At 43.0% G+C, this 144,179-nt stretch overlaps 1 protein-coding gene across 1 annotated transcript; it reads right to left on the bottom strand.

Annotated features, from left to right (window-relative positions):
* Nucleotides 1-33,570: 33,570 nt before the first annotated feature.
* On the bottom strand, nucleotides 33,571-102,865 carry lrig3 (leucine-rich repeats and immunoglobulin-like domains 3). Its single transcript, XM_070900256.1, has 19 exons — nucleotides 102,299-102,865; nucleotides 88,709-88,780; nucleotides 88,530-88,604; nucleotides 58,669-58,797; nucleotides 55,561-55,704; nucleotides 55,240-55,383; nucleotides 54,672-54,815; nucleotides 51,750-51,893; nucleotides 49,426-49,506; nucleotides 48,660-48,731; nucleotides 48,168-48,239; nucleotides 47,788-47,951; nucleotides 47,234-47,554; nucleotides 43,902-44,183; nucleotides 43,188-43,637; nucleotides 40,223-40,381; nucleotides 38,706-38,852; nucleotides 35,953-36,213; nucleotides 33,571-34,300 (listed from the first exon to the last, which is right to left on the bottom strand). Exons 1-19 carry the CDS (start codon nucleotides 102,490-102,492, stop codon nucleotides 34,056-34,058), a joined length of 3,300 nt encoding a protein of 1,099 aa, XP_070756357.1. The 5' UTR covers nucleotides 102,493-102,865; the 3' UTR covers nucleotides 33,571-34,055.
* Between the last annotated feature and the right edge of the window lie 41,314 nt (nucleotides 102,866-144,179).

Here is a 144,179-nt window from a genome sequence, read left to right on the forward strand (position 1 = left end):
TTCCTGTCTGCCAACCAGTTCTCAATCCACGTCAGCACACTACCCCCAATCCCATGTGCTTTAACTTTGCACATTGATCTCTTGTGTGGGACCTTGGCGAAAGCCTTCTGAAAGTCCAAATACACCACATCAACTGGTTCTCCCTTGTCCACTCTACTGGAAACATCCTCAAAAAATTCCAGAAGATTTGTTAAGCATGATTTTCCTTTCACAAATCCATGCTGACTTGGACCTATCATGTCACCTCTTTCCAAATCCGCTGCTATGACATCCTTAATAATTGATTCCATCATTTTACCCACTACCGATGTCAGGCTGACCGGCCTATAATTTCCTGTTTTCTCTCTCCCTCCTTTTTTAAAAAGTGGGGTTACATTGGCTACCCTCCACTCCATAGGAACTGATCCAGAGTCTATGGAATGTTGGAAAATGACTGTCAATGCATCCGCTATTTCCAAGGCCACCTCCTTAAGTACTCTGGGATGCAGACCATCAGGCCCTGGGGATTAATCGGCCTTCAATCCCATCAATATCCCCAACACAATTTCCCGACTAATAAGGATTTCCCTCAGTTCCTCCTTCTTACTAGACCCTCTGAACCCTTTTATATCCGGAAGATTGTTTGTGTCCTCCTTAGTGAATAACGAACCAAAGTACTTGTTCAATTGGTCTGCCATTTCTTTGTTCCCCGTTATGACTTCCCCTGATTTTGACTGCAGGGGACCTACATTTGTCTTTACTAACCTTTTTCTCTTTACATATCTATAGAACCTTTTGCAGTCCGTTTTAATGTTCCCTGCAAGCTTCCTCTCGTACTCTTTCTTCACTGCCCTAATCAAACCCTTTGTCCTCCTCTGCTGAGTTCTAAATTTCTCCCAGTCCCCGGGTTCGCAGCTATTTCTGGCCAATTTGTATGCCACTTCCTTGGCTTTAATACTATCCCTGATTTCCCTTGATAGCCACGGTTGAGTCACCTTCCCTTTTTTATTTTTATGCCAGACAAGGATGTACAATTGTCGTAGTTCATCAATGCGGTCTCTAAATGTCTGCCATTGCCCTTCCACTGTCAACCCCTTAAGTAGCATTCGCCAATCTATCCTAGCCAATTCACGCCTCATACCTTCAAAGTTACCCTTGTTTAAGTTCTAGACTATGGTCTCAGAATTAACTGTTTCATTCTCCATCCTAATGTAGAATTCCACCATATTATGGACACTCTTCCCCAAGGGGCCTCGCACAACGAGATTGCTAATTAATCCCCTCTGATTACACAACACCCAGTCTAAGATGGCCTCCCCCCTAGTTGGTTCCTCAACATATTGGTCTAGAAAACCATCCCTTATGCATTCCAGGAAATCCTCCTCCACCATATTGCTTCCAGTTTGGTTAGCCCAATCTATATGCATATTAAAGTCACCCATGATAACTGCTGCACCTTTATTGCATGCACCCCTAATTTCCTTTGATGCCCTCCCCAACATCACTACTACTGTTTGGAGGTCTGTACACAACTCCCACTAACGTTTTTTGCCCTTTGGTGTTCTGCAGATCTACCCATATAGATTCCACATCATCCAAGCTAATGTCCTTCCTAACTATTGCATTAATCTCCTCCTTAGCCAGCAATGCTACCCCACCTCCTTTTCCTTTTATTCTATCCTTCCTGAATGTTGAATACCCCTGGATGTTGAGTTCCCAGCCCTGGTTATCCTGGAGCCACATCTCTGTAATCCCAATCACATCATATCTGTTAACATCTATTTCCACAGTTAATTCATCCACCTTATTACGGATACTCCTTGCATTAAGACACAAAGCCTTCAGGCTTGTTTTTTTAACACCCTTTGTCCTTTTAGAATTATGATGTAGTGTGGCCCTTTTGTTTCTTGCCTTTGTTTACTCGGCCTTCCACTATTGCTTTTTACCTTTCTACCATCTGTTTCTGACTCCATATTACTTCACCCTGTCTCACTGCATAGGTTCCCATCCCCCTGCCACATTAGTTTAAACACTCCCGAACTGCATTAGCAAATGTTACCCCTCGGACATCAGCCATTCGGTCCAACCAGTCCATACCGCCGTTTATGCTCCACTCGAGCCTCCTCCCATCTTTCATCATCTAACTCTATCAGCATAACCCTCTATTCCCTTCTCCCTCATATTTGTCTAGCTTCCCCTTAAATGCATCTATATTATACGCTTCAACCACTCCCTGTGGTAGCGAGTTCCACATTCTCACCACTCTTTGGGTAAATAAGTTTTCTTCTGAATTCCTGACTGGATTTCTTGGTGACTACCTTATGTTGATGACCTCTAGTTATGCTCTTCCCCACAAGTGAAAACATTCTCTCCGTATCCACTCTATCATAATTTTAAAGATTTCAATTAGGTCACCCCTCAGCCTTTTTTTTCAAGAGAAATGAGACCCAGCCTGTTCTACCTTTCCTAATATGTATACCCTCACATTTCTGGTATCATCCTTGTAAATCTTCTCTGCACCCTTTCCAGTGCCTCTATATCCTTTTTATAATATGGTGACCAGAACTGTGCGCAGTACTCTAAGTGTGGTCTAACCAAGTTCAATACAGGTTTAGCATAACGTTCCTACTTTTCAATTCTATACCTTTAGAAATAAACCCTAGTGCTTGGTTTGCTTTTTTTATGGCCTTGCTTACCTGTGTCGCAACTTTTAGTGATTTGTGTATTTGTACTCCGAGATCCCTTTACCTCACCTAGACTCGCACCCGCCAAGTAATAAGTGATTTCCCTATTCTTCCTACCAAAATGTAATATCTCATATTTATCTGTGTTGAACTTCATTTGCCAATTATATGCCCATTCTGCAAGTTTATTAATGTCCGCCTGTAATTTGTTGCAGCCCTTCTCAGTATTGACTATCGCCCCCAATTTGGTGTCATCTGCAAATTTAGAAATTGTGTTTTGGATTCCAAAGTCTAAATTGTTAATATAAATTGTGAACAGCAGTGGTCCCAGCACTGATCCTTGTGGAACACCACTACCCACCTTCTGCCGCTGTGAATAGCTACCCTTTACCCCTACTCTCTACTTTCTGTCTTGAAGCCAGCTAGCTATTCATTCTGCTACTTGTCCCCTGACTCCCCATTCTCTGATCTTGTTCATCAATCTATTATAGAGTACCTTATCGAAAGCGTTTTGAAAATCTAGATAAATTACATCTACTGCATTATCATTGTCTACTCTCTGTTACCTCTTCAAGAAATTTAAATGAGGTTGGTCAAGCAAGATTTTCCCTTTTGAAAAGTGCCTCGCTGCTGGTGCCATCTCCACATCAGGTTCCTCTTCCTCCTCATCTTCCACCTCCTCTGGAGAGACTGTATGCTCTGCGCCTTGCTCCTTCTGCAACTCCAATCCTCGCTGCTGTGCTATGTTGTGCAGCAAGCAGCAAACAACGATGATTCTGGAGACATGGCTGGTGTGTACTGAAGGGCTCCTCTCGAACTGTCAAAGCATCTGAAGAGCATCTTCATTATGCCTATTGCCTGCTCTATGACACATCTGATGGACGTGGCTCTGATTGTAATGCTCCTGGATCTCAGTACTTGGCCTCCTCAAGCGTATCATTAGCCATGTCTTCAGTGGATAGCTCTTGTCTCCAAGCAGCCAGCCGGTAAGTTTGTTTGGAGATGTGAAGAGCTGAGGGAGGGTGGACTGGCACAACACAAAAGAGTAACCACAAGCATGATGATCGTTTTATAGTTGCAAGCGAGCTTCACATTCAGGGAATGGAAGCCCTCTGGTTCACAAACACTCCTGGGTGATCTGGGGGTGCCCTAATGCCCACATGCATGCAGTTGATGCCCTGAACCCGAAGGAGGTCAGCCAGAGCGGCAAAGCCGAGAGCCCGCTCAGTAACACTGGCTTCATCAGTGGCAAAGTTGACATAATTGGCTGATATGTGAAACAGGGCATCGGTCAGCTGAGTGATGCACCTGTGGGTGGCCGACTGCGAGATCCTGCAAATGCCTGCTGCAAATCCCTGGAAGGAGCCCAAGGCGAAGAATTTAAGGTCAGTGGTGACTTTGACAGGTAAGGAGTGTCCACCAGGTCTTCTGGGCAGCAGGTCTTGTTCCAGCAAGCTACAAATGTCTGCCATGACCTGGCGCGATAGCCTGAGCCTCCTGAAGCACTGCTGTTCAATCATGTCCAGGAACCTCATTCTCTGCCTGTATACGCTGTGTTGGGGGCATTGCCTGCGGCCCTGTGCTAACCCCCTCTCTCTCTCCTGTGCAGCATCAGGTCCTTGAGGAGAAGGCTGGTGTTGTGGTTGGTGCTGCTGGTTTGGCTGGTGTTGTTGGTGCTGGGGCTCAACTTGGTCCGATTCTGAGATCCAAGGTGAGACAGCATAAGCGGCAATGTAATAGATGGCAGGCAAAGTGGATATCAGAGGCCCAATGTGATAGTGCTGTGATAGTGACTAGCAATATGGTGAGAGTGGGTTCGAGGTTGCAGAAAAGACCTGCAAACTGCTGACAGCTAATCTTTGCACAAAATGGAGTCAGCAAGAGCCTCTCCATTAGTCAAGCAATCAGGTATAATCTGTGAATATTTGTGTTTTCCCAGCTCTCAATGAATGCACTCGCTCACTGGCCACTCAGCTTTTGCCTCCCCTTCACAGGCGAGGTTCCCGAGGTGCGTGAATCCTGTGCTCCAGAAGTTAAAGCCCAAAGCTGCTGGTAAAAAACCCTTAAGGGTCTCTCAACAAGCGGTCAGGTCCCTCAATGAAGTCGCCCGCCTCTCCCGAGCGGGTCCGTGGCGCGCCTCGAAAGACGCCCGAGTTAAATGCGGAGGTCGGCGGGTTCCCGATGCGCTGTCAATTTCCGCCAAACCCGTACACTCAACACCAGGAGAATAACAGCCATAATCTCTGAAATAGGTCATGTGCATGAGATGTAAATCTTTGTACAAAAAGTAAGATTTCTGGTTAATCACGGTTGGGGTTGAAGTGACTGAGCCGCCCACTCCCGTATTAGAGAAGATTGAGCAACTTTCCAATAGCTAATAGGAAACACAGGTGATTTATTTGTCGTGCTTGTTCCCAATTACATCGTAGAAAGTTTCATAAAATGCAGTTTATTTTTTTAGTCTGGCAGAGAGGAGTTTGTCCAGATCTGTCTGACTGTTAAGCAAAGATCTCTGCTTCTGAAATGTATGTCGGCTGCTTGGGGGCATGTACGGCACATTTAAACAGCTAACATTGTTTCGTCATTTCCAACTGTGCACTGCACAAAATTATATTACTTGATATGGATTAGGAGCTTGTTCCTAACATGATGGGAGACACATCTGGTCTTTTGTTTGTTCCTAAGGAGAGTATAATTATGGAGGATCAGGGATCCCCTACTGACACAATGAGCTCGCTGATTGCAGGCACTGCAGGCCTCAAACTGCTCCATTTGGCCTGAGTATTGCTGGATTAGGGACAGGGAATTAGACCAGAATATCCACTAGTGTTCATTCTCCACCATTGTGCCGTACATTCCCCACCCCCATGACCCCTGATGAAACTGCAAGTACGCAGACATCATTGGCGACAGGATCTAGTGAAAGCTTGGCAGCAAGACAACTAAAAACATCTAAGAGGGTTGAATTTCCACAAGGGTTCTCCCTCGTGTGCACTGTAACTTTGGCGGAAGAGCCACAGAAACGGCATAAACACACACTGCTTTCTCTTGTGGTGGGTGGGGGGGTTGTATGGTTTCTGGAGTTATGGCAGGCGATCGAGAGAACCCCCGTGGAAATTCAACCGCCAACTGTTTCAGAAGGTTTGGCTGTGATTCCCTCACAGGCGAATAGCCAGCCAGCATTTATAATCAAGGCACATTTATGATTCATGGCTACTTGCTACTAGTAATGGCCAGGTTTACACAAGGGGAAATTTGGTGTTTTTAATTTTACTGATTTTTTTATTATTTGTACAAAACCCGGTGTTTTTAGTTGCCTCGCAATATGTCTGGATTGATCGTACTATTTTATGTTTAAATAATTGCGTCTCACCTGTCCCTGACCTGTGTCCTCTTCAGCTGGCGAGATCAGGCTCTGCTCTTCAGACACTATACTTTTCATAAATACTGTTCATAAACCGTACACTTTACGCCTGATTTAAATGGCCTCTTAATATATAATTGGCATGAAAGGGGCTTGATCCCCTCCTGTTCCTCCCAATTCAATGTCTTTGTTGCTGGAAACACACGCACCCTGATTAGTTCAACTAAGCGAAGGATCCAAATGGGAGGAGGTGTCATTACCATTGAAACCAAAAGTTCTTGTGAGACCCACTGCACCACCTTCATAAGAAATATAAGAACATAAGAAATAGGAGCAGGTGCAGGCCATTGGGCCCCTCGAGCCTGCTCCGCCATTCAATAAGATCATGGCTGATCTGATCCTGGCCTCAACTCCACTTCCCTGCCCGGTCCCCATAACCCTTCACTCCCTTATCATTCAAACATTTGTCCCTCAACCAAAACTACTAAAACACGCTGGGGTACAAATTGACCCCCACCCATTTCGGTGTTTTTTTTACCGCCGCTGCGGTTCAGGTCGACTCTTTTGTGAAGTTGCGCTCTTTGGGGTTTTTTTTTGTTTTGATCCAGAAGTCGGTCATAATGGGGGGGCGGTGACAGCAACTGAGGGGCGGAAGTTGGGGACGGTGCGGAGTGACCACCGCGATGACGTCATCACGGCGCTGTGTCTCCACGGCTCTCCCCTTCACTTAAAGGGGAGAGCCTCCACGCTTTTAAAACTTTGGTCCACTGCATCACCAGGTAGGGTTTCAGCCGGGCCAGCGGCTTGGCACCCAAGAGGGGGTGCCAGGCTGCCTGCTGGCGATCCAGCCGAACACGGGGGCATATTTGTCGGGCCGACCTGCCAGTTGGCCGACAAAATAAAACATGGTGGCAGCGGCAGTAGGCCCTTCCCCTTAAGGGAAGCCGCCACCGCTCTAGGCCACAGCCTCACTGGGCCACCGGGAAAAAACAGGTTTTGGCACCGCCCGGTGGGCCGCAGATTTTCGGAGGGGAATGTCGCCGTTGGGGGGCTTAGATCGGCCAACGGTGATGATGCACATACCACGGATCGGCAGCAGCGGAGCGATAAGGGGGCACTCGGGGCACCGCTGGGAAAACTCGTGAGGGCAATTGGGCTCTCAGTGGCTATTCCCCCAAAAGTTGACGGCCACTCCACTCCGCAGCATGGCCCGTGATTTGCAGTGGTAACAGACCTTAAAGAAATGGGCAACTTTGGCCCCATTATCTGTTTGTTCATTTATCTCATTGCTGTTTGTGGAGCCTTGCTGTGCACAAATTGGCTGCTCTGATTCCCTACATTACAACAGTGACCACATCTCAAAAATATTTCATTGGCTGTGAAGTATTTTGGGATGCACCGAGATTGGTGAAAGGTGCTATATAAATGCAAGTTCTTTCTTTCGTTTTGTATTCTGTGATTGGTGAGGCAGCACAAAACAGAAATAAATATTAGTTAACCATCAAACATATAGTAAAACGTCTCAATCTCAGCCACAAATTTGGAGGATAAATTAATTCTGGCCTTTCTCCGAGCGTGAATGGGGAGGAGCGCACGTTGCCCGCGCCAGAAGATGACGGCCTGAACAACATCGCAAATCGGTCCTCGCTCGGGCATCATCTTAACAATTCCTCCAAGTTCCTGTCAAACCTCCTGAAGCAACATGCCTTTTTGGTGCCATCGAGTTTGGGACAGCTGCCTTACTGACCTGAGGTCTGTCCTTGGGGAGCGGGGTGGTGGAGGAAAACAGGAGGGGAGGTAAAATGCAGGCTGACAATGGCCTGACATAGTTCTAAGAAGCCAGGAGTATCCATTCTCCTCCCAGCTCCACATTAAGGTAAGTGTAATTTATGCACCTGTGAGTATGCTCACAGGTTCATCCATCTCCTCTATCTGGGAGTCGACCTTAGCCCTGACGAGGAAGCCTGGTCGATGAACTGGCAAGAGCTGGAGGCTAAAGTCGCCGCTCGCCTAGGGCGCTGGACAGGACTTTCTGAGTCCTACTTGAGTTGAGCACTAATCATAAACCAGCTGGTGGCCGCTATGCTGTGGTACCGGCTGGTCACTTTGAACCCTCCCCCTGCGTTTGTCGCCAAGATACAGAAGAAGTTGGTAGATTTCTTCTGGAACAACAGGAAGCACTGGGTCTCTGCTGCGGTTGTGAGTCTCCTGCTTAGGGAAGGCGGTCAGGCGTTGGTGTGCGTTGGCACCCAGCATGCGACTTTCCGTCTTCAGACCCTGCAGAGATACCTTTACGTCAAGCCCCCTCCTGGGTGGTGTGAGCGGGTGACGTATTTCTTCTGCCAGCAATACAGCCTCAATTATGACATGCAGCTCCTGTTTGTGAGCCTGGAGGGCATCAGGACTGCCATGCGGGGGCTGCCTGTCTTTTACCAGGAACGCATCAGGGCCTGGAACAGAGTCTCCACCAAGCGCAGCTCTCCCCAGTCTGGAGTGGCGGCTGTCCTGCAGGAGCCGCTGCTCAGAAATCCGCACCTCCACCACTACGGTTTTAGGTGGCAGGCAGACGAGAGGGCTGTGGCTGGCGAGTTGACCAGGGTCATGGACCTGCTCGATGGCGGAGGAGCGGGCTGGATGGTGCCAGACATGCTGGCACGGCGCCTAAACTGGGCTGACGTCCGGTGCGCAGCCAATGCCATCGAGTCGCTAAAAACAGCGCTGGGCCCTGACTCCGTCAGGTGTGTCGAGGAGGCTCAAGCACGTGGGGAGATCCTGTCCGAACTGACCCCCGTCTGGACGGAATTCCTCATCGGCGCCAAGCCCCGAAACCTCCCTCGGGAGCCGGCGCCTCACAACTTGAGCCGCCTCGGGGAAATCCCCTCCGTGCCTTTCAGTTCCGTGCGGAGGGGTTTCCTGTATGGGCTGCTCCTGCACACTCTCCACCTTGCCATCCTCGTCTGCCGTCCAGACACACCATGGACCACCATCTTGCTGTCTGGAGGAGGCAGGGGTCCCCAATGGGTCCTCTATGCGGGAGCCCACCCACTATTTATTGGGGACTTGGCCTGGATGGTGTTGCACGGAGCAATCCCGTGCAATAAGTTTTTAAGTCGGTTCATGGGCTCCCAGGCCGCCTGCAATTTCTACGTTTTTACTGAGTGTGTGAGGTTGCAATATTCTTTCAATATTTAAAGGGGCTGCTCCTCAAATTCTGGTTGCACTTCAGTCCCACACTCCTGATCTTTGGGCACCCTGTGCGGAGAGGAGCGGGTAGGTCGGAAGGCCTCCTCATAGGACTGCTCCTGGGCACGGCCAATGGGGCCCATCACCCGGTCCAGGCAGCGGGCGGTCAAGGGGGTCGTTCAGCCCGACTGCCTGCCTCTCTTCTGCGATTACATCCGAGCCAGGGTGTCCCTGGAGATGGAGCACGCGGTGTCCACCGGTACGCTCGCGGCCTTCCGCGAGAGGTGGGCGCTGGAGGGACTGGAGTGCATCATCACCCCCGGCAACTAAATTTTAATTTGATTTTATGGCTAAATGTATTTTGCCGGTTTTAGCCAGGGGGCACTTGTATAATTTGTGTTTTAGTACCCCCCCCCAAAAAAAGAAAAAAAAGGGGACACTTGAAAAGTGTGTTGGAGGGCACCCCCCCCCTCCCTTTAATCAGGGGCACTTGATTTTCTGATAACAACAAAATAGTTGTAGAGCTGTTGCACCCATCTCCTCTATCTGGGAGTCTACCTTAGCCCTGCCAAGGAAGTCTGGCCGGTGAACTGGTTGGAGCTGGAGGCCAAAGTCGCCGCTCACCCAGGGCACTGAACAGGACTGCTCCGAGTGCCGTCCTACAAGGGTCGAGGCTAGTCATAAACCAGCTGGTGGCTGCTATGCTGTGGTACCGGCTGGTCACTTTGACCCCTCTCCCTACGTTTGTCGCCAAGCTACAGAAGAAGCTGGTGGACTTCGTCTGGAACAACAGGAAGCACTGGGTCTCTGCTGCAACTCCCGCTTAGGGAGGGCGGTCAGACGTTGGTGTGCGTCAGCACCCAGCACGTGACTTTCCGTCTTCAGACCCTGCAGAGATACCTCTACGTCGAACCCCCTCCTAGGTGGCGTGCGCTGGTGACGGATTTCTTCTGCCAGCAGCACAGCTTCAATTATGACACGCGGCGCCTGTTTGTGAGCCTGGGGGACATCAGGACTGCAATGCGGGTGCTGCCTGTCTTTCACCAAAAACTCACCAGGGTCTGGAACAGTCGCCACCAAGCGCAGCTCTCCCCCGTCTGGAGTGGCGGCTGTCCTGCAGGAGCCGCTGTTCAGGAATCTGTACCTCCACGACCACGGTTTTAGGTGGCAGGCGGACGAGAGGGCTGTGGCTGGCGAGGTGACCAGGGTCAGGGACCTGCTTGATGGTGGAGGAGCGGGCTGGATGGCGCCAGACACGCTGGCACAGCGCCTAAACTGGGCCGACGTCAGACGCGTGGCCAATGCCATCGAGTCGCTAAAAACAGCACTGGGCCCAGACTCCGTCAGGTGTATCGAGGAGGCTCAAGCACATGGGGAGATCCAGTCCGAACTGACCCCCATCCGGATGGAATTCCTCATCATCGCCAAGCCCTGAAACCTCCCTCGGGAGCCGGTGCCTCACAACTTAAGCCTCCTCGGGGAAATCTCCTCCGTGCCATTCAGTTCCGCGCGGAGGGGTTTCCTGTACAGGCTGCTCCTGCGCACTCTCCACCTTGCCATCCTCGTCTGCCGTCCGGACACACCATGGCGCACCATCTTGCCGTCTGGAGGAGGCAGGGGTCCCCAATGGAGTGCACTCTACGCGGGAGTCCACCCACTATTTATTGGGGACTTGGCCTGGAGGGTGTTGCACGGGGCAATCCTGTGCAATAAGTTTTTAAGTCGGTTCATGGGCTCCCAGGCTGCCTGCAATTTCTGCGGTCTGGAAGAGTCTGTGTTCCACGTTTTTACTGAGTGTGCGAGGTTACAGCCCCTCTTTTAATATTTGAAGGGGCTGTTTCTCAAATTCTGGTTGCACTTCAGTCCCACACTCCTGATCATAGGGCATCCTGTGCGGAGGGGAGCTTGCAGGTCAGAAGGCCTCCTTGTAGGACTGCTCCTGGGCATGGTCAAGGAGGCCATCAGCTGGTCCAGGCAGCGGGTGGTCGAGGGGGTTGTTCAGCCCGACTGCCTGCCTCTCTTCCGTGGTTACATTTGAACCAGGGTATACTTGGAGCTGGAATATGCGGTGTCCACCAGTATGCTCACGGCCTTCCGGGAGAGGTGGGTGCCGGAGGGACTGGAGTGCATCATCACCCCCGGGAACAGAATTTTAATTTAATTTGGCAAAGTTCTGAATTGATTTGGAAATTTGTGGGTTCTAGTGCCCTTACTAAAAGGGGATACTTGATTTAAAAGTTCTATCTAAAATAGTTGTAGAGCTGTTGCATTGTGAGTGGCTTAGCCAGTCACATGATGGTCACAAGACTTAATAAAACACCATTCAGTTGGGTCTAGGTGATCCCTGACGACTACGTGTGCAGGAAGTGTATCCGCCTCCAGCTCCTGACGGTCCGCGTTGCGGAATTGGAGCTGAGGGTGGATTTACTCTGGAGCATCCACGATGCTGAGAATGAAGTGAGTAGCACGTGTAGCGAGTTGGTCTTACTGCAGGTGAAGGGTCCACAGCCAGATAGGGAATGGAAGACCAGCAGGAAGAGCAGTGCAAGGAAGGTAGTGCAGGGGTCCCCTGCGGTCATCCCCCTGCAAAACAGATACACCGCTTTGAGAACTGTTGAGGGGGATGACTCATCAGGGGAGGGCAGCAGCAGCCAAGTTCATGACACCGTGGCTGGCTCTGCTGCACAAGAGGGCAGGAAAAAGAGTGGGAGAGCGATAGTGATAGGGGATTCAATGGTAAGGGGAATAGATAGGCGTTTCTGCAGCCGCAACCGAGACTCCAGGATGGTATGTTGCCTCCCTGGTGCAAGGGTCAAGGATGTCTCGGAGCGGGTGCAGGACATTCTGAAAAGGGAGGGTGAACAGCCAGTTGTCGTGGTGCACATTGGTACCAACGATATAGGTAAAAAAAAGGGATGAGGTCCTGCGAGACGAATTTAAGGAGCTGGAGCTAAATTAAAACGTAGGACCTCAAAAGTATTAATCTCTGGATTGCTACCAGTGCCACGAGCTAGTCAGAGTAGGAATTGCAGGATAGCTCAGATGAATATGTGGCTTGAGCAGTGGTGCAGCAGGGAGGGATTCAAATTCCTGGGACATTGAAACCGGTTCTGGGGGAGGTGGGACCAGTACAAACCTGACGGTCTGCACCTGGGCAGGACCGGAACCAATGTCCTAGGGGGAGTGTTTGCTAGTGCTGTTGGGGAGGAGTTAAACTAATATGGCAGGGGGATGGGAACCAATGCAGGGAGACAGAGGGAAACAAAATGGAGACAAAAGCAAAAGACAGAAAGGAGATGAATAAAAGTGGAGGGCAGAGAAACCCAAGGCAAAAAACAAAAAGGGCCACTGTACAGCAAAATTCTAAAGGGTCAAAGTGTAATAAAAAGGCAAGCATGAAAGCTCGGTGCCTCAATGCAAGGAGTATTCGGAACCCAGGAGAGGGCTCTGAGCCAGAATGGGTGAGAGCTCAGATGAACAGGACCCCAAGAAAGAATACAAGAGGCAGGAGGCAACAGAGCAGAGTAGCACTGGGGTAAGTGTAAACCACAAGGTGATAGGAAGGGACAATATGTATGAATATAAAGGGGCTGCAGGAGGGGTCAAAACTAAAAATCATGGTTTAAAAACTAGTATTAAAACACTCTACCTAAACGCACGCAGCATTCGAAATAAAGTAAATAAGTTGACGGCACAAATCATTACAAATGGGTATGATTTGGTGGCCATTACAGAAACGTGGTTGCAGGGGGGCCAAGACTGGGAATTAAACATACAGGGGTATCTGACAATTCGGAAAGTTAGACAAGAAGAGAAAGGAGGTGGGGTAGCTCTGTTAATAAAGGATGATATCAGGGCAGTTGTGAGAGACGATATTGGCTCTAATGAACAAAATGCTGAATCATTGTGGGTGGAGATTAGAGATAGTAAGGGGAAAAAGTCACTGGTGGGCGTAGTTTATAGGCCCCCAAATAATAACTTCATGGTGGGGCGGGCAATTATCAAGGGAATAATGGAGGCATGTGAAAAAGGAACGGCAGTAATCATGGGGGATTTTAACCTACATATCGATTGGTCAAATCAAATCGCACGGGGTAGCCTGGAGGAGGAATTCATAGAATGCATACGGGATTGTTTCTTAGAACAGTATGTCACAGAACCTACAAGGGAGCAAGCTATCTTAAATCTGGTCTTGTGCAATGAGACAGGAATAATAAACTATTTCCAAGTAAAAGATCCTCTCGGAATAAGTGATCACAGTATGGTTGAATTTGTAATACAGATTGAGGGTGAGGAAGTAGTGTCTCAAACGAGCATACTATGCTTAAACAAAGGGGACTACAGTGGGATGAGGGCAGAGTTGGCTAAAGTAGACTGGGAACACAGACTAAACGGTGGCACAATTGAGGAACAGTGGAGGACTTTTAAGGAGCTCTTTCATAGTGCTCAACAAAAATATATTCCAGTGAAAAAGAAGGGCGGTAAGAGAAGGGATAACCAGCCGTGGATAACCAAGGAAATAAAGGAGAGTATCAAATTAAAAACCAATGCGTATAAGGTGGCCAAGGTTATTGGGAAACTAGAAGATTGGGAAAATTTTAAACAACAGCAAAGAATGACTAAGAAAGAAAAGAAAGATAGATTACGAAAGTAAACTTGCGCAAAACATAAAAACAGATAGTAAAAGCTTTTACCGATATATAAAACGGAAAAGAGTGACTAAAATAAATGTTGGTCCCTTAGAAGATGAGAAGGGGGATTTAATAATGGGAAATGTGGAAATGGCTGAGACCTTAAACAATTATTTTGCTTCGGTCTTCACAGTGGAAGACACAAAAATCATGCCAAAAATTGCTGGTCACGGGAATGTGGGAAGGGAGGACCTGGAGATAATCACTATCACTAGTGGGGGTAGTGCTAGACAGGCTAATGGGACTCAAGGTAGGCAAGTCCCCTGGTCCGGATGAAATGCATCCCAGGGTATTAAAAGAGATGGCGGAAGTTATAGCAGATGCATTCGTTATAATCTACCAAAATTCTCTGGACTCTGGGGAGGTACCAGCGGATTGGAAAGCAGCTAATGTAACGCCTCTGTTTAAAAAAGGGTGCAGACAAAAGGCAGGTAACTAACTATAGGCCGGTTAGTTTAACATCTGTAGTGGGGAAAATGCTTGAAGCTATCATTAAGGAAGAAATAGCGGGACATCTAGATAGGAATAGTGCAATCAAGCAGACGCAACATGGATTCATGAAGGGGAAATCATGTTTAACTAATTTACTGGAACTCTTTGAGTATATAACGAGCATGTGGATAGAGGTGTACCGATGGATATGGTGCAATTAGATTTCCAAAAGGCATTCAATAAGGTGCCACACAAAAGGTTACTGCAGAAGATAAAGGTACGTGGAGTCAGAGGAAATGTATTAGCATGGATCAAGAATTGGCTGCCTAACAGAAAGCAGAGAGTCGGGATAAATGGGTCCTTTTCGGGTTGGAAATCAGTGGTTAGTGGTGTGCCACAGGGATCGGTGCTGGGACCACAACTGTTTACAATATACATAGATGACCTGGAAGAGGGGACAGAGTGTAGTGTAACAAAATTTGCAGATGACACAAAGATTAGTGGGAAAGCGGGTTGTGTAGAGGACACAGAGAGGCTGCAAAGAGATTTAGATAGGTTAAGCGAATAGGCTAAGGTTTGGCAGATGGAATACAATGTCGGAAAATGTGAGGTCATCCACCTTGGAAAAAAAACAGTAAAAGGGAATATTATTTGAATGGGGAGAAATTACAACATGCTGCGGTGCAGAGGGACCTGGGGGTCCTTGTGCATGAAACTCTTTTAGAGTTTACCTGTAAAACATAAAACATTAAACCGTGCCACCCGACCTGGATGACACACCAGACATTTACAAGGCCCTTTTTTTTTCTTTTTTTTTTGTGTTTTTCTTTTCTTTTTTTTTTTGGGCACTAAAATCACATTTTTTCCCCAGTGCCCCCTATAAAAGGGAAGGGGGACACTAAAAGCACCGGCAATTAAAACAAATTAAACTTTAAAACGTAAAATCAAATTAAAATTTGGTTGCCGGGCGTGATGATGCACTCCAGTCCCTCCGGTGCCCACCTCTTCCTTGTGCATGAATCCCAAAAAGCTAGTTTGCAGGTGCAGCAGGTAATCAGGAAGGCGAATGTAATGTTGGCCTTCATTGCGAGAGGGATGGAGTACAAAAGCAGGGAGGTCCTGCTGCAACTGTACAGGGTATTGGTGAGGCCGCACCTGGAGTACTGCGTGCAGTTTTGGTCACCTTACTTAAGGAAGGATATACTAGCTTTGGAGGGGGTACAGAGACGATTCACTAAGCAGATTCCGGAGATGAGGGGATTACCTTATGATGATAGATTGAGCAGACTGGGTCTTTACTCGTTAGAGTTCAGAAGGATGAGGGGCGATCTTATTGAAACATTTAAAATAATGAAAGGGATAGACAAGATAGAGGCAGAGAGGTTGTTTCCACTGGTCGGGGAGACTAGAACTAGGGGGCACAGCCTCAAAATACGGGGGAGCCAATTTAAAACCGAGTTGAGAAGGAATTTCTTCTCCCAGAGGGTTGTGAATCTGTGGAATTCTCTGCCCAAGGAAGCAGTTGAGGCTAGCTCATTGAATGTATTCAAATCACAGATCGATAGATTTTTAACCAATAAGGGAATTAAGGGTTACGGGGAGCAGGCGCGTGAGTGGAGCTGAGTCCACGGCCAGATCAGCCATGATCTTGTTGAATGGCGGAGCAGGCTCGAGGGGCTAGATGGCCTACTCCTGTTCCTAATTCTTATGTTCTTATTTTCTTATCAACGATGAGGTATGCCTTTGTGAACCTAGTGGATGAACTGGTAACGTGTAATGTGATTCTTTATTAATAAACAAACTAACTCTTAATAGCAATGTGTTGCTATGAATTCTTAAGCAAAGAACCCATGAAGCAAATACATTACAGTGAGTATATTTAAAAAATGTTCCTTTTCGGTAGTGGCCTCCAAGGGTCCCTTTAAGGGCCAATGTTTAGGCCCCATGTAGACCAACTAATCAGTGGCTGCTCCTATTTGCACGACAAATTTCTGTAATGGGCCTCAAAACTGGTGTTAGCTTCTCATTAACATATGCAAGGGGCCTAATACATGTTTTAGATGGCTGCCAGGAATGTCTGAAAAAGCACCTGGCCCATCTTTCAGGTGTCTTTGGGGTGCAGGATGTGGCCCCACGAAACTGGTCCTTTTTGGCCCTATTTTCCGCCTAGAAAGCAGGTGCAGTATGATATAATTTCTGCCCCTTGATGTTTCTGCCAGCCTGGATTACATTACTATTGAGGTTAATCGTAATTCATTTTTTTAACCTCCTAAACGTTAATAAAAAATGTAACTTGCAAAATACCGTGACTTTAGTGCAATACGCCCTCCTGAGATAATTTATTGTTTCTATATATAGGCTGACAAACCTGACCAACTGCTTCCATTGTTGCCTGCTCTCCTCCTTACCTGCGTCACACATGACATTTATTCAAAAGCTAGACTCAATTTATAACAAACTTATGAATTTGCTGCTTGCATGTTATTCAGCTGGGTTTATCCACTGAATAGACATCATTGAACAGGTTCCCTCTGTTTATACATGATATTTGGTTACATGGACTGTGTTAGAGAGCATGTGACTCAAATATCTGCCATGTATTGTTTTACCTTCAAACAGATTCATTCTCTTGCAGTTTCTCCTCCAAACAGCAATGATACATGGCAGATATTTGAGTCTTACTACACTGGAGAATATTTTCCTAATCACACCAATATTTAAAAAAAATGTTAAGTTATGCACCATTTTGTTTATTGTGTTCAAATATTATAGTTTGTGCACTTTATTTTTCAAAATGTGCATAATTTCATTGTAGAATTCATTCAATGAAGTGTATAAACTATGATTATAGCATCTAGCGTTTGGTGTGTTGGGATTCAGACGATATTTCCCAATAACCGCACTGAAATGTTTTTCTCAAATTTTGAAAATATAAATTTCAAAATGATGAAGTGATTTCACAGAGTAAATCAGGAGAAACTGTATCCACTAGCAGAAGGGTCGGTAACCAGCAGCATTCCCTCTTTTTGTGGGGGGGGGGGGTGCAGTCCCTTTAAGGGGCTGCGCGGCCCATTCAAAGTTTTGAGACTTTACATTAAGAACGCTGATCCTGGGCTGCGTGGGACCAGCAGAAAGGTGGTCATGGACACATTCCTTATAGGGAACATTGGTAAACAGAGATGCAGATTTAAGACAATTAGCAAAAATGACAGGAGGGGGGGATATGGGTATTTTTTTTAAGCAGCCAGTTATGATGATCTGGAATGCACTGCCTGAGTGGGTGGTGGAAGCAGATTCAATAGTATCTTTCAAAAGGGAAGTGGATAAATAGTTAAAAAGGAAAAAATTTGCAGGATTATGAACAAAGAGCAGGGGAGTGGGACTAATTGGAGAATTCTTTCAAATAGCCGGCACTGACATGATGGGCCGAATGGCTTCCTACTGTGCTGTATGATTCTATGATACCTTTTCTGACTCTGATTAAAGTATTCCGTACATACCATCTATATCTTTCAATGTAATCTTGTTCAGAGAAGATACATGCAATTACTGCTGACTGTAATGGGGCAAAACTTCCACATAAATCTTTTGCTTGTTTAAAACTGACAACAATACAGGATGTTACCATACATCAGAACATAAGAACATCAGAAATAGGGGCAGGAGTAGAGTAGACCAGTTGGCCCCTCGAGCCTGCTTCGCCATTTAATAAGATCATGGCTGACCTGATCATGGACTCAGCTCCACTTCCCTGCCTGCTCCCCATAACCCTTTATTCCCTTATTGCTCAAAAATCTGTCGATCTCCGCCTTAAATCTATCCAATCACCCATCCTCCACAGGGACAGAGAATTCCAAAGATTCACAACCCTCTGAGAGAAGATATTCCTCCTCATCTCCGTTTTAAATGGACGGTTCCTTATTCAAATCATTGTATCGATCATGCTAAACTTTTCTAGCTATGATGTCCATTGTATTGGTTACCAAAGGACATATTTTGGTCTTCAAAAGGAATCACAAGCAGATTGAAAATTTCAGAAACCTCAAAGGATTCATACATAAAGGGAGCACTTAAACCTATTGACTCAGCATTTTACTATTTTGATCTGCCTAATTCTTTTCACAGCTTCAACTGATTTGCTGTAATAGCTGAATAGAGTGAACTGGTGTTACTATAGCTATCGATAACAGAATAATGGAAATGCAAGTATCACCCGTGACAAATTGCTGCAGACCAAACCAGAACAGTTATTGATGATGTTTTAGCAATGTCTGCCGATATCACAGCACAGTGAAAATAGAGACATTTTCTCAATGAAAATAATTTATTGGAAACTGCAAAAAATGCATATGACGGGATTATGTCCATGCAGAGTTAGTAATGTGAAGTGCTGTAATTGGTTTTGCTATCAGGAAAGAGATGTAAAAGAAAGACTTGCATTTATATAGCACCGGACATCCCAAAGCACTTTATAGCCAATGAAGTACTGTTGGAGTATAATCACGGTTGTAATGTGGGAAACACAGCCAATTTGCGCACAGCAAGCTCCCACAAACAGCAATGTGATGACCAGATAAACTGCTTTTTTGTTATGTTGATCGAGGGATAAATATTGGCCAGGGAGAACTCCTCTGCTCTTCTTCAAAATAATGTCATGAGATCTTTTACGTTCACCTGAGAGAGCAGGCATGGCCTCGGTTTAACGTCTCATCTGAAGGAGGGCATCTCCGACAGTGCAGCACTGGGTAGGATTGGTAGGATGTTGCTGAAACAAGGAGCAGGCCATGGATAGAGGGGCCAATAGGCACGGTAGTGTGGTGGCTTTAGTATTGGAATAACAACCTAGAGGTCATGGGTTTGCACCCCGCCATGAAAGTAAATTCAGTACAGATAGTCATTTGTGAGCTAGTGAAGGGGGATGCAAAATTCACAAGAACCCCCCCCCCCCTCCCCCATTGTTTGGGCTCATTCGAAAGGAAATTTAATTTGGGACTATCTATCGAAAAGTTTGGAACCCTAAAGTGCTTATGGACGAAACTACGAACTTTAATAGAATTTTGAACTTTTACAAGACAAATTCAAGGCTGTGGGTGGGCCTAAAAGGACTAACAGGAGACAACCTGATTAAGGGAGACTACCTGGGTGTGAGGACTAAAATAACCTATCTGGAGAAATGGGTATTCGAGAATCCTTCTCCACAAGAGACATTAACATTACAAAATCACCGAGAGGTAGCTACCCATCAACATGAGTCTGGAAAACCATTTCAGCATATACATCACAAAGAGGCCCAATCCAGCCTGTATGCGAAAAACTAAGCACAAAAAGACGTTGCAATTACCAAACTAATATTTCCATCAGGAAACAGTTTTCGAACAGCAACCCACCCAAGGCATATTAACTTTTAACGAGCCCGCCAAAATATTACAAAGAAGAGCCAAGCCCGCCAAATTTAAACAAAGAATTCTGAACAGATTTGTCGCCAGGATTAGAACCACTCAAACCATATAACTGACCCCTGTTTTCAACAGAGGTTAGGTTGCTAGGTAGCTACAAGGCTGCTACTACCTCAGATGACATACTTGGCTATATAACCGAGACCACGCTTGTGTCATCAAGACAAGGAGAGAAACCAACGCAACAGTTGTAAACTAACTTCTCCAGCCTCGAAGTCCTGAAGTCCTGAAGGAAGGAAGAACATCACCATCGTGGCAGCAACCGACCACAGCCAACATGGTATCAACTAAAAACCACCGTGATCGACAAAACCCGAAACAAACTCCAAAGGGAAAAAAATGAAGAATCGAAAAGTTTCCACTCTACAATCTAATCCTGACCTACCAACGGGTAAAACATTATCTAACAGACTGTAGAAACCTATGTCTAACCAAAGAAAGCGGGTACTTACCCCACAGATCCAAAACGCACCTTGCCGCATCAGCGAACTCAACCCAACTGAAGATTGCGCAGCTAGAAGTCTTCTCCGATGTTCGGGGTATGGCATCCAGCAAACCTCGAAACCGCGATCTACCGCTAACTGTCAAAGGGATTGGTAAGTATCGTCCCTGCCTGCCCTGGAGTCCAACCTAGCTAGAATTAGATATTGGGAGGTGGGAGGTGTAATTCTACTGTAACCCCCTTTGAATGTAATGTGTTTTCTCTATTAGAGTCCTTATAAGCTATTGTAACCCCTTCTGAGTGTGTAAGGTATTGTTCTTTAATAAGTTTGAATAAGTCTTGACATTGTACTTTCTTATTAGAGTAATTATGAGTTTGTAAGTTCTTGACTGTAATAAAATCAAAGTTCTTTTGCATCAAACCAGTGTCCTTTGCACTTTGTCACATCCCCCAAATAAATCCAGAGTCTAGAATCCAAGGGAGTGGGAGCGATTCAAACCGCTCAAGTTGGTCAAAAGTGAACCTGACCCCCTCATAGAGACCATCCCCTTACACTAGCAACAAATTTATCCATGAAAACTGCTGGGCTGTTGTAAAGATTCAGGAAACGTGACTCCAGTTCTATTATACTCCTAAGTATCTTATTGAACCTTGTTGTAAATGAAATTGTTACAATGAGAAGGCTATATTAAAGTTTGCTTTATAAAAAAGTTTCAAATGTGTCAATGCAACCCAAATCATTCAGATTGCTGCTGAATGCCCCAACAATAAATCTTTGATCGTACAAATATCAGTCAATTAAGAACTCTCTGTATCTCGTAGCAACAACATTTTGTTAAAGCATGAAAAATGATATGATTAACCTTAATGTCAGCTGTGGCTCAGTGGCTAGCACTCTCGCCTCTGAATTAGAAGGTTGTGGGTTCAAGTCCCACTCCACTGGTGCTTTTTGGACAGCGGGCATTGGTTGAAAGCAGAAGTTAGCTCAATTGATTGGATAGCCAACACTTGAAGAATGTCCATTTAAGTAAAGAACCAGAGGGGTGCCAGAAACTGTCAGACTGTACCCGATATGATTCATCACCTTCAGCAGTAGAGGGGAGAAGCTGGGAATGGGAAGACTGGAATGCAAATTGTGGTTTTATAGTTAAGAGTCCAGTGTTCTGGTTTTGGCAACCTTAGAATGTTTGCTTAAAGGGAACATTTATTCAGGCACCAACTTACTTCCCATGTATTCCAATAAGAAAATCTGCCAGTTGGTGGGAATAGTTTAGGCATCAGTTGTGTTTTATAGACACAAGTCCTAGCTCGTGCTGCAACTCATTTGTTACTGGATTAACAGATCTAAGTATTTTTAATAAAAGTAATTGGCCATATAGTTAATAACCTTCTATGGTCTTAATTACGTGCTTCAGAAGCAACACACGTATATATAGCCCTTTCAAGCTGCCAAAACATCTCAAAGCACTTCCTAGCTAGGGTCCGACCCAAGAGAGTAGGAGTGAAATTAGGGAAAGTGGATGACACAAGATTGAAAAGGCATGTTTTGAGGAGGTAGCAAGATGGAGAGAGTTAAGGAGTTCCAGAGTTGGAAAAGCAGAGACTGCAAGAAGGCTGGAGAAGGTAGGGTGGAGCAAAGCCATGTAGACAAGAACAAAGACTTTGAAGTTAATGCTCTGAGCCAATGGAGGGTTGCAAGTATGGGTGATGGATGAGTAGGACCTTGTGCTAGATCGTGTGTGAGTGGAGAAATTCTATTTGAGCATGGAAAAATGTAATGTATAGCTAGTATAGGTAGATTTTGAGAGATCAGGGCCTGGTGCTTTCGCTCGATTGTGCTGGATTTCTTTTGATGTAATTTGGTCTAAATCAGAGCAACCGGAGCAAAAGACCGCGGGATTTTAAGCGCAATTTGCGTTCAACATAACACGAGTTTCCACAATCTTTTGCGCTAATTTTTAAAAATCATAATCATCATCATCATAGGCGGTCCCTCGAACGAGGATGACTTGATTCTACAAGAGTTCACAGATGTTTCAATGAAGGTCCCGATGTTCCAGTCCTGAACTCCAATTGAAGGGGTGGAAGATGCCTGTGTGTGGATTTTTTTAACGTGTGGCGACCGTTGTACATCAGTTACCACATGGGCCTGACAGAGCTAGGCCTTGGTCCAGTGGCAAGGGTTAACCAGGACGACTGGATTTTTAAAAGATATTACGCTGGCAGCAGATTGACCACACCTCCCAGGGTGAATTAGTTACCACAGGGAGTTTACACTAATTGCTCTCGTTTGCAGGCTCCAGAAATTAAGCAGTAACTTTTGGGCACAAGGACATTAAAAGATAAGTTTTAAAAGCTTTTAAATGTGATTTTGGTTTAATTTATTAAGAAACTGACTAATGACTGACTGATGCACCCCAATATAACTGGAAAATAGTTTAATATATTTTTTGCAATTGAATTTCAGTCATTTAAAATCGGGTTACTCATAGATGGCGGAATGGCACTGTGATTAAAAACGCAAAAGCAAAATACTATGGATGCTGGAATCTGGAATAAAAACAGAAAATGCTGGAAATCTCAGCAGGTCAGGCAGCATCTGTGGAGAACAAGCAGAGTTAATGTTTCAGGTCAGACTGAAACGTTAACTCTGCTTCCTCTTCACACATTCTGCCTGACCTGCTGAGATTTCCAGCATTTTCTGTGATTAAAAATGATTATTTTTGTGATAAATCTATTTACAGCTGTTCTAATCAAACATCACCAAGTTACCACTTTGAAAGATATGCCAGAAAATTTTTTAAAGCAAAGTCTAAAAAAATTACTTTTTAAAACGCTGCCCAATTAAACTGGTTTGTGGCGGATTTTGCATTTGGCGATATGCAAATGAGTTTGAGCAGAAACTCGGTGGGGGGGGGGGGAGCGGGAATAAACACTTTTTAAAACGGGCGTAAATTTGGGCGCAACTTGTGTGCGAATAGGCAATTGAGTCCAAAGCAGGAACTCTACCAGTTATAACCATACAAATACAAGTGGAGACAGATAATGCCACTTGCACCCAAAATGCATGGTCACAGAGGTCACTTCATTTGCATTATTTACTGATGCTCAAGCCTTGTTGCTTATGACATGCCTAAAACTAGGTGCTAACAGCCAGCTGGCTATCCAGCTGATTTTCCAGCAAGCAGATGACGGGCAACAGACAAGAATGCCAGAAGGCTGTGGTGGCCAGGATTTTTTTTTTCCAACGTTTTACAACTGCCAGCATTGTATTCAGAGCAGATTTTTCTGATTTGTCCCAAGAATTAAACCTGCTGAAACTCTAATATTGTGACATTTCCCCATAATAAAAACAACTGGATGAAGAAACGCTTCCTCTTGGTCCATCAACCATCAGTTTACACCGATCTACAAACTTTTCAAGGTACAAGTATTTCCTAAATAAAAGAATCGCTTGTCTGAAGAACTGAAGCAATATGGTTTTATGAGGTCGTTTGTTTAAGTCTCTCTTTGGTACAATAAATTTCAGTGTGGTACTTCATGTTGTTCGTGTCTACATATTAAATCTAAGGTTGAGATGTTGGAGTCCTACATTTATCAACAGTGTGCTCATAAGTACTACTGTGTCGCCCAATGACAGAAACTGAGGGACTCTCTGATTCTTCTTCAGCCTCAGAGTCAGTGTCCAACGAGGCTTCAGGATTGTGATGAAGAGTTAAAGACTGAGATGCAGGTGGTGGGGTATAATCAGAATAGGGATCTTGGTGTGTTCTCCACAAAGGCTTTCCAAATGTCCCTGGAATCAAAGAGATACAAATGTCAAAGAAGGAAAAATTGTTCAAAAGAGCATGAGAATTCCAAGTTTTCAAACTGCTAATCTAAAAAGAAGAAAGACTTGGATTTATATACGCCTTTCACGACCTCCGGATGTCTCAAAGCGCTCTACAACCAATGAAGTACTTTTGGAGTGTAGTCACTGTTGTACAGTAATATAGGAAACGTGGCAGCTAATTTGCGCACAAGCAAGCTCCCACAAACAGCAATGTGATAAGGACCAGATAATCTGTTTTTTTGTTATGTTGATTGAGGGATAAATATTGGCCAGGACACTTGGGATTACATCGCATTGACCACAGAATGCGGTATTCCAATTAACAGCCTTGTACTGTGCCAATTAAGTGTTCAGCATTAATCATTAGATTTTTTTAAAACTGAGTATTTTCTTACATCTTTGAGAGCACTACTTGAAATATTTTAATATGTGCAATTAGTTTTCCCTATGTATTTAACATGTTCTTGATGAAGATGGTAATTTAAGAACTTACCAGGAGGCTTTTAAATGAATTTATGTGCTATTAATTTTACTATCTACTTGAATAGGTTTTGAATAGATTTTTGGTACATAACTGTTTATGAATTTGAACTTGCATATGTGCAATCTTTATCTCGTTGGAAACAAATCTCAGCATTTTTGCCTTGGTTTAACAAAACACAATGAGAAGTCAACTGGCAGCCTTATTGACTTTATTTTATACAAGGCAGCTTCTTTGATGTACAATAATTAATTCCATTCATCGCAGCATGCAGTACCTTTGCTTTTTGCAGTGTGCATGTACTTTCCATGCGTTTGTCCTTGCCTATTTTACCCTGGAAGACCTTGACTTCCTTACACTGATCTATTGTTTCATGCCGAGGCGGTGAATATCAGAGAGAAATCAATCAACTGTTCACCCAATACACTTTCTCTTCTCCTGTCAATCACTTAGCTCACATGTAAGAGCAGCTGTTAAACAAGATTGTTAATGGATCCAGTATAAGGTCAATAACTTAGTAAGAAAAGGAGCGAAATGAAATGCCTGTTCCGTTCCTCTGTATATCAATCATTACATTTGTTCCACTGGAACTATCAGGTATGATGGTACAGGATTTAACTTTTATCAATCATATGTAACCGATTCCTTGCTTACTTAAAAAGAAACCCTCTCCAATTTCTGCACGCGAAGCTTAAAACAGTTGCACAGGAAATGTTTTAGATCAAAGTAACTTTCAGATAATTGAATGCTCACTGCGCTGGTACAGTAAATCCAGATACAAAAGGAAATGAAGCATTCCAGTTCATTTTACTGGATTGCTCAGCGTGAAGGCCAATATGTTTTGCAATTGTCGTGCAGAAATGTAAATCTTCAAATGTTACTTTCTTTCTCCCTTTATTTCTGAATAAGTATTGGAATTTCTGGTCAAATTCCAGTTTGCCATGTTTTGTTTTGTATTCGAAGTGACTATTTGTACTGTGGAGGATCTGTGGAGTCCCCGCCTCCAATCCTCCCTTCCGGACCGGAAGTGTCATTCCAACCACATTGCCCGCTGAGCCCTCGATCCACACTTGCGCTGGGGGGAAAAGAACTTCTGCTGGGGGAGGGATGCACTTGCGCTGGGGTATGTGACTTCAGCTGGGGGAGGCAGCACTTGTGCTGGGGGGGAAGGACGCACTTGCGCTGGGATAAGGGACTTCGGCTGACAGTTGGTGGCTTCTGGGGAGATTTATCCTCTGTGGCCTCTGGAAGTCAAAGTGGATCGTGTTACAATTTGCGAGGTCAGTGAGAACTTGGGCTGGGTGGCTCCAGTTACACATTCCAGAGAAACTTCAGGATGTGGCTTATGCTCCAAGAGGACCAATCAGAGACAAGGAGCGGCCATTTTTACAGTACAACCTGTCCTTTTGTATTTAGTACCAGTTGCTTCAAAAGACCAGGCTACTCACTGTACGGATTTCAGTGTAGTTTGAATAATGTTTACATCAGTGAAACCCTTCATTGATAGCAGTTTCCAGGAGTTAAACATTTCACGCACAAGCTTATATAGTATATTGTAAATATAGAAATGCTAATTAATTATACTATGCATGTGCGCGACAACTTCAAGTCCCATTTCAGAGACTTGAGCACAAAATTCATGCTGACACTCCCAGTACAGTACTGAGGAAGTGCTGCACTGTCGGAGGTGCCGTCTTTCAGATGAGACGTTAAACCGAGGCTCCGTCTGCCCTCTCAGGTGGATGTAAAATATCCCATGGCAGTAATTCGAAGAAGAGCAGGGGAACTATCCCCGGTGTCCAGGGGCCAATACTTGTTCCCCACTCAGCATACCAAAAACAAATTATCTGGTAATTATCACATTGCTGTTTGTGGGAGATGGCTGTGCGCAAATTGTCTGCTATGTTTCCTACACTGTTTACAACAGTGACTAAACTTCAAAAGTACTTTATTGGCTGTCAAGTACTTTGGGACGTCCAGTGGTCATGAAAGGCGCTATATAAATGGTGAAAATTAAATATCAATAGAAAAAAGGAATCAACTAAAGGATATCTTCTTGTAAAGCTTGTTTCATCATTCCGTCATAGAAATCACAGAAACTTACAGCACAGGAGGCTGCCATTCGGTCCATCGTGCCTGTGCTGTCTCTTTGAAAGAATATGACCTGTGTTCCTTGTGTGAGACTTGATTCAAGTGGGGAAGTGAAAGAGAAAGGAAAGACAGAGGAAAAAAGGAAAGATGGAGCAATTGAGAGAGAGATAACAAGATCTTGCACCTACAATTCTCTTCACGTTGGAAAGACTGGAGAATGTAATGGATTTTAAGCAGGCAACAAAAGGATAGGTACAACAAAGTAAAGGGGCAAGGCTGACAAAGTAAGGCCTTTATTAGGCTTTTGAAAGCAGGTAAGGGAAGAGGAATTTAGGGATGAGTTCCAGGGGCTGCAAGAATGACCATCCATGGAGGAGCAGAGGATGAGGACCATGGACTAGACTAGTGTCAGAGGAGCAAAACATGCATGCAGGTGAGTAGATAAGGAAGTCACTATGATGTGGCAAGACTATAGAGGCATTTAAAGTTGAGCAGGACTCGCAAAATTGATTCACAAGGATGATACTGGGATGTAGCAAGGATGAGGGTAATGGAAGTGAGGGACTTTAAGTATGTTAGGATATGGGCAGTGGTACGCTGAATAAATTGATTCATGGAAGGTGGAAGCATGGGACTGGCTAGGATAGCATTACAGAAGTCAAGCCTTGAAATAATAAAACCTTAGTCTTGGCTGAAAGTAGGGTGGAGGCAAACAGTATTGTAAAGATGGAAGAAGATGGTCTTGGTGGTGGAACAGACGTGGGGAAAGAAACGCAGCTCAGGATCAAGCAGCAGCCCCAGGTTTCACACAAGACTTAACCTGAGGTAACTATCGGGGAGGTTAATGAGAGTTAAGGAAAGAGGCATGTGGGAGCTGATGGCATAAATAAAGGAAAATAATTCTTACTGAATGTTAAAAAGAAATCGATTACAAAGTACTTACAGCACAGAAACAGGCCTTACAGCCCAATAGCTCTCAGCCGGAATATACATCCAGGATATACTTCATCACCATCTTGCTATATTTTGGAAATGACAACAACTTTCAACATTCTTCGAGTGGCAAAATTCTCCTCAATTTGACAAGAAATCACAGAATTTGAAGCCAATTAAAGATAAGCTTGGGCCCTTCAACCATTATATAGGTGAGACTATCTGCATTTGCTACCCAACTTTTGAGATTTTTTACATTTATGGCATAATTTATACTGCATTACTACGCAGCCTCAGACTAGCTCTGCAGCTAAAGCAATTCCGATAATGGCACTGCAAAGAAGAAAATGCTGTACTTTGACTTATGTACGACACTCAACCTCAACTATGACCAAGGGCCTCAAATGGAATGTTTTCTGATTTATTGTAGGTCACTTTTTAATCCCAGGAATACCTTCTGGCTGAAGTACTTGCACTGAACTGCACTGAACGAGAAAACAAATACTGTTGTCAGCCTTCACCGTTTGGAGAATTCTACCTCCAACTAAAAATATAAATTGGTGGTATAGAAGTTTATAAACATAAAGTAATAGGGAAAAATAAGTAGTGAGGTGGAGTGGTTCGGGAAGAAAGTTCCAGGGGACAGGTATGTAGTTATTGAATGAATCAAAGTAATCAAAATACAAACCTCTCCTTTATTTATTGAACATTTAAGTGGGTTCCTGCAATGGATCACAGATATAGACATTAAACCTACTGCTTACCAGGGGTGAAAGGGTTAAATTATGACAGTTTGCATAAATTTGGTTTATATTCCTTTAATCTTAGCGGTTTGAGTGATAATTTAATAGAGGTGCTTAAAATGCTAAAAAGGGTTCGATAGGGTAGTTATTCCAGATTAAGAGGCCATATCTTAAAATCAAAGCTAGATATTTACGAGTGAAATCAAGAAACGCCTTTTCAACACAAAGGGCAATAGAAATCTGGAACTCTGCCTCAAAAGACTGGATGCTGAGTCAATTGAAAATTCTGAATTAAGCCAAATCTGCTCCCAGTCCAGGTGGCTGCGAAAATCTATGGTTAAGCGTCAATGTCCCCGGGCTGGGGAGGAAGATGTCAAAGAAAATTACTCAGCAGGATTCCAGATACCTATTCACTGACCATTGCTGGAAAGCAGACATGTCAATCAGAAGAGAACTGAATTAGTGCTCAGCTGTGATGGCATCTACAGTTGAATGTCCAGCACTCATTGTTTAGGCTCGTACTTAAAGAATGTCTTTTTGCTCAAGGCATTAGAGCATTGTCATTGTTGGTGTAATCACATCTCCACATGACTTCAGGAGAGGAAGGAAGATTGAGGTGGGGGTAGGCAATTAACAGGATAGTGCAGTGGATTAGGACACTTTGAACAACAGCTTATATTTGTACAGCACCCCTTGCACATCATAACAGCTCAGGGTGCTCAACTATAAGATTGAGAGCATAGAGAAGGGATGGGAATAATTAAGTGCGAGGAGCTGCAAGCAAAGTCAAAGAGAAGTTCATAGTAGGTTTTCAAAAATAGTGAGGTGCATTGGTTTAGGGAGATAATCCCAGAAGGCAGTAATGGAGTTACTGAAGGATTCATCACCAAAAAGTAGAGGATCAGCTGCAAGCCAGAGACATAGGAGTGGAGAGTGCATACCAGGGCATGCGGTTGGAACAGATCAGTTGGAGACAGGCAAAGCATGGATTGGACGCCTCGAATCTTGGAATCAATGTGCTGGGAGATAGGGAGTCAGTGGAGCTTAGCAAGGGGCGGGGTAATGGGAATGCACAAAAGCACACAGGCTGCAAAAGTTTGGATTAGAGTTTATGAAGCGTCTAGGAGAAATCAATGACGGCATTTAAAAAGTGTGTCCTTAATATAACTAGGGCCTTCCAACTGTAGGATCTGGTTTTAAATCCAGATCAGATGAGATTAAAACTTTTTCTTTCCCCCTTCTGAAAGAAGTAAAGGTGTTGTTTTGGCCTAGAAATTGGGCTCCTCAGCGCCTCACGTTATCACCTCCGGTGGCGGGGGATAACGGGACGTTAAGCACTTAGCGACCATGCACAGCAAGATTGACTCCCGCCATATTCGGCGGGAGGTTTGCGACGGCAGTATGGCGTTGCGCCCCAATCCCCTTCGCCCGGAGATCGTGACATCATCGCCCCAGACCCAAACTTCTGTTCCGTCCACTGCAGCATCGCCAGGCGAAAACACTGGCAGCTGCAGCAGGCGTTCATTGGGAGGCCGGGCGCATAAAGGCGCGGTGGCCAAAGTAAAAAAATAAAAATTCACTTTCAATTTTTCAGATCTTCTTTGCCAGCAAACGATCAGCCCGGCACTCTGCTGCAGTGCAACGGGCTGATCGGGCCGGATCGAGGCTGCTGTCGGGGAGAAGGCAAGTCCTTTCTTTTGCAGAGCCTGCAGCCTTTGAGGGAGGGAAGGAGCCTTCCAATGTGGCATGCTGCACGGCCCATTGTGCAGCACTACACAAATACCGCCCCGCCTGCTGCCTCTTGTGCTCCAGGAAGGAAGCAGAACGCTTGATTTAGCGCTCCACTTCCTTCTTGGAGCGCAAACGCTGAATGTTTTTTAAAGTTTGAAAACATTGGCGTCTGTGGCTAATTTTTCAAACTTTTAACGCCCCAAAGGGCACGCTCCCGAATTTCTCGCCCAAAGCTAAACGGGTCCCAAGCAGAATGAGTTTGGCCAGTTGCAATCCAGTTCCCAGTGAAAGTGGGCCTACAGCACAAAGTTAATTCAGTATAAGTTGGCACCCTCATTCAGATAGCACAGGGATGATTGATGTAGGAATTGTCGCAATGATGCAATATAGAGTACTCCTCGGAGATTGGGTGATACATTATACAGAGTAAAGCCTACTTCAACAGTCAGATGTCTGGCTTCTGAACCATGGATGCTCAAAATTATATTGTATTCCATTTCCTGGTTTTGACACTGGAGTTGTTGAGATTTTTTAAAATGTTGAATTTCATTATCTTGTGCTTAATCACAATGCTTCAAGACCTCTGAATCACACAACTTGTATTTATATAGCACCTTTAACATAGTAAAATGTCCCAAGGTGCTTCACAGGAGTGTTAGAAGTCAAAAGAAATAAATTTGACACCGAGCACGCAAGAAAAAATTATGACAGATAACCAAAAGCTTGGTCAAAGAAGTAGGTTTTAAGGAACAATGTTGAACAATCCAACTTATAATTCCTACTTTTAAAAATAGGGGGACGCGGGGGATTGAGTCATTGCATTCTTTTCATATAATGCATGTGGAAAGTACACGAGAATCAGTTGGAGTTCTTTAGCAGTGCCATTTAATAGATTTTACATTACAAATGTAGGTTAAATCTGTCTTAGTCAGAACAGTCACACGAGTTAACAGTTAACAAAATTAATTGCAACTACATTGTCCAACTGTATAAATCTTACACACCAGCCTCTGGGGGATTGTTTTGAATGCACACAGATTATTATTGTTTTTTAAAGCTTAACTCCCAACAGCTAGATATGCTACTTTACAAATACTGAATACAGGCTAAGGATTTACATCTGCAATTACCCATTTAGAATGTTTCTCATAGAATCATAGCGATTTACAGCAGAGGCCATTCGGTCCATCGTGTCCGTGCCAGCTGACAAAGAGTTATCCCGCCTAATTCCACTTTCCTGCTCTTGGTCTATAGCCTTGTAGATTGCATATCCAAGTACTTTTTTAAATGCTATGAGGATTTCTGCCTCTACCACCCTTTCAGGCAGTGAGTTCCAGACCCCCACCACCCTCTGGCTGAAAAAACTTCTCAAATCCCCTCTGAACCTCCTACCAATAACTTTAAATCTATGCCTCTGTTAAGGGAAATAGGTCCTTCCTATCCACTCTATCTAGGCCCCTCATAATTTTATATACCTCAATTAGGTCTGCCCTCAGCCTCCTCTGTTCCAAAGAAAACAACCCCAGCCTATCCAATCTTTCATCACTAAAATTCTCCAGTCCAGCCAACATCCTCGTAAATCTCCTCTGTACCTTGTGATGTATCTGTCTTTTCTGATCTAAGCCAGGCTGTCAGAATGTTATGGTGAAGCAGGAGAGGCATTTTCCTAGTGGAAAGAATGAGGTGAAACTTACTCCAGACAACCTGTATGCACATCCTACTGACTGGGTAGCATGGCACCATCAAATGCCTGGAAGGGGTATGGGGAAGAATAAGTTTATTTTCTGGACAAAACAATTGGGGACAGAAAATAAATTACCTTCAGTGGTATTTTCCTCTGTGTACAACTTGAGGGATTAAATAGCAGCACAAAAATGTCCTTTAAAAACCACTTGCCATAGTGCTCAGTAGTCTCAGCTGGTAAGATCCATAAATTACAGCACAAGATGCAGGACCTGAGCAATTATGGCTTCCTAAAGTAAAACAGGAGTTAATCTTTAGAAATATATACTTTTTATATTGATCATTATGGTGCACTGCAGTATAGATTAAATCTGTGCAATACAAACCATAGGAATGTGGTGTCAATGCTCAAGTCCCAATGAAATCCACTCCCCACAGGCGGTACGAAGTGTGCACGCGCCTGGAGGGTCCCCACAAGTTCGGGGTTTAGGTATGCCAAGCGCATGCGCCTAAACCCGTAAGGCCTGCTTTTACCAGTGCAAGAGGTTTTTTTTTAAAATAGAAAAATAAAATGTTGTCACTCATTTATATATTAAAAACCCTGTCTATTAAGACAAGTTTTAGCCATTAAAACTTTCAAATTTCAAAATTATATAAAATATTTAAATAACATTTTAATTAATTTTAATTATGTACTATGTTTTCAAAATTTATTTTCAGTTTGTACATATGGAATTACTTTAAGTATGAATGGGGATCCCCCTACTCCGATAGGTTGGGCCGACCCATGTGATCCCAGAGATCTGTAGGAAACCAGTACGATCCTGGGACATGTGGGCCCCTACGCTGGACTTTGTGTCGAGCCACAGGACTGACTGCAAGTCGGCGAACCTCCGGGACCACCAGGTACTTTCAGAGAAATTATTGCGGTCGGAGGAGTCTGCCTTTGGGAAGCCGCCAACCGCAATTTCTGGGCCATTCGAATGGAGAGATAAAACAGAGCAAAGTTCAAGAACTTAGGAACTTTCGATACTGCTACAGCTCTGTCACAAGGCATATCATCATCATCATCAGAGGCAGTCCCTCGAAATGAGGATGACTTGCTTCCACGTTGAAAACGGATGAGTTCACAGGGTGTTTCAATGATATTCCGGATCCCGAACTACATCCTGAAGGATGGAAGATGCCTGTGCGTGGATTTTTTTTTGTTAACGTCTAGTGGCTGTTGCACACCAGCCACCACACGGACTTGACAGAGCTAGGTCTTGGACCAATGGCAAGGATTAACCAAGACGACTGGAGACCAGCTCTGTTGCATGGATCTAGTGCGCACGTATCGCAGTGTGGGCTGGCCCGTGCTGCCCCTGGGCGCCGATCATATCCCTCTTCGAACTCTTGCCACTCCTGCTGTACCTGCCCGCACTGCAATCAGCCATCACCCTCCTACAGCAGCATGCGCTGCTCCCTGCAGTGGTATGCCCCCGGCCCGCTGATGGTCTTGCGGGCCGGGACTGTGCCGATTTCTGGGCTGGGCCGCTGCATGTATGCTATTTGTTTGCGACTGCAGGAGCTGTTCTGCCAAGGCACAAAGCGCTTCCATTTCAGCCAAACTCCACATATACTGCAGTCTAATGACAATATTCATCTTTTCAGCTCAACACAATGTATTACATCAGTAAGTGCAAATTCTGATCCTCTGCGTGTGATCAAGGTGACCATCACCTTTTGCAGCGGCTGTGCTGGTTCCTTTAGAACAGAATGCAAGTTACAAAGATTACATATTGAACAAATTCAGAACACAAAAAAAGGGCTCCTTTAAAAATATAGTTCAAAGCAAAACGCCATTTTATTGTCAACGTAAATGTGCAAACAAGGCACCACAATTCTGACCTATAGTCAGACTTAGCACCACATAATAACATGCTGTACCGCCAATTATAAATTCTAGCATACCAACAAAAAGCTCGTGAAAAAAGTATCCCCATTATACAAACATAGGTAAAATACTTGTTAATTATTTACATAATTAATTTACAGGTGGAAAATTTATAATATTCAGTAAAAAAGTATAAAATAATAAAAAATATAGCAAATTCATCATATTTCAGAAGGATAGTGCTCTCACAATAAAAGCATACATTGGCAATGCTTCCTCTTGGTCCATCAACCATCAGTTTACACCGATCTACAAACTTTTCAAGGTACAAGTATTTCCTAAATGAAAGAATGGCTTGTCTGAAGAACTGAAGCAATACGGCTTTATGAGGTAGTTTGTTCAAGTCTCTCTTTGGTACAATAAATTTCAGTGTGGTAGTTCATGTTGGTCATGTCTACGTATTAACTCTGTAAGGTTGAGATGTTGGAGTCCTACATTTATCAACAGTGTGCTCATAAGTACTACTGTGTCGCCCAGTGACAGAAACTGAGGGACTCTCTGATTCTTCTTCAGCCTCAGAGTCAGTGTCCAACGAGGCTTGAGGATTGTGATGCAGAGTTAAAGACTGAGATGCAGTTGGTGGGGTATAATCAGAATAGGGGTCTTGGTGTGTTCTCCACAAAGGCTTTCCAAATGTCCCTGGAAACAAAGAGATACAAATGTCAAAGAAGGAAAAATTGTTCAAAAGAGCATGAGAATTTCCAAGTTAGCGGCACAAATTTTCAAACTGCTAATCTAAAAAGGAAAAGAAAGACTTGGATTTATATAGCGCCTTTCACGACCACCAGATGTCTCAAAACGCTTTACAGCCAATGAAGTACTTTTGGAGTGTAGTCACTGTTGTAATGTGGGAAATATAATTTGTGTAATCTACACAATAAGCTGACAGGATATTGTAAACAAATCAAAAACATAGTACCAAATATTAAGAATGGAGCACTGTACACCAATGTTCCTTGTGAGCTGCGCTTTGCTCTGCGCGGTCCCGTTAAATTTCAGCGCATGCGCGTCATTTGCAATGGTAAAGCTGGCGAGCGACCTGCACGGGACCTTTCTCATTGCTGCGCGGCCACAACGTTGCTGCACACACAGAAATTCAAGTGGCCTGTAAATTCGAAAGGGTCCAGCTCAAGCACTAGATGCTTGCATACTATGATTTGCCTTGTACAAATTTAATAACTAGTAACAATATTACAGCAAAAGTTTTTGTTGACCACTGGGATATTGTAACAGAGGCCTGTAGGGGTCGTACACTTCGTATAATCTGAAAAATAGTGCAGCAGTTCAGTTTGTGTGGCGACATATCTTACAGAAGTGTGAATGAGTCACAATAGCTCAAAGTATGCTGGTTTTCAAAAAGAAAATAAAAATCGCCCATGAAGTTACTTTTAAATCTACTGAAGGAGTTTTTAAGTTGGCGACATGTTAGTGTCCAGTGAAAGATGGTGCCATAAGATAAATTCCTTCCCCTTCATGTCCAGTGAAGCAGAAAGGATCTGTAAATTGTTTAATCCTGAACAAAAGTAGAATTAGGAAGATTCACTGAACCACAAAAATCATAGCGTTCTTTCAACATTACTCAAGTTTCCAGTTTAGTTTTAGTTACACAAATCTTTGTCCCATTTCCAACCCAATCCCTCCCCACCAAAAAAGCTGATGAGAAATAAGCACAAACATGGACACAGAATTGACACTGCAACTAAAAAGTTCCAATTAAAATGCAGCACATATTCTTTTGCATTTACAATTTAAAAAATTTAAGAGTGCAATTTTAGGAATATATGCTTTACTGTAGAAATGTGACCATAGTTCTCAAAAAGATTCTGATCGTGTTACTGACAGCTCCTCTGATGCTAGATTATTCAGTGAGTAGCTGAACTACACAGACTGCAAAGATCCCAAGTTACATCACCAGTCTGTGATGAGGTAACTGATTTAAGTCAGATTGGTAAAAGCACCACATTTTGATTCAAAGTCTGTTGGCTATGGACGGAAATTAAAAACAAATTGGTCAGAGTTTCCACTTGTGTGCACGTGTGTATTTGGACATTGAGACAGACAAAGTTAGAGACGAAATACTGCAGTGAGGTAACTAAAAAACATGCTGCTTGTGCTTGAATTATCAAAGAAAATGAAAATATTTAAACAAATGAACTCTGATACATAACTATTTAAATAACCACCTGGAACAAATTAAGTTTAAAAAAAAAAAGTTACATTTGGCCAACCGACATGCACATCTAACCTTTTCATAATCCTTTCACTGCACGATTGAGAAAAAAAATACCTACCACCATACATGTTGAGGGTTGCTGGTAATTTTTCTGGATTTCTGCCTGAAACTGGAATGTCAACAGAAGTCCCTTTGTGCAGAGTTTGAATAGAATTGAACAAGTTCGAATTTGGGAGCTGCATCATTATCTTTGCGATAGCTTGGTCAAAGGGGTCTTCTGGGGGCACCTGGGTGTATTGACAATGCTCTTTCTTCTTCGAATATATGCTGGAATCATCGTAGGCACCTGAACAAACCGCCACTTGATCGGAACTTCCATCTGGTTTAAATAACAAATATTAGTGAGAAACAGACATTTTTGCATGGTCAACAAACTTTTGAAATACTTCATTTGTATTTGTTTATCAAAAAAGTGTTTGCTGTTGAAAGGAGTTGACTTGGCATTGTAGGCGATTTGTGGAATAACCACAAAAGAACGTTCTAAAATAGGCAAGATGTCTATTAGACCTGTGTAAAGCAAAGCTGGGTACTTTCAAAAATTGGTATTCTCGTTCAATAAGCGAATTTACAAATGCTTTAAGTTGGTTCATTATGGAGAGAGTTTGGGCAGCTTTAATCCAATTCCTAGTAACACAAAACTATCCCTAATTGAGCACCATTTGGCAATCTCATTCAGAGGGCCACAGGTTGCAACAAACCAAAAAATTTCACACTTGCACTGTAGGGGCTTCTCTTTGGAGGTTGGAGCTGAGGCACATTGTTGGGGCAAAACAAAGAGCTTTACTCTGCATCTGGCCAATATTTATCCCTCAATCAACATCACTTTAAAAACACATTATCTGATTATTATCACACTGCTGTTTGTGGGAGCTTTCTGTGCGCATATTGGCTGCTGCATTTCCTACATTGCAACAGTGACTACACTTCAAAAAAGTAATTCATTGGCTGTAAAATGCATTGGGATGTCCGGTGTCGTGAAAGGCGCTATAGAAATACAAGTCTTTCTTTTCTTTATCTGGCTGTTCTGTACCTGACCAAAGACTGCTAATGCCGTCAGTGGATGTCAGAAAGAGTTTGGTTGCACAGAATTAATATTGAGGAGTATAAAAAAAATATAAAAATACTAAATCAAAAACACACTACAGTATTGATTTGGGAATATGTATTCACCATAGGCTATTTTGTTCTGCGAGCAAATATCAAAGAAATGGCAACAATGGATGTTGGTTTAGAAAACATTTCCGATCTCACTATGAAATAAGCATATTTAGGGCTCAATTTTCCCCAAAGCTGTTTTTAAAAAAAAAAGTGTACTTGAAGAGTTACACCTGTTTTTTTTGGGGCCCAAGTACACCAAAAAAAAGTTCCAAGTTTCCCCGTTTGGTTTCTTCATTTTGCCGCAGCCTTTAGTTTTGGGGATGGAGCCTTGATCTGCGCCAAAAAGATTGGGTTGCCACGGCAACCAGGGACACAATGCAGGCTGAGGCTGGAAAGTGAAACATATAGCCAGCTTGCAACCTGCACAAGCACATTAAAATACATCGCAACAACTTAACAAGCACAAATACATTGCAGCAACTTACCTCCTTTAAATTATTAAAGTCCAACCCCCTCCCGATGCCGATCCCTGCTCCTATCCCAGGCCAAAGGGCCTCCCGGTCTGCTCCCCCACACCTAGCCCTGGCCGAGTGGCCTCCTCCCTCATGCTCCCGCACTTAGCCCTGGCCAAACAGCTTCCTGGTCTGCTCCCCGCACCTATCTCAGGCCGAATGGCCTCCCGGTCCGCTCCCCTGCACTTAGCCCTGTCTGAATGGCCTCCCGGTCCGGTCTGCTCCCCCGCATCTATCCCAGGCTGAATGGCCTCCTCCCTCCTGGTCCCTGCACCTAACTATACCCGAAAGGCTTCCCCTACCCCTCCGTCTCTCTTACCTCTCCTGCTGCCTCTCTCTTACCTCTCCTTCTGTCCGGGCATCTGCTGCACTTATCTGCGCCGATTTCCTTAACTCACCAGAAGGTTTTTCTAGAGGCCACATATGCTGGCCCAAGAAGAACTTGAGTAACTCAGCTGGCCAAACTTGCCCAACTGGCCAGAATTGGCACAGGTGGCAGGTTATGACCTCTTTGGCGGAAAAAAAAAACTTACCTAAAAAAATCGTAACTAACACTGGTGCAAATTGATCAAGGAAATTTTTTTTTTTTAAAAACTTAAGCCAAAAAAAAGCGTCCTGCGCCAAAAGAAAACCCGACAAAATCAGGGGAAAATTGAGCCCTATATTCTATTATTTTAAATTATTTGGGTTTTGTGTTACTTCTGAGCACATATCCTACAATATATTGTTTTCACAGCCAGTTTAGTAATGACTGTACAGTGCCCCCGCTGCTTCAATAAAGAGCCGTTTGTCTCCATTTGCCTGCAATCATTGAAGAAACCTGCCCAAATCCCACTTACAGCAATGAAATCTGTTGTAATGTTACATGAATCCACATAACAAACTCAATATAAAAAAGAAACCCACATTCAATTTTCCAAACCAACAGAAATGTTCGGAATGGCGAGTGGAAAATAAGAGTAAAAACAGCAATTTTAACCATCAACATTGCAACATGAGAAACACACAGTTTGGCTGCTTGGCATTGCTTAACTTGTGCCTGTACCATAGAGGCTGCTAAGGCCACAATATCAAGTCCAACATGAATTCATGGCACATGCAGCACTCTACATAACTCTCACTTTTATATAGCTGGTTAATAATGCATGAGCCCAGCAAACATCCACAGAACAAAAATATTAAGTATCCAACTTGCATTTACCTTGATGATGGATTCCTTCCAGCGTTTCAGCATCATACACAATTCCTCCCATGTACACGGAGCCTGCTCGGTCTGGGTCATGAAAAACTAGTGGGTCAGCCATACCTTCTAGATCGGTGTCACTTCCATTATCAATGTGACAAAGATCTTAAATAAAACAGAAAACACATTTTCTAATCATGAGGTCTAGACAGAGTAGTTAGAGAGAAACTGTTCCCACTGGCAGAAGGGTTGAGAACCAGAGGACAGAGATTTAAGGTGAGTGACAGAAGAACCAAAGGCAACATGAGGAAAAACTTTTTTACGCAGCGAGTGGTTAGGGTCTGGAATGCATTGCTTGAAAGGGTGGTGGAGGCTGATTCACCAGGGGTTTCTAAAAGGAAACTGGATGAATACCTGAAAGAAAAAAAATTATTGCAGGGCTACGGAAAAAAGTTAGAGGAGTGGGACTAGCTGAACATAATAGGAGCAGGAGTCGGCCATTTGGCCCCAATTCCACTTTCCTGCCTGTTCTCCATAACCTTTGACTCCCCTGTAGTTCAAAATTCTGTCTATCTCTGCCTTGAATATATTCAATGACCCAGTTCCACAGCTCTCTGGGGTAGAGAATTCCAAAGATTCACAACCCTCAGAAAAAATCCTCCCCACCTCCGTTTTAAATGGGCGACCCCTTATTCTGAAACTATGCTCCTAGTTCTAGATTTCCCCACGAGGGGAATCATCCTCTCTACATCTACCCTGTCAAGCCCACTCAGAATCTTATGCTCGTGTAGAGCGCCAGCACGGGCATGATGGACCGAATGCCTCCTTCTGAGCTGTAACCATTCTATGATTGCAATCAATCTGAACCACACAGATTTGCTTCACTTTTACCTAAAAATCTTTCTTTTTATGTGCATCACCACCTTTAATAAAAAATGTAACATTCTATCTGGAGGTTATGTCATTGGTAGGAGGTTTAGAGGTGAAACTTCTTCACCCAGAGTGTGGTGGGGGTCTGGAACTCACTGCCTGAAAGGGTATTAGAGGCAGAAACCCTCAGTGCATTTAAAAAGTACTTGGATGGGCACCTGAAGCGCCGTAACCTACAGGGCTACAGACCAAGAGCTGGAAAGTGGGATTAGGCTGGATAGCTCTTTGTCTGCCGGCATAGACACAATGGGTCAAATGGCCTCCTTCCATGCTGTAAATTTTTATGATTCTATAAGCACCCATCACATCTCAAATCCCCTCCTGCTGGCTGTTATCAAACTGTTAAGAGGGCATCTTGTCGATTATGGGAACAGTTCCGTCATCTTTCCTCCGTCAGACAGCCGACTAACTCCCTCGGAGATGCTTGTACATGTCAATATGCACAGAATATACTTTTAGTTCAGCAGTTTTGTTAGCAATCTGGACTGGTGTACACACAAGATGTCAACACTCACCAGAACATGCTCATAGCGCAAATGAAGTCAGTCAGAATACTGTGGTACTTAGAGGGGTTTCCCCCATGCAGATTATTTTTGAATGCTTACCATCACTTCCTCTGTGCTGAAGTAAATATCCATTCATAGACGCAGTCATAAGCTGATGGTGACTTCCAGCTTCTGATCGGCCATATCCTTCCTGGTGATCTGATAGTGTTCCCTGGGATGACAAGTAGCTTGGGATATCTGCAGGTAAGTTTGTCTCATCTGTGAAACAACATAAATGATAATAAGAACAGCTTTGACAACTGTTTTAATCATTAACTCAGTTTTTTAAAAAAACATCTCTGAAATTTTCTTTAGTTCCTTTTAGGACAGATGCATCAAAAATATTTTAGTTTGATATATTTATGTCAAATACAACCAATTTTTGAACACAGCAACAGTGATGAATTAGTAGTTTGGAAGTCACTTATCTCATTTCTAAACACCACTCTGTACATAATTATAATAAATCTTTCTTCTAGTCCTTCTCTTTACTAACCGTAAGATAACTTAACTTTGAAAACGGCATTTTTTGTAATATAGTACACTAAATTGAGACTATACAAAATCATGTAATTCTTCAGTTAAGGAAATTGAAGTAGCAGCAAGTTTAAAAAGTTCCAAGATTCAGTGCGTAAATGCTCCATGTGATGCAGCACTGAGCTCTGCAGGCCAAGGCAGCTCTGGGTATAACACCTGGGCACCTGTGTTAGGTTAGTCAAACTCTCGAAGGGCAATGATGTGTACAAAACGATTGGCCTCAGAGCTCCAGTGCTAAGGGGGTGGGGTGGAGGGGATTGCTGTTCCTGATCACTGCTCAGTAACTTCTGCTGGAGGATGTTAATGGAAGGCAGGGTCAAGGTGACTGTGATTCTCCCCACAGTCAAATACTGAGCGGATACAACAGCATGAGTCACAGCCTTCAGATGAGGAGAAAGAATGGCAGGCAGGAAAAAGGAAAAAAAAGACGAGCAAAGATGCTGACTCTTTCTGATCAAAGATGATATCCAGTGATGTTACAGTTTATAGAGAAGTCATCTATGATTGGCAGTCAAAGTGAAAGAACTCTACTTTTGTAAAAAAATTAAAAATGTTCAGAAATATTGCAATTTCAACTTATTAAAATTCCAAAGTACATTTTTTAAAATTATTTTTCTACCAAATTCACCTTTTACTTTTACAATAAAAATTCAGAAGACAGTGGAAGAAAGCGATGATTATGCTTAAGGAGCTATTAAAAGAGAAACAATATGCTTTACAATTGGGAATAAATGCCGAACATTTTGCTTTCAAAATGCCGCAGTGTGTCATAACACAAAAAATGAGAATAATGGTGCAAGTGATGAAGTAATTACCCTGGGACCATTCATTATTTTTATACGGGTGAGAGGGGGAGAACAGGTTTAAAAAAAAAAGCTTTATAGGAAAAGTTTACTAGTTCCCATGATGGCTCTGTAATTTAATCCAGTGAATAGCTGAGCAATACATGTTAGCAAGATCTCCAGTGCGAACCCCGACCCATATTGACTTAATTGATCTCAATGGGAGCAGCAGTGATACTACAACTGGTCCCAGGATGCCATGAGTGAGGGGAAAAAAAAAAAGAGTAAAAAAAAAAAATCAGCCAGGATTCTCCGATTGTTACCCAGCGATCTGTCAAATACTCATGCTTGGATGTGAAATGAGGACTGGATTAAGCTGGGTTGTGAACCTCCTCGTAGTTGAATAGCCTGCCAGTACTTAAAGGTCATGAATGACAACCACTTTGGCTAGGATGGTCTGCATTGATGGATTTGTATCCCAGCAGCAGTATCCCAGGGATCAGTACTGGGACCACAACTGTTTACAATATACATAGATGACCTAGAAGAGGGGACAGAGTGTAGTGCAACAAAATTTGCAGATGACACTAAGATTAGTGGGAAAGCGGGTTGTGTAGAGGACTCAGAGAGGCTACAAGGAGATGTGGATAGGTTAAGCGAATGGGCTAAGGTTTGGCAGATGGAATACAATGTCGGAAAGTGTGAGGTCATCCACCTTGGGAAAAAAAAACAGTAAAAGGGAATATTATTTGAATGGGGAGAAATTACAACATGCTGTGGTGCAGAGGGACCTGGGGGTCCTTGTGCATAAATCCCAAAAGGTTAGTTTGCAGGTGCAGCAGGTAATCAGGAAGGCAAATGGAATGTTGGCCTTCATTGTGAAAGGGATGGAGTACAAAAGCAGGGAGGTGTTGCTGTAACTGTATAAGGTATTGGTAAGGCCGCACCTGGAGTACTGCGTGCAGTTTTTGTCACCTTACTTAAGGAAGGATATACTAGCTTTGGAAGGGGTACAGAGACGATTCACTAGGCTGATTCGAGAAATGAGGGGGTTACCTTATGATGATAGATTGAGTAGACTGGGTCTTTACTCCTTGGAGTTCAGAAGGATGAGGGGTGATCTTATAGAAACATTTAAAATCATGAAAGGGATAGACAAAATAGAGGCAGAGAGGTTGTTTCCATTGGTGGGAGAGACTAGAACTAGGGGGCACAGCCTCAAAATACGGAGGAGCCAATTTAAAACCGAGCTGAGAAAGAATTTCTTCTCCCAGAGGGTTGTGAATCTGTGGAATTCTCTGCCCAAGGAAGCAGTTGAGGCTGGCTCATTGAATGTTTTCAAGTCAAAGATAGATAGATTTTTAAGCAATAAGGGAATTAAGGGTTACAGGGAGAGGGCGGGTAAGTGGAGCTGAGTCCACGACCAGATCAACCATGATCTTATTGAATGGCGGAGCAGGCTCGAGGGGCTAGATGGCCTACTCCTGTTCCTAATTCTTATGTTCTTCTTATGTCAATGCAATCATGAAAGGAAAGTGGAGGAGGGGAGGGGAGAAAACTAGGGCGAATTCAAGTTTAAAAATGTATATACTCTATTATTCTTATGTCTACCTCTTTTCAAAATGAAGGACAAAATATAGAAGAAACATGTGTTTTTTTTTTTAAAGTGTTAATTGTGAGCTTAAAACCACAAAGTATGTTCACACCTGTGTTTGTTACACTGCAGTCCTCACTCTTCCTCCTTGTATGGTAAATAATAACCACCCAGACTAAAGAAGTGCCAACCACACAGCAGACCACCGCTATGATCACAATTCCAATGGTAGACCATCCATCCTCTTCAAATTGGGCAGCACTCGGTGTAGAGTCGCAGTTTGGTGTAGGAATGACATTTAGACGAATGTGGCCCCGCTCAGTTCCAAGGGTGTTGGACATTTCACAAGTGTACTTCCCAGCATCCTCGAGGTTGGTGTCCACAATAATCAGCAGCTGGTTTCCAGCAGCGAAAAAGTGTCTTTCCGTCACTGTTAAAGGGCTATCATCTTTGGTCCAGTTCAACCTTGGAGGGGGACTCCCAGCAGCTATGCATTGCAGAACTGCCGTTTCGCCTTTTGCTACTGTTTTATCGACCAGAGGACGCACAAATGAAGGTGTTTCTGGATTAAAAGAAGTGGACAGTCTGTAATTTTTACATACCAGTAATTGCACATTTCTTAGTTATGGCGTTTAAAAAATCAACTAATGTATTGGCTAAATGGTTATGAAAATCACACAAGATAATCTCTCAATTATACTGAGTTCAATGTTTTAAGATAAAGAAAACAAAGACTTGCCCTGTTTTATACCACAATGAAAACTACACATTTATTACTAAAACTTTGTTCACATTAGTTAAATGACACCACCATGTTGGGACTCACCTAGCACAGTTAGAGTTGCATTGGCTGAAATGGCTCCAGCACTATTTTGAGCTGTGCAACTATAGATTCCAATGTCTTCTATTTTCACATCTACAATAAAAAATACATCGTCCTCTGGCATAACGTGCATCCTTCTTTCTCGTGCAGCAGGGAAATCGGTACCACCGTCTTTTTGCCAGGCAATCTGCGGTGTTGGATGGCCAACCGCAGCACATTCTAAACGGGCCATCGCTCCTGCTCGAATAGTCAGGTCTGTAGGCGATTTTGTAAATGATGGTAACACTGTAAAGCACAAAAGAAAATGAAAATTAATGAAGATATTGTTTGCATGTCTAATGGACATCTTAATTCTATATACAACCAAGACTCTACGCGCATCTTAACTGCAAGTGGACTAATGAAATGGAAAATACACAGCATCCATAAGTGGGAAATGACAGGTAACAATGTTTCAGCTGTATACATTTCAACAGAACAGATGAAGTGTCACTGCCCATCTTTTCTCCTTAAAGATGCTGACTGACCTGTTGGAAATACACAGGTTAGTCAGCATCTGAGAGAAGACAGACCGGTAGTGATGTTTTTTAAAAAATCTGTTCTGTTGAAAGGTATATAGCTGTAATATCATTTACTTGTATTTTTTCCTTAGAAATGCTGTGCATTTGCCATATCATTAGTCCACTTGTACTTAAAATGTCAGCATCATTGATATTCAGCATTTCTGCTTTTATTTCAGATTTCCAGCATTTGCTTATATACGTGAACGTGAAATGTTCTATCTCAATCTTTCCACCTCCTCACTCCAGTGACTCCCCCCCACCTGCCACTTATTCTACAAACACCGATTGCAGTACATGGCACACAGATATCAGGATAATCAGGGGGCAATGCCAATTTGTTTTTCAGATTAATCAGTGAGCAGAACACAGCATGGATAGCTACAATGGAGTCAATAAAACAGCAAATACCATCCAGACAATTTTATGGCATTAAGAAAATGGCAATATAATGCGAGACTACTGTATATTAAAGAACAATTTAATTTGAGCTAAAATAGATAAAAATCAAAATTAATGAGGAAATTACACCAACACAAACCAGGACACAGAATCACTGTTGTAGAATGATTGCCATCTGTGAAGTCATAAAAAGACTTGCATTTATAAAGCGCCCTTCACGACCACCGTAATGACTGTTGCAATGCAGGTAACGCCGTAACAAGCTCCCACAAAACAGCAATGTGATAATAACCAGATAATCTGTTTTGTTATATTGACTGAGGGAATAACTCCCCTGCTCTTCTTCAAAATAGTGCCATGGATCGTTTACGTCCATCTAACAGAGCAGACTGGGCCTCAGTTTAACGTCTAGTCCACAAGACAGTGCAGTACTCCCCTCAGCACTGCACTGGAATGTCAGCCTAGATTTTTGTGCTCAAGTCGCTGGAGTGGGACTTGAACCCACAACCTTCTGACTCAGAGGCAAGAGTGCTGACAGCTGACACTAATGATCGTGGTATTTCTAAAAGGGGTTTAGCACACTGTGTTTCCATATTAATGTTGCTGTTTCCATACTTACCCTTGTCTTCATGTTTGGGTGTATAAGCACACAGTAACACAGTAAAAGACTTCCAGGAATAACAGGCAGAGTATAAAAAAAATGAATTGGGATCAGAGAACAACTTGTCAACCCAATATAAACAGTGAGGCCAAAATTGCCCCTTTCCTTAAGACTGTTACCACTGCATATCGGCGGCACACTGCAGGGTGGGGTGGCTGCTGACTTTTTTTGGAATGGAGCCGCTGCTAATCCAATTGCCCTTCTGAGTTTTGCTGGTGGTGCCCCGATCCGCCCCTCTGCTGCAGATCAGTGTTAAGCAAGTCATCAGCATGCGCACCACTGATCTAACCCCCTCCCCCACTGCAGCAACATTCCCCTCAGTAAATCTTTGTCCTGCCTGACTGTGCCAAAGCAAGCTTTTCCCTGGTGATCCAGTGAGGCTGTGGCCTTTTGCAGTGACGGTGTGTCTTCTCTTAAAAGGGGAGGGCTCACTGCCTCTGCCACCGTGTTTTTTTCGGCGGCTGACTGCCAGGACAGCCCAACAATTATGCCCCGGGTTTGGCCAGGCTGCCAATAGGCAGCTGGCACCCCCTCGGGTGCCAGGCCACTGGCCCAGCCGAAACCCACCATGGTGGCCTAGTGGACCGAAGTTTAAAAAGCGCGGAGCTTCTCCCCTTTAAGTGAAGGGGAGGGCCGCGGCGCCGCGATGACCCAACTTCTGCCCCTCAGTTGTTGTCACCACCGTGTTTTTGTCCCTCGGGTGTAGTCACCGCCCCCCCATTACGACCGACTTCCAGATGAAAACTAAAAAAAATCCAAAAGGCGGAATTTCCTGGAAGAGTCTACCTGGCCCGCAGCTGTGGTAATAAACATTGAAACAGGGGGGGAGCACCACTCCAAGACTTTAGCACACAATCCCAGCTGACACTCCAGTGCAATATTGCATGGTTGGAGATGTTGGCTCTTCAGATCAGACTATAAAAATGAAGGTGCCATGGTACTGTTCAAAGAACAGGTGCCTTGGCTATCATTCCTCCATCAACCATCACCAAACAGATTAACTGGTCATTCATCTAACATGCTGTTTGAGGGATCTTGTGCACAAAATGACTGCCTTGTTTGTCTACATAAAAGTTATCATATTTCAAAGTAATTCATGCATGTGAAGCGTGAAGGCACATTTCTACACTGGCCTCTGTGTACTATCAAGTGTCCAAGTGGAATGTTGTAAAGTAGAATTACATTACATAGAATATACAGCACAGAAACAGGCCGTTCATCTGCACCAATCCATGCCGGCATTTATGCTCCATTCGAGCCTCCTCATCTAACTATCAGCATAACCCTCTATTCCTTTCTCCTTCATATGCTTACCTAGCTTCTCCTTAAATGCATCTATACCATTCGCCTCAACCACTCCCTATGGTAGCAAGTTCCACATTCTCACCACTCTCTGGGTAAAGAAGTTTCTTTTGAATTCCCTATTAGATTTCTTGGTGACTATCTTGTATTGATGGCCTCTAGTTTTACTCTTCCCCACAAGTGGAAACCTGTGTCTACTCTATCAAAACCGTTCATAATTTTAAAGACCTCTATTAGGTCACTCCCCAGCCTTCTCTTTTGAAGAGAAATGAGACCCAGCCTGTTCATCCTTCCCTGATATGTATACCTTCACATTTCTGGTATTATCATTGATTAAATACATTTAAAACAACCAATATACCAAGAGTAACTTTCAACTGTTCAGTCACTGAATAACTATTGATACATACTATTCACAGTCAGCTTGGCTTTGTTGGAGTAGGATGAACCGAAGTGGTTGGAAATGACACACTGGTATTTTCCTTCACTGCTGAAATTCACATATCGAAGGCGCAAGATGGTAGTATATTCCATTACTTCGCCACCTTGAGACCGAAGATGTGCGTAGTTCTCAATCTCGCCATCGTGAAGCACTTCATTATCCTTCTTCCAGGCAAATGTCATTGGCGAGTCACTGCTGCTTGCTGCCGAGCAGATGAAACTCACGTTGGAATCCTTCACAGCTGCTTGGGTTTCAGGCTGTTCGATGATCTCGGGTTTGGGGAAGTCATCTGTAAGGAATCATTTATCAATATGTTTAAACTCATCAAAAAAGAAAACGCATGATAACTGTTGGATATCTAAGTGTACAGAGGTAATTGCAGTAATTCATAAATAGAGGGAAGCTTTACACAAAATTTGAATTAACAAAACACAAGCATTAGTCACACTGGCCACATATTTACCATTTTTGCTCTTAAATGATTTAGAAGATTTTAATTTGCATAAAAAAAATGCAACTTACCACATACAAAGTCTTCTGGTTTGGTGGCAAATATACTTTTTCCTTTCAGCCACTGGGGATGGGCACAACTCGCATTAATGAATGGCTGAAATCCATTGTCTGTCACCCACTGGTGCAGCCACTTTAGCTGGCAATCACAAAGCAGGCTTGTCGTGTTCAAGTGTCTGAGAGAAACAAATACTCAATATCAGGCAAGTGAAATAAGTCACAAGAGACAAAATCAAAAGGAAAGTTAAAGTTTGTAACCGAACTGCACAAATAGGACTTTAGATATTAAGCTGCAATGGCGAAATTGCTTTTAGCGTTCAATTTATCAAGAGAAATCGAAAATGTCATTGCAGCCCTTCATGTTATACAACATTCAATCATGTCACACTTACAATTCGTGAAGTTTCTTCATTTGAGAAAAGGTATTGCTCTGGACAGACATAATTGCATTATCGCTCAGATCACTGCAAAAAATAAATAGAACAAAAAAGGCGTACTAATGAAATACAATACCCCTTTACAAGTTTTCACTACTAACATTTTTGTACATCAGTAACTTTTAACTCTATTATTGTTACGACTCTGCCCAATTTAAAATATTGGATTGAAAGCATTGATCAAAGAGGGACTGCACTCCGAAGACCAGTAAACCTGGAGTGCTTAAAGACCACTAATCATCAATTTACAACCTATTTATGTGATAAGCAAAAACAATTAAAAGCCAAAAGGTCTTTGGCTCAGCGCTGTGTGTTCATCTCTACACAACAATCAATACACACTCGGTATAAAAATCATCATTCACCACTTGATCAGCAAGCACATATTAATGATTTAACTGGCTGAAGCACTCAGCACCATCTGTGCTGGAATTATAGGATACTTACAGGTGTTCAAGTGCATCCAGGCCAGAAAATGCTTTTCTTGTGATTGATCTAATTCGGTTTCCCTGTAGTGCCCTAGAGAACAAGCATTTAATTTTGATTATAGAAAAGCAGAAATGTGCACATTTGAGTAAAATCAGGAGTATTAATGGGGTCAAGTGTTTATAAATTATAGATGAAACAAGCTTCCACTTCATGTAAAAATCTCCTTTCTATATTCGAACATTTTTGCAAGCAAGAGATCACCCAAACGCTTCACATCATTTTGCTAACTTAGTTGAAGATTTTCAATTTTGAAACCAAAATCCGCAGTCTCACACAAAGCCACAGTATTTAACAAGAAATCCAATTTTGTTGCTACACTTTAGTCTTGTTTTCTCTGCTATACAAGATAGACTTGGTAATTTTGGTCTGATTTTTATTATTCAAGTACAATCCTGACCTTCAGTTTTAGGTTTTTAAAATGGTGCCTGGGGCCCATACAACCTTCAGTTCCAATAGCATCTCAAGTTGCATGGATGTATCAGGCTGCACTGATCAAAGCATATCCTCAGGCACACTTACTTTCCTCATCCCAAACAAAGTATAGGACCCTCATTACTTTCCACACCATCGGGCTCCATGAGCCTGAAATGGTTTGCTTCAACATTTTGAAGTCACCTCTAATCTACCTTTGCACCTAAATTCAGGTCACATGCACAAATTATTACAATGAATTACTAGGATGTTTTCAATGTTCATCCCATCACCAAAAAAAAAGAGCACTTACAATTTCCTAAGTTTGCTCAATTCCGAGAAAGCCCCATTCATATCCTCAATAGTCCATGAGATTTCATTGTTTTTCAGGTCTCTGTTGCAGTGAGGAAGGAAGGGGAATGAAGAGAGAATAAATAAGCAAACGTTTTGGAAAATATGGATTTTTAATTTCAATCTGTGGGTCTTGACTCAAAACTGCAAACAAAAACACTGGGGTCTGTGAACTCATTTATTCAACTAAACCGTAAGCCACCTTTGATATTAGTACACAACTAAATTCATGTCACGTATTTAAAAATATTATATTCAAGGCCCTTAGTGGGAGAAATTCGGGGTGTTTGTGCCTCCCATTAGCGCCTCCGGGGGTGCTAGTGGGGTGCAAACGACTTCCACCCGGGCGCAGTGCTGTTAGCGATTCCTGTGAAATTCCGCGAGAGTTTAACAGCGGCGGTAAATGGCAGCGGCCCGCTCCACCGACTATATCACCGCCGTGCGCAGCGACCCATTTCCGCCTCGGAGCGAAAATTCGGTAGCGTCCCCCTGAAACTGCGCTGGGTGATGCCAGCGACAGCTTCAGGGGACGTGTACCGGGCCGTAGGCTGCTCACGGGGCGAAATTTAAAGGGGAGATGGAGAGTTAAAAATAAAAAGAATGGCCGACTTACCGGTCGCGGCCTTCTTCCTGTTTGATCGTGGGGTCCACGCCGCGATCTTGCAGCGCGGCACTCTACTTGTGTGCCGGGCTGCTGCCACGGCACCCCGCTCCCCAGTGGTCCAGGGATGGACCAGTTTCTCCCCCGCAAAGTCGGTCGCTTAGTCCTCCCCTTTAATGAAAGGGAGGGCCCTGTCTATGTGGCAGCGCTATGCATCTCATCGCACCCTTCACTGAGCCCTTCTGCCCTGCAAGTAGAGCATGTTATTTTGAGCTCTACTTGCTCTCGGGGGCAGTAGCCCGAATATAGGTCGTGGGGCGGGACTCACACATGGCTCATGAACTCCCGCCTTGCGGCTGTTACTGCCCTCATACGGGGCGCGATGCAATTTCGCCCCCTTAGTCTGTTCACCTACAAGCCTTCATCATCACCAAGCTAATTAAATCACTGACCAGAACAGATTGTGTGTCTAAATTTTAAAAATAAACTGCATAAGAGGTTTTATTTGCTCAGAGGCATTTTGAAAGTCCAACACCAATCCACAGCCAGTAGTTAAAGCTGCATAATCATTTTTTTTTAAGTAACAGCTAGATTAAATAGGTTCTTATTAATTCTTGCGGTACAAAAACAAGTAAAAGGCTCACATTGAATTGCACGGATTTGAATTGCAATCGACAGCGGGCTCAACTATCCTTTTCTGCATGGCTGTCTAGCTGAATGAATGACCTAGGGCCTTAGTAATCATCACCATCTCCAGCTATACACCTGACCTTTAATGGTCCTACGAACATTATCTATGGGCTTCTTTAGATATTACACCTCTGAAAAGATGCATCAAGCTTTCAGAACAATACCACTCAATTAAGTTTCACTTGGCTCTTTTCAAACCTACTCACAAGGTACAGACTTGTGGGTAACAGTGTGAAATAAGGGCTTCCAACAACTGCACAAGTAGAACTGATAGGAAATCTGATTAGATAAAACTAGCTGTTTAAAAGACATTTTCCTGCAGCCATGGACTGAACCTCATGTAAAAAAAAAATACAATTCTAAAAATGCCTTGTGATATAACTCAATTTCTTTGCTCCATTTCTACTGCCAGGTGCATTTGAGAAACGGCCCAACAGTCATCTTTGTGCAGTAACACTGCTGGCCTGTACAATGGACCTGACCTAGGTACTGGTTGGATTATATTTTTTCACTACCAAGCAATTGAAAGCAGCCAGCAACAAATTAATTCCAAAGGAATATTTTAGCCCCACAGCCTCTTGAATCCTGGCTACTCTTGCACTGGATTGTGCATTTTACAGAGTTGCTTACACTGACAAAAATGCTGCCAGAGGAAATCCTGTAAACAGTGCATTAGAAGACAATGTAGGATTTATAGAGTATGAAATGTTGGACTGGCAGCAAACACAATGAAATTTCCATGAATACACAGCTCCATAACACATACACAATTTACAAACAGAAAGCCTATTTCTTGGCACAGGAAGATTTTTTTGTGCTTGCAAACAAGCTGCTATTAGCCAAAAAAAACCTGTAAAATAACCACCAGACTTGTAGTATCAATCACCACAAGCACAAGGCGGCAAATACAGGTTGAAATAAATACCCATGTTTTAACACCATACATCACTGATAATTTCCCCATAAAAACAAAAATACAGATATATAAAACTTACAGACTGTACAAGCTGGAAAGTCCTCCAAAGGCACCATCAGCAATGTAGCTCACGTGGTTGTTTCCGATATACAGCTGTCCAAGGAGGCACAGACCAACAAAGCTGGAATCTTCTAGACGCGTTAACTCATTGAATGAAACATCTCTGTCAATGGTTAAAAAACATTATTTTAGCATTGCGAACAGAAAATAAAACTACAAAAAGATTCATACCTGTTGCATTTAAGTAATCTCAAATTCAGTATCTCCCCCTTTGGTTCAACAGGTTTAACCTAGTGACCAGCTGGACCATACAAACCAGGAATGCATCAGGTCTGATGCACTTCAGTCCCACGCTCCTGATCTTTAAATATTTTTATCTTTGGGCACCTGGTGCAGAGGGGAGCAGGCGGGTAAGAGGGCCTCCTCGTAGGACTGCTCCTGGGCCTGGCCAAGATGGCCATTGACAGGTCCAGGCAGAGGGCGGTCGTTCAGCCTGACTGCCTGCCTCTCTCCCGCAAATACGCTCACACCAGGTGGTCTCTGGAGATGGAGCATGCGGTGTCTACTGGTACGCTTGCGACCTTCCGCGACAGGTGGGCACCGGAGGGACTGAAGTGCATCTTCACCCCCGGATACCAAATTTTAATTGGATCCTTTAATGCTCACTTAAAGTTTTATTGCTAATTTGTGTGTTCTAGTGTCCCTTTAATAAGGGGGCACTCAGCTTTATCTGTTAACCAAAATAGTTGCATCAGGTTTGATCCCTGGTCTGTTCCGAATTATGCAAACTGACCCGGTGTGGCAGCATGGGCTTACAATTGGCTTCAGCATCCTTGGGATGTTGGGGGCAGGGTTACTGCTGATTAATATCTAGTGGCCCCTGCTGGAGGCCGGGACAGGACACCAGCTGTGGACATTTCAAGCTTAGCTGTGGAAGCTTCCCTCCTCTCCACCCCATCCCAACAGTCAGATAGCCTGCAGATATTTACTGTCTAGGGTCATACAAGATAATGGCAAACTGTGGAATGCTTTCAGGAGAGAACAACTTGGAGAAAATTGGAGAAAGAGAGAAAAAAAACCCTTCAAAGTTTAGAGATCCCAGCAGGTATCTAGCAGTGTCTAATTGACAAAATTAAGTACAATTGATTTCTTTAAATCTCAGCAGCTACAACAACTCAAGTTTAGGCAGTCAACTATACACTTGAGTCTGTTTTGTATTGTAGCAGCAGCGAGCCAGAAAGCTAATAGGAGGCTTTTGCTTCAAGGCTCACTGCTAGAATATATTCTAAATTGCCCCACGAGAGACCTGCAAGTTTAATTCATTCCTGCTCAGTGGAATTGGAAAGCTGCTTTTACATTGCTCTTCTAATTCGGATCCAGCTCCTGGTATTATACTGTTAAATCAATTTTCCGTAGCATGGCAGCAAGCTTGTAGACCCGATATTACCAGCTTCTGGAATCCAAATTAAAATGTATACGCATCTTAAGAGGACAGGTCATTTCCAGGCAGAGGTAAAAAGAGCCCAAGTATTAACATGGGATTCAGGAATATTAGAAATGCACCATGGGAATACTGTGTATAGGTGGGCTAGATGAACCAAAGGTCTTTTTCTGCCTGAAACTGTTACTATGATCTTCACACTGACAACAGTCATCATTTAAACTAAAGCATGTTATACAGGTTATGTGAAACATAGCATACTTGGATGTGCACTTGAAGTGCCGTAACCAACAAGGCTACGGACCATGGACTGGATGGCTCTTTTTCAGCTGGCACAGAATCAATGACCCGAATGGCCTTAGTTTGTGCCGTAAACTTCTATGATAGCATGAAGAGTGATGTAATTTTACATATACTCCACAAACTAGGTTACTGTCAGACAAGTAACAAAATATATACTGAGTAGCGCTCTCATTAAAATGATTGTTAAAAGTGAACAACCCTGAAATTTCCCAGGTGGCTAGTCCTTCTGCCAACCAGTACCCTCCAACACTGACATCCCCACAGGGGTTGAAGTCACTGGAGGGCACCTCCTTTACATGGGGCTGGTGGGCAAAAGGTTCACTTGCGGTGATTCTTTGACATCTACTTGCCTCATGCCAGCAGAAACTCTGGTCCAAGCCTCTTGCCAGTGAACATTCAACAATCAGTAGTAGCCCTGATTCACAAACCTGCGCTTCTTTTGGACATAGCTTCCATGCTGGAATATGCTGATTATTGTCATTGCAATTAAGTCAAATGGTATCTATTATTCAAGCAACTAATTTCTAGACACTTCTAACCAAAGGCCTATATTAATTATGTAACTTCCTAAAAAAAAAGTGACTTTATATATCCCATCATCACACCATTGGAAGGTCCCAAGTGCTTTCCAACCAATAGATTACTTTTGAAGTGTTAATTAAACAAACACGGCAAACAATTGCATATAAAGCAAAGTTCCACAAAAAGCAAATGAAATGAATGGCCAGTTAATTTGTTTTTGATGATGTTGGTTGAGGGAGGAATGTTGGCCATAAAATCAGGAAAATTCCCTGTTTTTCTTCCAAGAGTGCCATTGGGGTATTTTATATCTTTGCAGGCAGGCAGGCAGGGCCTGGGTAAGTCAGTGCAAGATACAAACCAGTGCATAATTGGTGTAAGTTTTTCAGCTAGATGCTTAGTTGTTTATTGTGGTTTACGTATTACAGGGTATTGTTATTACAAATTTTATTCGAGTTGACAGCTGTAAAATTAAAAAGAAAAAAAAAATCTCATCCACAGCACAACAAACAAGGCGCTTGTGGTTTTAAAAGAAATCTCACATCTTACCTCTCATAAGAAACACTGCTTTGCTCATCTTCATAAAAAGAACTGTTATGAAAAAAGACTCTCAAATACAAAGCAAGCGTTTTGGCATGAGGTCTACACTGAAACTGGAATGGAATAAAAGCTACTCACAGCTCACTGAGTTTTTGGCAGAACTCCCAGGCACCTGGGTTGATCCTGTTGATGGCATTCTGGCTGAGGTTGAGTTGCTGCAACATCAGCAAGCCATACAACCATCCTTTCGTTACTTCTGTCAAATTGTTAAAATCTAGTTGCCTGGGAAAAAAAAAATTTTAAACTTAAAATGTTAGCTTGCATTATCCTGAAAAACAGGGTTTCATTCGTACTTTTACCCATTTGTTACACAATTAAAAAGCTTGGCAACGGCAATTGAAAAGATCGAGGCCCTGTGGCTAGATTCTCTGGAATGAGAGTCAATTGCCAAAGCTGCGAGGCCAAAAAGGTAGAAAGCAGCTCATTTTACAAACAAGTTTTTACATATTTTGCTGAACCAAGTACTTCTTTTTAAAAAAAAAACCTTTTGGTTAAAAATCAGATGAAGCAGTTCTAGAACTAGAACATCCGAATACAAAATCTTTTACCGCAGCTAAGATTCACAAATGAATTCTATTTTGAGCTTACTAGTAGTTCATACAAAATCTGTACTAAACTTTATTAAATAATTAAAAACCATTCTCACAAGATCTCGATGTTGCTCAGTCCCCAGAAAGCTCCATCCATGAGTTTACTAATGCCATTTCTTTGTAATCTAAGAGATTTCAAAGCATCGAGTCCTTGAAACGCAAGGCCATCCACTTTTTTAATCTTGTTGCGGCTGAGTTCCCTGAAACCAAACAGAAATAAAAGACTGGTTTTGCAGAGCAAAAAAAAATTCTACGTTAAACAAAATTGAAAAAGAGAAGAGGGAAAGCAGAATGAGTATTTAATTCATAAATCTGCATGTATAAATGTAACTGAAATTTGCTACCTTTTTGGTAATTTTGGTACAAAGGAAACTTACAAGTGCTGAAGATGTGACAGCTTAAACATCTTGGAAGGAATAGCTGAAATTTTGTTCCGGTTTAATTTTAAGACTTGAAGTGTGTTGGAAAGATTGTCAAAGCAACCAGGATCCAGAGAAGTTATTTTGTTGTTGTTGATGTACCTAAACAATAACACACTTACAGTTAGATATCTATAAAACTATTCCAAAGACATTTGTAGAAGTGTTTAGTGAACAAATCTAATCTGATTTCTCAGGCAAGTCATTGATTCCCCTGCGACCCCCCCCCCCCAAAAAGAAAAGTCAAAAAAGAGCAGGCATCATTCCATTCATAAGATGTACATCCAAAATCTTAGGTTCAATCCCCAGCAAGGTCACTACAATTGACCTAGGAGCTTTTGGGTTAGTGTGAAGAAAATCAGCCAACATTCCCACTCCAGATTATCAAGTGACCCCTGCTAGAAAACAAGAAGATTGAGCTCATGGCTCTCCCCCCACCTCCCGTATTTAGATTCAGATATGAAGAATGGCCATTTTGGCAAGGTAGAGAAAAGCAACCTGTACCCAAAATACACCCCATCACCTTTAAAAGATGAGGGGAAAATTTTGGCAGGGAAAAAAAAAAATCACATATCTTGTTTACTGGACAAGTGAGCACATTAAACTCAACTCATCAAACAGGTATGTTTCATCACTACATTCAATTCAATGGGAAAAATGGATGTCTATACAGTAATATCACCACAATAAAATGTCTCTCTTCCCTTCATTCACAAGCATTTACATTAATACAGGAAGTGCCCAGTGATATTGTAAAGCATTAAGATAGTTTTTAAAGCCAATTTTAGTCAAGAAAATTTGAATTAAGAAACTTCAAATTATGAGTAGACTACTATAACTTGGTTAACAATGCTACTGTACAAAAATCATAATTTGACATTTTAGCAACTCCATAATTGTGCATGATTGAGGAAATCATAGTTCACTACAATAAGTTTACAGGTTTACATAGACATTTGTGAAGTGAGGGGAGTGGGAGACTTTAACATCTAGTTGGCTGAAAGATTGCAGGTTTGACATTTGTATTGATGCAACAAATACCGGAGATGCTCTGCATTAATTCTCAACGTTGCTAATTCCTTCACTAGCAAACCATAATTTACTACTTAAACTTGCTTATAATGCAAACTTCAGCAGCTCCTGTGGCTGAAAGCTTCATAATTGTAAACTAACTCTAAGGATTATAGGGCCCCAAGTTTCCACATGATTTGCGCCTGATTTTTAGGAGCAACTGGTGGAGAACGGACTATCTTAGAAATCGCAATTCTCCACATTTTTTTTTCTGCAGTTCTAGTCAGGTAGAACAGTTCTACTTTGGAACAGAACTTTTTCTTCAAAAGGGGGCGTGTCCGGCCACTGACGCCTGATTTGAAAGTTTCCACAGTGAAAACGTACTCCAAACTAAAGTAGAATGGAGCAAGTGAAGATTTTTGTAGAACTGAAAAAACCTGTTCTACACATTAAAAAATCAGGCACAGGTTACAAATTAAGCGTCCAGAACGAGGTGGGGGGGGGGGGGGGGGGGGAGGGGGAAAGGGAAGTCATTAAATTCTATAATAAATCCTTATATACTTATATATTTATACTTATACAAATAAATCCAACTTGAATAAACATTTATAAGCAAAGAAAAGATTAAATAAACCATCTTCCTACCTGTGTGAAAGTGCTTCAGGCAGGCCTTTCGGGACCGAAGGCTGAACGGGCTGGCCCGAGACTTCGGGCAGGGCCCGTCCCCAGCACCAGATTTACAGGTAGGTGGCGTTGGGTCGGTTCGGTTCGAGGGAGGGAGGGAGGGAGGGAGGGGAGGGAGGGAGGGAGAGAGAGAGAGAGAGAGAGGATGGGGGGGGGGGGGGGAAGGTCAGGCCAGATCCAGTCCGGGAGCGGGAGTCGAGTCGGGTCGGGTCCAGTCGGGGGGGCGGGGAGCGGGAACAGGAGTGCGGGTCGGGTCGGGTCGCGTCGGGGAGCGGGAACAGGAGCGCGGGTCGGGTTGGGTCCAGTCGGGGAGGCGGGGAGCGGGAACAGGAGCGCGGGTCGGGTCAGGTCAGTCGGGGGGGGGAGCGGGTGTTGGGTCTGGTCCGGAGGCAGGGGGGGGCGGGTGTCTGGTCTGGTTGAGGGGGGGGGGAAAGCAGGAGCTGGCCGTGGGAGGAGCCTTATTCATGCAGCCCCAGTGAGGCCATTCGGCCAGGGCTAGGGGCTGCGTGCTTCGGGCCCCTCCCACACAGTTCGGTGCCTGGAGCTACTGCACTTGCGTGCCCACTGTAGCGCGCATGTGCAGAGGTCCCGGCACTGTTTTCAGCGCAGGGACCTGGCTCCGCCCCCCTACAGCTCATGCTGCGCTGCGCCGAGGGCCAGAGGACCTGCAGGGAGGTGGAGAATACGTGAGATTTTTTTAGGCGCACTTTGTGGCGCGAAAAACGGGACTGCGCCATTCTAGGCGCATGTGGAAACTTGGGTCCATAATCTCTATCACAGAACTGCTTCTAAGAGATCATGAATAACTGTGCAAGAAAGTCTGGGAAGGTCATTATGGGCCATAACTCAGCTCCCCAGCCCTCTTTCCTCCAATTTCACTGCCCTCCAGTCCTGCCAAACCCGCTTCCTTCATATGAATTCGCCTATCAATATTCATGGCCACCCTCTTGACCATGCCATCTCCTGTGGCTTCTCTACCATCATGACCCTCCTTATATCTCCTCTGCTGGCTCGATATCCATTTTTTCTGATTACAGCTCTGAAGAGACTTGGGACATAATTCTACGTTAAATTCACAAAATAAATTCACTTTGTTGTGGCTACGGTTTATATTTGTCATTACTGGCACGGTGCTGGAGCAATCTCCGGAAGCATTCTTCCAAGGGAGATTTGGTGCATTCAACAGGATTTGCATGGTCAAAGACAACTCTGTAAACAGGCTCCTACATTTTGAACAATGTCAGGCAGAAAGGCTCCCTTAATATTTGAAAGTTTTCTTAGTTTAATTTGGAGAGCTACCTGTCGGCTAAAGCACAATTCCTTCAGCACGACCAACAGAAAACACCTTTCAAATTACTCCAATATACTCACAGATGGCGAAGTTGTAGAGGAGGGAATGTTTTCAGTTCAAACATGTGATTGTTACTGAGATCCAGCGTTTCCATGGACTTAAATTGTGTCAGTTGTTCAGATAGTACTTCAACAATTTTGTTATTAGACCTGCAGAGAAAATAAAATCAGTTGAACACAAACTAGCAGTGCATTTGGAAAGCAGTGACAGGATCAGTCCAAGTCAGCATGGATTTATGAAAGGGAAATCATGCTTGACAAATCTTCTAGAATTTTTTGAGGATGTAACAAGTAGAGTGGACAAGGGAGAACCAGTGGATGTGGTGTATTTGGACTTTCAAAAGACTTTTGACAAGATCCCACAAGAGATTGTTGTGCAAAATTAAAGCACATGGTATTGAGGGTAATGTATTGACGTGGATAGAGAACTGATTGGCAGACAGGAAACAGAGAGTCCGGATAAACGGGTCCTTTTCAGAATGGCAGGTAGTGACGAGTGGGGTGCCGCAGGGCTCAGTGCTGGGACCCCAGCTATTTACAATATACATTAATGATTTAGATGAAGGAATTGAGTGTAATATCTCCAAGTTTGCAGATGACACTAAGCTGGGTGGTGGTGGTGATGAGCTGTGAGGAGGATGCGAAGAGGCTGCAGGGTGACTTGGACAGGTTAGACGAGTGGGCAAATGCATGGCAGATGCAGTACAATATGGATAAATGTGAGGTTATCCACTTTGGTGGCAAAAACGTGAAGGCAGAATATTATCTGAATGGCAGATTAGGAAAAAGGGGAAGTGCCATGAGACCTGGGTGTCATGGTACATCAGTCATTGAAAGTTGGCATGTAGGTACAGCAGGCGGTGAAGGCAGCAAATGGCATGTTGGCCTTCATTGTTAGGGGATGAGAGTTTAGGAGCAGGGAGGTCTTACTGCAGTTGTACAGAGCCCTGGTCAGGCCTCACCTGGAATATTGTGCTCAATTTTGGGTCTCCTAATCTGAGGAAAGACGTTCTTGCTATTGAGGGAGTGCGGCGAAGGTTCACCAGACTGATTCCCAGTATGGCAGGACTGACCTATATGAGGAGAGACTGGATCGACTGGGCTTGTAGTCACTGGAGTTTAGAAGAATAATTGAGAGGGAATCTCATAGAAACATATAAAATTCTGACGGGACTGGACAGGTTAGATGCAGCAAGCATGTTCCCGATGTTGGGGAAGTCCAGAACCAGGGGTCACAGTTTAAGGATAAGGGGCAAGCCATTTAGAACCGAGATGAGGAGAAACTTCTTCACTCAGAGTTGTGAACCTGCGGAATTCCCTACCGCAGAGAGTTGTTGATGCCAGTTCGTTAAATATATTCAAGAGGGAGTTAGATATGGCCCTTACGGCTAAAGGGATCAAGGGGTATGAAGAGAAAGCGGGAAAGGGGTACTGAGGTGAATGATCAGCCATGATCTTATTGAATGGTGGTGCAGGCGGGAAGGGCCGAATGGCCTACTTCTGCACCTATTTTCTATGTTTCTATGTTACTTTTACATAGATGCAACCTCTTGAAATAAAGCAAAGTAGCATTCTTAGAATTAATTTACATTTATGTGCTGAAAAAAATTTAAAATTGTCAGTACTAATAACTTTTTCCTGTCAGGAGGGTGGTGTAACAAAATAGCATATATTGTAGGTGTAGACAAGAAATTGAAAACAAAAACACATCCAGATTTATGCAGTGCTCTGAGAAAACAAAATATCTTTGTAATACATGAATCATTAAGCATAGTAGCAAAGAAAAAAGAAAAAAAGCAGACTTCCATTTATATAGCGCCTATATAACTGTCAGGCTGCCCATGGACGCTAGATCTCCAGCTGCAGCCCGCTGTCCCTCAAAATGGACCAGGCCTCCTACCGGGATTACTAGACGTCCAGCCAGCCAGCCACCCATACTCCATTCGGTGGTGCGGGGGGGGGGCATTTACCTCTCATATGGGTTTTATAAATAGGGTTTTAAGTTGCAAAAACAAAGCAGTAAAGCTAAATCTATAAAAAAATAATTACTTAAGCTGCAGTTAGAATACGGTACCCAGTTTTGGGGCCTCACTTTAGGAAAGATAACAAGATCATTGAGAGGATGTAGAAAAGATCTATTGAAGGGATACCTGGGAAGAGTGGATTTAGCTATGTGGAGAGACTGGAGAACTCGGGATATATTTTATCTTTAGGCATGGAACGGGCAGGCAACAGGCCAGCGGGAGGCCTAGGCCATTTCGAGGGCTGGGCCTCATTACCATGGCATTGAGGAGCTGCACTCCTCAATCAAGTGTCCCACTGTAGTTTGCCAATTCTGAGCTGACCCAATATGATTTTTGGGCCTCTACCTCTTCACTGCCTGATTGAACCTGGTGGAGCCTGCATAGCATGCCTCTAAAGTAGACCAGGTGTCTATGTATAATCATAGGACTCCAATTTGCATAGTTATGAGGTTCCCGCTTGATTCAGGGAGCACGTAGACCACCCAGCGGAAGATCCCAGTAAACATGGCGATGGAGTAGGAATGGGGCGGGAAATGATGCAGTGATTTTAACTCTGCTACCATTGCGTTTCCACTGTGAAACAGAAGAGGTAGAAATCTGACAGGTGTCCAAAAATGAGGGGTTTGATAAAGTAAATCAGGAAAAACTATTTCCATTGGTCAATGAGTCAATAACTCGAGGGCATAACTTCAATATCATTACCAAAATAACAAAAGGAAAGGTTAGGAGAATTTTCTTTCTTTTTTTAAGCACAGGATAGTTTAGACGTGAAATGCCCGATCAGAAGCAGTGGTGGAAACGGAAGCCATAATAGCTTTTAAAAGATAAGTGGTTAATATTTGAAAAAGAAAAATATCAAAAAAAGGTTATGGTAATAAAGTATTGAGACTAAGTGGATGGATCTTTGAGAAAGCTGGCACAGGCACATGGTCCAAATGGCCTTCTATGCTGTAAAACTAACTCCAGGCGGATTTTGAAAAGTGCATTCAAATAACTTTTATTGCAGGTTTAACCAAATGCCCAAATTGTAGCATTATAGATGATCACTAAAGGACATCAACTAGAAAACTGTACTGTTTTCCACTACATAACTAAATACTTCTAAACCTTGCATGGACAGGTTATGGATGTTTACTTGTAAATGTGATTTATTTCTAAAGGGAGTCTATTTATATTAATATAAACAAGCAAAGTGTAACACCGCCTCAATATATTCCATATACTCTATGGGTTAGAGTTGGAATTTACTTCCACTTTTTATTCCGTTCTATTGGCAAGCATTAGTTTCAGATTAAAGTTGTAATTTTATGCAATTGCACTGTACATTAAATATATGCATAGCTTCTGTTAATGATATGTTAAGCAAAATTCTGACACGCTAATGTGCTAAAATGATACCTTTCTAAATAAATGTTTTATTTAATACCAGCATTCAAACTTAGGAATATGTGCTCCACCAGCCCTGTACAGAACACAAATGTCTTCCTCGCTCCTCTAATCTGCTGAGTGTGATTGGTTAGTTGTTTGTTTTGTATTACTGCTGAACTGAATCATGACAGACTTTAACTTTTACACTACTACAATACAAATTACCACAATCAACAGGCTAACAAAACACAAGAGTGATATAGCTTCTCAAGCAATAACACAAAATCCAAACACCAGAGAGCTCTCGCTCTTTAGGAACTACTGCATCATATGCTACAGCACTGATCGAATGTGAACTAGAACATTTCCAGCTTCAATCCTTGATCTAGTGGGGATTGCTTCAGTGTTCTTGGGCTAGGAAGAGAGGGACAAGATATTAGCAGCAATTTCTTGGTCATTTGCCAGTGGTTCTGCTACAAATGCCTGTGTGGCTATTGAATGAGGACAGCATTGGCTTGGTTCTTATGGCTTCTATGGCTGAATAGGTAGCCAATATTTACTGTCCAGTCTCTTGTAAAGAGCTATCACCATCACCCTTGGAATTGCAATCCCACACAAGTTACAACGTTTGCGAGAGAAGGGCAACAAAGTCACTGGGAAAGACAAGGGTGGATTGAAGGGGAATGTTGCAGATATGAAGGGAGGAACACAATTAACATTTTCTACTTTAGTTGGCTTCATAATAGAATCATAGGGCCCAAGTTTCGAGCCGCGCCTAGAACGGCATAGTCCCGACCTGGACGCTCGTTTTTCACGCCACAAAGTGCGCCTAAAAAAACCTCCATATTCTCCACCTCCCTGCAGGTGCTCTGGCCCTCGGCGCAGTGCAGCAGGAGCTGTAGGGGGCGGAGCAAGGTCCTTGCGCTGAAAATAGTGCCGGGACCTCTGCACATGCGCGCTACAGTGGGCACGCAAGTGCAGTAGCTCCAGGCGCCCGAAACTGTGTGGGAGGGGCCCGAAACACGCAGCCCCTAGTCCTGACCGAATGGCCTCGCTGGGGCTGCGTGAATAAGGCTCCTCCCACGGCCAGCTCCTGCTTCCTCCCGACCAGACTCTACTCCCGCACCATCCCCCCCACCCCGCACCGGACCCGACCCGACACCTGCTCCCGCCTCCGGACTGGATCCGACCTGACCTCCCTCTCCCTCCCTCCGACCGAACCGACCTCCCTCCCACCACCCCCCCCCCGACGTCTCGGGCCCGGCCCGTTCAGTCCCCCCCCCCCCAATCTCCTTTCCTTCCCCCCCAATCTCCTTCCCCTCCCTGCTCCCCCCCCCAATCTCTCCTCCTCCCCCCTGATCTCTCCCTCTGCTCCCACCCCCCCCCATCTGTCCCTCTGCTCCCACCCCCCCCCCATCTCTCCCTCTGCTCCCCCCCCCCATCTCTCCCTCTGCTCCCCCCCCCCCCCATCTCTCCCTCTGCTCCCCCCCCCCCCATCTCTCCCTCTGCTCCCCCATCTTTCTCCCTCTGCTCCCCCCCCCTCATCTCTCTCCCTCTGCTCCCTTCCCCCCCCCATCTCTCTCCCTCTGCTCCCTTCCCCCCCCCCATCTCTCCCCCTCTGCTCCCTTCCCCCCCCCCATCTCTCCCCCTCTGCTCCCTTCCCCCCCCCCATCTCTCCCCCTCTGCTCCCTTCCCCCCCCCCATCTCTCCCCCTCTGCTCCCTTCCCCCCCCCCATCTCTCTCCCTCTGCTCCCTTCCCCATCTCTCTCCCTCTGCTCCCTTCCCCCATCTCTCTCCCTCTGCTCCCTTTCCCCCCCCCCTCTCTCCCTCTGCTCCCCCCCCCTCTCTCCCTCTGCTCCCCCCCCCATCTCTCTCCCTCTGCTCCCCCCCCCCCCCATCTCTCTCCCTCTGCTCCCCCCCCATATCTCTCTCCCTCTGCTCCCCCCCCCCATCTCTCTCCCTCTGCTCCCCCCCCATCTCTCTCCCTCTGCTCCCCCCCCCCATCTCTCTCCCTCTGCTCCCCCCCCCCCCCATCTCTCTCCCCTGAAACACAGACACTGATAGACAGAGAATGAGAGACACACAGACAAACAGAGAGATAGAGACACTGACAGAGACACACTGAGGGGGGCATCCCAGCATGCTGTTGGAGGGCTCCCGGTGCTGCAGTCGGTAAATAGAAAATGTTTTATTTATTGATAAAAAAACATTAATAAGAATTTTTTTTTTTAAGATTGATTTATTGGTTGATTTATTGATGTATTTATCATTTATTATTGATGATGGCTCTTTATTTGTAAAACTGAAGTGTTTAATGTTTGTAAACTTCCCTTTAAACAACCCCCCCACCCCCACCATTCCCTACGCCTGATTTTCTAAAGTGTAGTACAAGGTTTCTTTGAGCGTACAAAAATCTTCTCTTACTCCATTCTAAGTTAGTTTATAGTAAGTTTTCACTCACGAAACTTTGAAATCAGGCGTAAGTGGCTGGACACGCCCCCTTTTGAAAACAAATTCTGTTCCAAAGTGAAACTGTTCTAATTGACTAGAACTGGAGCAAACTAAATGACGAGAATTCCGATTTCTAAGATACTCCGTTCTACACCAGTTGCTCCTAAAAATCAGGAGCAAATCATGTGGAAACTTGGGACCATAGAATCTTACAGCACAGAAGGCGGCCATTTGGCGCATCTTCCCAGAAAGAGCAGTCTTTGAAATAGCTGCCCAATTTAGTTCCACACCCCAGCTTTTTCCCTATAACCCTGAAAATTAGTCCTCTATGTACATGTCCAACTGCCTTTTAAAAGTTTCTAAAGAATGTGATTCCACTACCCTTTCAGGTAGTGCGTTCCAGATCTTCTTAACGCCACGTGAAGAAATTTCTCCCCTAACTTTGCCAATTTTAAATCCATGTCCTCTGGCTACCTACCCACTTGCCAGAGGAAATAGTTTCTTTCTACTTGCTCTATCAAAACCCCATATAATTTTGAATATCTCGGTTGTGTCTCCCCTTACCATTCTCTGCTTGAAGGAGAATCCCAGCTTCTCCAATCAATCCACATAACTGAAGTCCCTCATCCCTGGTAAAACTCCTCTGAACCCTCTCCAGGAACTCGACATCCTTCAAGTGTGGTATCCAGAATTCCTGACAATATTCTAGCTGAGGCCTAACCGGAGACTTGAAAAGATTTAGTATGATTTCCTTATTTTTGTGTTCAATGCACCTATCTACAAAGCCAAGTTTTCCATACACTTGCTTAATTGCCTTGTCAACCTTCAAAAGATTTGTGAATTTACATCCCAAGTCCCTCTGTTCTTCCACTCGCCCGCTCAGAATAGTATCCTTTAGATTATACTGCCTCGCCCCGCTGTTTCCCAAAGTGCATCACTTCACATTTATCTACATTAAATTGCATCTCCATGTGTCTGCCCATTTCACTAGTCTGTCTATGTCCTCCTGAAGTCTGCTACTTTCATGCTCACTATTTACTACGTTGCCAAGTTTGGATCATCTGCAAACTTCTAAATTGTACTTCCTGTACCCAAGTCCAAGTCATTTATATACAACAAGGAAAGCAATAATCCTAATATGGACCCCTGGGGGACCCCACTGCATACTTCTCTCCCGTCAGAAAAACATTCGTTCACCACTACTCCCTGCCTCATATCCCAATCACGTACCCAAGTTACTACCAGCCCTTTAATACCATGTGTTTGTATTTTCCAAACAAGTCTGCTGTTAAAGGTACCTTATCAAAAGCCTTTTGAAAATCCATATATACAATATCTATTGCACTATCAGGTTAGTCAGACACTATTTGCCATGAACAAATCCATGTTGGCTGTCTTTTATTAACCCATGCTTCTCCAAGTGAGAATTAATTTTGTCCTTAACAATGGTCTCTATAGTTTTCCACTACTGAGCTTAAACTGACTGGTCTGTTACCAGGTTTATTCCTCTCCCCTTTTTTGGAAAGGGGTGTAACGTTTGCAATCCTCGACACCTCAGACACCACTCCCGCATCCAAAGAGAATTGAAAGATTGTGATTAGAGCCTCTGCTATCTCCATCCCAGCTTCCCTCAGCAACCTAAAATGCATTCCATCTAGAGATTAGATATCTTTGCTACAACAAAACATAACCATGCAAGCACAGGAGTCAACACTGGTCATTATGAGTGACCAGTAGGCAGCTCAGTTCCAAGAGATGATGAGAAATAGATACTCAATGTAACTAGCATGCTGTGGTTTTGACAGTAACCCTTTTACTACATTGCAGAAAAATGGTTTTGCATAACGCTGTTCAATTTTTAAAGATATGTACAGGGATCTATTCCACAAGATACATTTTAAACTAAAATAGTACAAGGAGACAACACTTGCATGTGTTACAATTTTAATCACATCTCTTTTTCCAAACCCAGTGCTCCTTAAAAAACTGTGATTGGGTCTCTGGCTCTCAGAACCCAAGTGTGCTGCAGTGACATGAAAGCAAAACTGTCATATTTGTTTAGACTGTCAGCCAGGAAAATGCATTCACATTACCCCCCAGTCTTAATGTGTCCAGTAAAAGCAGTGTGCTGGCAGAAGCGCAATTTTTACTGCGTACAGGTATGTGCTCGTAATGGTACACAAATCACAAAGTAGCGACGCAGGCTAATAAGGCCATTAAAAAAAAGCAAACAAAGCACTAGGATTCATTTCTAGAGGAATAGAATTGAAAAGCAGGGAAGTTATATTAAACTTGTATAAAAGCTTGGTTAGACCACACTTAAGAATACGGTGAACAATTCTGATCTCCATGTTATAAAAATGGTTTACTACAATAATACCAGAACTGAGAAGTTATACAGGAAAGATTGAACAGGCTGGGTTGAGGGGTGACCTGATAGAGGTCTTCAAAATTATGAAAGGGATTGACAGGACAGACCTAGAGAAGATGTTTCCACTTGTGGGCAAGACCAGAACTAGGGGCCATAAATATAAGATAGTCACTAATAAATCCAATAAGGAATTTAGGAAAAATATCTTTACCCAGAGAGTTGAACTCACCACCACAGGGAGTTAGGTAAGTACATGACGGAGAAAGGAATAGAAGAATATGTTGATGGGGTTAGATGAAGAGGGATGGGAGGAAGCTCGTGTGGAGCATAAACACCGGCATGGAAACCGAATGGCTTGTTTCTGTGCTGTAAACACTTTGTAATAATACTCGTTCTCTATAACAATGCTAATAAACTTAATTATAAACAGTCCCTAAAGGGAGGGGGGGGGGGGGGGGGGGATTAGTTTTTCATTAGTGTTACATCATATATTATGCAGTGAGCAATACTATAGTACTGAAAATTCAATAAGGTACCCAACTTAATATAATCCATTCTTGAATTTACTATGGGCTCTGAATAATTCACCCAAAAAGACTATTTTCCATATTTTGAAATCATCTGCCTTATATGCTACGCTGGTTCTTTTGTCTGTGCCACAACATTACTTTGATGCTGAACCACCTGATGGTTTTGTACTAATCGTTGAACAAAAGGCAGTAGAAAGTATTGCTCCAAAATACTGCTCACAATGCTGGAATTGGGGGACAAAAATTAACTGATAAATCAAAGAGTTATTTTATATTCATCTATAATGAGATGGGGGGGGGGGGGGGGGGGGGAGAAAGAGTGGACAAATCAGATCCCCTGGGGGTCAGACACTACACAACTGGGAACATAGGACTGGAAAAGACTATGGTCGTCCATCTGGCAGTCACTCTCTCCAAATAATTACATATCTTATACCTTTCATACCCCTCTAGCAAAACGTTCTCCAGGTACTTTGACAGCTTCTGAATTTACAGATACAATCAGTCCTCGCTGCCTGCCTTCATTAGTCCATTCCGTACATTCACCACCCTGTGGGTAAAGTAGTTAAATCTAAACAATATTTTCAGAAGCTATGGGTACATAAAGGTTTATTGCACTTTAAAAGGGTCCCAGTCCCAACAACATGGAGCTCAATCTAGAAATAAGGGGAATTCAAATTAGTGAAATTTTAACAGGCAGTTCACTGAATTCAGGAAATGTTGGAAATTGGAGGGCAGCATTAAAAAAGTGGCTGTAGAGCTAGAAATGGGCTTTTTCCGGTGTGTGGTGCTGATCCGAGAGTAGCAGCAGCAGGGCCAGTACAATTGGCCTTGGCACCCAAAAGCAGGGTTTCCACTACTAGCCAACAGAAACACTGGCTGTAAAGTGCATGTGTGGGTGCAGATAAAGGCAGGACATGGCTGAGCTGGGAAGTCTCTCGAATGTGTAGCTTGACAGTAGTCAATGTTTCGGCTCACACATAAAAATGAAGCACTTTGGAATGAGGAAGTCAGGTGGAATGTTTTCACACAAATTCAGAAGCTGACTTGAGAAACAAGTCAGGAAAATGCTGTAGCAAAATTTTTTTTTACAGGAAGGTTGTTTATAAACACAGTTATGACTGACAGCTGGTGATTAGAGATATATGTTGAGAAGATGGGTAGATGATACGATCAATCGAAAAACGATAGACTTGTTACGCCCAATGACTTTTTCTGGCTCCTAATTTTTTTTTAATATTCATTTAAATTACAAAAAACACTATTAAAGCTATACATTAATGATAATTTCGAGCATGAAGATTATTATAGTTGGAAATAATTTCATGAACTGCCTTATCAAAAATGCAGTGCGAGCTCACCTTATTGTTCAGTGTTCTTGCATTAGTTGGTGGTTGAAACAAATCAGGAATACTTCACAATTAACAGATCAAGCCCAAGACTTTCCTGGGCTCAGTGGCACAACTACTCTCTGAAGCTATTGTGGAAGTTCCCCTTTCCTCACAGTTAACTTCAGAAAAATACAGTTTGGCAGTTGGATGCAAGTTCCTTTTAATTAACTTTGAAAAAGCTTATAGTAACAAATGTGTCCATGCAGAGACGTCGACAAACCTCCGACCCTGTATCCTATATGGGACAGATCCGAAACCGGAATGAAATTATAGTTCGTTCCCAACATGATCGAGAACTGACCAGTACAAATGACCAATTGCAAACTGTTTGTGCACAGCTGCGACAGAAGAGACTTGAACTTGAAAAATCAGAAGCGGAAGTTAAAGATCTTAAAAGGTGAAATTAATGGAAAAAATCATTAGGTCAAGAGGCAGTAATAGGAAAAGGAAAATGCATCGGTCAATTCCCAGGGTACCCATGTTTGGATAAATTAAAAGCGCAAACCCAAAGACACAACCAAGGAATAGATACGGATTCTGAATCCTCCGACGATACAGGGTCGGAGGATGAAGAATTAGGGGTGCACTTTGCCCCATTTAAAAAAAGACGAGTTGTAGTCAAATCAGAAGAGACTGCGGATGAGGGCGGAACCAAAAAAACGAGGAAAAGGGTGTATGCAGAATACTTAGTTCATGATCCGGCAGACCCAGAGAAAATTGATAAATGGTCCAAGGAATTGCCCAATCCAAAGAAAGGGGGAGTAAAACAGTGGGACCAATTGGACCGCTTAAGAAATATATATCAACTTCATCCCTGGGATGGAGTGCAAATTTTGACCATAATGGTGCCAAAAACACAAGGAAGAAAATTGTACGACAAGGTAAAAGAAGCTTTGGGGCGGGATGAGCAAGAATTAGATGCAGGATGGGATGCAATTAAACATTGGCTGCAAGCCTTCAGTCCAGCTAAGACAGACTGGGGAAAAATTGCAGCCTGCCAACAGAAAGGAACAGAGGAGGTCCTGGAGTATGACGAGCGGTTTAGATGCACGCGGCTAGAACATTCGGGTATGAATAATACGGATAAGGAAATGGATGAACAAGTGTTTGGACCCCTGAAAGCAGCTTTCGTGGCAGGTCTAAAGCCAGAACTGTCCAAAATGCTTAAGGTAGTGTTACTGGACTGGGAAGGTAGAGGAACTACCTTTGCAGCATTGGTGGATCGATGTAACCAATTAGATCGGGATATGGGAGCTAAAGTCCGAGCCCTGAAGGCTGTGGGATGGAAATCCCAGGATTCCGATAAGCAGTTATAAGGAAAATTACCCGAAAAATGTCATTATTGTGGGAAAGAAGGTCACTGGGCCAAGACGTGCAGGGCGAAACAGCAAAGTCATGGCCGGGGAAGAGGACGCAGCCAGGGATACAATTCAGCCAACAAACCAGGCTTGTCACAAGATAACGACCTCATAGAAGCATTTAAGCGACTGACAATACAACAGAAGGAGTTACTTGGGATAGCAAAAAACGATTAGAGCCCACCCTGGCTCCCCTCCTCGCACTAATACAACAGAGGGAAGATGGGCTATATATAACTGAGGGTGGGCGATAAGGATGTGGACTGCCTTTTAGACACAGGGGCGGAATTAACATGCTTACCCTTACAATATGGAGACTTTTTGCCGTTGGATGGTAGGGCACGTACAGCCTATGGAGTTGGGGGCCATAAAATGGAAATTAAAAGGACAACACCGGTACTTATAGGGCTGGGTTCACATGAACTAACCACGCCGGTCTGGATAGGCCCAGTAGATCAACTCCTTTTGGGAATGGACCCAAGTAGATTCATCGTTGCATTTTGAGGATAGTCGGGTGACATGGTCAATTAGAACTTTGAAGAAAGAAGAATTGAAGGAACACCCGATATGGACTAAAGATAAGAACGATTGTGGCCTTACTCCAGATGGGGTCTGCGTCATTTAGCGGGACCAAGCCTCCATGCACTAAACAGTATCCCATCAGTCCAACTGCCATCGCGGGAATCTTACCGGCTATTCAGCAATTGGAGAAAAAGGGGTGCTTATTAAAACGCATAGCTCCTCCAATAGCCCCGTGTGGCCGGTACAGAAATCTAATGAGACTAGGCGTTTGACTATCGATTATAGGAAAGCTAACCAGTGTATTGATCAAAAAGCTCCTTTGGTCGCAGATCCCTCCACCATTTTTAATGCCCTCAAACCAGAACATAAATATTTCTCGGTTATAGATATGGCCAACGGATTTTGGTCAGTGCCTCTGGCACCGGAGGTTCGACAGTGGTTTGCTTTCACTGTCCAAGAACAACAGTATACTTGGACCCGGTTACCGCAGGGTTTCCACAATAGCCCTATGGTATTCCACATGGCTTTACAAAGCCATTTGCGAAAATTACCTCCCTTGTCATCCACAGTCATCCGATATGTAGACGATATCTTGCTAGCTTCAAACATGGAAGAACAGCATGAACAAGATTTACGAGCTTTGCTGGACTACCTTTGGCTGAAAGGACATAAAGCCAGCATCGACAAAGCACAAATATCCCAAGAAGAGGTTGTATACCTGGGACAAAAGATTTCACAAGGAAAGAGAGAACTTACCCAGGATGGAACTGCAACCATTCAGGCTGCTAAAAAACCTACCACTATTCAGGAACTAAGGTCTTTTTTGGGATTGTGTAACTTTAACAGAAATTGGATTGATTCCTTCACACAGCTTGCTCAGCCATTGAATGATATCTTAAAGGGGAAACGTGCCTCTAAAGAAGCCATCACCCTCACTAAGGAACAGCAAGAGGCCTTCCTGAGTTTGAAAAAGGCTTTGTGTTTGGCACCGGCTTTGGGAATTCCCGACAGTGGTAAGCCATTTACTCTGTTTGTCCACGAGAAAGGAGGATACATGACAGCTATACTGACACAAGAACATGGGGATCGACAAAGACCTATTGGCTATTATTCGGCAAAACTGAATGCGGTAGCCCTCGGATGGGGAAGTTGCCCAAGGGCCATGGAAGCTACATATCGAGCGCTAATGATCACTGCGGGTCCAGTCCTCGACCAAAAGCTGATTGTCAAGTGTCCCCACACCGTAGATGCTTTGCTGTCTATGAATAGAATGTCTCAGGTGACGGCAGCTAGATGGACCCGCTGGACAGCAGTTTTGGAAGCTCCTAATCTCCATATCGTCCGGGCCAGCCCGGTTAATCCCGCAATTATGCTCCCGATGTCAGAATCAAGGGAGCAAGAGGGGGGAGAATGTGAAGAGCATGACTGCGTGGAGATTTTAAAAGAAACAGAAGAAGCAGCCTTAGCAGCCTCTGCACAACCCAGACCTCATCCTGTTTGCAGATGGTTCCTCCTTTGTTGACAATGGTACCAGAAAAGCAGGATGAGCAGTTACAACCTTATATGAGGTAGTGGCAAAAGGATGTTTACCCTCAGGAACGTCAGCACAACAGGCCGAGTTACGGGCCCTGTCAGAAGGATGTCGAATAGTAGAAGGAAAGACAGCTAATGTCTACACAGATTCACGTTATGCTTTTGGAGTCGCTCACGACTTTGGTCTGTTATGACGGAAAAGAGGATTCCTCACTGCTGTTGGTACACCTGTCCGAAATGGAAAAGAAATCCGATACTTACTAGAGGCCATACAATTACCTCAGGAAGTGTCCATCCTGAAGTGTAAGGCCCATACCAAGGAAAGTACCATGGAAGCACAGGGAAATGCCCTAGCCGACCAGGCAGCTAAAGATGCTGTCTCACAGGGCGTTCTCCCAGAAGAACCAACACAGATGTGCAGATTGAAAGCACTCAGGACTGACACGAGACCTTCAAACAATGCAAGGCGAGTGCTCCAGAGAGGAAAAATGGACATGGATTGAGGCAGGAATTAAGCTATGCGAAGATGGTGTCTGGAGACATAGGGCCCAAGTTTCGGGCCACGCCTAGAATGGCGCAGCCCCGACCTGGACACCCATTTTTCGCGTCACAAAGTGTGCCTAAAAAAACTTAGATTCGCCGGCTCCCTGCTGGTCCTCTTGAGTCGGGCGCGGCACAGCACGAGCTGTGGGGGGCGGAGCTAGGTCCCTGTGCTGAAAACAGTGCCGGGACCTCTGCACATGCGCGCTACAGTGGGCGCACATGCGCAGTAGCTCCAGGCGCCCAAAACTGTGTGGGAGGTGCCCAAAGCACGCAGCCCCTAGCCCTGGTCGAATGGCCTCACTGGGGCTGCGTGCATAAGGCTGCCTCCCACGCCCAGCTCCCCTTCCTCCCGACCAGACTTGACTCCCGCTCCCCCCCCTGGACCGGACCCGCGCTCCTCCACAGGACTTGACCCCCCTCTCCCTCCCTCACCCAAACCAACCCGACCTCCATCCTTCCCCCACCCCACCCGCGCTCCCGACTGCCCCCCTGCCCCGACCCGCGCTCCCCCACCCGACCTGATCTCCCTCTCCCTTCCTCCCCCCGACCTGAACCATCCTCCCTCCGCACCCCTCCCCGACCTGACCTGCGCTCCCGACCCCGACCCGCGCTCCCCCAGACCCCGGACCAGACCCGACCCAACGCCACCTACCTGTAAATCTGGTGCTGGGGACGGGCCCTGCCCGAAGTCTTGGGCCAGGCCGGGCCCGTTCAGCCTCACCCCCACTTCTCCTTTTCCCCCCTTTTCCCCTTCTCCTCTCCCCCCTCTTTCCCCTTCTCCCCCTCCTCCCCCCTGCCTCCCTCCCTCCCTCCCTTTGCTGTCAGAAACACAGACACTGACAGAGAGTCAGACACACACACAGACAGACAGAGAGAGAGAGAGAACACTGAGAGACACACTGGGGGGGGGGGGGGGGGGGCATCCCAGCACGCTGTTGGAGGGCTCCCGGTGCTGCAGTCGGTAAGTATAAAATGTTTTATTTATTGATTAAAAAAAAATTAGTTCTTATTAATTTTTTTTGATTGATTTATTGGTTGATTTATTGATGTTTTTATCATTTATTATTGATGATGGCTCTTTATTTGTAAAACTGAAGTGTTTAATGTTTGTAAACTTCCCTTTAAACCCACCCCCCCACCCCCTATTTCCTACGCCTGATTTGTAACCTATGCCTGATTTTCTAAAGTGTAGACAAGGTTTTTTCGAGCGTACAAAAATCTTCACTTACTCCATTCCAAGTTACTTTGGAGTAAGTTTTCACTGCCGAAACTTTGAAAACAGGCGTAAGTGGCCGGACACGCCCCCTTTTGAAAAAAAATTCTGTTCCAAAGTGAAACTGTTCTAACTGACTAGAACTGGAGCAAACTAAATGCCGAGAATTTGAATTTCTAAGATACTCCGTTCAACATCAGTTGCTCCAAAAAATCAGGAGCAACCGAGGCCGAAACTTGGGCCCAAAGAGTTGCCGACAAGCCAGTCGCGCCACAAGCGCTTATGCCTTTTTTAGCCCAACAGATCCACTCGTGGGGACACTTGGCCTCACACAACAGACGACGGCAAGGTTCCAGAAAAGCTGGTGGGGTCGGGGATTTAAAAAACATGCTCAGCTGGTAGCAGACCACTGTAATGCCCCAACTGAGGCCTCCTGCCCCTGTCGGACCATTCCAGCATCTGCAGGTTGATTATATATCTTTTCCTTCATGCCAAGGATACACTAACATTCTTGTCATGGTCGACAGATTCTCTAGATGGGCAGAAGCTGTCCCAACTAAAAGAGCCACAGCCAATCACACTGCAAAGGTCTTGTGTAAGGATTACATTCCCCGATGGGGAGTCCCGAGTAGCATTGATCAGGGAACACACTTCACAGGTGCTGTCTACCAAGAAGTCTGTAGGTTACTGAACATTACATGGGATTTACACTGTCATTATCATCCACAATCATCAGGACAAGTAGAGCGAATGAATCAAACTCTGAAACAACAGCTTGCCAAATATCACCAAGAAGGAACACCATGGCCCCAGGCACTACCAATAGTGCTATGTAGCATTAGGGCAACCCCGAACAGAACTACAGGTCTAAGCCCATTTGAAATTATAACAGGAAGACCCATGTCGCTGCCAGGAACTATCGATTTAAGGAAAGCTGATGTTCACTTAATGAGTGACACTTTGTTATCATACTGTCAGAACCTAACCAATGCTATTAGTTCTGTTTCCCGACAGGTATCGGCAGCTTGGGATAATCCACCCGAAGGAGGACACGACATCATCCCGGGAGTCTGGGTGTATGTAAAAAAGTTGCATAAAGAACTTTTGGGTGCCAAGTGGGAGGGACCTTATCAAGTGTTATTGACCACCCAGGCAGCTGTTAAAAGTCCAAGGAAAGAAAGCCTGGATCCATGCTTCACACATTAAACGAGCACCCATAACTGAAGCTGAAATCTAATAAGGACAATTACTTTTTGCCAAAATGTATAAATTTACTGTATTACTGATTGTAGGTATTCTAGGCATTTGCCTACTTCTTACTAGCCGACCCAAATAGTAGGGTAGCAAGGGAATTACATGTAAATACCTTTTTATATATGTCATACATTTATGCCAAACAAGGTAACATTTCTAGTTGTTGGGTATGTGCGCATATTCCTATTCACTCAAAGGGAGGGATTCCCTTGAGGCCAGTTCCCTTGAATATCTCGGAAATGGCTGAGTGGATAATTAATCAAAACAAAACAGGCAATGCGTTTCAGGATACGGAAAACTGAGCACGTAAATGGAAGTCAGCTGGTTACAATCTGACTACCTTTGAAGGGGGATACCAACCTTGCTACAATAATTCCAAACGGCCCCCATTTTTTGTTATCACTAATACAACGGAAATAGGAAGACCGGGGGAATCGGTCTGTCTGATTAGAAACATCAAAGGAGGCCAAAATATGGGTTATAGTAACTGCTCCCAGAATTATAATATAATCAAGCCACGGAACCGTCCAAACTGGGCCGATGTGGGAATTCTTACCGTAACGGGGATTCGAATAAAACAGATGGAAAAGCCTGGACAGGCCCCAGAGTGTTGCTGACAAAGAAACAGCTAACATTCATTGCCTATAATGGCACCTATTGGGTGTGTGGCCACAAGGCCTACCCTTGGCTGCCCCAGAATTGGACGGGATCCTGCTATTTAGCCTACATTGTATCATATAAAGTCACTGTCGGAACATTTACACCGTCCTAAGAGAGCTATCACAGAAACAGAGGTTCTTTGCCATTCTGATCCCAGGTATGGGACTGCCAGACTGGCAAGGGAATCCATTAACATGGCATCCGTTGTGGAACAGGTAGCCAATGATACCTCAGAGGCCCTAGTTAAAATTAATGCAGAAATGGTCGCAATCCACACAGTAGCCCTACAGAATAGACTGGCCCTTGATTACATCCTGGCTGAAAAGGGAGGTACTTGCGCCCTACTCGGAACGGAGTGTTGCACGCATATCCCAGATAGCTCCGAAGAAATTACCCACTTTGCGGAGCATATCCAAAAGGAGGTAGAAAAACTTAAGTAACCCCCATCATTCACTTTGTGGAGCGGAGCCACTGAATGGCTAGGTTCAATAGGAACTTCATAGGTGGAAGGTTTAATTCTATTTGTTGTAATTGTTTTACTTTTATATTGTTTGTTTATGTTGATTAAATGGTGTTGCAACCAGGCAGCTGTAGCTGCTGTCCCGCATGTGAGACACCTTGCGGGTCCCAGCAGACCGTCTGTACGTGGCACAGGGGTATGTTATGCTTAAGGGAAGGTTGTTTATTGGTTGAATTAAGATATTGATTTGGATTAAATTGGAATAAGGTTAATTAACCTACTAAAACCAGACTTCCATTGTGGAAGCTATTAGTCCGGACATGTGGCGAAACACATCAACAAATTTTAGATGGAAACTCGATTAACATGTGTGAAATTATTTTGTAGAATGTTTAACCAGTGATACCTGATGTTTTATGATTCAGTTTGTGAAAGAATCAAAGGGGGGGATTGATAGAGAATTCAAGCTCTGCAGCCTGGCTGCAGTTTTGTGAAAATTCACAGACCCAAAGTCAAAGCTGCTACGTGTAACTCAGCATGTTGCATTAAGTCATCAATCAACTTGACATTTTAGGACCTTGGTTAGCGAGCCAATTAAAGGTTAAAAGACCATCAATTGAGCCAATAAGGTCAAAGAAGGAGAGTTCTTTTCTGTAAATTGAACCAGGTATAAGTACAGCCATTTTGGCCATGTGGTCTCAGAAGGACAAAGACTTGGCTTAAAGCCAAGAACTTGTTGCTGCTGCCAGAATAAAGTTACATCGGGCCCAAGTTTCCACATGATTTGCGCCTGATTTTTAGGAGCAACTGGTGGAGAACGGACTATCTTAGAAATCGCAATTCTCCACATTTTTTTTTCTGCAGTTCTAGTCAGGTAGAACAGTTCTACTTTGGAACAGAATTTTTTCTTCCAAAGGGGGCGTGTCCGGCCACTGACGCCTGATTTGAAAGTTTCCACAGTGAAAACGTACTCCAAACTAAAGTAGAATGGAGCAAGTGAAGATTTTTGTAGAACTGAAAAAACCTGTTCTACACATTAAAAAAATCAGGCGCAGGTTACAAATTAGGCGTCCAGAACGAGGTGGGGAGGGGGAGGGGGAGGGGGGGGGAACTCATTAAATTCTACAATAAATCCTTATTTATACTTCTACAAATATTATACAAATAAACCCAACCTGAATAAACATTTATAAGCAAAGAAAAGATTAAATAAACCATGTTCCTACCTGTGTGAAAGTGCTTCAGGCACGGAGAATTCTGCAGTCAGCCTGAGGCACCCGTTCTTCCTGCGGAGGGGGGGGAAAGAGAGAGAGAGGAGGCGCCCGTTCTGCCCGCGGGGGGGGGGGTAGGAGGTGCCCGTTCTTCCGGCGGGGGGGGGGGGGGGGGGGGGAGGAGGTAGGAGGCGCCCGTTCTTCCCGCCTGGGGGTGGGTGGGGGGGAGGGAGACAGTGAGAAGGCTGCAAGTGCTGATGGCAATGTACTTTTATTAAAAAAATGTTCAAAAATTAAACAGCTACAAAGAACTACAAAAATGGCCGAGTGCCAATGTTTTTTTCACACTGAGCATGCGCGAACGCTCCAACGCGCAGCATTGCCAGCAGGAAAAAAACTAATTTAAATAGTACCCGCCCCCTCCCACTTACAAAATCGGCGCGAGTGTAGGCTCCGCCCCCCCTGGGCACCACGCCAGGCAGACAAGATGCTGCAGAACGCTCCAGAATCGGGATTTTTTTTTAGGCGCCATTTTAGGCGTGAAAAACGGCCGCCCAGCTCGGAGGGGCGCCCGTTTTTTATCGTGTGGAAACTTGGGCCCATTAAAACTATAATCGGAGTTCGTATTTTATTGGAAATTAAGAGATCCAACACTTTCCTTACTCTACCTCTCTTGACGTCACTGCCTTATGGTGCATTATTGTTCTGCAAGCAGCAACAGTCTACCAATACCTCACCCAGTTTATCCCTTCCCTCATCTAGTGATACTGAGGCCAACTACAACGTCCCCAATGCGATCCTGTGTGGAGCTGGCTAGCTCAGCAGACCTTTCTTATCTGCATGATTCCATACTAAACCATAATGTGCAGTTTCCTATAATCATCAGCAAATTATTCATTTGCATTTTGATCTTAAGAATCCTTTAAGTTACTCTGACTGGACCAACAGTTGCACATCAGTTTATGGTCTCAAATGCCCAAAACTTTAAAGTTACAGAAATAGAACACAAAGCATAGGCAATGATGTAATAACCTAATTCAAATTTTAAAAATAAAGAATGTGTGGGTATTGAGAACTGATGAGAGCTTTACCTTTCCCTCCCACATTTTATTCACAGCCATCACCCTCATTCTCGCCCAGCAATACCAACTACATATGTCCCAGCAAATTGTATTTAAGACTGCATTCCTCATTTTTAAATCCCCCACAATTGCTTTACTTCAGAAATGTTTTTCTAATCATACATCTCAGCCCGTACCCTTTGCTTTTCCTAATCCTACATTACAACAGGTAACTACACTTGAAAAGTACTTAATTGGCAGTAAAATGCTTTGGGATGTCCTGAGGTCATGAAAGGTGCTATATAAATGCAAGTCTTTGTTTCTTTCCAATTCTACACTGTGACCCAGGCCTTCCACTCAACCACTGGAGGCCAATCTTTTAACCAATACATTTCTGCTCTCTGGAAATTCTCTTCCAAACCAGTTTTGCCTTACTACCACTCCAATGCTTCAAAAACTTTCCAGAAAATTCATTATTAAGAGTCTCTACTCTTAGATCCCTTCACTTCCTGCTCACTGTCCACCTGGAGAGGTTCTTTTACTTGGAGTTATATAAATGCAAGTTGTTGTTTGGCCTCGTTAAATCCTCCACCAGTATAAAAGGCAGGTTTGACCAGCATATGGAGAGCCACATATCCAGACTTATTTTATTCAATGAAAACACTCCAATGACATTACAAATTTAATCTAAAATGATAGTCAATTTGCTGCATGAATTGCAAAGGAAAGAGTAGATGAAGGACTGTACAACAATTAGACTGTGATACATGGATACCAGCACAATTGTTAGTTACTTGCCCATTTGAATTCGTAAAACAACAACAAATTTTTACCTGCGTGCTTAATAAAAAAACACCTTATATAACCAACTACTCACAAGGAGGTAGCTTTTGTATTTGGTGTTCCAAATGGTCTTGAAATGGTGATTAGTTAATCTTTCTTAAACAATAGAAATGTACATTGTAAGCTGAAACTGGAGCAGATACTCAAAACAGAATGTTTGCAAAGAATAAAACCTGAATATCCAGTTTGAATTTGGATGTGAACCTAACAATTCAAGCTTTGGCCTGCTTGTACGAAACTGTCAGCACATTCAGACAGCTTCACACAATTTTGCCGTAGGATTTTAGATTAGCCATCAAAGATTTTACTCCTGAATCTGCTTTTATATGGTTTTATTTATCTGTTAGAATGTTAGATAATCCTGCTGGAAGTGTGTATTTGCAGATGTTGGTTGAAGACAGGACTAGATTCTGCTTTGATCTGACCTATGGTCGAAAAGCCTGCCAACAATGGTACTGGAAGATCACTGCCACCCTGCATTAGCAAGGAAGTAATAACTACATTAAATTTTATCAAAAGAAACTTGCCAGGTTTGTTAAGGCCAGCGGCTGGAAAGACCTGAATTTACTGGATCTTCCCAGCTGCATTAAATCCACCGTTTACTTTGGTGCTGCCACCTCCTGCATAAGACCTGCATATCAGGAGCCAGCAGCACCGACGGGACAGAAAAGCAATACAAGAGCAGTTTCCGATTCACATGGATTAGGAAGGACAGGGGAAAGAGACAAGATTGGGTGAAGTGGGATTACCAAGGTGTTATGACACAAAAGAAGTCAGTTATTCAGCCAATCAAGTCTGCACTGGTGTTTTTCTCTAATCCCATTCTCCTGCTTGCTTCCCACACCCTTTCACATTCCTCTTTGTTCCGTGTATCGATTTAATTCCAAATTAAAATTTCAACAGCATTTTGTGGTAATAGGTGTGTGTGTGTGTGTGTGTGTGTGTGTGTGTGTGTGTGTGTGTGTGTGTGTATGGACACCTATGTCAAGATTCTCACGTGAAAAATAGACATTTGGATGAGGCACTGGAGGGTGGCTGCTACACATGCAACTGCTCTAGTAAGGAAATCAGTGTCTTTGAAGGGAAGAGGAGAAAATTGGAGATTCTTTTTAAAAGTAGTTTCAAATTGTCTTCCACTTTTTTCCTAAACCAGGTTAATTTGTGAAATCGTAGTCACATTAAAACTGGTTCCACTTTTGATATGGTACTATTGGGAAAAACGTAAACTGTTTGGTATTTTATTTGGTTTCCCCAGGGCAAGCCACCTGTACTGAGGCCTCTGGCGATACCACTTCACAGCCTGCTTCTGGGAGGTCTGCAACAGCTGACATAGCCAACTTCTCCACCTCACGACTGAACTGCCTGGCAGAGGTTAAGGGGACTCATTGGGTTGAATCACAGCCATAAACTGGCACTCTTTGGCACAGCACACTGGAGCAATGAATATGAAATGTTATTTCAGGCACATAATTTATTTAGAATCTCACGTTCATCTACAAATAGAGGAACCAGGTTCCCAGCAGGCAGGGTGTTTTAAAAAAATGTAAATTCCTATATCACTATTTGATTTCTGGAGATTGGAAACACTGCAGACGGTACAAAAAACTCTCAAAAGGATGCATTTAGTTCGACAGTATAATTTTTTTTAATACAACTGATGCTTCGCTTGTTTCATAAGATAGATAAAGACGAATGATGGGCAAGGTGGAGACATTACAATCACCTATTCATGAAGTTATCACCTGACTGAGACAAATGCAGCTGTTTTCTCATCAGCTTTCTCTAAACAAAGTGGTTAGTACTGTATAAATAAGCTCAAATAATCTTCTTAACGATCAGTTGGAGGTCACAGATTAAAGTGAACAGTATAGTTTGCCTACCTTTGGGGGAAAACACTGAGGACTGAGCACAGCTCAGATTTATCTTGTACAAGATCTACTTAACACCATTTGAAAGGAATTCCAAGTGCTTTGGATTTAGACACTGCAAATATACACCATGAGATACAGAGTTTCACACATTCCAAGTGTGTAAAAGGTACCTTGAAGAATCAAACTCAAACTTGGACGAATACTGATATCACCTACTCCATAGTGTCATGTATCTTCTTGATGCATTGAATTGGGATGAGAGGGAGGAGAGGGAGAGGGAGAAAGAGAGAGAAAAAAAAGTGTGTTTATTTCTGTAATATGTTAAAACCGCTGGTGCAGATTCCACAGCACCAACAACTGGTATTGAGAAGCTATTTGAGTAGCAAATTACTTTTTTTATTTTTGGCCACCGAACCTGCCTCCATGTCTGGCAACAGTCGATATGTGCCAGCAAGAGATAAACTGCAATGTAGACCTATAGGGACAGACTGAGCACTCGGCCCACATCAAACAAAAGAAAACAAATGGCATAAAAAACGCTGGTTTACAGCACTGCTCTAGTGCAGCTGCCTAGAGAGGCACATGGAAAAGCCACTTCAAATAGGACGTTGTACATCTAAACTCAGGAGTGCCAGTTCATTTACCTTCTAAAGCTGCAGTCAAAGTGGGGGCTCTTGCCACTGGAATGACTTTAAAGCTAAATTTAACTAAAGGCAGCCTTTCGAGATTTACTGATACATGATCTCCTACTACCAAAGTTCAAAATTGCTCCATATTTTATGTTGAATTTAATCTTTTCAAAGTGTAAAGTAACATTGTCACGTGAAGTGTTTATTTTTATTTATGTCCTCAATTTTCAGGGCAGAATCTACTAAATTGAACTTTTAGTAAATCAACTTTAATCTAATAGTTATAGACAGCTGATATTTTAATGTGCTACAATTACTATACCTCTTTATATTTCAGGCTACATAATAATGAAGATTGACACTGTTATTTCCTACTCTTACCCACACTCAAAGCTTAAAACATTTTTATTTGTTATTGTTAAGACTTCTTAAACTATGGCAGAGACATTTTAAGAATGCCAAAAACTACTTATATTCATTTATAAAAATAACTTTATATAGAACAGTATGAACTAGAATTGCAGTTCTGATGCATATATCACAAAAACACAAGAGTGCATTACAATGAAGTTGCCGTTTTAAGCATTTGGCAATCCTATGCTGGTCCAAAAGTCCTTCGAGAAGAGTTTTCAAAATAGGTTATATAAAACTATAAAAACAAGCTGCCCATCTCTTTATACAAGCTTCATTCTGGGTCACTGCTCAAGCCTAGATAGCATTACTCCAGTATCTTTAAACCATTTGTCAGTCTCAATTTGCAAATCTCAGACCAATAAACAGCCATCAATCTACTGACACATTTAGCTTGAACACAACATTCTTCTCTTCCTTTCTCGCATTTCTACAATCTAAAATCACCTCATTTTATTATGACCCAGCATGTGTTAATCACTTCAAAGCTATGTCCACCTCAAGCTACAAAGCAGTCTATGGTTACTCTTTTGTTAGCTTTGTCATTTGGTTGTCATTTTAACATTTAAATTTTAAAAGCACAAATTGACTTGCTTTTTATGAAAGACCATCTTAATCTACTTGTAGCCTTATGTGGCAGATAGAAGGGGGGATTAAAAACTCAGAGCATTCTGTTAGTTCTACCCTTTGCTAAAACAACAGTCTTTAGTAGCCTTTATAGGGAGCCCCACGCTAGTTCTGCTGGCCACAGGTCTCACATAACCAACAACAAAGTAAAGTTGCCAGATTTGCTAACTGAGAAACTGGCAAGTTTTGGGTTCTGTATGAAGCTCGCACACCATGAGCTGGCTGCATCAATAGAGGCCTCGTGCAATATAAAAGCATCCTTTGATATGCAACATGCATGAATGGTGGATGTCAATTTAACTTTGAAAATCAGACTTTTTGTTTTGCTGTCAGAATTCCACTGTGGACCACACTCAGATTAACATGAGCATTCATGCTCCACCTGACAATTCTTTCAAGAAACATTTTTAAGGTTTCACCTCCTATCCTTAAAAATTAGTACATAAAAAGTTTGCATTTTAAGCTTAGTGACATATTTCTCTAGCACCATCTGCTTTTCCCATTCACTTCTGGAAAACCCACATTCATATCATGTGTCACTTAGCTCTTATTCAAGCAGTACGGCAGACATGCTGACTGCACCAGCTGACCTGGGTCTAGTAAAAACAAACCCCAATAAATCACCAGATGCAAGTCATTGAGCTGTGATCAGATTAATGAATTGAACAGTTTCCTGGGAATTTAATGTGCTACGTAACCCTCAAAACTCACAGCTCATTTTGAAGTAATTATCCTAGATGTTAATTGCATGCTAGAAACTGTGGTGCGTTACTTTCTGTGTGAATGAAAGTTTGATTAGCTAAAATTGAGAATCTTGCTAAAAATGAACATGTAGTGGTATCGTTTTTGCCTGAAGAGTCTGATTAGCCAGTGCCCCATGTTTATCCGGCAACATTCAGTACTAATTCCAAAGTTTCATTTCATCTTATGAGTCAAAGTCCTTCAAAGTGTAGAATGATTCTGTTTTTCATTAAAGGCACCACAGAATAAAACATTTCATATTCTGGCTTACAAATGTGTGTTCCTTCTCCAATAGGAAATGCCACACACAAGAACATAAGAAATAGGAACAGGAGTAGGCCATACGGCCCCTCGAGCCTGCTCCGCCATTCAATAAGATCATGGCTGATCTGATCATGGACTCAGCTCCACTTCCCCGCCCGCTCCCCATAACCCCTCATCGTTTAAGAAACTGTCTATTTCTGTCTTAAATTTATTCAATGCCCCAGTTCTCTGAGGTAGCGAATTCCAGAGATTTACAGCCCTCAGGAGTAGGTTGTGCCAAAGTTGCAAATAAAGATATTATTCTGCAGAATATAGCTTCAAAACTCTTCACACGTAGCTCATCACATTTGCACAAACAGAAAAAAGGTACCCCTTTCTCCCCTTCCCAAACAGTTGAATGTACTGCCAAGGCAGTCGACTCTCAACTGTTTAGAAATCACATGAACAATGGCTTTTTGGCTGAGGTATCAAAGAACTGTTGGCACCACTGAAACTGCAACCCAGCAGTCACCAACAGGATTGTTTTTTTCACAGCCAACATTAATCTTATATATGTATGTCAAAACCTGTGCAAAGAGCCACGTATAGAGGTGGTGCAAAATATGGACATAACAGATGGGTTCAAAAATACTTCAGATCTCTCCAGTTTCGTTTTATTTCATTTACAAAGGCTTGACTTACTATGTATGTGACAAAGTCAGTTGAAGCCCAAAACCACTGGTTTCATGGTCTGTTACACATTTATGAGGTGAAACAGTCTTCACCCATCGATGATTTAATTTGAGCATTGTGTGCAGTGCGGTCTTCTTGCATACTCACCTCTGACACCACTTTGTTTCGCTTACGGCCAACCTTTTCTACATGAAGCGGTATTTAATGTTCATAATCTTAACTGAAGCTTTTAAAAAAAAAAATAGAAGCGGAAGTAAACTCTCTGTTGGTAGCAAATGCACTGTGCAGCTGAGCTTCATTATCTGGTCTCCCAGAGTTTTGGTTCACTGTCCCTGCTGGAAAGCACTTGTTTGCAAATCTGGGGCCGTGAAGGTAAAAGGAAAGGATGGAGCTTGGCTCGGATGCCCAGCCCTAGCCTACCAACATACACTGTCTACGCTCATGGCTACTTCACTGTGGTACTGAAGGATGCGCTGCATTTCGTGGAACTATACTCCAAACATAAAATGATGCTTTCAGAAGAGGATGAAAGGAAAGTTTTTTTTTTTAAAAAGACACACGGTCATCTAATCCCACTCAGACAATGGTGCAAGACAAGATTATATGGTAAGTCAGCTGTGGCTCAGTGGGTAGCTTTTTCGCCTCGGAGTTGTGGGTTTAAGTCCCACTCCAGAGACCACAGCACAAAATCTCGGCTGACACTCCAGTGCAGTACTGAAGGAGTGCTGCATTGTCAGAGGTGTTGTCTTTCGGATGAAACGTTAAACCGAGGCCCCATCTGCCCTCAGGTGGACGCAAAAGATCCCATGGCACTATTTCGAAGAAGTGCAGGTTGTTATCTCATTGCTGTTTGTGGGACTTGACTGTGCGCAAATTGGTTGCTGCAATTCTCACATTACACCAGTGACTAAACTTCAAAAGTATTTCATTGGCTGGAAAGCACTTTGGGATGTCCTGAGATTGTGAAATGTGCTATATAAATGCAAGTCTTTCTTTTCTTTATATCCATGTGACCCATATAGTACTATCAATCGTGATTATAATGGTATTGCTCTTCAGCTAAGCCACATCCAGAGCTATAGCTGTGATGTTTGGTTCTATAAAAAGGTCTCAGCAGTATCGTTCCAGAACCCACTTTGCTGCTTCTATATGTATACAATATCTGCAAAGATCAATTTCTGCAGCTTCCTAAAAAAACTTCAAATAAAGAAGTTACATGAAAATGGAGCTACCAATCTGAATATTAAACAGCTATTAATAGTCTTGCAATGGCTTAGTGGGAGGAATGCACTGCTCAGCTTCCCAATGACTTAGTTGATAAAAGCTATAGGTAACTAAGCCGGAGAGACAGGTTCAATTTCCAGGCTATGCTGAGTTAGCAGCTTACACGACAGCAAGGATGTGAAAACTGGCAACAAAATAAGTACCGTTTGGTATGGCACTGACCCATATAGACCAGGAAGACCATAGTTTTGACCCCGGTCTTGTAAATGGCAGTTGGGATGCAACATTTGACCTCAATACCCCTGGACTTGGTGCGGTCAAAAAAAAGTTTTGGTTTTCCACTTCTATTCAATATGCACTGAAAGTATATATGTGTGCACAGGATTTGGCCAAGATCCGCTACCCTTCACGGTTAAATAACTTATTTCCATTTGCTGTCTAAGCTCACACATAGAATGACCACTTATGCAGAACACCAGAAAGCTGATGACATCCAAAGAACAGGACCCTATAAAACGCCAATTTATTCAGGACAATAGGAGAGATAGATGAAGATTGGACCAGTGCCCGGGTGGGGGAAGGGTGTTGAAGGTAAAAATTTTGGGGAAAATGAACAGCAGAAAAATTTTAGAACGAAGGCAGGGCAATGGAAAGGAAAAATTAAAAATTGATTAGCAGCACAAAAATCTCTAAGATTACTGGGTACTTTATGCTGCTGAATTCCATATATGGAATCTTTTACAACACTGTGCAAGTGTTAAATTATAGAGGGAAACACAGTAGGTGTAGGATGCCTTCAAGTTTTGTTTTTAAAATGACAATGCTGACGGCACACTGCAAGGGTGACACACTGTGCCAAAGAGGTTCTAATCCCATGTTTTTTTGCACGAGCTTTCTATTGCAAGTAGGCTGTTTGGGTAGCCAGATTTACTTAAGGAGAAAGGCATGAGCAAGAGTTAACGTAGACTGCTCATGTACATCTTTTCCAAAAATAATAAGAGCACAATCGGAGGCATGGGCCGACATGTCACATCTGTACTCCATGCACAGTTTTGTATGATTCAAGGGACTTTGTATGTGCAACATAACAATTGAAAAGACACTTGGATGATAGTTAGGGATGTTTTTATTAAGATTGTATTGCTTTCAATAGCAGGATTAACAGGGCTCTATAATTTGTAACAAAATCCAGGTGTTGCAAACATTGATATTGAAAGCAATTTCAAAAATTGAGGCAACACTTCAATAACTAACATTCACTATGTAAAAGATTCGATTTAGCGGCATCAGCAAGATTACGCACAGTAAACACTAAGCTTTCTGGCTGCTTCTAAAGGTTTAAAATGCATATCTGGAGCTCAGCTTACAATACCATGGGACTCCTTACCTTTCAATGATGTTGCTTATTCTACCATCAGATTTTGTTGGGAACTACAAAATTGGTCCCTGCAGGTATTGGATGGACAAATGAGCAGACAGGTGGGGTCTGCAGCGCGTGCTCAGATATTTCAATGTAATTATCATTACTACAGAGAATCTGAGCTACAATGCATAAGCACACCTCTCCTTCCCTCCCCTATACCTGATTCCCACCAGAGAACACTTTGACTGGCTCACAAATAGCAATTCCCTTGTCACGTTTGACTGGTCATATATATTCATGCTGTTACTATTGTAAGTGCAGTGTGAAAACTCCAGGATGGAAATCAAACTATTCTGCCCACCTCACTTCCAGCAAAACTATACAAGGTAGTAATCAAGCAGTACAGCATCGCTTTCTTAGCTTCAGTGTCAAAACACCATCAGCTAATGTACATAGTACACAAATGCTATAATTTAAAAGCCACTATACAGACATATTTAGCTTTGAGCTTGTGAATCCAGCTCAAGCAAAATCCGAGTAGTTATACTTCCCTTATCCTGGTGGCAGTCATACACTCAGAGCAAGTTCATGGATGCCGATCTCCCAGAATCAGACTTAAAATAACAGCCAGTGCAAAAGCTACCAAAGTTTTCCAACAACACAAGTTCAATTCATAATACTTGCATTTATATAGCACTTCACACAATCTATTACTTTTAAAGTGAAGTGGATGTTATGTAGGCAAATGTAGCGACCATTCTGTACCAGCAACTTCCTTCAGACACTGGAATGATGAAGACAGTGGAATGATGAAGACAGTTAATCTGTTTTTGGTTGTAGGAGTCAGGATATCAGAGAACTGCTCTTCTTCAAATAATGCACAGGATCTTTTAGTCACCTGAACAACCAAAACAGCTAGCTGGTACCACGATTTACCATCTCATCCAAAGGGTAGCACCTCCAACAACGCAGCACCATTCAGGACTACACTAGATTGTCGGCTTAGATTAAGAGTTTAATTGTGGCACAAGTCTCGTTTCCACAATCTGCTGACACAAAGGCTACAACGCCAACAATGGAGCCAAGTGGACACACTCCTGGAACAACAGATAACACGCAAGTGTAAAATGTGCTGATCGGGTTGGTCTGAATTGCCCAACTTCCAAGGAAATTCAGCACACTATCGCAAAGCATGAATATACATATCTACCCGCCTGATGGTATTCTAAACTTCAAACATAGTAAGAAAGCTCAATATTTTAAAAAAAATGAAAAATTGTCACTTACAGTGAAAGAAGGGTAATGTTTGTAGCCACAACTCCGAAGCTCGGTACTGCAGTTAATTCATTGTGGGTTATTTTTCTGAAAGTCAAAAAAGATAAAAGTCATAAATAAAAGAGTGAATTGTTCAGAATTTCATACAACTTGAATCATATTTATCTCGAACAAAAGAAAGTGTGACTTACACTTCCCGTAGGCTGTGAAGATGGTTAAATAAGCTGCCATTGATAGAAGTAATTCGATTGTGGCTCAAATCCCTGTAAAATACGATACATATTACGGATTAATTTGCAATTCCATTTCAATGCATTTAATTTACAACAGAACGATAGAATAATCTGCTAATGCTACCTGCACAATCAACAGTATTGGGGTCATGGGTTAGGGATAAAGTTGCACCCACATCTCCTGCAAACTAGTCAAATTTGTAAATAAACTGTTAAGTCTTAAACTACAAAAGATAGCTCCCCGATAACAGTGGGATAATGTACTGATTGGGAGATTATACAAACCATGAAGGTTCAATTCTTGGTCTGTGCTGAATTAACTCATCTGAACGAGGCCAGCAGTGGTGGAACTATTGTGCCCCTGGGCTTGGACAGAGAGCATGTCAGCCTGCTTTCCTGCTCTGCTTTCTAGTGATTCACACTGGAAATTGTACATGTGGTGCAGTGACCCAGTAAGCCAAAGGAGTTACTTTCTTGCAGTTTCTAAATAGTCATGGTGAAAACTGGATCAGCTGTGACATCCTATGGGGTAAAATAGCCTGCCAAATGATCACTGTCCAGGTTCACTTGGTGAATGATTATTTAGACAATATACCAAAGAGCTGCTGGTGCCAAAAGAACTGTGCCCCAGTATGTATGGAACACTGCCTTCAAAAGACAATATGAGACAAAGATTGTTTTAAAACATAACATTGTTGTTTAATATATTTAGAATTATGCAGTGCAAGATGTTTACACTGTGCTGAACCTTCCCAAACATTTAAACTGTACTTTTCAGCCAATAAGGGTTCAAACTGTTACCATGCTTTAGGACAGGATCTGAAGAATTAATCGAGAGTGTATAATACTGCACCATGCTTGATCTCATTAAGGGTTGATCAACATTACTCTAAGCATTAGACATATGGTGGAGGGAAAGGAACGAGGAGAGAGCACAAAGAGAACAAAAACACATTTTCCTTTTCATAACTCAAACTTTTCTCAAACATATAATTATAAGTGCAAATCTGGATGTGCATCACTGAACCACAAGGATACTGATCTAACAAATTTCCAATACTGTACGTTATACAGAAGAGCCAAAGGCTGACAGTCTTTACTTAAACTTATGCTGTTCACTGGAAAGAATTTGGTTTCTGACTTAATATTTGGTTAAGACAACACATTACTAAAAAGGTTATTCTAGTTTAATTTCAACTAGAATAACCTCTTTATAAATCAGTGGTTTTGCAGAACTAAGCTGGTGGAGTTAGTCCAATGATCAGTAGTTTTTGAACTGCAATCGATACTTAAACTGAAACCTTGCGAAAAAATTTATTTGAAGCATGTTTGCAAAGGGACCTACCAGACAGCTACAGACACGAGCAGATCTGTTCTGCTGCAGTCGGAACATGTACTGAGCTGGCAAAGGCTTTAAACTACAAAATCCTCCAATTACTAATGCTGCTGTGCAAGATCGCCACACTGGAGCCAGACACTTTCACTTGGAGTTCAAGCTCTGTCCCATCTGTAATCTATCAGTGACTGTGAAAACAGCATTTAATCCATTTTAAGTAAAGTTGCCCCAACTACTTTCTGCAGAGGGTTACAAAATGTGAAAAACTATAGCAGAAATGAGAGAAACTAAAGTACAAGCTGGACAAAGAGATTTCTGAGAACCCTGGAACCATACTCAAGCTCAATTTACAGCAAACTTATGCAAACATTTAAGAAACAGACTTTAAATTATTGATCACTTTTTTGGAACCATTTCAACAAAACTGGCACACTACTCCATGCGAGAAGATAAACAATGCAGTTGAATTCTGAAGTAACATTCATCTCCAAAATGCTAGATAGGGAAAACTCAAACTACACTCTTTCCATTAGTGGAAAAGCCTTCCTTTTACCACTTTTATGCATTGGGTTTTAGAAAATGCAGACACTATAGTCTGGAAGCAACATAGGTGCAAGTCTCTACTAGAAGAACAGCTTGTTTTAGTAAAGGATTATTTTCAGCTAAGGAATTTTCTACATATGGCAACTTGCCCTTGAAAAGTGCTGCGTCCCTCTTCACATATAAATTTCTTTACACACACACACAAAATCCAAAGCCAAGGCAATCACCATTTATGGAATTAGATTCTAGACAGTTGTTTTGACCAAAGAAACTAAGCCTCCAAGTTATTGATTTTGTTACCTCCTTTTGACCTAAAATTGGCTTGACTAGTTTGACAAATTAAGTTTTAAAATGAGATTTGAATTTTTTCACAGGCATGTTTTAGGACTGCTGCTAGTACAAGAGAAAACCAGGTAATTCACACATATGTATAATTAAAACTCATCAATCCTGCCCCAGTGGCTCAGTAGGCAATTTCACTATGAGAAGTGGAACTGGAACTGTGCCAGAGTCCAAAATGGTCCCAGATTTGATGACTGATAGGAGGTTTGGTTAACTGATCGTACCAGAGCTGCAGTGGTGGCAAATCGATTACCTTCAGTGTTATTGGGATAAGGGACAAGGGACAGATGGAAAAAATGTCAGGGTTCCTGCTTCTTGTCCTTATCCACTGAGCCCTGATGTGATGTGTGCATATGGACTTTGAGTGAAGGCAAACCTTAGCTCCTCTACCATGTCCCTCCAACCCCCTCCCAAAGGCCACTCAACTACCATAGGTTTGCAGAAATTGCACCCAACCAGTCATCACTACCTTTAGGAGGGGAGGGAAAGACAATACTTACAAAAACACTTAATGTCAACTATTTCTGACTTATTGTAGACTGAAACCAAAGAAAGTATTTGCAAATAGGTTCAAAGTAACACTTACAAATACCAGTCACTAATTCGTACAAATCACATGGTCCATTTTTATCATCTCCAGCCTTTTCTGGGTTAGTTGTTTTCAGTCAGGACACTAAATTTGATTGTTGTGATCAGAGACTACAGGATTTTTTTTTTTTTTTTAAAAACAGCTGGAATTCCAAATCTGTATCCAGTATCCCACTGCTGAAAAATATGAGTTTTTGCAATTGTCAGAGATGCATGGCTGAGAAAAGCAAAATATAAATCATCTACAACAGGGATTTCCTACCATTTGTCTGCTCATAACAAAAGCATTAATTCACCATAGACTGTATTTATACAATTGTCTTTCTGAAGGTGCGGACTTGTTACTGTGGTATCAAACTCCACATGCAACGTGAGACGTCTAGTATCTTACCCAAGTGGGCAATCTTTATGTGCAACAGAGAGTACCAGCTCTTTGCTAAAGCAATCCAAAATGAAACCCACTGCCTGTAAACCATGCAATGGTCTCTGCCTCAACTAATCCCTGTGAAAGTATTTTATACTCTTACAGCACTCTGCACAAGGAAATTTCTCCTAGATTCTCCTCATTCACTTAGTGGCAATTTTAAATCGAGGATCTCTTTTCACTACTCTGCAATTAGTCTAGTCACTATCAAAATCTTTCACAATTTTGAAAACCTCAATTAAATCTCTTTTAGCCTTCTTTGTTTCAGTGGAAATTGCCCCAGTACCTCAACTTTCTCCTTATGACCACAATTTCTTACTCCTGGTATCATTCTGATAAATCCATTATGTACATTCTCAAAGGCTATAATGCTCTTTCAATAATGGGATGTCGGAATTTACAAAGTACTTTGCGATCTGATCATTTTGTACAAATTGTCAGGACTTCTGCTCTATTCCCAAAATTTAAAATGCTATTGCAAACATAAACAAATGAATGGAAACATGGATTACAATTTTGGTATGGAACTATGTGGTCCCTAAAGCTTGGATGCCCCTGGAACATATATACTCACTAAACCTGCATAGGAAGAATGGCCATTTGGGTGAGGGATTTAAGGGTGGCTAATAACTTGAAACCGTGGGTCATTCCTTTTAGGAGCGGAGGAGCCATTTGGGGTTTAAAAAAAAGTCATGCGAGGCAGCTATCAAATAAAACACCTGAATTTATGTTGCACCTTATCACGTGTTTAAACGTCTCACAGCACATCACACAATGAATTACTGTTAGCATTTGCTTTTCATTTATTTTGCAAGTAGACTCCTGCTCATACCATACAACTGCTGGATTAATCACCATCCAAAACAAAATGTTAAAACTACTACAGGTACTACAAATGAATACACCGACATGACAGGATATTAAAAATTTGACTCCCAAGACAGCTGTGTGATATTGTCCGATGAATAGCTGTAGTTACACAGAAAATTAAGAACCCATGTTTAATCCCTGTTCGGTGTCAAATTAGCCGATCTCAAATCGGCTGCTACAACTGGGTTTGGTCAAGACTCCTGTTACTGATGGCTATCCAGCAGCCTCCACTAAATGTGTGTGAACATCTGGCAAGGATAGGATCAGACTCAGCTATTTTACCTTTGTGGCCTGACTGTCTAAGTCATTATCAGCACTTACTCATGAATATGATCGGTTGAAGTACCAAAGTGTACCAAAAGGAGGGAAAGGAAGGAGATAAAATTAGTGAGAAAATAGAAATAAATCACTAATTTTTTTCTTTTTGGCAACTTGGAACTTACAAACGAAGGAGGTGGAATTACTCAATCACAGGATGTGGGCAAGGATTAATGGCTTTATCAGTAACTTGTGTATTTAACCCAAACAAACACACTTGGAAACAATTGCCCATTAATTACAGAATAATCCAACAGTGACCAGGTATTTTTAAATATGAATTTGTAAAGAATCTGCATTAATGAAAATATTTGTTCCATAGGCAACCTTCAGATGTTTGTCCAAATACAAGTACAGCTGATTGAAGACAGACAGGTCTCCCTCCATCTGCAAAACTCCAGTGGATACAATCCAGGATTCCAGGAACTGGCAGCATTGCATAACCATAAAGACAAGGGTCTACAACGATGCCACTGGGTTAGTTAATACCAGCTCTTGCAGTAACTGGGGGGAGCCAAAACTGGGTGTGCACTCAGTGTCTCCATATTAACAGCGGCATATGTAGATTCACTCCCAAAATGTAATGTAAAAGCCAGGAGCAGTGCACAGAACTCAATCTCCCAAAACAGGATCTAAGAACCCAGTGCTTAACTTCAAAAGTGATTTTTAAAATCTTCACAAAAGAAGTACTTCGAGATATTTATATTTGCATAAAAATGGAGTCTGGTGCATTCAAGAACAATGAATGGCTAACAGTTAATAGTTTCCCACCTCAATTAGCAAGTCCTTCTGCTCTCTCTTTTCAAAAATCCTATTCTTCATGCCTTTTTTGAAAGGTGTTAACAAAGAAAGTGAGGAAATAGCCCCAAACCATACAGGACAAAACAGCCGTCACTTGTAAGAAATTAATACCTCCACACTAAGAAAAGACACATATTCTTCCTGCATGGAACAAAGGCTGCATAGTGATGCAGCAAGCAGTCAGCACCTGGGGTAAATACTGGAGGCCAAAAGGCTCCAAGGGGCTAATTTCATAAACTTAAGCGAATTGCAAACTACATTTGTGTTCAAGGACAGAGGACTTTTTGCCATGTGGTCACGGGTATCAAGGGCCATTTCTGTATTGCAAAAAGGTTTATCCTAGAGTTAAAACTTCGGTATATGCAAAACTAAAGAGATTTTAATCAATACCATAGTGTGGTGTAGATCAGCTAATTCAGCAGAAAAAGAAGTATGCTGGGAGGGGGGAGCAAAGCTTTAACTACTTTAAGACACCAATACTGAGTGACTCATAAATCAGCCTGGTATGTTAAAAGTTTTGGGTCTGGATTGTACAGAAAAGCAGCTGTGGAGAACAACTCATTGCCATGTGTTTTGCTGAACGCCACGACAATAAAATATCAGGTCTTTTTCTGGATTTTAAGAGCTAGTGCGCTAATTTCAGCAAAAGGTTGACTGTTTATACCAAATGTTTTCCCACTACATAGTCTAGTTACTTATTGATGTGCCCAGAAAACAGAACTATAAGATTGGCATTCCAAGTAAAATTTACCCTTTAGACAGAATTTTGCAATAGGGTTTAATACGGAGCCATGGATTTACTTGACTATCAGTAGAGCAATATATACTACAAAGCAAATTAATATCAACTGTAAATTTAAGTCAAACAACTGGTAAAATATTCTAAAAACAAAGTTGTGTCCGTTGTTCTGTAAACACAGAGCAATTTATGATGGATATTATTTCTTGATAATGCAGTAGTGATCTCTTAATCATTGGTCTTATTGTGTTGACAAGGCGGCAGAATTCTCTCTCCCTTTCCAACTTCCAAAAAGTAGTACCTAGATTATAAATAATTACTGATAACAGATTGATTTCAGGCTATAATCTAATCTTGGAAATTATCAACGGCTTGAGCTTTGCTCTCACATTTGCAATCATCTAAACCCCTGATTAGATTATTGCCTCAATCAGTCCCAGATAAACATTAGTTCCATTTATAACCATGTGTGGTCTGAGAAGTGATTCATTTCTGTTACAACAAATTCTTTTGTCTTGGTGCTTGTATACACTTCTATCACTGCCATTCCATCACTTGTTCCTTCAGCCTTTCCCTCATTATCTAGTGTGTAGCTGCTTTTATGCTGGGTTAAGTGCCATTATACTACTGCCTCCTGACATGGGTCTTCCACAACCAGTGGCAACCCCAAAGTAAAGTTACAGGAAGGTCCTTTTTTTAAAAAAAAAACTCAAGCAAGACAGATCTAATGCTTGGTAACATGACCATGCAACACAACATGTCGCTCCACAAATTTGTTTCCTCCCACCTATTTTGTCCTCAAACATTTAATGGAAGATAAATAAGCCATCAAAAAAACAAGAGACAGGTTTATTGTCTCTCATTTGACTATTTATGTATCCATTGGGTTTTAGTAAACTTGCACAGTACAGACCTTTATATACACGATAGCCAAAAAACAACAGGCAACAATCCAAAGAACGACTTTGCCGCCGCCACCCCCCCACCAACCACCACCCCACACAATAGCCATTAAAGTTCTATTTCCTTTGCATAAACAAACCTTCCTAAAACCCCAGCTATAAGCACTTTATGCTAATTTACAAATAAAGTCACCATTAAAAAAATAACCAATTAACCCTTTGTTTGGTTAGTTTGGGTCATAATTATGGTTTTCATTTTGAAGTACATCTTCAAGCAGAAGTTAATTTTCTTCAAGTTTGTATTTACACTGCAATTGACAGGTGCTGAAATATTTAAAGCAATTACGACTGTGACCACAGCTTCAAAGAATAAATAAACGAGTCAGACAGCAATCCACTGACAACAAAGAGCTAATTCAATTCACTGAAAGTTACTCAAATGCCAACACAAATTGAACAGTTCAGTCTTAAGAGTATGCTCTGAAAAAAGAATCTCATTACAACAGAGTGCATTTTTTGGCTCCCAAATTTAATTTCTCTCCACCTTCCCCAAAGGTTTTCTTCTTTGACTCTTCCTATCCTGAAGGCAGTGATTCATGCTCTATGGCTGACACCAGCTGCCTGATACAATATACAAGGCTGGGTAATGGGCTTCAGTGAGCTATTTAACAAGGAAGCCATCACAGTAAACCAGATCCTGTCCCCATCAGATCATGCATTTGCACTTTCAGCACAACTTAATGCCAATCAGTAATGAAACACATTGATTTTCCCCTTCCCTGGAAAAGGTACAGAGACAACTGCAGACCATCAGTTGAAATCATGTAACTCATCAGATCAGGGCCCTCTCAGTCTGTATGACAATTCGAGTGAGATTCCCTCCTGTAGACGAGAGTCTGACTCCACTTCATTCCGGAATCTGGTATGCCCCGACTCTGGGAGTTACATTACAACCACTTAGCATTGGTGTAAAGCACTAGTTATAGTTTAAAGGATAGGCTTAGAATGTTGACTAAATTGAACTGGACTCCGACACAAAAAAGTGTATTAACAACTTGTATTTATACAACGCCTTTAATGTAGTAAAACGTCCCAAGGCGCTTCACAGGAGTATTAGGAGACAAAAAATGTGACACCAAGCCACACAAGGAGAAATTAGGGCAGGTGACCAAAAGTTTGGACAAAGAGGTAAGTTTTAAGGAGAGTCTTAAAGGAGGAAAGAGAGGTAGAGAGGCAGAGAGGTTTAGGCAGGGAGTTCCAGAGCTTAGGGCCTAGGCAACAGAAGGCACGGCCACCAATGGTTGAGCGATTATAATCAATCGGGGATGCTCAAGAGAGCAGAATTAGCAGATATCTCGTGGCGGCGGGGGAGGGGGGGGGGGGGTTATGGGGCTCAAGGAGATTACAGAGATAGGAAGGGGCAAGGCCATGGAGGAATTTGAAAAGAAACATGAGAATTTTGAAATTGAGGCATTGCTTAACTGGGAGCCAATGTAGTTCAGCGAGCACAGGGGTGATGGGTAAGCGGGACTTAGTACGAGTTAGGAGACAGGCATCTGAGTTTTGGATCACCTCCAGTTTACGTAGGGCAGAATGAGAGGCGCCAGTCAGGAGTGCTTTGGAATAGTCAAGTCAAAGTGAAAATCAGCTATAAATGGATTTACACACAAAACAAAACATCAAGTCGGTCCCCAAAAGATTCAACACCTGATTCACAATCAAAAGCGCTTTAATTTTTAAATTCTCACATGTCAGAGGTTTATTAATTAAATGTTACTTTTTTCAAACCCATCGGCTCGCACCTTAGTAGGCAATCTGCTCCCAGGACTAAATGTTTGGTAGACGTTCAAATTGGCCTGAAATGACTACACCGCTTCTTTCCTATTGCACTGTGGGGAAACAACTTGCTCAGTGCCTCAGGTGGAGGGTCTGGAAAAGGCTGGGAACCTCTATGTGGAGACCTGCTGGCGCAAATCCTCATTCTACTACATAACAGAAACATGCATGTTCCAAGTTTGAGAACTGCCTGGGTCACCTACATATATAGTTATTTAGCTTGCAACCACAAAAAATATCCAACCTTCCTCATTCTAATTGTGCCTCCTGCTTATTGACCATTATCAGCACCATTCTATTACCAAAGAGCTGATAATAGTCAGGAGAATTTTTACAGAGTAAATACCTTTTCCACTGGCTGAAAAAGGATGAATAGTGGCAACTAAGTCTCTGGAACATTGCCTAAACCCTTCTACCATGCTTCTGTTCTCTCCAGCTTTAAATGCCTCTTCAAAAGCTATCTTTTTGGCATCTCTGCTAACTCTATTACTCAGTCTGTGTCTCCTCGGTGAAGTATCTTGGGATGTGCTTCATAAAAGGGACTATAGAAATGCAAATTGCTGTTGAAATAAATAAATAATTGTGCGATCACTCATTTGTGAGGCTACATCAAGCTATTTCTGGGACCACAATGTGATCAAAATAACATCTAAATTTAAAACCCTTGTACAATACATTTAAAACATTTTGGCTAATTGTGTATTGGCACTTTTACCTTATTTATGTAAAACACAGGTACAGTTCAAGTAAAAGTTTAGTTGGTAAAATATCACTTGGTTTGCACTGAACACTTAACTGACAGATTCCAATGCCACAAGGTCTTAACAGTGAATGAGCAAATCTTGGAAATCAAACAATTTTCATGATTATTCCACAATTACAAGACATCTAGCAAAGTATAGGGCTGGATTTAAGCTGGTGTTAAGGATGGTGGTGTATGGAGAGGTGTCAGAGTGGAACGGGTTACCAGTGTTGATGCCACTATCATTTGTATAGGTGATTTAGAGCACAGAACGCTGTTAAAGATGTCTGTGGATGACACCAAGTTGGGTGCAGTGACCAATCCAGTAATGTTACAAATGGGTAGTAATTCGAAGGAATGTGGATAGGCTAAGTAAGTGGGCAGAGAGGTGGCAGATGAAGTTCAACAAGTGTAAAATCATGAGATTAAGTTGAAGAACAAGAATGTGGATTGCTTGAAGTAATAGAGCGGGAACGCGATCAGAGGCTTTTGTGAATAGATTAAAACTGTTTGTAAACAAATAAAATGTTGAGATGCATTGTTACTGGCGAGAGAGTTGTTAAAGGTGTGAGAGATGATGTTGAAGTTGTATATGACCATGGCAAGGGATCACCTTTAGTACTGAGGTTACATTTCAGTCTTCATATCACAGGAAAAACATATGAGAGTCCAAAATGAGAGTTTAGAAGCTGTTTCCTGAATTTACAGGATTGAGTAATTAAGATAGTCTACCCTGGGAGGAAAATAAAGAGATGGAGGGGGGAAAACTTGAGGGGTCTATTTAAACCCGGACACAAGATTTTCGGACAAGGAGACAAAAATTAAAGTAATAATGGATGTCAATTGAAAAATGTTCAGGTAACTTTTTTTTAGTAAAGGTGATAATATTGCGCAACAGATTACGAGCTGCAAATGATGAAACAAAAAATATATATAACAGGTTTTAAAGGAAGAACTGGAAGGATTCTATCTGCCTATTCAGGTGGACACAAGAGCCAATAGCACTATCTGAAGAAGAGATGGGGATTTCTTCCAGTGTCCAGACAATATTTACTCCGTTTGATCTTTGTAGAACCTTGCTGTGTGAAAATTGGTTGCTGTGTTTGTATTTGTAAACCATATTTCAAAAGTAAAAAAGTGAGGTGCTTTGGGATTGCCCAAGGACAGGAAAGGCACTATCTAAATACAAGTTTGTTTCATGATTATTAGGAAGGGGATGCAAAACTTCCAGAAACACAGCAAGGACAGTAATGGAAGATTTGGAACTGTTGACTAGATAGACCAATGATCTTCTGCCTAAACATTGATATATTATATATGTACTACATGTGCACTTACACACTGTTACCTACATGAGGACAGTGAGAGAATTATATGAAACTCTTCCCTCGCTCAACCCATTGTTTTCCTCAGGAAAGATCTGATTAATGGTGAATATGCTGGTTAGGTATTTACACTCTGATAACATGAACACATGGTTTGGTGTAAATAGAAAGATGTTCGCTGTGATTTTTTTTTGAACTGGTAGAACTCTCCAAAGGGCAATCACAGCATGTGCACCAACAGCACAGCCAGTGCTTGTTTACACAACTGGAAACTATTCACAGCTGCTCTTCTCAAACACTTCTCCACGAACCAAGAGGAATGTACGGGTACAGATGGACATCTTTGAAGTGACTGAAATAACGGAATAATTCAAACATAACTGAAGGACAATCCAGCTGCTGAATTAACTTCATAATTAGTGCATACTTCATACACAAAAGCCTATCCATTATCTTTCAGAAAACATTACTTTTAAGCTATTTCCAAACTCCTACATATTATTGTGAACAGACATTTTTAACTGTTGACCTCGGATATTATGAAAATGAAATCCTAACCATGTATAAATTAGAATTTCAGCCACTTTCTTGCTTAACGAAACATGGAAAACTCTATTTCATGTTTGGAAGCTGCTGGTATTTTACAGAAGTGAAAGAGAGGGGTTGAGGAGGGCACAATAAAATACCTGGTTCAATTTGCTTAACAGAAAAAACTTGCCAGACTAAAATTTATTTTAAAGTTTGTTGCATCTAAACTTCAAAATATAACAAAAAAGTTCCAATAATATTAGAAGTTACTTTTGTCGGGGGGGGGTGGGGGAGAAAGAGGAACACAGAACACGAAAAAGTATTCTCATCCAAAGAAATTCATTTAATTTCCAAATTTCCAGAGATAATGTACTAAAAGCCATTATATAATATGCAACCCATACAAAGTGCAAACATATTTTAATTTGGCAACGGGAACATTTTCTACAAATCAAGTAACTTATTTTCTTTAAATCAATTGCATTTACTGCTATTTAAATCCTCAGAAGTCATGGATTCCATTGGCGCTCAAATGTTTAAAATGTGCTTTAAAAGAGCTATTCATGTATCATAAGACAGCATGACCTCCAGATGAGCTAATTTGAAGGGAATTAGCCACAACTAATTGTAACTCTTCCTGCTTTGTTCAACGTTTGGACCCTTCTCTGCACATGTTCAAATATGGATGAAGAGTTGCAAAAGTTGAGTGTGCCAATCCCTAGATTTCCTTAATAGATTTACGGGCAGTATTACACTACTTACTATTACTGCAACCACTACATGGTCCTTCGCTTGCTTTTCTCCCTCCTTTTTCTATCAATTTCTTTCTTCTATATTTCTTCCTTTCGAGGACCTTTGCTCCTCATTAGGATACCGTACGCTCCCCAGTGGCCATTTTTCATGTTTGAGTCCACATAGTAAACTCTTCCACTGCAGAGAGCATCACAGGCCAAGTGTAATTCTGTCCTCACCCAACATTCCATAAGTGTGCTTCCACCAAAGGTTTCTGAATAGCGATCAGAAGCATGAATCAGAGTGGACTTTCCTCCACCGAACTAGGGCACAAAATAACTATCACACTCCACCATCCTGGCTGGGAGAGCTCAGATCATATGCAGGATCAAAAATGGAGACCTTCCTAGTCTGTACGGCTCAGATATTCCCTCCCTTCGTCAACTGCGCAATTGAGCAAACTACCTTCAAAAGAACTTCAATAGAAAATCCAAATGGCCACGAATTAAGAGTAAAATTTAATTGGGACACTGTTTAATTGATTGCATTTGGTAAGTTCAGATACATTATTGCATTCAGAATATAAACACAAACTGTAAACTAATACAATCTAAAGGTGGTTATGGGCTCAGTTAATGTAACTGGTTTAAATCGTACCGTACTGGTTATATTATAGATGCTGGTACCAACTATTTTAACTGGATGGCAATCAGAAAATGCATTTCTCGATCCAAACGCAGACACAGTTAAGTCTACTGGCACCACAATCCATCATCCAGACTTAAATTTACCCACAACACTCAAAGCTAACGACTTTAGCAAATTCATTCCAAATCCTTTTAACATTTCTCTACCGATCTGACAGCACTGCATACTCTGCAAGAATTTGGGCCAAAGCTTCGGCGCAGTGCATCTGTGGAGGAACACAAGCCCACCTTTCTCACTGAGCACGCAAGTTTTACGGTCGATCCCGCACCAATTGGCAGCAAGAAAGTTGTCAGAACTAAGTTTGGAAAGCAACGCTTTAAAAAAAAAGGTCGCAAATGCATGGAGTAAAACATGTATTTCATTTTTTTCTTTCACTCGGCAACAGCATACATTTCTGAAAATATTAAAAAAAGGAAGCAACACTTTAAACGGTTGCAATGGATTTAGTAAAATAAGCATTGCGATGTTTTCTTTCTCCCTGCACTTTCCTTGAAACATTTTCAAAAAAAGTAAGCAACACTTTCAAAAAAAAGTTGCAATGCATTTAGTAAAAGATGCATTTTGATTGTTTCTTTCTCCGTGTAGTTTCTCCCTGCAACAGCACACTTTTTCTTTAAAAAGCAATGCATTTAGTAAAATGTACATTTGTTTTCTCCCTGCAACAGCACTTGCCTTGAAACATTTTTTTTTTAAAGCAACACTTAGTTGCAATGCATTGAGTAAAATGTGCATTTTTTTTTTTAAATTTCTTTCTCCCCCGCAACAGCAACACTTTTTCTGGAAAGGCAGAAGAAAGTTTGCTTGGCATACTCACAGGCGAGTGATCCAGCTGGGCAACGGCTGCGGCACGCGGGTCAGTTTGCTGCGGCTGCAGTCCAGCAGCTCGGCGCCGCACGAGCAGCGGGCCGGGCAGGAGCGAGGCTGCTCCAGGGCGCTGGCGCGGGGGATCCGGGCGGACAGCAGCGCCAAGAGCGTCGCGCCCAACAGCCGCCCAACGATCGGAGACATCCTCTTCTCCCCCTTTTTAAAAAAAAAAATTGTTGTTCTTTCCCCTCCCACCCCTTAAATCCCCGTTTTCTTTCTCCCTTTCCCTCTCGCTCTCTCTCCTCACGATTCCCGGACCAGCCGAGCTTTCCGTTCCCGACTCTCAAAACTTCAAGCAACTCTTTTCTTGTCACCACAGCCGACGGTGGAAGGTGCTGGCGGCGGCCGGCCCAGGGAAACGGGGCGGGGGGGGGGGGTAAACCAAAACACAAGTTGGTACAAGTTTTCTCGATTTAAAAAAAAATCCTCAGTCTGTACTCCGTTCGCCTCCTTCGATTTACTCACAGGTACAAACGATGTGTGTGTGTTTAAAAAAAATTCTCCTCAGGGCTCCAGTCGCCACCGCCGTCCCCCAGGCCCTCATTGGACAGCACCCCGCCCCACGTGATCAAACACAAGCCCGTGCGCGACGGCTCCTGGGATTTGTAGTTTCTGTTGTCACTGGCGCGAGGGAGAGGAGGGCTCTGGGGGACTACAGCTCCCGGCCTGCCGCGCGCGCGCACTCGCTCGCTCGCTCGCTGCTGCTGTTGAGTTTTTGCAAAGCGCTGGCGGGGAGCAGGAGTTGGGAGTTACCGTGGGTTGCAATCTTGTTGTTGTTGTTGTTGTAGTAATGCCCAGGTGCCCATGGGCGAGGGTTGTAGCAGGCCTGTAACAATAGTTACTTAATCGTTAACAGTGGTGAATCGCCAGTGACCCAGCAAAGACACTGCGGTGGTTGCAATCGAAGCTTTTGCAGCTGTATCTGCTGCCTTTACAACATTGGCGCCTTGGAGTCATCATATCATCATCGGCAGTCCCTCGAAATCGAGGAAGACTTGCTTCCACTCTAAAAGTGAGTTCTCAGGTGACTGTACGGTCCAATACGGGAATTACAGTCTCTGTCACAGGTGGGGCAGACAGTGGTTGGAGGAAAGGGTGGGTGGGACTGGATTGCCACACTCCTTCGGCTGCTTGCGCTTGTTTTCTGCATGCTCTCAGCGACGAGACTCGAGGTGCTAAACACCCTCCCGGCTGCTCTTCCTCCACTTTGGGCGGTCTTGGGCCAGGGATTCCCAAGTGCGGGTGGGGATGTTGCACTTTATCACTTGAAGCATTTCTTCTGCCCACCTGGGGCTCGCTTGCCGTGTAGGCGTTTTGGAGTATATTTACATCTGCAGGAGCCCTCTTCCTCTTGCTTGGTGCTGGAAGGCAGCAGTTATTTGGGAAAGTGTTGCCCTGCAAGAGTTAGCACTTTCAGGGGGAGGAGAGGAGGAAATTGGAAATTAAAAGCCAATCAACTCAAATTAATGATTGTTATGAGTAGGAAACAGTTTGCACCTATTTGTTTGCTAAAGGCTGCAGACATGAGAAATAAAGCAAACACTGGAATATATATATCTGTCTGTATCCTTACAAACTGACTACACATCTTTTATTGTGAAACATGTACATGATCCATATTTCCATATCTATATTGTAATGCATTATTGTGGGTTTGCAATCTGTTACACTTTACATAATAATGAATTCATAATAAGATGCCCCTCTTGCTACTGTACAAAAGTACTAACTTCTGAAAGCTTCACCAGAATTTTCTCAGACATTGGGATACAATTCTCAGGGCAATTAGAGACCCTGCCTCACATCTCCCCTAATGGCTCAGTTGGTATTGGAAGCATGTCATTGAGACATACAGACAGTAATGTGAGGTTTGTATTCATGGTCTGCGATGAGTTATCTCAGTAGGGGTGTTACTTTTTAGCTTCAGTGTTCCTGGGCTAGAGCAATGAAAATCTTCCCACTCCTGATGACTATCCAGTGACCCTGATGGGAAGTGTGCATGTGGAGATAACAATTGAGGACGGGGTTAGGCTGGGTAGTGATGTCCACCCTACCCTCCCCCAGTCAAATAACATGGTGACACTCACCATCTAGACACACACATGAAGAAATACCCACTTTTACAAGGTAAACAGGACTGCCAGTGCAAGAGTCAGTACTTAAGTAGAGGAAGGGATGAGGGGACTTCAGTTATGTGTATAGAATAGAGAAGCTGGGAGCAGAGAAGGTTAAGCGGAGATTTCATTGAGGTGTTCAAAATTATGAAAGGTTTTGATAAAGTAAATAAGGAGAAACTGTTTCCACTGGCATGAGGGTCGGCAACCAGAGGGCACAGATTTAAGGTAATTGGCAGAAGTGGCTTGTCACTACAGGAATTATTGCTATAGAATCCATGCCATATTGCAGGCAGTTTTTTCAGCAGCTCAATCAGCAGCACAATCAACGATTGAGGTGATGATCATGCGAGCCCAGTTCCGGTGGGCTGGACATGTCATCCGCATGGATGAGTCAAGGATCCCTCGTCAGCTTCTTCACGGCGAGCTCTGTGAAGGCCGAAGACACCAGGGGTACCCCCGCAAGCGCTATAAAGATTGCATTAAGGCTAACCTCCAGTACTGTGGCATTCTAGGTCTGTATATTGGCTAAAACTAGATATCATAACATTGATGCTTCCAGGCATCATTCAGTTATGATTTCAGGGCTGAAAATTCAGTTTTTAAACACCTGTTGTGATCTATCTTGACTCAGAGGTAACACTCTCGCCTCTGAGTCAGTAGGTTGTGCATTCAAGTCCCACTCCAGAGACTTGAGCACAGAAATCCATGCTAACATTTCAGCGCAGTACTGAGGGAGTGCTGCACTGTTGGAGGTGCCATCTTTTGGATGAGTCGTTAAAGCGAGGGCTTGTCCTCTCAGGTGGATGTAAAAGATCCCATGGTACTATTTGAAGATGAGCAGAGGTGTTTTCCCACTGCTCTGCTAACATTTATCCCTCGACCAATACCTAAAAAAACCAAATGATCTAGTCATTATTTCCACTGTTTGTGGGAAATTAAGGTTCATTTAAAGTCAACCATGTGCCCCCTTGTTAAAGGGGCGCAACAAATAAAACCTGTAAATTAATGAAAAAGTTCAAATGAACCTTAACAAATCAAACCAATATTCTATTCCCGGGGTGATGATGCACTCCAGTCCCTCCGATGCCCACCGGTTGCGGAAGGCCGCAAGCGTGCCAGTGGACACCACGTGCTCCATCTCCAGGGACACCCGGGCGGGAACTTAGCCACGGAAGAGAGACCGAATGACCCCCTCGACTGGCCGCTGCCTGGACCTGTTAATGGCCACCATGGTGAGGCCCAGAAGCAGTCTTACGAGGAGGTCTTCTGACCCGCCTGCTTGCCCCCGCACCGGGTGCCCAAAGCTCGCACTGGGACTGAAGTGCAACCACAAATCGAGGAGCAGCCCCTTCAAATAGTGGAAGAGAGGCTGAAACCTCTTACACTCTACATATGTGTGGAACACGGACTCCTCCAGGCCACACAAAATGCAGGCAGCCTGGGAGTCCATGAACCGACTTAAAACTCTACATTACAACAGCAATTACACGTCAAAAATACTTCATTGGCTATGTCTTAAGCACAGGTAAGCTGCAATTTAATGCAAGCTTTTTGTTTCTTTCCACATGAATGGTTTAATGACCGCTAAAATTTCAGACATAGGAATTTCTAAGATGTGTTTACTAGTAATTATTTCCCACTAATTCATAGAAATCATGATTAATTCTGTGTACAATGTACATCGTCCAGTGTATCTCAGTTATGTAAAATTATTTTAATTAATATTTTCCTTTTGTTTGTAAAGTATAATTTGTTTACAAAATCTATGGGCCCGAATTTGATGAAGGCCTCTGCCCGCCCAAGTGCCGCCCAAAGGACCGCCCATGACCGCCGAGGACCCTGATGGTTCTTTGGGCAGGGTTTTCATCAACAAGGTCCCTCGAAGGTCAGCGAGTGGCAAAGCGGCGACGTATGCCGTCAATCTGGGCGGGAACTGGTGGGAGCTTTCATTCTCGGCGGCAAATGTGCTTGCCGCCCAAGTGCCGCCGAGGATGGAGTCGGGCCCACGGAGGGTCGAACACCTAAAAATAAAAAGCATTAAAAAAACACATCTGACGACTTTCAGGGGACCCCATCCAGGCAAGTCCCTATAAAGAAATACATTTTTTAAATGACACAGCGGTCCACCGCCATCCTCCGCCAACTCACGCCTGCTTGAATATGGCATCTCAGTGGGCGGGAGTCTACTTATGCACATATCGGCCCCTATATTACATTTCTCCACATCTGGGCGTTTCTCTCACATGGCAGTGAGAGAACTGCGCTCTCATGCAAGTTCTAATAATAAATGATTTACATTAATATTTCCTATATCTTCTTTTTATTCCATAATTTTTTTTAAGAAAGTCATTGTATTGTAGTTATGTAGTTAAAAGCAGGGTTTATGCACACATGATTCTATATATGCACTATCCACGCTACTTCCCCAAGGAATACTGTTACAGGTTCTGATGAAGGGACCTACCTAAAATGTTTACCTTGCTTTCCCTTTCAGATGCTGACTGATTTGTTGTGCACTTCCAGCATTTTCTGTTGTTACTTAATATGTTGATGAGTTAGGCTGACTGGATAATTCATAGGTGACTTATTAATTATAATGAATTTCCTTTCAATATTTATGATTTCACGTTTCCTACATTACAACAGTGACTAATACACCTCAAAAAATACTTCATTGGCTGGAGAACGCTTTGAGACGTCCTTTATAAATGCAAGTCTTTCTTTAGCTGGTTCTTACCTCCAAAAGCGACTGCCTCAGATTTTTCCTTTTAGCAGGTATTCAGGCAAGAATGAAATGCTGAATATAGCCCTAATATATTACTCGTGATTCATTTAAATTTCCATTATTGATACCCTTAATATTTTCCCTCAAAATATGATAAAAGTTAAGAGTTGCAGAACTGTGCCACACATGCTTTAGATCTTTATTTCACAGTTCAGTGAAGTTCAGTCTATGTACGTGCATCTTATATCCTGCACAGAGAGATCTTCCCTGTGCTGATGAGACAGCAAGTGGCACTGGAAAGATTGTGAGTTGTTTTTTTCAGTGTTATATCTTTAAAATATTTAAGGTCAAAGAGACAAAGAGCTTGGAATTCAAACAGATTTGTTATAAATAGGGAAAAATGAAATGTGATGGTGGGAACAGGAAGTTTCTGGGACTGAGGGACTTGTAAAAAGTTGATTCAGTCACTGCAGCTGCTAGTGTCAACCGCCTGTGGAAATGTGGAAAATATTTGCCACGGTTATTGGCTACACCTGTGGTATAAAAGCTGCTGTGCTATTCAGTGGCTTTGAATCATAAGAACAATGCGATGGAAAATATAAAGTCATAATTAAAAATTAAGTTTAGAAAATAAATCTCATTAAGATAAAATACTTTTTCAGGCTGCCCTAATAGCCCAGTGAATTTATCCAAAAGGTAGCTGAAATATACCGATGTTTAGGTCCCAGGGTTTGATCCCTGGTCTGTGCTGAGTTAACTAATCACAACCAGGATGGCCATGAGAGTGTTACAATTGGCCTCTGGGGTTTGGGAGGAAAAATCAGCCTGGGTTTCTGCTCCTGATCGCTATCCAGTCAGTGACTTTTGCTGGAAGTGCATATCATCATCATCATCATCATAGGCAGTCCCTCGGAATCGAGGAAGGCTTGCTTCCACTCCTGAAGTGAGTTGTTTGGTGGCTGAACAGTCCAATACGAGAGCCACAGACTCTGTCACAAGTGGGACAGATAGTCGTTGAGGGAAGGGGTGGATGGGACTGGTTTGCCACACGCTCTTTCCGCTACCTGCGCTTGATTTCTGCATGCTCTCGACGTTGAGACTTGAGGTGCTCAGCGCCCTCTCGGATACACTTCCTCCACTTAGGGCAGTCTTTGGCCAGGGACTCCCAGGTGTCAGTGGGGATGTCGCACTTTATCAGCGAGGCTTTGAGGGTGTCCTTGTAATGTTTCCGAAGCCCACCTTTGGCTCATTTGCCGTGAACGAGCTCCGAGAAGTAGAGCACTTGCTTTGGGAGTCTCGTGTCTGGCATGTGAACTATGTGGCCTGCCCAGCAGAGCTGATCGAGTGTGGTCACTATGGATGTGGATACTAGTTGAGGGTCAGATTGGGCTTGGCAGTGATGCCATCCTACAAACAAATAGCCTGAAAATGCTTACAGCCATAGCTCAGATGCAAATAAAGGATACTTCAGCAAAGAACTAGGGAATGTCTCATGGAATTGTATGTCACTGGCTCTGGCGAGAATAAATTTAGTGAAGCAGAAAGGAAATCGGATTATGTTTTAAGAAGTCAGTATACTATATTAATCCAAAATACAGTGAGATTTTAAGGTTGTTCAAGATCATAACTATTTAAATATGACTCTGTAACAATATCTGTTTGAAAGCATTTGGATCTCCGAGCATCCTTGTAGATTATTGTAATCTGGCAGCATTTTGCTAATTAGAATGTGGTGACTTCAAAGAATCATACCAATCCTTAGGCAACAAAAAATGTAGTAATTATAACTTTAAAAAGGTGCCAAATAAGAGCAATTTACGTGAACAACATTTAGATAGAGTAAAGAAAAATGGCAAAAAGAAGCAATACATCAAGGGGTTCAGATGGTGTCAAAATGGAATTGTAACTTGAATGGTTTATCAACATAATGTGAACCTTTCAATGGACTATCATTACTGCCTTAAAATATATTCCTAAATATTTCTCCAAATATTCTCTCCAGTTTTCTCTCCTCGATTGGTTGACAATCTCATCAGAGTTCAGTTCCACAGAGAGCAGTCAGTCTGCAGTGCCTTGCCCAAGTAGTAATTATTCTTCAATGAGCCTTGATAAAGGTTATCTGACCAAGAAAGACATCACAGCTAAATCCGATCCTATCCCCCACACCCCAAGCTGCCAAACACACTCACTTTCATTAGGGATCACTGTTTAGCAATCAGGAGTGAGAGCATGATTTTGCTTTTCCCGATCTCGTAAGCTAACCAATTGCACCACCCCTACTATTGTCCCTGCAAACTCACCACACACTCGGGATAGATATTTATCACCTCCTGTTCTTCATCTCAGAGTCATTGAGATCCGAGGTCACATCCACCTTGACCAAAGCCCTACAATAGTAGATGCCTGGAATAAACCTTTCAACAATTGTGCTAGTTGTTAAAGTTTAAAAATAATATTTTTTTTCCCCTTTTGTTGGAGAGGAGGCGGAGGCGACGGAGATAAAACAGCTCTGTTTAGCTACTTTATATTGGATTTACTAAGCTGGCAGGAGTGTTGGTTCCAAACTCGAGGGTCTTGCAGCCAGCTGCAGCTCCTGAGTAAACCTGATGGATTCACTGAGATCGGTGGCCAGAAAGACCCAATATAAAAGTGGCCTCTTGCTTAGGTCAGATTCTGGGACACTGGCATCTTTGAGTAAGCTCCTGGTGACGACAGTATTAAAACTGACCCCCTAATGGCATAGGCACATGAAAAGTGGGAATTCTATTGAAGCAAGGGACATTTTTGATATATGCTTTTAACTGTGCTCAATATGTGATTCAAAAAAGTTTGGGGAAGAAAAGCTCAGGTGCTGATAGATTTCCAGCTTGATGTAAATGTTTGTGTTTACTTCTATTCATTGCTGGATGTCAACACTGGGTGATTTTTGTAAGTATTTCTCATTTACAGTATGGATGAGACGTTAAACCTAGGTTCCATCTGCTCTCTCAGGTTGACGCACTATTTTGAAGAAGAGCAGGGGAGTTATCCCCAGTGTTCTGGCCAATGTTTATCCCACAATCAACATCACTAAAACAAATTCTCTAGTCATTATCACATTGCTATTTGCAGGAGCTGTTTGCTGTGCATAAATTGGCTGCCGCTTTTCCGACATTACAACAGTGACTACACTTCAAAAAGTACTTCATTGGCTGTAAAACGCTTTGGGACGTCCGGTAGTCGTGAAAGGCGTTATATAAATCCAAGCCTTTCTTTCCGTGGGCATAAAATTTATGCTTTTTTTAATGATTAAGTTAGAACAATACATCTTCAGATTAAATTACATTTTGTTTACACTAATTGCGCAAGAAGACCTTGAGAAGCCTCAGTAGCCCGAAAACGTGGTTTATCGATGCTGTACATGATAGATCTCTATATATTTTCCGGACATTTTTTTAAAGAGAGCAGGAATACAAGATTCTTTGTTTAATTCCCAGTACCATTTAAGGACAAAAAAAACAGTATGGGAATATACCTCTGGAATTTTATTGTCAAAAGACCAATTAACTGAGTATTTGCAAATGTACCGTATCATTATGGTAAATTGTTTCACTTTACAACATCCCTAAAACCTGATGCTCATTTACAGAAGTTCCTGTTATCATTCATTATGTTTCCATGTGCCTTTGATGGAAACAGTAAAGTGTACTTAAGTAATTTCCTACTAATTCTGGTCCTTTTCTGGTGTGTTACAAACACATGCTGGATGTCCCAAGGTACATGTAGAGGTTCTCGCATTGGTAACAATTATGCTTGACTTTATGTGATCCCAGACTGAAACTATGGCAACTAAATTATGCATAATTTGAATGCTGTGATTGCAAACAGCAGAACTACATGAACTTTCAGTGCACGTCCTGCCTCGGGCAAAGAATGTTTAAATTCTGTTAATTTCGGCCGAAATGCAAAAGAGTGTTTTTTTTCAAATTACAAGACAATAAATGTACAACCTAAGGCATTTCCAGTTTAAAAAATATCTTGTCACCATGTAACATCGGATATTTGAGGACAGAAGTAATTACAGAATCAACATCCATAAAGGCTAGACTGTGAAGATAAGCTTATTTATAGCAACAAAGGCATTGCTTGAATGGATGTGGTCAATAAAAATGTACTGTTAATTATTGTCATGTTGCAGCATGCATCTCAGTCTTTGGATCGGTGAAGGTAGTGTGCATGAATATGTGAAGCGAATAAACATCAGTCTTCATTCCAATTCCCCTTTTTTTCAATGGTTAGATATTGCCGAGCATTCTGCTATCCCCTTGACATTGGTGAGCTGCTTCTATTTGAAGTAGTTCTGCAAAACAGTTGTGGAATCTGCTCCTGCCCCCACCCCCCATCTTGGAGTGGATTTCAGAGTATGTGCAATTGTTCAAAGGTCACAATTGTGAATTTTATTTATGGCTGCAGTCCCACAAACCTCCGCCCTCTTTGGCCGAGGAAAGTCCATACTGACCAGCAATGGGGAAACTGAATCGCTGGCCTGTACAGGTGGGGAGGACCCGCCAACGTAAAAATTGGTAGCCAGTGGCTGAACACATTCGCAGCCACTCATCTGGCACTCCAAGGAAAAGCCTCAGAAAAGCACATGCTGAGGTGTTCCTGCACTCCTCAGGAGCAGTGGCGCCTGCTCGTTTATATTGCAGCATAGGTTTTGAAGCTGGCGTCTCCAGACCCTAAGTACAGGCAAGAGGATCCTGAGGGTCCCCAAAGTTATCGCTTCATCTGCTGCCAAATTTCTGAATGTTTCTGGATTGACTTATTTCTGTTGCTATATATGAATAAAACACATTTTCTGAAATTTTCCTTTGGGTGGCTGCCATTTATGGGCCTGATTTTAACTCCAGGTGGATTCCTTGCTCAGGCCTGAATTAAAATGACAGTCGGATCTCAATGATGTCATCGGGCCGCAACATGCATGTGTAAAGAAGGACCCTGTTGGCTCCGGGCGCGTCTCCTTGCTGCCTGCTCAGGAGAGCAGGTTAAAATTGCAGAAGTTGCAATCATGGCAGCTCTTGGACAGGCAACAGCCTGGGTGATTTTAACTGCCCACCTGCCAGTTTCTGCTGAGCGAGTAGGGTTAAAATCACCCTCTGTTTTTCAAATGTTAAGGCGAGAGGGTTCTGTAGAAGAATGTTAATATTAGCAGGAGGTCACTATTATAGTTCAACTGCAAAAGTTGGGACTGCAATAAACAACAACTTCTCATTAAACAGGGACGGGCTTGTCACAATCTGAACTTTCGGTTTCTGGCTCTCAGTGAAATATTTTTCCTTTGGTTGCATTTCAGAGGTCACATTCATTCTTAAATTGGTTGAAATCTTGGCCTTGATATTAACATCCCCCGCCGCACAACTAGCGGGAGAGGGCAAGGGGGATGGTTAAAGACTCAAATATGGGGAACATGTACCCATCACGGCGTGCACGCGCCCACCGCCTGTTTTACAGAGGCGGATATCATGGCGTCTGAGTGTCCCACCATGGAGAGGCGGGAAACTTAATTAACATATTTAAATTGGGGTTTCCACAGTGGCATCAGGAGCCCGATTTAAAATTCACTGCTGCTGCACAGGTTTCCCAGGGGTCAGAAACCCGGCAGTGAAAGGGAGGCAGGAGCTGCTAGTTTCCACAAAGTACCTTTTCCAGTGTTGCTTGTGGGCCAGGAGAAGCAGGAGTGCTCCCCCCGGCCCTTCAAGGAATCCTTCCCTCTCCCCCGATAATCGCGGCCTCTTGCTGTCTCTGCTGCGATCACCGACCTTCCCCACCCTCCAATTGCCGAAGACTGTCCCCAAGGGTCCCTGGCTGCGGCCTCCTGCTGCTGCTTTTCTATCTTGGCCACCGGCCAGGCTAACAATTTGGCTGGCTGTCGGGTGGGAAACGGAACAAAAAAATGATAATGAGGTCCTGTGTCCTAGCTAGCACCAAGTCCAGCTCACCCATCATCCTGCGCTCGCTGAGCTACATGGACTTCCAGTTAAGCAACGCCTCAATTGTAAAATTCTCATCCTTATTTTCAAATCCCTCCATGGCCTCGCCCCTCCCCATTTCTGTAATCTCCTCCGGCCTATAACCCCCCCTGAGATGTCTGCGCTCCTCGAATTCTGCTCTCTTGAGCATTCCTGATTAATTATAATCACTCAACCATTGGTGACCGTGCCTTCTGTTGCCTAGGCCCCAAGCTCCGGAATTCCCTGCCTAAACCTCTCTGCCTCTCTACCTCTTTCTTCCTTCAAGACACTCCTTAAAACATACCTCTTTGAGTAAGCTTTTGGTCAACTGCGCTAATTTCTACTTATGCGGCTTGGTGTCAAATTTTTATCGCATATTACTCCTGTGAAGCGCCTTGGGATGTTTCACTATGTTAAAGGCGCTATCATCAAAGGCAGTCCTTTGATTATAACTTGTATTATATAAATACAAGTTGTTGTCAGTGCTGCTGTTAAGTTCGGCAGGTTCTCCGCGACCCTAGCCATGCCGGGTTCTTTAGCCATTTTCGGCCTTGCCCGCACCCTCCCTGCTTCCCCGTATATATCGGGGACGCTAGCTCTGAATTTCAGAATATTTAAGCAAATTTATACACAGCAAATCAGTGTCAGTATAAATCAAATCTATGCCAGGGACTGATTTGAAGATAGTACTGTTTCATACACATGCCAATGAAACTTGGTATTGACCCTGACACCAAATCACTTCCTTTTCATACCCACTGTAGCTATCTCATTTCACCCACAATCAGGTTGTGCCTTGCTTCATTTTCAAAAGATTTAAATAAAATAAGGTCTAGATGTCCGTAGTAAGCATGTAGGCAATGGAGTTCTGAGTTAATGAAAAATGAAGAGTTCATCAGTAGCGTTCTCACACCCAGACCATTTAGTAAAACTTGGGCAATTTCACTCAATCTACCCTTGCAGATTGATATGCTTATCCAAAAAGAATGTAACTGGGTATCAGTATAATCATGGAATTTAAGCACTGATTTTCTCGGTCCATGTTATCAGGAGGGACCCTTGCCTGCTCTCCACGCCTATCAGGATTTTGCAGGTGCACTATCAATGATTTTCCATCTATTAAAATTAATGGACAGAACATTATGAACAGTGTAACTGGGATGGTGTGCATTTGTAAAATCAACCCCATAATGTCATTTTTTTTTAAAGGCAGCAAATTGGATAACTAGAATAATGGCATTTCTGTGATTTCAGTCCGTTACTGTGGGTGGTTCACAGGAGAGATCAAACGATTCTCTACTGGGAAGGAGAGAAATATCTCAGGAAAGTCATTTGTGAACTGCTCACATGAACCTCCTGCCAGTTGGTTCAGGTTGACATTAATGGAGTTCTGGGAGTGGACCACTCACCTGACCTCCTGGCTGTGGTGATGCCTGACTGAAGTAGACCAGAGAGTAGGAAAATTGAGAAAGTAGTGTGCAACTACAAGGAATGTGGAAGAAAAGATAATGCAGGACAAGAGAACTTTTAACTCTAAAGAGGGACAAAAACTACTGAGAATAAGGATAAATGTGGTCCTGGAAAGGTGAGAGTTTCTGATGGTCTTATGCCATGGACAGCTCTTGGAAAAACACTGAAGATGTAATTTTGAAATACAATTCTGGTATTTTATAAAAGTTACAAAGACTTCTTATATTTTGCCATTGCTCCTAGTTTGGAGGCTTAGCACAATTACCATCTTCCTGAGAGCAGTCATTTGTTTACTAAATAGCAAAAATAAACTGGCCAAGATGCAGTTTTTTGATTCAGGGATTGCATGCACAGATATCCAAGAAAAATGATTCTGCCTGGGATATAACACGACATCTTGGGTAATAATCTATTAATGGTACATTTTAATTGATATTTTATACACATACGTGTTTGTAAATTTTAATGAGTTTCTTATGTTTTTGTATCTGTTGTTAAGTTGTTTGTATTGCACAAATACATGTTTACCTGGTTACCTCCCTCTCAGTAGGTGTATAAATTCACATTCTTTGTTAGTGGAAACACATACAAAGATATGCTATAACAAGTCTTTGTAACTTTTATAAAATAGCACAAAGAAGGGGGAAGCAGGCTTGGAGACAATGGTAATGTAGATTTTTCTCTCAGATGTGGTTTCTGCTTGCATTCATTAATCTCTTTTTGGCAGCATTTTAGCATTTCTAGATCGGTGTGACCCAATTTTAGTAACTATAAGCAGATATTTTTTGTATCTTGCCAATTTTTGTGTGCAGCACAATGCTACAGTGCTTGCAACTTCCTGTTATGACAAGGATGACCAACTGAGACCACTTTGATCAATGAAATCAAAGGATTTGAAATGATCTCAGTTTCCTTGGCATTGGAGCCATCCCTCTTCTAGGGGGTGCAAGCATGACCTCTACATTTCTCACCATATTACAGTGGCATAATCAGAATCTACTGGCATTTTACAACTGGCAAACAATAGATGCTGAAACACATCGGTCATATTCCTATAGTGTGCTCATCAGCTGATTCATTTTGAGACGCCACAGAATATTGCAATGCTAAGTGGCTGGGGGAGATATCATACTAGTAATAGAATATCATTCAGACATTATCTTGCGTTTTTGCGACAAGAAGTTGCCATTTATTACAAGTTTTTTCTTGCTGTTGTGCAACAATTAGTTTCTTTTGTATATTCAATGGCGTAGCAATATAGTGCAACCAGGAGCAACTGTGCTAGAAACTAGTTTCTCATGATATTGATGCTGATAGCTGCTGTTAACATAGAAAAGTTTGAAAAAACATGTTCTTTATAATAGCAGACAAGTCAAGAGCATACTTGTGACTTAATGCATGTTCCAATATCCCTGGTTCAGCATTTAAACTTCTGTATATAAAGGACATTTGTTGCAAGTTTTTTTTTTGCTGTTGTCCCACAATCAGTTTCTTTTGTATATTCGATGGCGTAGCAATATAGTGCAACCAGGAGCAACTGTACTAGAAACTAGTGTCTCATGATATTGATGCTGATAGCTGCTGTTAGCATAGAAAAGGTTGCACTATATGGGAGCAGGACGTGCTACTGCAGGAGGGCGACGGCTACGAAGCCAGTTTGTTGATTGCATGGTGGGCAGGCACAGCAGGAGGGGCGAAGGAGTGGTAGTGGGAAGTGACCGGGGCCCAGGAGAGGCGTGAATCTATGGCCCAGAAGAGGCGAGGGCCCAGAGGGAGCACGGGCCACCCCACACTGTGATATGTGTGTGCTCGGTCTCTGTAGCAGAGCTGGTCTCCAGTTAGTCTTGGGTAATCCTTGCCACTGGACCCAGACCTAGCTCTGTCAAGCCGGTGTGTGGTGGCTGGTGTGCAACGGCCACTACACGTTAAAAAAATCCAAGCACAGGCATCTTCCACCCTTCACGATGTAGTTCTGGATCTGGAATATTAGGTCCTTCATTGAATCAACTGTGAACTCATCCCTTTTTGGCATGGAAGCAAGTCATCCTCGCTTCGAGGGACTGACTATGATGATGATGATAAAGGACAAAGTATCAGTGAATACCAATGTCTGGAATAGTTCCATAAATTGAAGTGGGATGATGTATAAACCGCCTTTGCTGGTATTTATTACAGATCTTTTGGACTCATACAGAATTAAGATCTACAGCTGTGGCAGCTTTTGCGTGCTTGGTGCAAGCACGGATGTTTTGCAAGTTTGACCTCAAACACCCTACTCCCTTCTTTGGCTACGACATTTGGGACTATGTCCATAGTTGAGCACAAATACAGGGTCATTGACTTCAATATCGAATGACAAATTTGCGCGATCATGGTACATGCTTTGTTGATGTCGCCTGCCCTCGATATGATCATGGAGATCAGGGTGGACTAGAGAGAGCCTTGTTTTGAGTGCCCTTTTCTTGAGCAGTTCGGCAGGGGGAACCCCGGTGAGCGAGTGGGATCTTGTGCAGTAGCTGAGCAGGACTCGGGACAGGCGGGTCTGCAGGGAGCCTTCCAACATGCGTTTCAAGCTTTGCTTGATGGTTTGGACTGCCTGGTCTGCCTGGCCGTTAGATGCGGGTTTGAACGGGGCAGGTGTAACGTGCTTGATCCCATTGTGGGTCATGAATTCCTTGAATTCAACGTTGGTGAAGCACTGCCCATTGTCACTGACAAGGACATCAGGCAGGCCGTGCGTGGCAAACATGGCTCGTAGGCTTTCAATAGTGGCCATGGACGTGCTTACAGACATTATTACACACTCAATCCATTTTGAGTAAGCATCCACAACAACCAAAAACATTTTGATTAGAAATGGGCCAGAGAAGCCAACGTGGATCCTAAACCACAGTTTGGAGGACCATGACTACAAACTTAGCGGTGCCTCCCTGGGTGTATTGCTCAGTTGAGAGCAAGTGTTGCATTGGCGCATGCAAGACTCCAAATCTGAGTTGATACCGGGCCACCACACATGGGATCTGGCTATCGCTTTCATCATTATTATGCCTGGGTAGGTACAGTGTACGTCGCATATGAATGTTTCCCTGCCTTTCTTAGGCAAAACCACACGATTACCCCACAAAAGACAGTCCACCTGTATGGACATTTCGTCTTTGCGCCGCTGGAACGGCTTGATCTCTTCATGCATCTCCACTGGGACGCTGGACCAGCTCCCATGGAGGACACAGTTTTTTACAAGGGACAGTAAAGGATCCCGGCTGGTCCAGGTCCTGATCTGGCGGGCCGTAACGAGTGACTTTTCATTTTCAAATGCATCCATCACCAAGAGCAAGTCTGCAGGCTGTGCCATTTCCACCTGGTGGTGGGCAATGGTAGCCGACTGAGAGCATCAGCGCAGTTCTCTGTGCCTGGCCTGTGGCAAATTACATAGTTATATGCAGGCAGCATGAGCGCCCATCTTTGGATGCGAGCAGAGGCATTGGTATTAATATTGTTGCTCTCTACGAATAGCGATATGAGCGGCTTATGGTCAGTTTCTAACTCGAACTTAAGCCCAAACAGATACTGGTGCATTTTTTTCACCCCGTAAAATGCATGCCGGAGCTTTTTCAATCATGCTGTAGGCCCTTTCAACCTTGGGCAAACTCCTGGCTGCATAAGTGACCAGTTGCAATGTTCCCGATTCGTTTTCTTGTTATAACACACACCCGACCCCGTACGAAGATGCATCGCAAGCTAGCACTAAACGTTTACATGGGTCATACAAAACAAGCAGTTTGTTGGAACATAACAGGTTTTTGGCTTTCTCCAAAGCAGCTTCTTGTAATTTCCCCCTACCCAGTCATCTCCCTTGTGTAGCAACACATGTAGGGGTTCTAGCAAGGTGCTTAACCCGGGTAGGAAATTACCAAAATAATTGAGGAGTCCCAGGAATGACCGAAGCTCCATCACGTTCTGTGGTCTCGGCGCATTCTTGATGGCCTCCATCTTGGCGTCGGTGGTAAGATGCCGTCTGCCACGATTCTTCTCCCTAAGAACTCGACCTCTGGCACCAGGAAAACACACTTTGAGCGTTTCAACCTGAGTCCCACACGATCTAGCCGACTTAGAACCTCTTCCAGGTTCTGCAAGTGTTCGATGGTGTCCCGACCTATGATAAATATGTCGTCCTGGAAAACCACGGTACACGGAACCGACTTTAGCAGACTCTCCATATTCCTTTGAAAAATAGCCGCGGCCGATCGAATCCCAAATGGGCATCTATTGTAGATGAACAGATCTTATGCGTGTTGATGCAGGTGAGGCCTTTCGAAGATTCCGTCAGCTTCTGCGTCATGTAGGCTGAGGTCAGGTCCAACTTGGTGAACATCTTCCCTCCTGCCAGCATCGCAAATAGGCTGTCTGCCTTGGGTAGCGGGTACTGGTCCTGCAGCGAAAAACGGTTAATCATTACTTTATAGTCCCCACAAATTCTGACCGTGCCATCGCCCTTGAGAACCGGAACAATCGGATTGGCCCACTTGCTGAACTCAACTGGCGCAATAGTGCCCTTTCTTTGCAGCCTGTGCAGCTCGACCTCCACTTTCTCTCGCATCATGTATGGCACCGTACGTGCCTTTTGGTGGATGGGTCGTGTACCGGGAACCAAGTGGATCTGCACCTTTGCCCCAGAGAAATTTCCGATGTCTGGCTCATACAACGACAGGAACTTGCTCAAAACCTGGGCACAAGAGGCCTCGTCGATGGACGAAAGCGCTCAGATGTCGTCCCAGTTCCAGCAGATTTTTCCCAGCCAGCTTCTGCCGAACAGTGTCCTGATACAATCCATAGTGGTAGTCCATGCACCGCTCCATCATAGGAGACTTTTACTGCTGCACTGCCAGTTACAGGGATCAGCTCTTTAGTGTAAGTTCTCAGCTTGGTATGAATAGGGCTCAGCTTGGGCCTTTGTGCCTTGTTGCACCTCTCGAAGGCCTTTTTGCTCATGATAAACTGACTCGCACCCATGTCTAATTCCATAGATACTGGAATGCCATTCAGTTCAACTTTTAACATGATCGGTGGACATTTCGTGGTGAAGGTGTGTACCCCGTACACTTTTGCCTCCTTGGTTTGAGTTTCAAGTTCAGTTTGATCCGCCATGGATTGGTCTTCCTCTGCAACGTGGTGGTTTGCAGGGTTTGCAGCTCGTCTGCACATTCGCTGGAGGTGTCCCATTGTTCCACAGCCTTTGCCCACATAGTGTTTGAAGTGGCATTGATGGACTCGATGATCACCTCCGCAGCGCCAACAAGGTGTTAATTGCCTCGCATTCAGACTTGATGGCAGACTCTGAGTCATCTGAGGTTGTGCAGCTGCAGGCGTGTATGTTCTGCCATATGCATCCTGCCTGAAAATGATGTTACTTTGTCTACAGTACTTGCCGATGCATCTTTATGCTGCGAAATTTGTTTGCAGTTATCTCTGGTGGACATAAATACCCGGGCTATCATTATGGCTTTGCTCAGGTTCGGTGTTTCAAGAGTCAACAGTTTGCGAAGGATAACCTCATGGACAATGCCAAGCACAAAAAAGTCTCTTAGCATTTGCTCCAGGAATCCATCGAATTCACAATGTCCTGCAAGGCGCCTTAGTTCGGTGATGTAGCTCGCCACTTCCTGGCCTTCAGACTGTTGACATGTGTAAAATCGATACCTTGCCATCAGAACACTCTCCTTTGGATTTAGGTGCTCCCGGACCAGTGTCCACAGTTCTTCATACGATTTGGTTGTTGGTTTCACCAGAGCAAGAAGATTCTTCATGAGGCCGTAGGTTGTTGCCCCGCAGACGGTGAGGAGGATCGCCCTTCGTTTGGCAACATTCTCATTCCCTTACAGCTCATTGGCCATGAAGTATTGGTCGAGTCGCTCCACAAAGGCTTCCCAATCATCACCTTCTGAGAATTTCTCCAGGATACCAACAGTTCTCTGCATTTTCGCGTGATAGTTCGTTATCTATTACTCGTCGCCAGTTGTTATGTCTCAAATAAAGCAATGTGACTGAGTACTGGAGACTTGAGTAAGTGTGACCTTAGTCTCTTTATTCTGACTCCAGAGTGCTGGCACAGCATGGGAGGCCTGCTTATATGCAGTGCTCCCAAGGGATGTTGGGATTCCTTGGGACTCCAACAGATGCGCACTCTGGTGGCGGTAGAATGCTGGTTACACGGTGTTGCATACATAACACTTTACAGCATGAGCTGCTGGATAGATGAACAGTGGACACCCTGGCTGACTTTTTTCCTTCCTAGTGCAGGCATGCTGAGGTCAATTTTAGTACCCAAACCTCTGCCCCAACCTGGCTCAGTTAACAGAGCACAGACCGGGGATCAAAGCTGGAACTTCCTGCCCTGTATAGTTAATAGTATGGTATCTTTGCCTACTAGTCCCGTGAAGGAGATTCACACTTGATTTATAATACTGCCAATGTTGCTATTTGGAATATTCGCCACTGCTACAATCTTCCTATGGCAACAGTCTGCTTACTAACCTGCAAGCACAGAGTTGCAGCGATGCTACAACAAGTTTTTACACCTAATATATAAATTTCCGACACAGGTTGGTGCAGGCACGGTGGAATCTTGAAGGACAACTGTAATAAAGATCTTTCTTTTATAAACATGCTTTATAAATCTCTTTTGGCACAATTCTTGATACTTTTAGATTGGGTTTGACCCAATTTCAGCCTAACTGTAAGCAGACATTGTTTCTCTGTTATCCTAGAATTTTGGCCAGTATGATACTGCAGTGCCGACAATGTCCTGCTTTGACATTGATGAATACGGTAGCTGCAGGCATGCAGAGTGTCTCTGTTGTAACATTTGTTTTTAAAGGTCCATTTGGCATTAGTAATAAATTTCTGCATATCAACATAGTCTTGACATTGTAGTTCCGGACATCAATGCCTTGATTTGTTATAGGAAGGAATTCAAATAGAAGCAATTATTTGGTTCATTTTTCATTACTGCGATTGCATGCCCAAGTTAAATGCTCGAGCTTCAATGTGTTTTGTAAATCATGCAAAAGATTGTCGTGGTACAAGAGTTATAAGTTTCAGGTATTTCAGGAAGACTGAGAACTGCTTTTGCAATCTACTTTACCCTACCTCTAACTGTTGTAATACAAATAGCATCTGTTCTGATTTATAAAACATCACTATGTGAATGAAAATAGCCTTTCAGCACCAATTAAATGGTAAAATAAAAATCTTGCTCTGGATAACAACAACCTGTATTCATAAAGCACTTTTAATGTAGTAAAATGTCTTAAAGTTATTTAAACTACATTGGTATTCTTTGTGCTTATTGATGCCATTTTCTAATGAAACATGTATTCTGAATGTTTAATCACACTTACTTGAAAGACATTTCTGTCACTGTATCAGTCCAGGGGAAAGGTAGCCACCAACATTATAATGGAGACTGATGGTGGAGTGAGGTAGACAATGAACTAGGCTTGATTCCAGTGCAGACGGCTGGGATAAAAGTCTTGTCTTTTGTTGTCCATAAGCATCTCATGTTAAATTAACTTGGGAAATTTCAGGTACAGTTCTGAGTGGGCATAGACTTACAGCAGAAAATTGTCCTTGATTTGATACTAAATTGACAATCTCACAAAGGCCATTAACACAACTGGTGTGGGATCTGGCTGCTCTTCTCATCTTAGGGCTAAAGTATTGCTGTATGAATACTCAGTAAAATACTCCTGTATGGCTCAGAGATGTGGTCCATATACAGTAGACACCTCAAATCGTTGGAGAAATACAACCAACGATGTCTCCGCAAGATCCTGCAAATCCCCTGGGAGGACAGACGCACCAACATTAGCATCCCCATCATCAAAGCACTGACCACACTCAACTAGCTCCGCTGGGCGGGCCACATTGTTCACATGCATGACACAAGACTCCCAAAGCAAGCGCTCTATTCGGAACTCCTACACGGCAAGCAAGCCCAAGGTGGGCAGAGGAAACGTTTCAAGGATACCCTCAAAGCCTCCTTGATAAAATGCAACATCCCCACTGACACCTGGGAGTCCCTGGCCAAAGACCGCTCAAAGTGGAGGAAGTGCATCCGGGAGGGCGCTGAGCACCTCGAGTCTCGTTGCCGAGAGCATGCAGAAAACACGCGCAGGCAGCGGAAGGAGCGTGCGGCAAACCAGTTCCACCCACCCTTTCCTTCAACGACTGTCTGTCCCACATGTGACAGAGTCTGTAATTCCTGTATTGGACTGCTCAGTCACCTAAGAACTCACTTTTAGAGTGGAAGCAAGTCTTCCTCGATTTTGAGGGACTGCCTATGATGATGATGATGAAAATATTGTGTGGTAGTTTAGAGACCTTTATAGTTAAACTGCACCTGACCTACGAGTGCTTGATGCTGACACTGTACAGCTGAACTGGCACGGTGATCTACTTTGGACTTGGCCCCATAAAAATTAAAGTTAAAAATATCTTCGGCCATTTTTTCAGCTCCCACCCTTTAAGGACCACTGGTTAGGCCGCTCAATGCCAGTACAAATGGACCATGCATCGGCAGTGCATACTCTACTTATTTTTACCTCAAAATTGCAATTTAGGTCCTAAGTACATTGTAGTAGCCCGATTTTCATATTACAAGTGGCCTCCCATATAAAACAGATGGGCACTTTGGCCAAGGTCGCAGCTGCTGCAGCGTCAGCATAAATAGGATAGTAAATTATGTAACCTCATTTTTCGGCCACCACCCTGTTTACGCTTGGCAGAGACAATTTTTAAAAAACTACACAATTTCTGAAACCTCTATTTAATGCTCTGCAATCAGGATCATTCAAACATTGTAAAATATTAGAATTATTTTTTTTTAAATTTGCTCTGGATATAACTCACTCCCCTTCCCAAATAAAAATCACAAACCTTGTTCAGTGTAATCAGGCCAGGAAAATGCTTTCTTTGATTTGAGCTTGAAAGGATTTGTATTTAATTTTAATTGTTTCAAATGAGGTGGAAATGCAGGAAAGAAGCTTAAATTAGCAGAGAGCTGGAGGAGGGAACAGAACAAGAATCGGGTCAAGTCAGTAAGTCTGAGCAGGACTGAGATTGGATTGTACTGAACTACCAAAGCAGACTGTTTGCTCAACCCTGATAAAGTAATAACAAATACATATACTGTTACCCAGGAGTGATAGCTACAATGTTTACTTTCATTCTTTGAATATTGAAAGCCCTTTCAAGTGTTCAAAATTCTCCTTTCCTTTATCTAACAGCTGCAGCAATAATTTGTGGTTGGGTTGATGCAGAACACAAGGGGATCTGAAGAGGCAGCAAAGTAAATAAAATGGAATGCAAACTAAATAAATTTGAAAAGCAATGTGTTGACCATAAAATATTTATTGATTCTTTATATTCTCTGAATGTAAGATTGTAATTTTGTTACATTTTTGTTTTGTGCAGAAATATTACTTCAATCCTCAAAGGATGAAGACAATTGCTGTGACAGCATTAGTTTACATGCTTTCCTCATTGCTTACCAATAAATCCAATTTCCAATGATCTACCACCCGAGACTCACAGTAAAACTGTTAAGAATCTAATTGATACATTTTTGGGTGGGTACTTTGAGGAAAGTACATTTGCATATATATATATATATATATATATATATACAAAACTATAATACATATAGCTGTATATTCACATATTTTATAAAGTAATTGTGCAATTAAGTACGCCTTCACATAAATATTTTATGAGGCCATAGTACATTTAGGTAAACACTGACATATATGCATTCCCATACATATTTCATAAAGTAATTGCACATCCTAACTGCACAATGCCTATGGGAGGAATGCATCAACACACTCAGGTTTCTTCACATGACTGTACTTGTGCTAGTGAGCAAATCAGCTTTGGGGGTGGTGGAGGGGGCGAGTGGGGGGGGGGGGCGGGGTTGGTGGTGGCTGAGGCAGTTTGTTTCATCTTGGGTTCTGGGGGTTAAGCCTGGAGATGAAAAGGGTTTGGGTTGGGGTTAGGGACAAAGCAAAATACTGCGAATGCTGGAATCTGGAATAAAACCCAAAAATGCTGGAAAACACAGCGGGTCAGACCTCATATGTGGAGAGAAAGCAGAGTTAACGTTTCGTATCGATGACCCTTCGTCAGAACTGGAGAGTGTTCGGAAAGAACACATTTTTAACAAGCACTGAAAGAGGTAGGGGAAGAAAGAACAAAAGGGAAGGTCTGTGAAAGGGTGGAAGACAGAAGAGATTAGAGAGACAAAAGGGATGTTGGGACAAATTGAAAAGGTAATGTCAGGAGTAAGAAAAACATTAGTCAAGATAGGGTATGAATGGCAGGATAATGACCAACTGCCATTAGAGACAAGGAAAAACAAAGAAACAAGCTCGTGGGGAAGGGGGGAGGGGAGGGAATGGGGGAAAGGGAGCCAAAGATTGGCAGTAGTTACACTCTGAAATTGTTGAACTTGATGTTGAGTCCAGAAGGCTATAAAGTGCCTAAACGAAAGATGAGATGCTGTTCCTCGAGCTTTCGTTGAGCTTCGTTGGAACAGTGTAGGAGACCGAGGACAGTCAGAGTCGGAATGGAGTGGAGAATTAAAGGGACTAGCAACCACAAGCTCAGGGTCACACTTGCGGACTGAACGGAGGTGCTCCGCAAAGCGATCACCCAATCTACAATTGGTCTCCCCAACCTAGAAGAGACCACATTGTGAGCAGCGAATACAGTATACTAAACTTCAAACAGTAGTAGTGATGTTGGGGAGGGCATCAAACAGGAAATTAGGGCTGCATGCAATAAAGGTGCAGCAGTTATCATGGGTGACTTTAATATGCATATAGATTCGGCTAACTAAACTGGAAGCAATAAGGGATGGTTTTCTGGACCAATATGCCGAGGAACCAACTAGGGGGGAGGCCATCTTCGACTGGGTGTTGTGTAATGAGAGAGGATTAATTAGCAATCTCATTGTGCGAGGCCCTTTGGGGAAGAGTGACCATAATATGGTGGAATTCTACATTAGGATGGAGAATGAAACAGTTAATTTAGAGACCATGGTCCAGAACTTAAAGAAGGGTAACTTTGAAGGTATGAGGCATGAATTGGCTAGGATAGATTGGCGAATGATACTTAAGGGGTTGACAGTGGATGGGCAATGGCAGACATTTAGAGACCGCATGGATGAACTACAACAATTGTACATCCCTGTCTGGCATAAAAATAAAAAAGGGAAGGTGGCTCAACCATGGCTATCAAGGGAAATCAGGGATAGTATTAAAGCCAAGGAAGTGGCATACAAATTGGCCAGAAGTAGCATAGAAACATAGAAAATAGGTGCAGGAGTAGGCCATTTGGCCCTTCGAGCCTGCACCTCCATTCAATAAGATCATGGCTGATCATTCCCTCAGTACCCCTTTCCTGCTTTCTCTCCATACCCCTTGATCCCTTTAGCCGTAAGGGCCATATCTAACTCCCTCTTGAATATATCCAATGAACTGCCATCAACAACTCTCTGCGGTAGGGAATTCCACAGGTTAACAACTCTCTGAGTGAAGAAGTTTCTCCTCATCTCAGTCCTAAATGGCCTGCCCCTTATCCTAAGGCTATGTCCCCTGGTTCTGGACTTCGCCAACATTGGGAACATTCTTCCCACATCTAACCTGTCCAGTCCCATCAGAATCTTATACGTTTCTATGAGATCCCCTCTCATCCTTCTAAATGCCAGTGAATACAGGCCCAGTTGATCCAGTCTCTTCTCATATGTCAGTCCAGTCATCCCTGGAATCAGTCTGGTGAATCTTCGCTGCACTCCCTCAATAGCAAGAACGTCCTTCCTCAGATTAGGGGACCAAAACTGAACACAATATTCCAGGTGAGGCCTCACTAAGGCCATGTACAACTGCAGTAAGACCTCCCTGCTCCTATACTCAAATCCCCTAGCTATGAAGGCCAACATACCATTTGCCTTCTTCACCACCTGCTGTACCTGCATGCCAACTTTCAATGACTGATGTACCATGACACCCAGGTTTCGTTGCACCTCCCTTTTTCCTAATCTGCCGCCATTCAGATAATAACCCGGGGACTGGGAGAAATTTAGAACTCAGCAGAGGAGGACAAAGGGTTTGATTAGGGCAGGGAAAATAGCATACGAGAGGAAGCTTGTAGGGAACATTAAGACGGACTGCAAAAGCTTCTATAGATATGTAAAGAGAAAAAGATTAGTAAAGACAAACATAGGTCCCCTGCAGTCAGAATCAGGGGAAGTCATAACGGGGAACAAAGAAATGGCAGACCAATTGAACAAGTACTTTGGTTCGGTATTCACTAAGGAGGACACAAACAACCTTCTGGATATAAAAGGGGTCAGAGGGTCGAGTAAGAAGGAGGAACTGAGGGAAATCCTTATTAGTCGGGAATTTGTGTTGGGGAAATTGATGGGATTGAAGGCCGATAAATCCCCAGGGCCTGATGGACTGCATCCCAGAGTACTTAAGGAGGTGGCCTTGGAAATAGCGGATGCATTGACAGTCATTTTCCAACATTCCATAGACTCTGGATCAGTTCCTATGGAGTGGAGGGTAGCCAATATAGCCCCACTTTTTAAAAAAGGAGGGAGAGAGAAAACAGGGAATTATAGACCGGTCAGCCTGACATCGGTAGTGGGTAAAATGATGGAATCAATTATTGAGGATGTCATAGCAGCGCATTTGGAAAGAGGTGACATGATAGGTCCAAGTCAACATGGATTTGTGAAAGGGAAATCATGCTTGACAAATCTTCTGGAATTTTTTAAGGATGTTTCCAGTAGAGTGGACAAGGGAGAACCAGTTCATGTGGTGTATTTGGACTTTCAGAAGAGATCAATGTGCAAAGTTAAAGCACATGGGATTAGGGCTAGTGTGCTGACATGGATTGAGAACTGGTTGGCAGACAGGACGCAAAGAGTAGGAGTAAACGGGTACTTTTCAAAATGGCAGGCAGTGACTAGTGGGGTACCGCAAGGTTCTGTGCTGGGGCCCCAGCTGTTTACATTGTACATTAATGATTTAGACGAGGGGATTAAATGTAGTATCTCCAAATTTGCGGATGACACTAAGTTGGGTGGCAGCGTGAGCTGCGAAGACGATGCTATGAGGCTGCAGAGTGACTTGGATAGGTTAGGTGAGTGGGCAAATGCATGGCAGATGAAGTATAATGTGGATAAATGTGAGGTTATCCACTTTGGTGGTAAAAACAGAGAGACAGACTATTATCTGAATGGTGACAGATTAGGAAAAGGGGAGGTGCAACGAGACCTGGGTGTCATGGTACATCAGTCATTGAAGGTTGGCATGCAGGTACAGCAGGCGGTTAAGAAAGCAAATGGCATGTTGGCCTTCATAGCGAGGGGATTTGAGTACAGGGGCAGGGAGGTGTTACTACAGTTGTACAGGGCCTTGGTGAGGCCACACCTGGAGTATTGTGTATAGTTTTGGTCTCCTAACTTGAGGAAGGACATTCTTGCTATTGAGGGAGTGCAGCAAAGGTTCACCAGACTGATTCCTGGGATGGCGGGACTGACCTATCAAGAAAGACTGGATCAACTGGGCTTGTATTCACTGGAGTTCAGAAGAATGAGAGGGGATCTCATAGAAACGTTTAAAATTCTGATGGGTTTAGACAGGTTAGATGCAGGAAGAATGTTCCCAATGTTGGGGAAGTCCAGAACCAGGGGTCACAGTCTAAAGATAAGGGGTAAGCCATTTAGGACTGAGATGAGGAGAAACTTCTTCACCCAGAGAGTGGCGAACCTGTGGAATTCTCTACCACATAAAGCTGTTGAGGCCAATTCACTAAATATATTCAAAATGGAGTTAGATGTAGTCCTTACTACGAGGGGGATCAAGGGGTATGGCGAGAAAGCAGGAATGGGGTACTGAAGTTGCATGTTCAGCCATGAACTCATTGAATGGCGGTGCTGGCTCGAAGGGCCGAATGGCCTACTCCTGCACCTATTTTCTCTGTTTCTATGTTTCTAAGTGCAAGTAAATCGCTATAAATTGTTATAATTCCAAATGCATCAGATTCAAATCAAATACGTTTCATCCTTGTTCGTGAAAACTATAAAACCATTTTACTATATGGACCTACATTGACCACAACTTTAAAAAAAAAAGTTCTAATGAAGGATTACATAATAACAGCAACTTAAATTTATTTAGTGCCTGTAATATATTCAGGTGTGTGCTCATAAGTGGTGAGTAACATTTGCACCACACAAGTGCCAGGCAATGACTATCTCCAACAAGAGAGCGTCTTACCACTGCCCTTTGATATTCACTGGCATTACCACCTCTGAATCCCCAAACATCAACAATCCAGGGGTCACCATTAACCAGAAACTTAACTGGACCAGCCACAGAAATACTGTGGCTGTAAGAGCATATCAGAAGCTAGGTATTCTGCGGCGAGTGTCTCACCTCCTGACTTCCCAAAGCCTTTCCACCATCTACAAGACACAAGTCAGGAGAGTGATGGAATACTCCCCACTTACCTGGACGAGTGCAGCTCAAACAATACTGAAGACGCTCGACATGATTCAGGACAAAGCAGCTCGCTTGATTGGCATGCCATCCACCACCTTAAACATTCATTTCCTCCACCACCAGTGCACCATGGCTGCTGTGTGTACTTTCTACAAGATGCATTGCAGCAAGTCGCCAAGACTTCTTCGACAGCACCTCCCAAACCCACGACCACTACCACTTAGAAGGGCAAGGACAGTAGGCACATGGGAACACCATCACCTGCAAGTTTCCCTCCAAGTCACACACCATCCTGACTTGGAAATATATCGCTGTTCCTTCATAGTCGCTAGGTCAAAATCCTGGAACTCACTTACTAACAGCACTGTGGGAGTACCTTCACCACACGGACTGCAGCGGTTCAAGAACGTGGCTCACCACCACCTTCTCAAGAGCAATTGGGGATGTGCAATAAATGTTGGCCTTTCCAGCAACGCCCACACCCCAGGAGTAAATAAAAAAATATATAATAAATGATCCAGTGGACTTCACAGAGCATAAGTAACAACGACCACTGCAGGAAGAGGTAGAAGAGATGACAGAAAGTATGGTTGAAGAGATAGGTTTGGAGGAGGCTTTTAAGGATAAAGAGAGAAAAAGTAAGTTTTAGGGAAGGAGCCCCAGAAAGTAGATGGCTTATGGCTCTGTGCGAAATGTTGAAATGAGGGGAGGTGCAAACGCACAAGAGACCAGAGTTGGAGAAGTAAAGAGTATGGGTTAGGATGTAGGGCAGGAAAAGTTTGCAGAGGTAGGCTGGTTGAGGCCATGCAGTGGTTAAATAAACATTTTGAATGCAATCGATTCCATGATAGAACAACAGTTGGCAGTGAATGAAGATGGAGGTGAAAAAGGGACTTGCCCCGGTGCGCAATTTTCCGAGTATGCGGTGGCATTGTGGCTCCTTGCCTTCCACGTGTTGGAAAATCACGGGCATGTTTTCCATGGTATCTGCGTTACTCCCATCACAATTCAAGATGCAAAAATGTTGGCCCGAAAATTGCGAAGCACCCGAAGAGGCCTCACAAATGCCGGTTCTCGACACGCAATGCGCATGCGTCGAGAACTGGCTTTTGCGATCTGTTTTGACAGATTGCACGCATCCCCAGGAGAAGGACATCCATGGGCAGAGATTGGGCTATTTCCCCAACTCTTGCCCAGCGAATGTCCTTCAAACTCTTACACTTTGTAAAAGCAGGCGTATAACCTACTTTTGCCAACGTAAGACATTTAAAACATAGAAAAGTTTAATTTAATAACTCATTTTATATTAAAAATCCTGTCCATTAAGGTAAGTTTATTTTTAACCCTATTAAAACACATTAAAAAAAACATAATTTATTTTTCTAAAACATTTAATTACATTCAGTTTCAATTACTTTTAAATATGTGAGATGTTTTTTTAAATTTATTGTGTTGTGCTTCTAGTTTTTGGGTGGTATTCTCATTGATGGTAATGGGAGCTCGTACAAACGGAACTCACCATTATTATCAATGAGAATACCAAATGTTCATTGGTGGTCCAGACCCATGTGATCGTAGGATACGACTACGTATGGAAAACATGTTCCCGTATGCTGGACTGCGAATCGAGACCTCGACCGCAAATCTACATTCCTCTGGGACCACCAGGTATTTTCGTTAAAAATTTTTGGGTCGGAGGTGTTCGCCAGAAAGAAGCCTCTGACTGCAATTTTCCCCCCATGATATAATTGCTGATCTGTAATCCAAGTGTTGGTCCTTCTCTTTCTCAAATGTCTCCTCTGTTCTGCTGAAGATACTGACTGGTGTGAAGTGCCATGCATGCAGGTCAAGTGACACATTCTCCATGTGTGAACTGAGCAGTGAGGTTCAGTTAGCTATTCAACTACAGGGACCATCATGGCCAAGCTTAATCCTGTTTTTACCTAAAGTCTGCACAGGTACAATTTCCATTAGGATATAAGGCAGGAAAATCTGGCTGATTTTTTTCCCCTTCCATAGTCTCCACATTACTGCAATCACAGATCAGTTTACTCAACATATACGGGGAATCAAACCTGGGGTCTTCTGGCTTGTATGGTTCAGCTATGCGCTGCCTTGACTAATTCAGGCATTGGAGCAACAAAAACTTTGAATTTCTATTCCGTTAACAAAAATATTCATCCATAAAGAATTAATTTTAAGTGGAGCTGACTGTAACTAATTCTGCACATAGGCATTCATTTTAATCAACGGCAAAAGATTTCTCAATAAACCCTCGACTACTGGCTTCACAAAGACTTCTAATACCTTTGTATGAATGGCATGCTATTATAGATAGTGCCTGTACCATGGTAATGTTGTAGAGCTGCATTAAGAGTTTCTCCTTATTACTGGTGAAACTGTCCAAATTATATTACATTGGATTACATAGAAATTACAGCACAGAAACTGCCCATTCAACCCAACTGGTCCATGTTGGTGTTTATGCTCCATAGGAGCCTCCTCCCACATTACTTCATCTAACCCTATTAACATAATCTTCTATTCCTTTCTCCCTCACATACTTATCTAGCTTTCCCTTAAATTCGCCTCAACTACTCCATGTGGCAGCAAGTTCCACATTCTAACAACTCTGAGTAAAGAAGTTTCTCCTGAATTCCTTATTGGATTTATAATTTACATATGCAAACATACGCAAATGACGGGTCCATCTGGTCCATCCCGCCTGCCCCACACTCATGTTGTCTGGAGCATCACGACTTGCTACTTCCTTTCCCCCGACCCCACCTTGCCACGGCCTGGGAGATTACATCTCGGGGTCCTGGTGCATGAAACACAAAAGGTTAGTATGCAGGTACAGCAAGGGAGTTTTGGTTTCCATATTTACGAAAGGATATACTTGCTTTGGCGGCAGTTCAGAGAAGGTTCACTAGGTTGATTCCGGGGATGAGGGGATTGATTTATGAGGAAAGGTTGAGTAGGTTGAGCCTCTAATCATTGGAATTCAGAAGAATGAGAGGTGATCTTCTCAAAACATATAAGATTATAAGGGGGCTTGTCAAGGTGGATGTAGAGAGGATGTTTCCACTGATGGTGGAGACTAGAACTAGAGGGCGCGATCTTAGAATAAGGGGCTGCCCATTTAAAACAGAGAGGAGGAGAAATTTCTCTCAGAGGGTTGTAAATCTGTAGAATTCGCTGCCTCAGAGAACTGTGGAAGCTGGGACATTGAATTAATTTAAGACAGAAATAGACAATTTCTTAAACAATAAGGGGATAAGGGGTTATGGGGAGCGGGCGGGGAAGTGGAGCTGAATCCATGATCAGATCAGCCATGATCTTATTGAATGGCGGAGCAGGCTCGAGGGGCCGTATGGCCTACTCCTGTTCCTATTTCTTATGTTCTTATGTAATGTTGGGTGTGTGGTAAAGCAGAATGTGGTCTTGGTGATAGATAGAATATGTGTTTTTTGTATGTTCTATGTTAGTTCCTCTGTCAGATGCGGATCAACCATTCCCAGCATTTTGTTATTTCACATTTCCAGCATTTGTGGTTTTTCTTATTATTGATACACTGAGAAAGATTGACAACACTAATACTTATATCAATGGTTTGAAATCACTGCAATGGTAGTTGCCTTGACTCAGTGATAACAATCTTGGCTCAAGCCCCACTCCAGTGATGTGAGCTCATAATCTAGGCCACCACTTCTGTGCAGTACAGAGGTGCTGTCTTTCAGATGATAAATCAAACTGGACCCTGTCTGTGCTCTCAGGTGGCCTAAAAGATCCCACGGCACTATTCGAAGAATCTTTATATCCCTCAACCAACATCCCCATAAACAAATTATCAGGTCTATTATCTCAGTGCTGTTTGTGGGATCTTGCTGTCTGTAAATTGGCGGGTTTTCCTACATAACAACTGTGACTACATTTCAAAAATAATTCATTAGCTGTGAAGTACGTTGGGATGTCCTGAGCCGATAAAAGGCAAGGGGCTGGATTTTCCCGTCCTTTGCGCTCCGGGTTTTGCCCTGGAGCGGCATGAAAGGCGGTGTTCAGGTGAACTGCGCCCCATCATGATCCTCCGGTCTGTTTCTGTGGTGGCACTGAGCAGCACCACCAGGAAGAGCTGTGCCGGGCATGCAATGCCTCTCGATGCGACACCGGCAGTAGTTTGGCCACTTGCCCGGAATAACTCCCGCAGTGACCGCCTGGGAAATCAGTGCCGTCCAGCCATGCCGGCAGCGGTGAGGAAGATAAAGTACTCCGAAGGTAAGTGCGAGTGTTCTTTTAATTTTTTTCAGCGATTTGTGTTGTGGTGGTGTGGCCAATGTTTTGAGAATGTTTTTATGTTTTTTTTTAAACATAACCCCCTCACCTCCCAGGCTTCTCTCGGAGCGCACACGGCCCGGCAGTTTCGTTTGTGAGTTTCTCATCTTTGCACCTTGAAAAGTGTACAACGCCTCCCTGACGCAGGGCCCAGATGGTGAAACTTCCTTACCAAAGCGCAGACTATTCCCGGCTGCTAACTTTCCTGCCCCGCCTCCATTTTCGCCCCGAAAACAGAAAAGCCTATAATCCTGCCCAATATTTTTCATTCTTTCACAGATGAAAATCTATTATCCGCCATTGGAACAACTTCATTAATCTGTTTATTTTGCATGAGTTAATACTTTATTTAAATAGCAAGACAGGAACTTTATCTGACGACATTAACACATCAGTTACTAATATCACACAGTGAGATTTCACCCCAGAAGTATCATTGAATTGGTGACTCATCTTTCTGCTCTACCGGAAACTATTCAAAACTCTGTTGATGTTTTAAATCTGTAAATTATACACATTACTTGTGGTTTGTAATACAGCCTGGTATTTTCTAATTGTTTTAATTCCACATTTTCTTGCCCCCTGCCCTATAATCTTGGTGAAATACATGGGACGTCTTATACTGCACTGGACAAATTCTGAATCGCTGACAAATTTGTGTGTTGGTCTGCGACTGCAGCAAAGTGCAAGACATTCCATAGTAATGCTAATTTGTTTTGTAATTGACAGTAATTCTTTAGAAATTCTTCTGGAATTTAGGCAGCATCAGTGCCTTACTTTGAAAGTATTTGCAAAGCAAAGAGCAAACAAAAGGATCTACCTTGCAAGGGCCTCTGGGTAATTACTTTTGTGAATAACTGTCTGCCCCAAAGCAGCCATCTACTGACTGGCAGTTTTGTGTATTTTGGAATTCTCACCTTTGGTTCTTGATTAACTGCTGCTATAATACTGGAAAATAGGTCATCATGGTAATTGGATGAGCTGTCTGCAATGAGGCTTGGCTAAGCAGCCTGCTTTTATATTGGATTAGTTGGGCACTAGGTGGCAACTCCACAATAAAAGCTGCTTTTATATTGGTGCCAGTGAGGTGCTTGCACCACTGGTTCCTGAAACCTGGGTCTCCTCGGTCCGCTGCCAGAAGTGCAGTGTAAAAGAGCTGGTGCAGGAGGGCAACGGTAGTAAAGAGTGATGTCAGCAAGGCCCAGGTAGGTGATTGGAGCGTGGGCAGATGCAGCAGGAGCGGTGAGATCGGGGCGAAGGAGCTGTGAGAGACTGTGGAGGGATGTGATCGGGGCCCAGGGGAGGCGTGAGTTCAGGGCCAGGGGCTCAGGGGCAGCACAGGCCAGCCCACACTGCAATATGTGTGCGCACTAGGTCCGTGCAGCAGAGCAGGTCTCCAGTTGTCTTGGTTAATCTTTGCCACTGGACCAAGGCCGAACTCTGTCAAGCCCGTGTGGTGGCTGGTGTGCAACCGCTCCCACATGTTAAAAAAATCCACTCACAGGCATCTTCCACTCTTTGAGGATGTAGTTCGGGTTCTTCATTCGAAACACTGTGAACTCATCCTTTTTTTTGGCGTGGAAGCAGGTCATCCTCATTTCGAGGGACTGCCTATGGTGATGGGGTAAAAAAAGAAAGACTTGCATTTATATAGCACCTTTCACAACCTCAGGACGTCCCAAAGTGCTTTAGAGCCAATTAAGTACTTTTGAAGTGTAGTCACTGTTGTAATGAGCACAAAATATAGTCCGACACTCCAGTACAGTACTGAAGGAGTGTTGCACTGTCAGAGGTGCCATCTTTCAGATGAAACGTTAAACCAAGGCCCCTTCCCTCTCGGGTGGACGTAAAAGATCCCATGGCACTATTTCGAAGAAGAGCAAGTCATCATCTCATTGCTGTTTGTGGGACCTTGCTGTGTGCAAATTAGCTGCCATGTTTTCTAAATTAGAACAGTCACTACACTTCAAAAATACTTCATTGGCTGCAAAGCGCTTTGGGATGTCCTGAGGTTGTGAAAGGCAAGCGCTATATAAATGCAAGACTTTCTTTTTTATCTTTCGATCTTAAATGAATGAATTAAATGGACTTAAAATTAACAATGGAAACCGCAGTGAAGAAGCTATTTCAAATGCTATAGATTTACCATGCCATCTTGAAGTGAAGACAAACTACCTCCTGAAGTATTGTCAAACTTTGTTTACCAACGCTCCTATGAAGCACCTTGGGATGTTTTCCTACATTAAAGGTGCGATATAAATGCAAATGATTGCTGTTGTTGTTGCTTCTGCGTTGCTGAAGGCAATGGCACCATCTCATTTACTGCACAGCATCGCCACTCCTGATGCCAGGGCTGTAGCTGGCACTGACAGCGCAATGTAAATGCAACATAAACTGCTGCCTGCCAAAAATTCCTCGCTGATTAAACTTTGAATTTGTGACTATTAAAAGTCACAGATATTTGCCAAAGCAACTCAGCTGTCAGCTTTGCTCTTTAAAAGGAGCAGCTACAGTAAGTGCTCTGTTATATGCAGTAGGTTGGCCAGACAAAAACATTACATAAGCCAGACTAGTGCAGAAGCATGCTGATGATGATTGCTGAAAGGATTCCACACATGGAAAAAAAAATGCATACAGTTCGACTTACATTTACCAAAATTACTTATCTGAAGTCTCATTAAATCTTACATTTGCTGGGAATGCAAAAGATAAAATATTAACAGTGTGTTCACTCTGTGCACTATTTATACTCTTGAATAGCGCTAGTGCAGATGGAGAGGAGTAAAAGCAAAGTTTAGAGCCGATTTTAAAATTACCATCCTTGTTTTCATATCCATTTATGTCCAGGCCCTTCCCAGCCGCCACCCCCCCCCCCCCCCCATCTCTGTAACCTCTTTCAGCTCGACAACCCTCCGAGATCTCTGCGCTCCTCCAATCTGGCCTCCTGTGCACCCTCAATTTCCTTTGCTCCACCATTGGCGGCCATGCCTTCAGTTGTCCAGGCCCTAAGCTCTGGAATTCCCTCCCTTAGCCTCTTCACCTCGCTAGCTCTCTCTCCGCCTTTAGGACACTCCTTAAAACCTTCCCCTTTGATCAAGCTTTTGGTCATCTATCTTAATAACTCTTTATGTGCTTCAGTGTGAAATTTTGTTTTATAATGCTCCTATGATGCAGCTTGGCACATTTTACCAAGTTAAAGGCGCTATATAAATGCAAGTTGTTGTTTGCTCCTCTTGGCGACCATTATTAACAAATACTGGCAAGATTGTTTTAATCATTCACGGGAAGTGGGCAATGTTCCCTCAAATATTTCTTTTACATAAGAACATAAGAATTAGGAACAGGAATAGGCTATACGGCCCCTCGAGCCTGCTCCGCCATTCAATAAGATCATGGCTGATCTGATCATGGACTCAGCTCCGCTTCCCTGCCCGCTCCCCATAACCCCTTATTCCCTTATCGTTTAAGTAACTGTCTATTTATGTCCCAGCTTCCACAGGTCTCTGAGGCAGCGAATTCCACAGATTTACAACCCTCTGAGAGAAGAAATTTCTCCTCATCTCTGTTTTAAGTGGGCAGCCCGTTATTCTAAGATTATGCCCTCTAGTTCTAGTCTCCCCCATCAGTGGAAACATCTTCTCTGCATCCACCTTGTCAAGCCCCGTCCTAATCTTATACGTTTCAATAAGATCACCTTTCATTCTTCTGAATTCCAATGAGTAGAGGCCCAACCTACTCAACCTTTCCTCATAAGTCAACCCCCTCATCCCCGGAATCAACCTAGTGAACCTTCTCTGAACTGCCTCCAAAGCAAGTATATCCTTTCGTAAATATGGAAACCAAAACTGCATGCAGTATTCCAGGTGTGACCTCACCAATACCTTATATAGCTGTAGCAAGACTTTCCTGCTTTTATACTCCATCCCTTTTGCAATAAAGGCCAAGATACCATTGGCCTTCCTGATCACTTGCTGTACCTGCATACCATCCTTTTGTGTTTCATGCACAAGTGCCCCCAAGTCCCTCTGTACTGCGGCACTTTGCAATCTTTCTCCATTTAAATAATAACTTGCACTTTGATTTTTTTCTGCCAAAGTGCATGACCTCACACTTTCCAACATTATACTCCATCTGCCAAATCTTTACCCACTCACTTAGCCTGTCTATGTCCTTTTGCAGATGTTTTGTGTCCTCCTCACACATTACTTTTCCTCCCATCTTTGTATCGTCAGTAAACTTGGCTATGTTATACTCAGTCCCTTCTTCCAAGTTGTTAATATAGATTGTAAGTAGTTGGAGTCCCAGCACTGATCCCTGCGGCACCTCACTAGTTACTGGTTGCCAACCAGAGAATGAACCCTTTATCCCGACCCTCTGTCCTCTGTTAGTTAGCTAATCCTCTATCCGTGCTAATATATTACCTCCAACCCTGTGAACTTTTATCTTGTGCAGTAACCTTTTATGTGGCACCTTGTCAAATGCCTTCTGGAAGTCCAAATACACCACATCCACTGGGTTCCCCTTTATCCACCCTGTTCGTTACATCCTCAAAGAACTCCAGCAAATTGTCAAACATGACTTCCCTTTCATAAATCCATGCTGACTCTGCCTGACTGAATTTTGCTTTTCCAAATGTCCTGCTACTGCTTCTTTAATAATGGACTGCAACATTTTCCCAACCACAGATGTTAGGCTAACTGGTCTATAGTTTCCTGCTTTTTGTCTGCCTCCTTTTTTAAATAGGGGCCATAAATAGATAGTTTTCCAATCGGCTGGGACCTCCCCAGAATCCAGGGAATTTTTGTAAATTACAACCAATGTATCCACAATCCCTGCCGCTACTTCTCTTAAGACCCTAGGATGCAAGCCATCAGATCCAGGGGAATTATCTGCCTTTAGTCCCATTATTTTACTGAGTACCACCTCCTTCGTGATTTTGAGTGTGTTAAGTTCCTCCCCACCCCCCACAGCCCCTTGACTATCCACTGTCGGAATATTGTTAGTGTCCTCCACCGTAAAGACTGATACAAAATATTTGTTCAGAGTTTCTGCCATCTCCATGTTCCCCATTACTAATTCCCTGGTCTTGTCCTCTAAGGGACCAACATTTACTTTAGCCACTCTTTTCCTTTTTATATACCTATAGAAACTCTTGCTGTCTATTTTTATATTTTGTGCTAGTTTACTTTCATAGTCTATCTTCCCTTTCTTAATAATTTTTTTAGTCATTCTTTGTTGGCTTTTAAAAGCTTCCCAGTCTTCTGTCCTCCCACTAGTTTTGGCCACTTTGTAGGCCCTTGTTTTTAATTCAATACCGTCCTTTATTTCTTTAGTTAGCCACGGATGGCTATCTTTTCTCTTACACCCTTTCCTCCTCACTGGAACATATTTTTCTTGATTCAAGGGCCCTTTAACTGGCTGCGCGGCCCATTCAAATTTTCACACAGCCACTCAGCTTAGCAGGAATGTTGGATATGGGCGTCGCTGGCAAGGTTAGCATTTATTACCCATCCCTGATTGCCCTTCAGAAGCAAGGCCAATTGCAGCTGGCTGAGTGAGTTGGGCACAGGCATTGCCAGCGGTGGTCTCCACACCAGCAGCTTATATTGTATCAATAATAATTGCCACAAAATACACTGACTGTTATCCAGTCAATGAAGTTTATTGAATGATCAGTCAAATATCTACAATATGTTTTGGATTTAGTAAAATAAACATTTCAACAATTTGTCTGTGAGCATTGCACTCTAACCTTTCATACTAGTTTGAGCAAAATCCTTTGGTTCGAACAATTTTCATAGACTAGTCATCATTAATCCACGTCATTTTATTCACGCTAACATAATTCTTTGCTCGACATATAACAGGCACCTGCATATCATCTAGGTTAAAATTGAATATGCCAAACTTTCTTCAACTGTTACTTCTAATAATTGCTGAGAGAAATATTTTCACTCCCCTCTGCAGCTTCCTTTATGTACCACCTTTTGTCTTTCTACCAAAAGGCCATGTGCTCCCCGGCTGGAATGGCCTGCTGGTTGGCCCCTGCAAACAGCTCCTTCCCCCCCAGTAATGATTGACAGTACAAAGTGAAAATCACACCTGTGCATGTAGGTATCAAGTTAAGCAGCTGCTATGTCTGTCGCTATTCATTTTCAGGTGTGAAATGCTTACCCAATGAATAGAATGTTTGAACTCCCGTTTCCATTCTTTTGTTGTTCCAATGATGAATTGCATGTTTCTAATCACTCACAAAACAGAATGGCTGGAGGAAGTAGGACTTCATTACACCAGCCTGAAGATAACTCCGAAGAAAAGTAAAATGGTGCGAAAAAATATTTTGTTAGATTCAGTGTTTTTCTGTACCGCTGCAGCAAACAAGCATTCTGTTGATCATTGTAACATTGAAAGGTGTATGGTTTGAGAAGTAGTTTGTGTTTTTTGCTGCTTGTTTATAGTTACCAGTAACTGTGTACGTATACTAGTAATGGATGAATGCTGTCACGTGCTGGCAGCAAACACAGCTATCCTTTTTTGGCTAAGTATTATCACTTATTTTTCTCTGGTCACCTGGGCATCTGACGTGAGGAAACCTATCACCATAGTTAGAAGTCTTCAAACCAAGCTACTGACAAATCCACACAACATGTAGAATTTCTATGTGCCACTGTCTCCCCATAGGTATCATACCTAAATCCAGACATGTTAGGCACAAGTTGACAAGGCCAAAACTTAGGGACCCAAAAGTGTGCACTTTTTCAGCGTTTAACTGACTAAAATACATGCAACGTCCCACTAGAGTTCTAGTAAACTCTTCATTGTTTGTTTAGTTAGGATCACATGGCTCATCCGGGTATTGGCTTGCTGGGTTATCCCACAATGCCTCAATTTTAAAATTCTCATCCTTATTTTCAAATCCTTCCACAGCCTCACCACTCCCTATCTCTGTAACCTCCTCCAGCCCTACAACCTACCAAGGTCTCTGTGCTCCTCCAATTCTGACCTCTTACCTATCTCCGATTTTAATCGCTCCACCACTGGCGGCCGTGCCTTCATCTGCCTAGGCCCTAAACTCTGGAATTCCATCTCTAAACCTCTCTACCTTTCTTTCCTCCTTTAAAATGCTCCTTAAAACCTACCTCGTCACCTGCTCTAATATCTCTCTATGTGATTTGTTGTCACATTTTTGTTTGATAATGCTTCTGTGAAGTGGCTAGGGATGTTTTACTATGTTAAAGGCACTATATAAATGTGAGTTGTGGTTATTATTGATGTTGTTTGAGCTGGATGGGAAGAACCCCAATGACCTGTCTACTCTTCCAGATTCCTTTAGTGATCCAAACTGGTGCCCCGCTCCGTAAATCCTGGCAGGGAAAAAGAGGGGGCCCGCTAAGGTAAGTCAAAAACTTTCCTTAATGATACCAGAAGGAGCAGGAGACACTATTGCTCTGGACTCCCCACTTGCCATCTGTGACGCATCCCTAAATTTTCCCCTCCTCCCGCCCCCCCGATGGCAGTCCACCTCCGGGCCCCACAATTTTGACCAGCCCTAATTCAGACAGGCAGCTGGCCGGCTGGATGTAAATGAGACTTGAGAATTAAAATAGCCCCAGGCCTCAAACTGATGACATCAAGTGAGTTTTACGCTAGCCAACGTTCCCCCCCCCCCCCGCCCCCCCCCCGCACAACCCCTGACCTTCCCAAAACCCACTCCCAGTTAAAATCCCCCCTAACTGTCTGACGTTATCAGGTGTCTAGAGGTCTGCCTTATATTAGAGAGTTCTGTCACCAAATGGAGTGCTATGTGCCTATCATCGACACAATTTCAGTCATATAAAAGTGTTCATGTATAGCCAGCAGAATGAAACAGCAATAGAAAAATAAGTATCGACATGTCTGCTGCAGGGCATGAGGAGCTGAGAACGTGAATGAAAGCTACCTTCAGGCAACAGCCAACAAAATCCTTTTATATGTATCACCATAGTTAAAGCAGTGATAAGTGTGTCAATCACATTGCTATCTGATCCACAGACAAGAAGTTAAAGAGAGGGAATAAACAATTTGTCAACTCATGATGCTTGTATCCCATAATCTTTGTCTATGACACATTTTTGTTGTGTATCAAGATAAATTTTCTTATCTCTATCTGCATATGGTTGAAATTTGACACTTTGTATAAAGATGCTGTATTCACTGAGGCAGGCAAATGAAGGTTCCTGCAAACATTTGGGATCATCTGAATAATATGCAAGAAACAGATTTACCCTAAAGCTGGTTCATTGAAAGTTGTGAAGCATGTTTAGAACTGTTAAAACATTTCTCCTTCGCTGGGAATCAGATTCAAAGTTACTTGCGTGGAGGGGTTTAACTGGGGTGTAGAACATTTCATACATCTTACAGCAGTTTGATCGGCTAGGGTGCTGTTGGAACTCATACCTTCTTATGCTAAGATTGACCTTATTAAAACATTATTAGAGGAGAAATAAATTAACTCGAATAGACAAATACTTTTATTTTGAGTTCTAGTTTTTTAAAGACTAAAGACAAGATGTAGCTTTCGGGCATGTAAGTTTAAAACACAAGCCCAAACACACCTTGTCATAACTTGCAAACTGTTTCATATTTGTGGTTTTATTCATACATTTTTGAACATTTTTTAAAGTTTTTTTTCTGAATACTTTTTTTCTTGACAATTACCAAATGCCTATTCTCACAAGTCACACAATCAAAGCACTGTAAACATTTGCAGTACTGAAAGTATTACTTGTACTAGTTGATCTCCCATGGAGTTTCTCATAAAACAAATTAATGAACTTAAAATCAGACAGGGTCCCCTACAGGGATGCAATCCTCCATGCCCAATTTTCCCCTAGACACTGTAGCCAGGTGATGCAATATACTCAGGCACAGGAACAGAAATATCTGTCTCTCTCTCTCCCTGTAACTGTCTCTCTCCTCTCCCACTCTCTAATTTTTCTCTCTCCCTCTCTGTTCTTTCTTTTTATCTTCTACTCGTTCGCTCTGTGTGGCTCTTACATATTTTGTCATGTTCTGACAAAGGCCTATTCCTGAAACGTTAACCCATTTGTTCTCGCCACAGCTGCTGCCTGACCTGCTGAGTGTCTCCAGCATTTTTGTTTTATATTTCATATTTTCAAACATCTGCAGTTTTTTGTTTTTTATATTTTATTTTGTTGCTGTCTTTATATTCCCCAACTCTATTTCCTCACTTTTTTATCCTCTTTTTGAAAGGCCGACCTTCCCTCTGTCTTTTTTTTCTGTCTTTCGCCGTCTCTGTATACCTTTCAGAATTGGACCCTCCCTGATTTACTGAACTTGTATCTTTTCTCTTTTTTAAAGGTATCGTACACAGCAAAATAGCAGCCAACTTATAATCGGTCGGAGGTGGGCATCTGGGCCAGGCAAGGAGCCTTTGCTCCTGGGCAAGGAGAGGTCCCATGGGAGATGTTACAACATGTAAATATGTGAGAGAAACTGGTTGTTGGGATCTAGCTAGGGAGTGAAGGGGGTGGTTGGAGAAATAAAGATAAACTTGTATTTATATAGTGCCTTTCACAACCTCAGGATGTCCCAAAACACTTTACAGCCAATGAAGTACTTTTTAACAACATAAGAACATAAGAAATAGGAGCAGGAGTAGGCCATTTGGGTCCTCGAGGCTGCTCCGCCATTTATCAAGATCATGGCTGATCCAATCATGGACTCAGCTCCACTTCCCTGCCCGCTGCCCATAACCCTTTATTCCCTTATCGCTTAAAAATCTGTCTATCTCTGCCTTAAATATATTCAATGACTCAGCCTTCACAGCTCTCTGGGGCAGAGAATTCCATAGATTTATAACCCTTTGAGAGAAGAAGTTCCTCCTCATCTCAGTTTTAAATCGGCAGCCCCTATTTTGAGACTATGTCCTCTAGTTTTAGTTTCCTCTGTGAGTGGAAATATCCTTCCTGCATCCATTTTGACAAGCCCCCTCATTATCTTATATGTTTCGATAAGATCACCTCTCATTCTTCTGAACTCCAATGAGTATTGGCCCAACCTACTCAACCTTTCTTCATAATCAACCCCCTCATCTCCGGAATCAACCTAGTGAAACTTCTCTCAACAGCCTCCAATACAAGTATATCCTTCCTTAAATACAGAGACCAAAGCTGTACGCAGTGTTCTAGGTATGGCCTCTCCAATACTCTGTATAGTTGTAGCAGGGTCTCTCTGCTTTTATACTCTATCCCTCTTGCAATAAAGACCAACATTCCATTTGCCTTCCTGTTTACTTGCTGTACCTGCATACTCACTTTTTGTGTTTCATGCACAAGGACCCCTAGGTCTCTCTTTACTGCAGCACTTTGCAATTTTTCTCCATTTAAATTATAATTTGCTTTTCTATTTTTTGCCCACTCACCCATCATTGTATCATCAGCAAACTTTGCAACATTACACTCAGTCCCTTCATCCAAGTCATTAATATAGATTGTAAATAGTTGAGGCCGCAGCACCAATCCCTGCGGTAGCTCACCAGTTACTGTTTGCCAACCAGAAAATGACCCATTTATCCCAACTCTCTGTTTTCTGTTAGTTAGCCAATCCTCTATCCATGCTAATATATTAT

Source organism: Pristiophorus japonicus, chromosome 15, assembly GCF_044704955.1.
Source record: "Pristiophorus japonicus isolate sPriJap1 chromosome 15, sPriJap1.hap1, whole genome shotgun sequence".
Taxonomy (NCBI): Eukaryota; Metazoa; Chordata; class Chondrichthyes; family Pristiophoridae; genus Pristiophorus; species Pristiophorus japonicus.

Bases quoted from the DNA above. Each gene is read 5' to 3' on its own strand.
- lrig3 (XM_070900256.1), bottom strand. From the start codon at position 102,492: ATGTCTCCGATCGTTGGGCGGCTGTTGGGCGCGACGCTCTTGGCGCTG. The intron at 48,732-49,425 runs GTAAGTGCTCTT...CTTGTTCTCTAG, and splicing joins TTGAGCAAACTTAGGAAATT to GGCACTACAGGGAAACCGAA. The intron at 43,638-43,901 runs GTGAGTCCCAAC...CTTTTAATCCAG, and splicing joins TGCAACTCTAACTGTGCTAG to AAACACCTTCATTTGTGCGT.